General features: G+C 38.9%; 3 protein-coding genes and 1 long non-coding RNA gene across 6 annotated transcripts in view; 3 read left to right on the forward strand and 1 right to left on the reverse strand.

The window, feature by feature from the left end:
- Positions 1–36479: 36479 nt before the first annotated feature.
- On the forward strand, positions 36480–48097 carry LOC308696778 (nuclear GTPase SLIP-GC-like). Of its 2 annotated transcripts, XR_014030867.1 has the most exons (20): positions 36480–36583; positions 37446–37566; positions 37960–37992; positions 38088–38147; positions 38284–38594; positions 38710–38925; positions 39704–39898; positions 40273–40451; positions 41035–41065; positions 41383–41466; positions 41565–41661; positions 41775–41911; positions 42013–42186; positions 42266–42423; positions 43337–43460; positions 43649–43757; positions 45486–45619; positions 45711–45795; positions 45916–46848; positions 47654–48097. XR_014030867.1 is itself a non-coding variant. In XM_081375678.1 (19 exons), exons 3-19 carry the CDS (start codon positions 37980–37982, stop codon positions 46047–46049), a joined length of 2241 nt encoding a protein of 746 aa, XP_081231804.1. In that variant the 5' UTR covers positions 36480–36583; positions 37446–37566; positions 37960–37979; the 3' UTR covers positions 46050–47005. The 2 variants fall into 2 exon arrangements, 1 of the variants encoding a protein (XP_081231804.1); XM_081375678.1 differs by lacking the exon at positions 47654–48097 and having other exon boundaries at positions 45916–47005.
- Positions 48098–53009: 4912 nt separating this feature from the next.
- Positions 53010–99293, forward strand: LOC308697238 (uncharacterized protein). Of its 2 annotated transcripts, none has more exons than XM_081376399.1 (20): positions 53010–53092; positions 57065–58839; positions 59402–59514; positions 59649–59681; positions 59756–59818; positions 66211–66476; positions 68040–68258; positions 68362–68556; positions 68674–68852; positions 68952–68991; positions 69266–69349; positions 69438–69531; positions 69717–69853; positions 69954–70115; positions 70196–70353; positions 71378–71498; positions 78283–78391; positions 98060–98193; positions 98299–98383; positions 98488–99293. In XM_081376399.1, exons 2-20 carry the CDS (start codon positions 57113–57115, stop codon positions 98541–98543), a joined length of 3975 nt encoding a protein of 1324 aa, XP_081232525.1. In that variant the 5' UTR covers positions 53010–53092; positions 57065–57112; the 3' UTR covers positions 98544–99293. The 2 variants fall into 2 exon arrangements, with proteins under 2 accessions (XP_081232525.1, XP_081232526.1); XM_081376400.1 differs by having other exon boundaries at positions 78298–78391.
- A 12990-nt stretch (positions 99294–112283) lies between these two features.
- On the reverse strand, positions 112284–116470 carry LOC308696966. The gene is made up of 3 exons (XR_014030879.1): positions 113288–116470; positions 112959–113153; positions 112284–112535 (listed from the first exon to the last, which is right to left on the reverse strand). It is a non-coding gene; the product is annotated as an uncharacterized lncRNA (long non-coding RNA).
- Positions 116471–134105: 17635 nt separating this feature from the next.
- LOC308697240 (nuclear GTPase SLIP-GC-like) overlaps positions 134106–144179 on the forward strand; it is a 22368-nt gene continuing 12294 nt past the window's right edge. The window contains exon 1 of the mRNA XM_081376402.1: positions 134106–134207. The gene's annotated coding sequence lies outside the window, so the exon portion shown is untranslated. The remainder of the gene's footprint in view (positions 134208–144179) is intronic.

Genomic DNA, 144179 nt, shown 5'->3' on the forward strand with positions numbered 1-144179 from the left:
ACGAGCTTCAACAGGAAATCATCGGCAGCGCTGCATAGTGTCTCCAAAGTGTTTTTGGTGAGGGAAAGCTTACCAAAGAACCCAGCGTTAGGAACAGTGGATGCAGAAACGAGTTGTGTAGAATGTTTGTTCCCTGCATTTCGACGATGAATGTTTTATAAACAAAGCCCAGATCGACGGATTCTCTCTATGGCTCTGGCTTCGCCCACACGGCCCGCCTCCAGACGCTCGGTTTTTTCCGGAAAGACTCGGTACAGCCAATTTTCTCTTATAAATATAATAAAACTAAAGACTTTTTGGAGATATGAAGGATGCAATACTACTCTATAGGTACTCAAGATTAACAGGAGATTGAGTGAAAATGAGCATTTCACCCCCCCTTTAATGCATTTGTTTAAATGTAGCTAAAATCAATTATGTGGATCCAATTAACATAATTTCTTTTAGTAAATTCAACTAGTCAATGAATCATTTTTTTCAGTGCATTAAAAATGTCATAATTGAGCAAATGACACTTAATGATACGTAAACATGCATAAAACCTCCTTCATATTCATGACATGTGTCATGTCATGATTATGAAGGTGTCATGTCAGTCTTATGCACACCCCTTCAAGTAAAGTGTTGCCAACATTGGTACTTCCAAAAACAATTTGCCATGGGTCTTCTTTAAAATGAGACCAAACTTAAGTCTGTGCTCTCATGACAGTTTTTTGACACTGACATTTTTGTCCACTATGGATATGTGTAACTTTTTTTAATTGATGCACAAGGTTTAATTGTCAATTGTCCATTGTTAATAGTGTCATGATGTAATGTAGCCTATTAAACTCACACAAGTCACTATGAAGCAGCCTTCTGTTGGTCAAGCCAGCAAATTTGAAATTCCAGATTGTTTGGATTTCTATTGAAATGACTAGAGTTCAACTGTGAAAATCTACCAGACAACAGTAACAGACGCGTGGAGCACTTTAATCATGATCATGAATGGATACAATTTGATGGACTTCCAAATACATACAGCCATTCACTCCCATTATAAAGCTTGGAAGAGCCAGGATATTTTTTAATATAACTCTGATTGTATTCGTCTGAAAGAAGAATGTCATATACACCTAGGATGACTTCAGGGTGAGTAAATCATGAGTAAATCATTTTTGGGTGAACTCCTTTAAATCGTGATGTAAGGGATACTGTTTCTGGGTCCAAGCCTCTACTTGTTTCTAGTGAGAATACTCAACAGCCGTTTATGAGCACTGTTGATGCTTTCTGTTTAACACATTTGCATGCTATGAGTCAACAAAATGATTCTGTTCATATTGTTCCTCAAACAGAGATGAGAGGTTTGTTGAAGTAACCAAAAATCTGAACATATTTAACAAGCAATCAAGTTTTATTTAAACATTTATAAGCACACCAACATAAAAACAAAAAAACAAAAACTGGAGGTGCACATAGGCTACACAAAACAAAATGTAACATTCCTTTCTTGAATGATCACAGATCTGAAGCCTGTTGTTACATCGCAAGATGTATATTGTTGCTGATGTTTGTCTCTCTCACTCTTTCTCTCCCTCTGTCTGTCATTCTCGCAGGTTGCCCCGCCTATATGAACGGACCAGGGTGCACCGTGGTTGGCTGAGATTGAACTCTGCGTCTTTTAAAAGTGACAGAGATGCTAATTTCCGTGTGGGAAGCTGAAGAGAGTGTAGTTGACTGTGATTATTGTTGTTGCTAATGTAATAAATTCAGTGTACTTCTGTAAAAGTTTTCTTTTTTTGTTTGTTATTTTGGCCTTGATCCAACCCCAAAGCCAATTTGCTGCTTCTTTGATTTGTAGTGATGGTGGTTTTAAATATAAAAAAGAGAATACAAGCAGTTTTGATGTATAGAACACTTTAGGCTATTTTTGTTATTTTCCCTGACCCTAGACTGGGGACTTAACACTTTATCTATACAATAATGAAGATCTAATGAAGATATACTGATATCCAACTCTGTGTTTATAGCTTCTTCATGTGATTTCACTTAATTTTCTCTGTTACATTAAACTAATCAGTAACACTTTAGAATACTGTTCCATCATTAATAAACACAGTAACAAATGAGTAACACATTATTAACACTAGCAACTACTATTAACTAACAAGAAACTCTTGATAATGAATTAGTAAGTAATAGTGCTCAGTTGAATGTGGTAGTTCACTATTAGCTAATCAGTAACTACTAATTTTTTCAAACCTCCCAGAGGACTACTAAGAACGCCTCGGTTACGTCTGTAACCTCGGTTCCCTGAAGAGGGAACGAGCGTTGCGTCGAGATTGACGCTAGGGGAACGCTTCGCGTGATGATGTCTTGAAGCACATGTAAAATCAGCCCAATGGCGTGGCGGAACGTCAGATGCGGGTGACGTCACGTACCAGGAAACTATAAAGCCTGCTTGAAAACCAGAGAACAACAGCTTCGAAAAGTCTGAAGTAGCCGCTGACAGGCATGAAGGAGATATGGCAAGGTGACGCAACGCTCGTTCCCTCTTCAGGGAACCGAGGTTACAGACGTAACCGAGGCGTTCCCTTTCAAGGGAACTCGCGTTGCGTCGAGATTGACGCTAGGGGAACGTCTATACCAACGCCACCATAGCTACAAATGTCTGTCCTGTGTGAAATCATGAAGAGCAGCACTAGGAAGAAAGAACATGAGACCCTGGTGTAGAGTCCAAATCCAAAGAGTAGAACCTGACGAAGGTGTGCGGTGAGGACCAGCCTGCCGCAACACAAACGTCCTGAAAGGTAACTCCTGATATAAGGCCATACTCCTAGTAGAGAGGGACCGGATAGCCATAATTTGGAGAAGGCTGCCCGGCCGCCTCATAAGCAAGTGAGATGGCCTCAACCACCCACTTGCTTATCCTTTGCTTAGACACTGGAGATCCCGAGTTAGGGGACCCAAAGCACACAAATAATTTATCACTTTTACGCCACAGGTTGCAGCTCTGTGGACATAAGCGTCTAACGCCCGGACTGGGCAAAGCAAATTATAGTCTCCTGGTAGAAGGGAGGAGGACAGAAGGCCTGCAGTACAATAGGTCTGGCCACTCTAAAGAGAAGAAATGGCTAGAAGGAACATAGCTTTCAAAGTTAAGAACTTCTAGGAACCTCCCAAATAGGCTCAAAGGGGGCCAGGGAAAGGCCTTGCAGCGCAATGGACAAATCCCACGGTGGCACCCTAGAGCGAACTGCAGGCCTCAGCCTCCAGGTGCCATGAAGGAAACGAGATACCAGAGGGTCTTTCCCCACAGACCTTCCACCCAAAGGAATGTGGTAAGCACCTAGGCTGCCACATAAACCTTTAAAGTGGACGGGGTCAGACCTGCAGTGAACCGATACTGCAGGAACTCCAGCACTGTACCAAATGGGCAGTTAACCTGTTAAGCTGCAACGCCACTTTTGAAAAATCCCCAGAAATGACATACCCAAACTGATACAGTTCATGAACCCTTTGTACTAAAAGCACAAGTATGATCTCGTTTGAAAGCTGACACCTTGCAGTTTATTGTAAATGTAGAATTAATTATTGTCGTAATGACAAAAATTGTTATAAATAGCTTCAAAGTTTTGTAAAGTTATTAGAAATTATTTTTTATGAAACATCCTCATGAAAATAAAATTGAAGTTGGCACTGGAGCAATCTAGAAATGCACTACAGCTAAAGCCACATGTCTAAACATTTTATGTTTAAAATCTGAAGATAATAAGCCCAAAACTCTGTATTTAGTTAAATGTTTTTCAAGACCATGTCATGTGACTAACAGTTAGGGCTAGCTAGCATGTTAGCTTAGCACACCATCAATACACGACAATATATGAGATTAAAACCATGTTTATGCTCAAAACGTACTTTATAACTCAAGCCGAATGTTTTAAATAATCTTCTGTGATCTAATTTAGCTTCAGATAAAAAAATCAGACAGAAAATATATTATTTGATAGTATTATGCACAATGATGAAGTCTATATAGATTAGCATTACATTATAAATATAATCTTTTATTATGAAAATACCTGGCATGGCTTGAAGAACACAGGCAAATCAGATATCATTGCAATCATGTTTATTGTCTTCAAAACATCTGTATCTGCATTTTACAGCGCAAACTCTGTAGCTTTGTGTGTGTTCGAGGCTTCCTGGAATGTCACATGATCATGGCTCTTCTTCATGTTTCATATATGGACTATATTACTGTGCATATAGCGCCCTCAGGCTATTGGTATGAATTGAAAACACTGTGAATTAGAATACCAAACGCTCATAAAGATTACATTGACGCATTTGGGTATAAATTCAATAAATATTATTCCTGTCTATAGAAATATGATGTAAATCTAAAAGAATCTATCAATATTTCTCCAAATCTGCACATTTTTGAGCTAAAGCCCTGAGGGACGTTGTTTTGTGTATCGCTGTCATGACGACAGCACGGGAGTTTTTTATGAATGGGAGCGGCTGACGCGCATAATTCATATTAAAGGTATCGACTCATTTTTTCATTTCATAACTCCTGACACAAATTAAGACATAACTGTCACTATGAGTTTCTCAGAATACAATAGTGGTCAAATACTGAAACTTGAGTCTTATATCTTTTTAATGATGTATAGTTTGTCAAGGTATAACATTAAATCTGATAGTAATTTTGAATTAAATAAATAAAAAACGCTTCAGTGCGCCGACGCACTGGTGAAGCTTAACAGGTTAACTGGGTCCAACCGACGGTCACTACACCATGAAGTGAATACTCTCCACTTCAGGGCATAAAGTTTCCTCGTGGAGGGAGCTCTGGACTGTAGAATGGTCTCAACAACCTCGGTTGAGAGACCTGACTCTATGAGCTGGGCCCCCTCAGAGGCCAAGCCCACAGGTTCCACAGTTCTGGTCGAGGGTGAACTATCGAGCCCTCTGCTTGGGACAGAAGGTCCCTCCTGACAGGTAGCTCCAGAGGAGGCCCGTCGAGGAGAGACACAAGATCGGGAAACCATACTCTGCCCAGCCAGCGCGGGGCTAAAAGAAGCAGGCAAACCCGGTCCCTGCGAACTCTTTCCAGAACTCCCGGGAGCAGAGCAACTGGGGGAAAAACGTACAGACGTAGCCTCGGCCATGTCTGCACCAAGGCATCCAGTCCAGGAGGAGCTGGATGCGTGAGGGAGAACCAAAGTGGACAGTGAGTATCTCTCGAGACGCAAACAGATCCACTTGTGCTTGGCCAAACTCCCTCCATATCAGCTCCACCACCTCGGGGTGGAGCCTCCATTCCCCGGGCCTCAGCCCCTGTCTCGACAGAGTGTCTGCTCCTATATTCTGGACCCCGGGGATGTAGGCTGCCCTGAGTGACAGTGAACTTCCCCTGGGACCACAAGAGGATATGGCGTGCCAGATTGCATAATGGGCGCGAGCGCAAACCCCCTTGGTGATTGATATAGGCGACTACCGAAGTGTTGTCCGATTGTACTAGCACATGGTGTCCCCTGAGATCTGTGATAAAGCTCCTCAGAGCCCGGAAGACAGCTAACATCTCTAGGCAATTGATATGCCATGATCGATGATGGTCTTCCCACAGACCTTGAGATGAGCGACCCTCTAGAATCGCTCCCCAGCCCGTGAGGGAAGCATCCGTCGTTAGCAGTTTGCGACGACAAGGAGCTCCCAGCACTGGGCCTTGGGACAGGAACCAAGGTTTCTTCCACATAACCAGGGCACGTAAGCATCGCCGCGTGACCTTGATTGTGTGAAATGGGTTGCCCCTTGGGGAAAACCCCCTGGTCCTGAGCCACCACTGCAGGGGCCTCATGTGCAGCAGTCCAAAAGGTATCACATTGGAAGCTGCTGCCATGAGACCCACCAGTCTCTGGAACTGTTTGACAGTGAGTAGCTGGCCTAGCTTTACATTTTTCACAGCTGCAAGGATGGACTCTATACGTGGCGGTGACAGGCGCGCCTGCATCGACACTGAGTCCCAAACCACGCCTAAAAAAGTGGTCCTCTGAAATGGAGAAAGCACACTCTTCTTGGCGTTCAGCCATAACCCCAGCTCTTTCATATGGGCGAGGACGACATCTCGATGCCGAATCGCCAACTGATGCGACTGAGCTAAAATCAACCAATCGTCGATGTAGTTCATGATGCGAATACCCTGAAGGCGCAAGGGCGCCAGAGCTGCATCCACGCATTTGGTGAAAGTGCGGGGTGATAAAGCTAGACCGAATGGAAGAACTCGATTTGCTTTGCCCCCGAAAGCAAACCTCAGGAACTTCCAGTGACATGGACGGATGGAAATACGGAAATATGCATCCTTGAGATCTATCGTGACAAACCAGTCCTCGGACCTGATTTGTGGCACGATTTGTCTCAAAGTCAACATTTTGAACTTGAGCTGCATGACTGACTCATTCAGAACTCGAAGATCTAAAATGGGACGCAATCCCCCGTCCTTTTTTGGAACTATGAAATACCGACTGTAAAACCCGGTTTCCCTGTTGGAGGGAGGTACATATTCTATGGCCCCCTTCTCTAACAGAGTGTTCACTTCTTGTTCCATAACCAGAACCTGCTCGGGGTCCACCACGGTGGGTAGGACCCCCATAAACCGAGGTGGGCGAGAACCAAACTGTATTTGGAACCCTTTCCCTACAGTCTGCAGGACCCAACGAGAAACATTTGGCAGTAGCTTCCACGCTGCCAAAGATTCTACTAGAGGTATCAGTCTCTCGAGACTGACTTCTGGATTTTGTTGTTGTTGAGTAGTCAGTCCGTCGCCCTGTAACGGCGCACCGGCAGGGAACGACTGAACAGACTGCTCTAACACCCTCCTCAGAGGGGGCGGGCATCCCGAGGCCACTACGTTTCCGGGTGGTCCTTGAGATATGTGCTCGCCGGAGACCGCTGCGCCCTGAAGCACCGGAGGTGGCAGGGTTGGCAGAACGGTCCCCTGAGGGCACCGAAGAGAGACGGGCACCGTAAAAGGAGGTGTTAACCGCTCTACTTCGGGGGGGGTGGGGGACTACCCTCATGGTCCTGAGCCCTCGGGCGCCAGGATCTTTTTCCCACAGCCTTCTTGGCGGTAATAACGGTCCTCAGATCCGCTCTACCCTTCGAAGGCTGGGGTTGAGAACGTCCTCCCTGTTCCCGAGATCTTTGCGGGGGAGCACGGGAGGAAACGCTCTGCTTTTTAGATGCCCTATGGGAGCTCGAAGTCTGAGGCTGTTCCCGCACAGCAGCCTCAGGATGTGAGCGACGGGGGAGCAATTTTTGAAACGCTGCAGCGTGTTTAGAAGCCTCTTGGAATTTCTCAACTGCAGTATAAACAGCGTTGCCAAATAACCCAGACGTAGAAAGGAGAGAATCCATTAAAAAGATTTTTTTTTTTTTTCTGTGTTTAATGATGCTCAAATTGAGCTCACACACCCAGGGGCGATTCCAGGATTTTATAAATGGGGGGGCACAGGGGGGACCAAGAACCAGTGAGGGGGGGCCCATGGGAAATCAGAAAATTCAACTGGAAAAACTTCTAAAGTAGAACAGTCTTTTTTTTTTCCAATTAATGATTATGCAGTCTTTACTTACATACATCATTGTTTATTCTTTCAAGCAGATATATTTATTTGTATGAATTGAATATAATTAATCTTTATTAAAGCTATTATTAAAGAGCAGTGAATGCTTTTCTCTTTTTATTTTGTTGTTTGAACAATATTAAGTGTACAGAAGGCATTAGGTTTATTACGCACTGTCACTTTAAGACCGAGTGTGCAGATCCAATTGCACTGCTAATGCACATCCGATATTCTCACAACTGTACGTTCTGTAAAGACATAACCGACTGTGTTTACGTGAATACTCTCAAAAACGGACATGTTGTGTGTATTTGTCCATTCAGACGCGAAAGAGAGCTCAATTCAGTACTTTGCGCGCAGCGCGTCTATGTGCAGGGCTGCACTCTTCGGGTCGTGTGTGTGTGTGTGTGTGTGTTCGCACAGAAAAACATACCGAATAAAGCTCTCTTTCGCGTCGTCACTCTTATTCAGATCTGTCCATATGTCTGCCCTTCTCTTTCTCCCAGACGTTTACATTTTTTAACGATTTGTGAGACATGCAGCATCAAGCGCATTCCAACTCGTGTGCCGCTAGATCAGCACGTTACAATTCAAATGTACGCATCTACCACAAACGCAAATCAGTTCTGACTGGATCTCTTCCCCAATCGTCCCTCCCTAACATTTTCGTCTATTTTTTATTCGTTGACGAAAATGTCAATAAATTTTCGTCATAGTTGTCGTCATTTAAAACTGTTTTTGATATAGTTATCGTCTCGTGTTTGTCTGAAAAAATGTCGTTGACGAAAATAATGGCGAACATTTTTCGTCAACGAAATTAACAATATAATATACTGTAATTGAGTGTGCATACCATAAACAGTGACATGTCGAGGTGTCTCTCTCCTGACTCCTGTTTGAAAAACGCGGACCAGAGATTCTGCTTTGCGAATCGCAAATCAAGCAGTGATTGACAGCGCTCTGATCCAATGGCGTTGGGCATTGTCATGTTGACAGTAAATCTAGCCCAATGATGTTGGGGGGGCACCAGGGGGGGCCAATCATATTCCAGGGGGGGCCGGTGCCACCCCGTGCCCCCCCTCTAGACACGCCCCTGCACACACCACATCTGGGCCAATACCCCCGCCCTCATTGAGATCTCCCAATAATTCCACCTGATAAGCCTGCAGCAAAGACATCGAGTGTAAAAATGCTGCAGCCTGACCAGACGCGGAATAAGCCCTGCCCCCCAGAGAAGATGTAACTCTGAGGGGCTTATTAGGCAATACCGAAATTTTTAGGGAAGATGCCATCGCTGGAGAGATAGCTCGCAAGCGTCTCTTCCACCTTTGGCATCTCCCCATAACCATTTTCTTTATAACCAGAAATAGAAGAATAATTCGAAGTTTGTGAATTAAAAACTCTATATGAAACGATACTCGGTTACTCACGTAACCTCGGTTCTCTCTAGAGAGGGAACGAGTATTGCGTAAGCTTGCTTACGCTGCGGGAAAGTCTTCTTTTCTCGAGATACTGAAGCCAAAAATTATCCTTAATTTCATTTTTTGTCAACGCAGTGCAGCTGCGGGCAGCTGAGCTAGAGCGGCATACTGCGCGCTCATTGGCTGCCGCGCGGCAACTGCTTAAGCCTACCAGTGAGCCTGGCGTGACGTCACGCCCAATGAGGGCGCGCGCGCCCTAGCGCGTCACAGCCCGCCAGAATGGGCGGCGTCAGAGCATATATAAGGAAGGCTCGTAGGCTATATTCTCTGTTTTCTGTCGAATGAAGCGACACGAGCTACAGGCTTCAAGCACGGCAGGGAACGCAATACTCGTTCCCTCTCTAGAGAGAACCGAGGTTACGTGAGTAACCGAGTATCGTTCTCTTACGAGAGGTTCTCTCGTATTGCGTAAGCTTGCTTACGCTGCGGGAACCCCTTGTCCACGCCGTGCGAGCCTAACAATCACGTATGACTCTATGAAGAGCATAGAGGTGAAAAACAGGTGGCCAGCGGTGCGGGCCAACACATGTTCATAAGCACATCTAGGGAACGCAAGAACGGCAAGGCCGGTCTATGTATACTGACCCTGAGCGTGCAGCTCAACAGACAAGCTAGTCAATAGTACAACCTGCGCATATGGGCAGGACATGAACACGACTAGACTGACAGAAGTTTCGCCTGCAGAGCGGGAACTTCCAGGTTATAAAACCTAACAAAAGTGGAGGGGGACGCCCAGCCCGCCGCCATACAAATGTCATGAATGGAAATCCCGCTGGACCATGCCCACGATGAGGCCATGCCTCTGGTGGAATGAGCCCGTATGCCCAACGGACATTGCAGGTCTTTTGACGCATATGCTGCCGCAATAGCGTCCACTATCCATCTGGATAGCGTCTGTTTCGAGGCGGCGCGACCCTTAGCGCGCCCTCCAAACGAAACGAAAAGCTGCTCTGAGAGCCTGAAGGCTGCAGAGCGCGTGACATAACACCTTAACGCCCTGACCGGGCAAAGGCGGTTGACACCCTCCTCACTGCCGGATGACGGCAGGGCCGATAGGGTAATGACTTGAGCCCTAAAGGGAGTACCTAACACTTTGGGGACATAGCCGTGCTTCGGTTTGAGAATGGCTAACGAGTCGTTAGGTCCAAACTCGAGGCACGACGCGCTGACAGACAGCGCATGCAAATCGCCCACTCGTTTGACTGAAGCTAGAGCTAGCAGAAAAACGGTTTTAAGCGTCAAGTATTTCAACTCCACAGAGTCCAAAGGCTCGAACGGATGCACTTTCAGGGACTCTAGGACCAGGGACAGGTCCCAAATAGGGACTGACGGGGGCCGGGGAGGGTTCATCCTCCTGGCCCCTCGCAGAAAACGGGTGATGAGTTCATCCCTGCCCAGTGAGCGGCCGCGCGCCGAATCGGCGAACGCTGCTATGGCCGCGACGTAAACCTTGAGCGTGGAGGGGGACCTGCCCGCGTCCAACATCTCTTGGAGAAAGTTCAATACCTGTGGGACTCCACAGGACTGAGCATTAGAACCCATTTCCACACACCATTTGTTAAACACTGACCATTTAGACGCATAGAGCCGCCTCGTTGAGGGGGCTCTGGACTGCGTGATCGTGTTAATTACCCCTTCTGGCAGATCAACGAATATCCGTTGATTTCCCACGCATGCAGAGACCAGTGCTCTGGATGGGGATGCAGAATCGACCCTCGAGCTTGAGAGAGAAGATCTCTCCTCACCGGGATCGGCCATGGGGCTGTGTCTGTCAGCCTCATCAGCTCGGAAAACCATGGTTGGTTTTCCCAGCGCGGGGCTATGAGGAGCGCTGCGCAGTTCGTCTCCCTGATCCTCGCTAGCACTTGAGGCAGCATCGAGATCGGGGGGAACGCATACAGCGGAACGCTGGGCCATGTCTGGGCCAGCGCGTCCTCGTGTTTCGAGAAAAACCTCTGGCACTGAGCGTTCTCGCTCGCGGCGAAGAGGTCGATCTCCGCTTTGCCAAAGCGATGCCAAAGCGCTTGGACCGTCTGGCGGTGTAGAGACCATTCCCCTGGGGGAACGTTGTCCCTGGACAGTCTGTCCGGGCCGTCGTTGAAGCGACCGGGTACATGAGCTGCCCTTAGGGAGCGCAGCGGGCCCTGAGCCCAGGATAGGAGGCGCTCTGTGAGAGCGCGCAGGGCTCTGGATCTGATTCCGCCCTGGCGGTTCACGTAAGACACTACTGACATATTGTCCGAGCGGACTAGCACATGGTGTCCCCGTAGGAATGGTAGAAAGTGCTTCAGCGCTTTCTCGACCGCCAGCATCTCTAGACAGTTTATGTGAAGGCTTTTCTCCGTATTCGACCACCGGCCGCAAATCGGACTGCCCTCGTGAGTCGCTCCCCAACCCATGTTGGACGCATCTGTCGAGACCACTTTGCGGTGTGCGATGACCCCCATCGACACTCCCCGCTGAAACCATTCGGCCGCCAGCCAGGGCTGCAGGGCTGAGACGCAGCGCTGAGTCACTCTGACTGGTGCACGGCCCGAAATCCATGCTTTGCGGGACACTTCCGACTTTAGCCAGCACTGAAGCGGGCGCATTCGAAGTAAACCCAGCTGCAGGACCGCTGCGGCTGACGCCATATGGCCCAAAAGCCTCTGAAAGGTTTTTAGGGGAAAAACTTTTCCCACCTGAACGGAAGCGGCGAGGTGCCGAACACGGCGCGCGCGCTGTGTTGACAGTCTGGCCGTCATCGCCGCCGAATCCAGATCTATACCCAGGAAAGTGATAGACTGGCTGGGGGTTAGAGAGCTCTTGTCCCAGTTCACGGAAAGACCCAGGCTTTCCAAATGACCGAGAAGCGCTTTCTTGTGAGAAACTAGTTCCTCTGTTGACTGCGCTATAATGAGCCAATCGTCCAGATAGTTCAGAATTCGCATCCCTTTCGATCTCAGGGGTGCGAGGGCCGCGTCCATGCACTTCGTAAAAGTACGGGGTGCCAGGGACAAGCCGAACGGCAGGACGGTGTACTGATATGCCTGACCGTCGAAGGCGAATCTCAAGAATGGCCTGTGACGGGGAATAATCTGAATCTGAAAATACGCGTCTTTCAGATCGAGAGAGATGAACCAGTCCCCCGGGCGAATCTGCGCGAGGATTTGACCGGTCGTGAGCATTTTGAACGGTCGTTTCACGAGCGCTTTGTTCAAATATCTCAGATCTAGTATAGGTCTGAGCGCTCCGCCCTTCTTGGGTACGAGGAAATAGCGGCTGTATAAGCCTGCCTCGGCAGCCAGAGGGTGAACCCGTTCTATGGCACCTTTGTGCAGTAAATTCGCTATCTCTGTGTGAAGCAGATGGGCTGCATCTGCTTTCACTTGTGTCTCGACCCGGGCGCGAAAACGCGGGGGGCGGCGAGCGAATTGAAGCGAATATCCCTTTATCACTGTGTTTAATACCCATTCCGACATTCCCGGAATAGCTTTCCATGCATTCGCACTCATAGCTAGGGGTCGGATAGCCTCCGGGTCCCGCCCGCCGCACAGCGCGGGACGGGGAGCCTGTGGCGGTATGTGCGCGAGTCGCGCAGTGACAGTGAGGGGAGACGGGGGCTCGCTGATAGCGGCAGCCGGCTGAATGACGCTGTGAGAGAGCGTTTTGAGCAACGGCTCGCGGCGCGGAAGCGGGGCGGGCTCGTGAGTGTGTACATGAGAGCGTGCGTGCTGTATAGCGGGCACAGGACTCTTTATTAACGCACAGCCGGCGGTGGAGTGCTTTCGTCCCCGAATGTGTGAGGCAGAGCGGGCACTGTGTAGGTGTGAGCACTGGGTTGTGGGCACGTGACCTACAGCTAACACTCGAGCGGCCGTAGCGCGCTTTATGTGAGTGCACTCTGTGGGGTACACAGGGGGGATTGTGCTTGTGTGTAGTGATGAGCACTGGGGTGTGGGCATGTTTACTACACTCATAGCACTGACGGCGTGAGCCGGATGACCAGATTTTACACTCTTTATTCGATTTATCTGGGTCGCCGTAAAAACGGCGTTTGTGTGCAGGCGAGAGAGTTGAGAAACTGGCTCGTTGGCTGCGGTGGACACTACTGCAGTAGCCTTTATCAAGGGGACTGGCAGAGGGATACAGGTTAGCTTCGACGGCGGTCCGGCCGCGGCGGGACTCAACCGTCTTTTCCTCCTTGCGAGTGCTAGGAGGATTTCGCAGGCTCGGTTTTCAGCGAAACTCTAGGCCGGGGACCCCGCGGGGGTGGCGGCCTGTGTTGGCTGGTGGAGCGGGACCTGGGTCGGCCGCGCTGACGCTGCTGCGATGCTGGAGGTCGGGAGGGGCGCCGCGTGGGACTGCGTGCAGGAGGCTGAGTTTTAGAGCGGCCTGCAGCGGAGCTCGAGCGGCGGGGCAGGAAGAGGTTCATGGCCTGTGACGCCTTCTGAACTTCCGAGAAGCTGTCCACGAGGCCACTTACCGCGGGGCCGAAGAGGCCGGCGGGTGAGAGCGGGGCGTTGAGAAAAACGGACCGCTCTTGCTCTCCCATGTCGGCTAGCGTTAGCCAGAGGTGGCGCTCAATGACAGTCAGCGCAGCCATAGATCGTCCGATCGCTTGGGCTGCTGTTTTCGTCGTGCGAAGAGAGAGATCCGTCGCACTGCGCAGGTCGGTCAAAGCAGATTTATCAAGTTTTCCCTCGTCGAGCTGGCTGAGGAGGTCGGCTTGAAAAACTTGTAAAACCGCCATTGTGTGCAGGGCTGAGGCGGCTTGCCCAGCGGCGGAGAAAGCGCGGCTGGCAAACGCCGAAGTAGTCCTGCAGGCCTTGGACGGAAGGGCAGTCTTTGAGCGCCATCTCGCGGATGGGGGGCAAAGATGCGCTGCAACCGCTGGTTCGACCGGTGGGATCCGGTCATACCCTTTCTCCTTGGCTCCGTCTACGCGAGAGAGAGTAGATGAGGCCGGAGAACGGAGTCTGGCCGAAACTGGAGCGTCCCAGGATTTGGTAAGCTCCTCGTGAAGCTCCGGCAGAAAAGGCGCTGGCCTGGACACTGGAGCTCGTCGACTGGCGGGCAGGAAGCACCCGTCGAGTCTGTTGGGCGGAGTCACCGCTGGCGGGGACCATTCGAGGCCCAGGTGTTCGACTGCTGCCGTGAGGAGGCGGAGAAGCTCGGCGTCCACACTGGCGTGAGTCCTGCTGGACGCTCTGGTGGAGGAGGCGGAGCGGACAGAACCGGACCATTCCTCGCTGTCCGACGCCATTAGTGAGCACGTGTCCAGTAGCGCGTCATCATCCGCTTCATCCCCTGAGGCGACGGCATCGAGGGCGTGAGCCGTCGGCTGCGCGTCGGGAAGCGGGGGCGGAGAAGGAGAGAGCGAGGCTCGCGGGAGAGGCTCCGGCGAGGCCTTGGCTCGAGTCTCGGGCTCCGGTGGTCGCTGCGAGCGGCGTTTCTTCTTACGCGGCCCGAGGACAGTTGGAGCAGGTTCCGCGAAGAGGGCGAGTCGAGCCCGCAGGGTCGACATCGGCAGCTCTTCACAGAAAGCGCAGCCGCCCGTGGAAAGCGCGACGGCTGCGTGGTCCTGGCCCAGGCAGAGAGCGCAGAGAAGATGGCGGTCTCCGTCGCTGAGCGCGGAGCGGCATGAGCCGCACGTGGTGCGAGGCATTTGCAACAACGCCTCTGCTCTTTTAGAAAGTGCTGCGGAAGCAAGAACACACACAAAAAGAGCTTGCAAAGGATATTCGCCGGATAGCTGAGCTGGCACGGCAGGCTGAAGGCGGCGAAGATCGTCCGGCTTCCTCAGGCTGACCTAAGCTGGCTCGTTAGCTGGGCCTTGAAGGACAACGGCGACGGCTTCCTCTCCGAGATCAGCGATGCGAGTGCTTCGCTGAAAAGACAGAAATCAGAGAATATAGCCTACGAGCCTTCCTTATATATGCTCTGACGCCGCCCATTCTGGCGGGCTGTGACGCGCTAGGGCGCGCGCGCCCTCATTGGGCGTGACGTCACGCCAGGCTCACTGGTAGGCTTAAGCAGTTGCCGCGCGGCAGCCAATGAGCGCGCAGTATGCCGCTCTAGCTCAGCTGCCCGCAGCTGCACTGCGTTGACAAAAAATGAAATTAAGGATAATTTTTGGCTTCAGTATCTCGAGAAAAGAAGACTTTCCCGCAGCGTAAGCAAGCTTACGCAATACGAGAGAACCTCTCGTAAGAGAACTGGCTTATCCCACGATCTCGACACCTCAGTGTGGAGATCGGGGAAAAACGGCAGATTTCGGCGTTGTGATTGTGCACGTGAGGGCAGAAAGCGTTCGTCAAGTTTGCTTTTTGAACGAACGTCCTGTTTATCTCCCACGATCTCGACACCTCAGTGTGGAGATCGGGAAAACCGGCAGATTTCGGCGTTGTGGTTGTGCACGTGAGGGCAGAAAGCGTTCGTCAAATTATTTATTTATTTATTTTTTGAACGAACGTCCCGCCACTCAATACATAGTCTATCGACTGCTCTTGTCACTACTTCCAGCAATTCTTAAAATGCATGAGACTGAGGTGGGGCATCCTCAGACTCAGCCTCAACACTAACAACATCCAGATCCTCAGAACTGGATAATTGCAGTGTTTGTGCCATCATCAGGGCGGAAGAAACCGCCGCGCGTGCTTCTGAACCCTGATGAGTGACATCGGGTCTATCAGATAAGGGCTGAGATAGGGCAGAGCCCGTCTCAGACCCCGCTGATAGATCCATTTGCGAACCCCAGGGCTGAGATCTCCGCTGTGCCTCGGCAGCAGCGGGACTCGAGCCCTGGGGGACGCGAGCTTCCCGGAAGAAACTCAGCCGGGATCGGAGCGAGCGCATGGACAGCGCCTCGCAATGCACACAGTCAGCACCCTCGAGTGCAGACTGGGCATGCTCCTCTCCCAAACAAACAATGCACAGAGCGTGAGTGTCCCTACCCGAAATAAAACGCGGGCAGGGATGCACACACATTCTGAACTGTTCGCTGGACATAATTGCTTTCAGTGACAAGACAACAATAAATAGACAAAGACAGATTTCACATAGAGCGCTACTGAAGACACAGAAGCTGTTGTTCTCTGGTTTTCAAGCAGGCTTTATAGTTTCCTGGTACGTGACGTCACCCGCATCTGACGTTCCGCCACGCCATTGGGCTGATTTTACATGTGCTTCAAGACATCATCACGCGAAGCGTTCCCCTAGCGTCAATCTCGACGCAACGCGAGTTCCCTTGAAAGGGAACTACTGTATACAGTTTCATAATTAATGTGAATAATTCATAATGTATACTATAAGGTAATGGTAACCCACTAGTAATGACTCAAGTATTCCCAAATCCTTCAGAAGGAACTTATTTGGAACAGTAAAGTTAAAAGCATGATAACTCCCTAAAGTTTAACGGTTTTTAAGAATGTTGGGGTCCAAACAATGATGACAGAATGTAAACTATCCCTTTAAAACACAGAATGTTCAATTGGCACTGCGATTTTGTAACTACATTTCCCATACTCACTGCTCGGACTCATCTTCACTGATCACATTCACCTGTTTGTCATTACCTTGTTTAGCTCACCCCTTATAAGCCTGGTTTTCACATTTAATCATTATGTAGTTTTGTATGTGTTGCACTGCATCTCTGAGCATTTCTTTTGGTTCCCTGTATTTCGGTTTCTCTGCCTGCCTCTGGATTACCCATTTGCCTTGTCCCCAGCCTTGTGTGTTTGTTTGTTTGTTTGGACTGCCTACCTGGACTTTGACCTGTTGCCTGTTCATTTGTTTACGTGTCTGGATTGTCCCCTTCTGATTAAATCTGCATTTGGATCTAAACTTTCTGGTGTCCGAGCAGATCGTAACAGATTTAATAAATCCACACCCAAGAGTCTATTAAGCAAATCTAACGTCAGACGTCTTACTCTGTTCAGACAGCTGAACTGACGGCAGTGTTTTATCCTGAGAGAAACAAGGTAACTCTTCCCTCCAATTATTCTGGTGCTTAAAAGTTATCTGAATTCTTTCTTTCTTTCTTTCTTTCTTTCTTTCTTTCTTTCTTTCTTTCTTTCTTTCTTTCTTTCTTTCTTTCTTTCTTTCTTTCTTTCTTTCTTTCTTTCTTTCTTTCTTTCTTTCTTTCTTTCTTTCTTTCTTTCTTTCTTTCTTTCTTTCTTTCTTTCTTTCTTTCTTTCTTTCTTTCTTTCTTTCTTTCTTTCTTTCTTTCTTTCTTTCTTTCTTTCTTTCTTTCTTTCTTTCTTTCTTTCTTTCTTTCTTTCTTTCTTTCTTTCACAAACCACAAAAAGAAAATCTCTAATGTCTATTTTAGCTAAATAAATAAATAAATAAATAAAAATGGGCAAATTTAACCCTACCTTCATAATTAGAGTAAACATTTTTTATAAAGCAAGAAACTCAAGTAGGGTATGGTTGAGGTTTTTTTTTTTTTTTTTTTTTTTTTTGCTATAATGTGTTACTTTTGGTTATTAAAGTAAATGTTTATGTTTGTTATAAAAACTGTTTGATTCATGGAAGCAATTTTTGTTAAAATTAAGGCAAGTTTATACCAAAGATTTACGACGAGGCAAGCTGAAACTTGCAAAAGAATGTGGCCTGCAATATTCTAACACTGTCTCTACATTGGGTGCATCCGAGGACACATCAAAGGGAATATTTCAAATCCATTTGTCCTGTTGTCAGAGCTGGAGCAACCGCATGGAGTAATGAACAGGGCATTTGCATCAAGTGTAGACGGTATCTCTGATTATAATGGGCTGCTTTGCCTTTTTAATGAGAATGATGATAATAATGATTATATTTATTAATAATAAAAGGCCTTTTTTTTTTTTTTGGTGGGGGCCGGTAAGGGACCTGCACATGGGGGTGCTGGCCCAAAAAAGACTGAGAACCACTGATCTAGAGGAATCCAACACATGGTTTAGAAGCACACAGAAGTTGTAGGAGAAACAAATACATAACCTGTCGAACAAGTGTCAGACAACATTGGTGTCAAACACATACACTGAAATCTGAAAGACTGAAATATTTTTGGAGTTCTAAATTTTGTGATTTCCAGAAATATTGCTTTCCTTGAGCTCTGCACTTAATTTTGTATTCCTGGATGTGTCATGAAATAAAGTTCCTATACCTTCCATCACTCTTTGTTTTGACAGGAAACTAAGCTGAAGATTTCTCGCTGGTCTGTGAGAGCAGATCTGTCAATGGCTACTCAGTCCATAAGTTTCATCACATGGAATGTTAATGGACTTAAAGAAAAAAAAGATCACAAATTTCAAGAACTACAAAATGCTGCTGATGTTTTTTTTACAAGAGACGCACATCGGAGGAGGAGATGAACATAATATAGAAGACCTAAAAAATGAGTGGCAAGTTTTCTACACAAAGTTTACCTCCTCTAGTAAGGGAACAGCCATACTAGTCAGGAAAAGACTAGATTTCGAATGTATAAGTGATGAAAAAGATAACTGTGGAGCTTATGTTGTGTTGAAATGTAAACTGGAAGGTCAGCTGTACACTCTGGTTAGTGTTTATAACCATCACACTGATGTAAAAATCCTTGAAAAACGTTCACGTTACCTGCAGTCAATGACCACAGGGCTGCTGGTGATTGGTGGAGATTTCAACACGGTTTTCAATCCATTTATCGACAAAGACAATTCAAAAGGGGTGACAGACAGGCCAATCCACAGAAAGCTGCGCTGTTGTGTGAATAAGTTCATGAAATCTCTTCAGCTAGTTGATGTCTGGAGAAGAAAGAACCCTGTAAAGCAGGAGTATACATTCCACAGTCAAGTTGCGTCCAGGCTGGATTACTTTTTTGTTCCAGAAGAATGTGTGTGGCGAGTCAGAAGTTGTGAAATCAGTGACTCAGAGATTCGCGACCATCGTCCTGTGTACTTGGAGATCAACAATGTTTCCACAACCCTTTTTCAGAGAGATGCCCATGCAGTTACAATCCGTTTTCCAATGGCTGAATCTAAAAAAGGATCTTATGACAGATGAGACGGGTTTATCACTGGGTGAAGAAAGCTCACATGCATTCAGTGAGGTGGACATTGTGTCAGCTGTACAATCTCTTCAAGTGTCAGACACACCGAGACCAGACGGCATTCAGTTTCCTTCTATAAAGACAACATTCAGGATCTAATTCCATACATTAAGATGCTCTATGACAGAATCCACAGAGGTGCATTTAACTGCTCTGAGACACACTTTAATAAAACTGTGAAATGTCCACATGATGATAGTCAACACTTTTTTAATGTTGACTACCTCATCATTGCAAATATTCTAGCAAGACGTCTAGATGATTTCTTGGAGTCTCAGTAAAAGGGTCGAGTACCAAAAGTTTCAGCTTCTGTCTTGATCACTTCTAAAACACTCTGCACTCAGATACATTTGTCTTGTATTAAGGATGAGATAGAAGAGCAAAAACGGTCAAACCCAACTCTGTATCAAGATTTCCTCATTGTGAAAAACCTTCTCAGAGATGCACCAGAAACTGAATCTGTAGAAGCTTCAATTGAGAGAGACAAACTGCTGGATCAGGGCTGCCCTTTGACCCCAGTTCTCATTACACTGGCTCTGAAATGCTTTGCCTCCGCAATGTCCGCATTAACTGGATGTTTAAAACAGAATGATATTCTCGTTTTTAAACAAAGTGTGATACTTTGCATCCAACCTGAGGACCTTGAGAAAGTAATTACAGCTGTGAAGAGCAGAGATAAAGAAGTATATGACACTGTGGAATTATACAGAGGAAATGTTAATGATGAACAATTAAAGTGCTTGGAAAATGAGTCTGAGGAAGAAGCATCAGACAAATGCTTAAAAACGGGTGAAGGCTATTTTGATGAGTGTGATTTTTTGTCTATAATAAATGAGGAAGAAGACATTTCAATGGAGAGTGATGGAAGGTGAGGCTCATGAAGATGACCAAGATTTAATTAGCTGATTTTACTGCATTCAGTACAGAAATCTAGCTTGTGCCTAAATTTGTGCCAGTGTGGCAATTAACATAAATTATTAAATGTATATGTTTAGACATCTACTGATTTAATAACACAAGGCTAGACCAGTTAATGGGACAATCATTTCTGTGTATTTTTTCAAGAAAGAAATCCTTTCACAACTTTACAGTTTTTCTCGATTGCTTAAACACATTTCTTGAAACTATGCCTCGTATTCTCAAAACTATAAACACAAATCCATAACGTCTCACCCAATTCCCCAAACATCCTATTTTCAGGTCAAAATGAAGCTCTAGACTCAAAACCATTCACTCTTGCTGAAAAACCAAACTTTGCCCTCAGACAGGACACACAAGCCCTCAAAATCACACACACTACAACATAGTCTAACACACTGGTGCAATAAATTCAAAACAACATTTCCAAAACTGGTAAGTTATGTTGCTTGTGGTTCCCCCATCACAAACCTTTTTCACATGATGAACACAAAAGACACAACCAGTGGCACATTTTTATTCATACACAGAAAACACACACACACCAAAACATTTTTTTTTCCTGTTTTATTCTTTTTTTTTTTTTACTCCTTTTTTTTTACTCGCTCCTCTAAGTAAATAATAAAAAAAAAAATTACAGTAAGATGTGTGTGACCAACAAATGACAGTAAAAGAGCACACACAAACCTTATTCTAATATTCGAATTGTATTGGAATGGTAAAGAGTGTTGGGACGTAACAGGAGGGCCTCCACTCAAGGATACAATATGATGAACTCGTCTAAGAATGTTCCACATATGGTTGAAATACCATCATTGGCCTAGAAAGATAACATTCTGGGAGTCAAGACTACACTGTAAAAACTAAAGGAGCCTCAAGTATCCTGTTGGATACTCAAGGAACTTCAAAATGTAATTTTGGTGCCTCAAAGCTCTTTTTCCTATAGTAGGGTTACTGGAAGAGCATTGACAATCTTTGAGGTTCTTGCTGGAACTTATGGGATCCTTTAAGCACTTTGTATTTACTTCAGAGGTTCTGGAGTCACCTTTTCATTACTATGAGACCTCGAAGTGCTTTGGGGGAAAATAGAGGAACTTGAATGCGATAGAAGGGTTATTGGAAGATCTTTTAACATTTAAGTGGTTCCTGGAAGATCTCTTAAGTTAAAGCCAGCATCTGGAGGAACCCAATGGTTCAGTGAGGCCTGAATTAGATTATTATTCTATTATTAGGGCCCGAGCACCGATGGTGAGAGGACCCTATTGTTTTTGCTCCGTTTATTATTATTCTTCTTCTTCTTCTTCTCCAAAGTGAATCGCTTTTTAGAGGGCCTAAACATGCTCGAAAACTCATGAAACTTTGCACACGCTTCAGAAGTGGTGAAAATTTACGTGTGATATGGTTTTCAAAATCGGGGGGGGCAAATTCGGTAAATTATTGCCCCCACATTTTGCCCCGGCTCCTGGTTTCACGTACAGGTATGAAATTTGGTACATACATGTAATGACCCAATACCTACAGAAAAGTCTCTTGGAGCATAGCCCTAAACACAACAGGAAGTGAGCTATTTTGAACTTCCTCCTGGATTTTGGGCATTTTTCGTAATTTCCTGATGTTGTACTTTAACGAACTCCTCCTACAGATTTGATCTGATCCTCTTCAAATTTGGTGAGTGTAATCTTAAGGCCTTTGTGACGTTAAATTGCGAAGATCTAGAGTTTTCGTCGAAGGGTGTGCCCTCGGCGGCCTGACAAACATCTATCTATAAATTACAGGAACGTCTGTCTGTCTGTCTGTCTGTGTGTGTGTGTGTCTGTTCCTCGCATATCTCTCGAACCGTTAGTCCGATTAATTTCAAACTCGACAGGTGTCTTGCCACGGGCACGAGTAAGTGCAGTGCCAAGTTTGACATTGTTTGGATGAGAAATGCAAAAGATATCGTTAAATATATCATTTTTAGAAGGTTGTGGTTTAAAAATAAACATTCTGACATTAGAGAGTTGTATCGGTCAAAGAAGCCCCAAGAAGGTTGTGGTTTAAAAATAAACATTCTGACATAAACACTCAGTCAGCTACACTGTTTACTTCTGAATATTATAGTTTGGTTCCCGAACGTGATAAATCCATCTATCTATAAATTACAGAAACGTCCGTCTGTCTGTCTGTGTGTTATTCGCATATCTCTCAAATGTGAGATAACCACTAAATGTGTGAAAACCACTATTTTCTGTTTCAAACTTTCACATAGCATCTTTAGGTTATAACAACATTGAAAATCAAAATCTGGATTTGAATTTTTTTAAGATTTATTATAAAAACGGATTATTTTTTCCCAAAAATGCAATAAATTCATGACTTTTTTTTTTCAAAATGCTATTAATCCATTGAATCAATATAAAGTTATTTTTGATCATATTGCCATCGCAAGAAATATCTCCTGAACTTTTTTGACGGCGATCAGCTCACAAAAACTGATTTTGCACGGGCACTTTGCACTGCTCCCTGAATCGAGGTGCTTATTCATTTGTGGATGTAAACTGAATCTGTAAGTCAGCTATGCTGTTAGTGTTTACTTCTGAATATTATATTTCATTCTGGTGCGCTTAACGTTGTCGCTACTGTGTAATAGTAGCCTATGCTATTCACCAACTAAACATATCCTATTCAATGCGTTCACAGTCTCTTTCACGGGCATCATTTGTAGTTGCCTATTCACAAACTGTTTGCTCAAGCATAGCGTTTTCTCGGAGTTCACTGTGTGCTTTTTACCATGCACAAATAAAAATATCACTGAACTTTTGCTGTGTAATTGTAACAATGAGCACACACCAAACCAACAATTACTAAAAACACACACAAAAACTGATTTTGCACGGGCATTTTTTGCACTAGTTCACCCAATTTCGGCCTTTTGGTGATATATGCATGATCAGATAAGTTCAATATTAATGTTGCTTGCAGTTCTGATGTTGCTAGGCAACCACAGACAGCCTGCAGTAACTCAGGCATACAATTTTCAATCTGCCCCAAACTTCACATGTTTGATAAGAGTCCTGTCCTGAACACATGCCAATGCTCATTATGATTATAGCAATAGCGCCACCTGCTGGTAGCAGGAAGTGTGGCAAATACAAAACGTGCTCGAAAAATCATGAAACTTTGCACACGCTTCAGAAGTGGTGACAATTTACGTGTGATGTGGTTTTAAAAATTGGATGGGGCAAAATGGCTTACTTATTGCCCCTACATTTTACCCCGGCTCGACGTTTCACGTACAGGTATGAAATTTGGTACACACATGTAAGGACCCAATACCTACAAAAAAGTCTCTTGGAGCATAGCCCTAAACACAACAGGAAGTCAGTTATTTTGAACTTCCTGTCAGATTTTGGGCAGTTTTTGCCATTTCCTGATGTTGTACTTTAACAAACTCCTCCTACAGTTTTGATCTGATCCTCTTCAAATTTGGTGAGTGTAATCTTAAGGCCTTTCCTAAAGGTGCCGGGTGGCGGTGGCAGGGGTGCGAGGGCCCTTTTCATCGCTGCTTGCAGCTTTAATTATTATTGTTATCCTATTATTATAGGCTACTTAAGTTTGATTCAGTATACATACCCAGGTGAAAAAGACGTACTATTAAATGTATTAAAAATGTACTTGAGTGTGTTTTTAGTAGACCTACAATACAAATATACTTTAATGCATTTTTAATACATTTAACAGTAACCTAGTCTTTTTCACTTGGGTAGCTTACATATATTTAGTATAGGCCTATTTTATTAAGTCATTTAAACCTTAAACAACAACACTAAATGATAATAATATTATATAAAGAAGAAGAAGCAGGAGGAGAGAAGTTTTATTCAGTCACGAAACTGCTGCTATTCCTCTGCTGTCGTCGCTTCAGTGATCCTCGCGCTGCTCGCGCGCAACAAAGCTCAGCTGATCGACGTCATCGGTTTGAAAGTAACGGCTCCTCTCATCAAAGCTTCCGCCGTCTGCTCGGCTCTCCATTACAAGGTTTGTAAACTCGCCAAATAAATATAAATACAGAGTCTACTCACTATATATTTAAACACACATATATATAAACTAAATTTATTATACATTACTACGTTTTTACAGTGTTTACCACTCGTTTATTGCACAGTATCTGGTTTTAGCCGCGATGCTAACTACGTTGATCTAATGAACAAATGGAAATGATTGACTTATTGTCTTAGATTGATTTAGTCATTCAATTCAACATATTTTGTACAACTGTGTCTTCAAATTGCTGATATAGCCTAACTAATTTAGAAAATTCTCTGATTCTTGGCGTTTGTTATGAATAACAAAAACAGGTTATAGTTTGCTCTGTTTTTGTTTAGCCTAACGTTAACTTTACTTACTACAGGCAGGGTTCTAAATTAACACCCGCCAACCAGCCAAATGCGGGTTAAAATTCATTTTGGCGGGTGTTAATAAAAACTTACTAGCCAGTTTGGCCGGTGATGCATGAGGCGCTACATGCAGGGATGTAGTGGAGGCTAAACGCACGTAAACGCCGTTTACGCACCTCCCAAAATTCGGAAATAGCGTTAACCCACCTCCTAAGTGTGTTTATCCACCTCTAAATTTCACGCTTTTCAAGTGCGTGATCGCCGAGCGGTAGCCTACATGATTCGAGCATTTGGGCCGTTAACGACAGAGCAGAACATTGAGCAGAGAGCGCAGCGCGCCGACACACACACACACACACGGAAGAGAACGGCGCGGAAAAGACACGCTCGTGAAGTTACTAGCTGCGAGAGAATGAAACCTGATCGCCGAACACGGAGGCGAGACGGAACATTTTTGGTTTTATTTTTTTATTTTTTGCAAAATCGTCTGTTAATGTCGGCAGCCATAACACTTGTGGAAACTACAGTGCAACTTATATTGTCTTTCTTCTGTTAATTACAGAAACTTTTTTCTGAGTTTTCTTTAGCCTAAAGTTTGCGAGAAACCATGGAAACGAATGGACACAGAAAACACAAGAAATAAGACAAACGGAGTTGGCTAGTAAAGTATTAAACGAAATGCGGCAGTGGTACTTGGGACAGACTTCTGGGGGCGAGAAGAGGAACGAGGCAGGGGATGAGGAGGGTATCGACAGAGAAACTAAGAAAAGAAAATGCCAAATGGCTGACGGGTCGTGAATGGCTAGTGTTTGATCACAATAATGTCATCATGTATTGTCAGGATTGCCACATGTAGCCTATTTAAAAAAAAAAAAAAAAAAAAAAAATTTGGCTAGTGGATATTCTGATTGGCTGGTAACTTTAGAAAGTTACCAGCCACATTGGCTGGTGATCAAAAAAGTTAATTTAGAACCCTGACTACAGGTGCCCTCATTCTCTCAAATACCATTTTAAAGCCATTTACTGGTCAATAAATATTATGTTGTGAATAATGAGCTTTGTTCTTTTGTTTCCCCAGAAAAGCCATTACATTTCTAAAATAATCTGAACATTTCAGTGGCAACATTGAATTACAGTAAGTTACCTGCACCACATGCTGTACTTTATTACTATGAACTTTCTCTGTGTGCAATTGTATTGTTTGACTGTGTACTTGTGTTTTTTTAATCAGTTACTCTCTGAAAATATTTTCTCATGATCTCAAATCTCATTCATGTTACTCAGAAAAATAATATCACAGGTTTGATTCACAAAAAATGCTATAGACATTTTAACTCTGAATTATAACTTCAAGTTTAGTCTTTTTTGACAAAAAAAAAATAAAAAAAAGGAAAAAGCTATTAGGCTTCAGAAGACTTGCAACACAACCCATAACACATGAGTTGAACTCATTGATTATTTTTAGGATCTTTTCTGGGACATTTTTGGAGCTTAACCATTTTTACATAAATTGTTGCATTGAATTGAACTAGACAAGTGTACATAAGAATGGTTTCTGATTTACACATTTGTTTTCTTCTTGTGTTTCATGCAGTGAAACTGAATGGTGACTGGGGCTGCATTATGCCTGAGATCTGCTTTTGGGTTCCACAGACAGAAAGTCAAACAGGTTTGGAACGTCACAAGGCTGAGGAAATTGTTTAAATTTCACAACTATCACTTTAATAACATTACTAACAGTAAATTTTGTACTTTGCAGGGATCTCAGTAAGCTGAAATACAAGTTTGATCAAGAATAAAAATCCTCCTGTAGACCTGAAAATCATTGAAGTGTCTGGACCACCCACCAGAAAAGAGGAAAAACAAACGGAAAACGATGCTGTACCTTTTCACTTTTCTAACTCGTTAAGTACCTCACACCAACTTGGTCCCATAGTGACATTTTTGACCACAAACGAAATTGCTGATCGTGTGGATTCTTAGTGAAATGACTGGAATTCACCAGTGAACATTCACAGAACAACAGATAATTTTACTGCACCTTAACTCTGTTTCCGGGTCGAAGCCTCTACTTCCTCTATCATGTTTCATGAGAATACTCAACAACCATTTATGAACACTGTTGATTCAAGTCGCACATTTAAGCTTTTCAAAAGCCATAGTGTCCATTACAGTCTCCAGTCTAACGGCATCCCAGACTTCAACATTTTATGATTCAAAATAGCTGAATAACTAACAATCTGAGATTTCAGTATAGAGATAAAGGTTACAGCACAATGAGTGTATATTAGCACTGTTGTTTGTTTTTGGCATCTGATAGAGCTTTTGGACTTGGAAACAGTGATGTCAGACTTACCATCGGACTGAAACACAAATGTTTTAAAGTTAAGTATGATGGACATTTTTAATTAGTTCAAATGTAATTTTATTTACATTGATTTATTTCGTGGAACATATGTGTTTCCATGCATTTTGTTGAGATGTCTTTTCTTGTTTATCTATTGTATATACATGGTTGATTATTCATGTTGCTTATGTATTATACTATTTTTTTGTGTATTCATTGATATTAATCTGTAGTTAGCTTTTTTCCCCATGTGCATGGAAGTGTATGTATAAAAATGAATATCAAATATGTAATAAACAATTCTTATTTTGTATTTGGTTCAATTTGTTTATTATAATAGATGTCAAAGGTAACCATAGTAACAACATGAAATTAAATATTTAAAAAAAATGAAATTTGGTTCCTAGAGGCACCCAAAGTGGTTCCACACAGTGCCTAATATAAGAGTTCCTCAGGAAACCTGTGTGGTTCCTCAGAGAACCACCCCTTTTTAAAGGGTGCCTAGAGGATCTACAGACGGTTCCGCCGGTGTGGCGAAGTGAAGAACCCCAAAAGGTTCCTCCAGGCACCTTTTATTTTTACAGTGTATAAAGGAGAAAGGATGCCCTCCCTTCACTGTCACACTCTGCAGCCACTCTGTGTGACTGTACGACTGCTGGCCTTTTCTTGCAAGAAAATAAACCTCATCAAAGACTATTGGAAATGTTTGTCTCTTACTGTATTCAGTGATAGAATTTTGTTTGCCACCACACCTCCCTGAAGGTTCTCGAGGCGACGGTAAAGCGACTCAAATTTGGCCTTACTCGTATCCGAGCCTCCCTCATAGTCATACCATTGACAAAGACATGGGCAACTAGAGAAGCTTGAATTTCATTTGAGACTGCTTGTCTTCTTGTCCTTGCCCTTCCTCCTCCTCATTCTTATCCCTCTTCCTTCATGTCTTTCTGGATCCATTGTTCCAAAACTCAATAAACTGATTTGGGCCCTTTTATCTATCTATTGAAGGATCTGATTGATGTGTGTTAAATTTTGACTCTTAGTGTTTCCACCTGGGTAATTGTGTCTAACTGAGCTGAAGCTGTGCTGACTTGAGTGAACAATATTGAATGCTAGTGCTTTCTAAATGACAACATGGTCTAAGCAATGAGAAATGAAGGGATTTGTGTGTAGAGTTTTGCAGTGACAGTTCAACAAATCTGACTCATGTGTCAAAACAGGGAATAGTGTTTATAGTTTAGTGAAATGGGTGTGCTTTTAGATAAATGGCGTTATGGTTTTGAACTTTTAGTTCAAAAGCCTGCACTGTTAAAAATTGCTGTAGTTTTTACAGTAAATATTTACAATAGACTACTGTATTTTAAAATTTACAGTATTACTGTATTTTGCCATGTGGGAGCATGCATGTTCCTATGACTTGTGGAAACATGCTTACCGGTATGCAGTAAATGCTACTGGATATCACGCATATACCACTGTAATTTATTTTATTTATTTATGTTTTAAGAAAAAAAAAACGGTTGCAAAAGTTTTTGCTTCACAAGTCAATAACACTAAAGTAATAGTCAACTGTAATAAATACAGCCTTTTTTTAGCGAATTATTTACACCATTTAAACTCTGACATTTGATTATATAACGTACACCTCTAGTACTTTAAAACTGTTGGCTTTTAAAAAAACTCCCATGATTAAACAACGACATCGGCGTAGCGCAGTGCGTGTGATGTCATTTCGTCAATCGTCATCTTCAGTGGACATCTTGGGGGACCGTTGGGACTTTCCACGCGCTGCATCATCATCACCACTCAATTTTCGCGCTCACCTCATGCACGCTAAGTTTACCGAAGGAGGACGAGGACCTCGAATGAGAGTGAGACGACGAGGTGTGTAACGCTAGTAATTCATGCTTTAGTAGTGTAAACGTGAAATCCTGTTACATCCACAATATATTAACTATTATTTTTTTTATTTTTTTTTGTGACGTTTCAAAATTGATAATCTAGATTATTTGTCCAATTTTATGATACTGAATTTGCTTGATGAGTCCAGACACAGATGAACGATTAAGTTAGCTGGCTAACGTTAACTGTTATATTTTCTTCACCGTGAAAGTGTGGCCGTGCTGTCATTTTATATTAGTGCTACATTTTTGTTAACTGTTCGGTATAAAATGATTTTACATTGTTGTTGGTAGTAACGTTAGACATGTAAGCTTTTAAACATTGCAATTAAATTGTGTAGGTTTTATGCAACTAAATAGTGTTTAACTTGACTGCCAAGCCATTAGCTAATGTAATAGCACGTTTTTGTTCGATTTAAGATGGTGTAATTAAGTATTTTTTTGTTTTATTTTTATGTTAATATTATTTGTAAGGGTGCTTGGTATTCATATTTGTAATTTAGTTGTTAAATAGAAAGTAGTGTAAACGTGACATTGGTATTTGCTGTGCACATGCTTTATTGCTGTGCATTTATTAGCTTGTGAAGGGTTTTTTTTTTTTTTTTGGGCAGTTGAACATGTTCTGTCACTTTTGTAATAATGAGAGCAGTACAATCCTGAGTTTTGTGCAGCATGTGAAATTGCATAGAAATGTGCATAAATCAGGATTTAGATGTGGTGTACCTGATTGCCCACATATTTTGTCTCTCTCAGTAAATTTCTTCTGAAGGAATGTCTGGAGCCGATAGAGGAGAACTTCACAAGTTGATGGAGGTCACATATTACCGTCAGCGCCACCTCCACCACTGTCTGAACTAAAGAACTCATGGCCTTACCTGTTTTGTCTGAAGGGGATCTTTTTACATTTCCAATTGCTTACTGAAAATCATGGAGAGCATTGAAGGGAAAGGAAAGAGGATTCTAAGATTTTTTCAAGAAAAGCCAACAAACAATGTGGTGTGTGCTGTTCTGTCGAAGTATCAAGAGGGAAATTCTATGGTCCTGTGCATCTTGCAACTCTTAATGGCCCATTTTAAAGAGAGAACAGAATCCCTTATAATTGAAGCTGATGTAAGTATAACATTTAGATTTTTAATGTGTTAAAGATTTCATTGAAATGCTAAATTAATTTTTGTTTTTCTTAGGCAGCAGCAACTTCAGCCGACATGGAAAGAGAGGGATTACCGGATTCACCCGCACTGATCATCCAAGGTTTTTTGCTTTACTTTGTGTCTGTGTCTCCATCATATAAACTTTTCTTTGCTCTCTAGCTTTTAAATGGATAACTGTTTGTCCTGTACTGTTTTTTTTCTTCTCACTTTAATGGCCATTTTAAAAATACAATTTTGCCTCCTCTGTTCCTGTATTCTATTTCACAATTCTATTCTCATTCCTATATTCCTTCCATAGTTAGCTCTCTCTGTGCCCTGTTTTTTTTTTTTATCTCTGAACCATTCTCTCTCATTAGTAACAAAAATCCTTATTAGTAACATTAATCTTCATTGTAAATCCATAGTTTATAGTGTCTTTATCTAAAAATAAAAAATTACATCATGATTTACTCACCCACAAGCCATCCTAGGTGTATATGACTTTTCTCTTTCAGACAAATGCAATCAGTTATTTTAAAGAATGTCCTGGCTCTTCCAAGCTTTATAATGGCAGTGAATGGAGGATGAGATTTTAAAGCTCTAAAAAGTGCATCATCCATCATAAAAGTAATCCAGGAAAAAGTAACTCCAGGGGGTAAATAAAGGCCCTCTGAAGCGAAGCAATGTGTTTGTGTAAGTAAAATATACATTGTTAAACAAAAGTCGACTTATGCCAAAAGAAAGTAACTCCTGACATGATGTATAGTGTAAGCTTTAACGCCTCTCGTGGTTCAAACAAATAGGGCTGTGTAACAAACTTAAGGTCTTCTCTTATATCGATTCGAAATCCTCAGAAATTTGTCTTTAAAAATTATTGTTTTAGACTTCTAATTCGAGTCTTTTTTTTTTTGCTCTATCCTCTGCACTTACGTGTTCTTCGTTGCGTCAGGTCAGAGTTCACTCTTTCGCCATAAATATGCTGAAAGCTAGATATTTTAATTTAAATGGTTTTAAATATGGATATTTTTCTTAAACAAATGCATCGCTTCACTTCAGAAGGCCTGAGTCATGTGGAGTACTTTTATGATCGATGGATGCACTTTTTGGGCTTCAAAATCTTGGCCGTCATTCACTACCATTATAAAGCTTGGAAGAGCTAGGACATTTTTTTAATATAACTCCGATTGCAATTGTCTGAAAGAAGAAAGTAATTTACTCCTATGATAGCGTGAGTAAATCATGGTAATTTTCACTTCATTTCATTCTTTTCAGACTATCCCTTTATCATGAGCTACCCATGAACCATACTTTTACAACACTTATTAATCTATGCTCTGCCGTATTTTATTTTTATTTTTTATAGGTGAATCCATGACCCCAAGCAAGTGGATGTCAGTCGAAAGGGAAGTTGTCCTGGGCCCATTTTCAGAGTCATTTGTTGAGGGCCTGGCAGCGTTGTTTGCGACCTATTACAACTTAAATCTTGCTTATCAGGATGACGCTGCATGCACGCTGGAATTTATTCAGAGGTATTTCAGAGCATAAAATCTTACTCTATATTTATTGTGGACTTTCAAATTTTCTTGACTTTTTTTTTTTTTAGGTTTTCAATTTAGGATAGTTTATCAGGATTAGATATTTTATGGAAAAGTTTTCAAATGAACAAAAAAAAAATTTGCTAACCACACACTGAATAGAGAATTATTTTCATGAATAACTAAATCTAAAATTACTAAAATTAAATCTGTATAATAATGATATAATCTGTACATTTTGTTTATTGCAAACATGGAAGGCTAAATATTTTTATATTAAAATTTTGGATAAAATTAAATATGACCCTAACTCTTCATTAATTGAAATTAAATGTAATTTATGAGTTGTCTGACAAATTTTGTATTTTATTGTTTAAGTGTATACTGTTTTTTTGATAATTGGATGTTGTGTGTTTTTTTTTTCCACAGAGGACTTGTGGGCATTAACCTGGAAACTGGATCAAAAGTTGCTGCTGGAAACAAGAAAATGCATGAAATGAACCCATATGTATGCACACTGTTACGGAAACTATGGACTTTGAATGGCTTGCCATTTAAACAAAAGTATTCCAATGGAATTGATACAAGAGACTCTGACCTGATTTCCAAGTTCATGATTGATGTTCAATACATTCTTGCCTTTTTTTATGGATTTGGCAAATTAAAGGTAGGCACAGTTCAAACCATTTCTTTTGTTTATGACTGAAGTTCAGTCACACTTTAGGGATGTGTGCCTTGTATAGTTGATACTTAAAGGATTAGTTCACCTCAAAATGAAAATTTCCTGATAATTTACTCATCCCAATGCCATTCAAGATGTTCATGTCTTTCTTTCTTCAGTGGAAAATAAAGTTTTTTGAGGAAACCATTTCAGGATTTGTATCCACACAATGGATTTCAATCGCAACCAATATGTTGAAGTCCAAATCAATGCAGTTTCAAAGGGCTTTGAAGTGCTTCAAACGGCTCTGCACGATCCCAGCTGAGGAATGGGGTTTTATCTAGCGAAACGATCTGTAATTTTCTAAATAAAATAAAAATGTATATACTTTTTAACCACAATTGTTCGTCTTGTGCTGGTCTGCTACGCGCCATGCATTACGTCATCACGTTGGAAAGGTCACGGGTCACGTCATCGGTCTAAGTTATTTGTCTGTGTATTCCGGTTCAAAAAGGTAGGGAAGGGCGAAAAATGTATCTAATTTTCTCCTCCAACTTCAAAATCGTCCGACATTTTTGTTTTAGTTTTTTCGTGACCTTTCCAATGTGATGAAGTAATACGTAGCGCATCTCGGAGATGGTACAAGATGTGCATTTGTGGTTAAAAAGTATATATTATTTTTTTAATGACCAACAGTTTCGCTATACAAGACCCTATTCCTCAGCTGGGATCGTGCAGAGCCGTTTGAAGCACTTCAAAGCCCTTTGAAACTGCATTGATTTGGACTTCAACATGTTGGTTGCGATTGAAATCCATTGTGTGGATACAAATCCTGAAATGTTTTCCTCAAAAAACGTTATTTATTTTCCACTGAAGAAAGAAAGACATGAACATCTTGAATGGCATTGGGATGAGTAAATTATCAGGAAATTTTCATTTTGAGGTGAAATAATCCTTTAAGTGCCGCTGTTCTCAGTGGTTCTTTCCAAGGCTAAAGCCTTTCATTTAATCTCCATTTTTGTTTCTCCCAATATATTTTGGAATCTGGTGCTTATGTTAAATAGCCATTATTGCACAATAAATTTGTTATATTAATGAAAACCTGTTATTGTGAGTTTTATTTGACAAAGGCTGAAACTTACAGCAAACGTACACACAAAGCAGTGAAAAATCTCAAATGTAGTTAGTGAATTGAATTCCACAGCAAATGCTCTAATTTACTGTAAAATGTATAGCAGTACATGTAAGTTCATTGTTGCTCTTGTAATTTCACTTGCATTCACAAACATTATTTCGACTGTAATTTTAGTTACAGCTGTAAAAACAATTTTACAGCATATATAAGGCAGTGTGCTGTGTTTTTTACGGTACAATTGTAGTTAATGATTTACAGTGCTCTTGTAAATTTTACAGTCTTACTGGCAACCAAAGTTGCCAGTAAGTTACTGTAAATTTTACAGTACAATTGTAGTTAATGATTTACAGGACTCTTGTAAATTTTACAGTACAATTGTAGGTAATGATTTACAGGACTCTTGTAAATTTTACAGTACAATTGTAGTTAATGATTTACAGGACTCTTGTAAATTTTACAGTCTTACTGGCAACCAAAGTTGCCAGTAAGTTACTGTAAATTCTACAGTAAATTTTTTACAGTGTGGTTATAGTGTTTAAGCAATCGAGAAAAACTGTAACTTGAATAGCTCGAATGAGGACAAGTTATTTTTTACATCTATTGCTTGAACTGCTTACAAGGTAAATAGCCGGTGTAATGTTCCACTCATAACAGGACTGCCCTTTTGAGATTGGATAAGCTGAAGTATTATAACCTGTAACCTTTTGATATTTTGCTACAAATATTAATCATTGTGTAACCAGTATTTTTATGTTTTGTTCAAATAAATTTTTATTTTATAAAGACAAATACTGTTCAGTTTTACTTCAGCTTACAAAGACAGTTCTATTAGTAATAGAAAGAGCATTATAGTATATCTTGCAAGACCAAGGACAACGAAGGATCAAGGAAAGATTCTGCTGGAGGGTAAGCATGAATTTGATCAATAGGTCTAGTTGTCAATGATTATTATTGCTTCACGAAGGTGTAGGGACACACCTAGATTTACTGGTATAGGCTAAACAAGCTAGTGAGGATTTAATCCTATTCTGATCATCGGCCAGTCGTTGATTCTCAACAGTGTTGGGGGATGGTGTTTTGTAGCTGGTGATGGCTTTCAGGCCTTTCCACACTGATGCAGGGTCGTTAGCTGAAAACTGGCTTTTCAGCTTTTCAGAGAAGCTCCTCTTAGCTTCTCTGATCTCCTTTGTCAGTGTGTATTTGGCCTGTTTGTACAAGGCTCTGTCCCCACTCCTGTAGGCATCCTCTTTGGCCTGACGAAGATGTTTTAGTTTTGCAGTGAAACATGGCTTATCGTTGTTATATGTTAAAAAAGTCCTAGTGGGGACACACATGTCCTCACAGAAGCTGATGTAAGATGTCACAGTGTCAGTGAGCTCATCCAGATCAGTGGCTGCAGCCTCAAAAACACTCCAATCAGCGCAGTCAAAACAACCTTAATTTTCCAACACTAATTTTCAAAATACAATAATAAAAAAACACAATACACCATGTCTTCCAAAACATTAACAAATGTTCTTTTCCAACAGGAACATTTAGTCAATCATAGCACAATGTCATAAAAAACACTAACATCAGATGGAATTACAGAAACTGCATTATTTTATATGTGTCAGGTCAGCCCTTATAAAACAGACAGTATATTGTATTGATCATAGATTGTGTTTTGCACTGCATGTTTCTTTTGAAGCCTCTCTACATTTTGTTTTGTTTGTAATGTAAATGCATGCATGCATGCATTTATTTATTTTTTTTTTTTTTTTTTTTTTTTTGCAGCATCAGAAATTCAATACAATAAAATAAATTACCCTTCTTGGAGTAGCTTTATAGAATGTACGGTTTATGAAAAAAAGAAGACAGAGACAGAATTGCTGCAGTAACGGTTTTAGTTGCAACAGGACATTTCTGCAAGATAACAAAAATATGCAATATAGCTGCCATTTACAGTATTACTGTATGTGAAAATACAAAATATACAAACAGAAAAGGCCATCTTCTAATCTGCCCGGTCTTCTGCATTTGTCCACATGTTCTCATCCACATCACACCTGATATCTTCCCTGGCAAGGCATCTTGGGAAGAATCTTTTACAGTAACATGCCTTATCCACCCCTGGAAGTGTTCAGCTGTGATGTCTTGGTATGCAGCATCTTTTGCATACAGGAGGGACATTTGGTCCTGTGGATGATGGTCAAAAACCTTTCATCTCCAGGCTGAGAAAACTCCTCAATGGGGTTGAGGAAAGGGAAGGAAAATGGGGCAAGGAAAATGGACATCATCCTCTGATGGGCGTCAAACTAGGCTGTGACTAGACGGGAATGGTGGAATGCCACATTGTCCCATATTTGCATAACTTCAATGAGCTGTTTCTCACTAGCAATGGAATAATGTGAAACTACAAAATATACAGACAGAAAAAGCACCAGAAGAATAAAAAAGAGTCGTCTTCTAATGATCTATTTGCATAATTCAATCAGCTGTTTCTCAGTAAGAATAGAATAAAATACAGGGGATATATTTGTGTTTCAATTCACAATATAAACAGCGGTTTACCTTGACTTCAGCCTGTAAGGTTAGGTTTAGAACATGCTGTTATCTGTTCTGACATACAGTGTTAAAGCATTGGTAAATTTGGCAGTAAAAATCCATTGTTTTGGTCTTGTTTGAGCTTGTGTGTAAAAGAAGTTCAAGCATTTTAAATTTGTGTTAATTGTATGCATTTTGTGTTAAAGCAACAAGAAATGTGTTAATAGTATAGCTTACACAGACGGATGTAGTGCTAACTGTGTTAAGAGTTTTGGAAAATTGTTAAAAGTATTGAAAAATCTGTCATAGCAATCGTAAAAAACTGTAACACACATACATTTATGTCTCCAACAAGAGAAATTAAGTGTTCTCCTCTGAACAATTAAATAAAGGTTTAAATTATAAAAAAAAAAAAAGAAAAAAAAAAAAAAAGAAAAGAAAAGAATTGTCAGGAAACAATTTGGAGAAACTGGCGGTCAGATGCACACACTTACATCCTGTGTGAAAATATAACTTCAGGTTCAGGGTGAAAAAGACATTATTGTGTGTGTGAACTGCCAAATGAAATTATGTAGAGAGTTAGTAATGAGATGCATAGAAAGATAGTCAGAAATCTGATCAAATGTACAATTTAAAAAAAAAAAAAAAGGAAAAACGTAAGTATTACAAAGTATTACATTGCTACAGGAAACAGGAAATGCAGATATTTGCGTAAGATTAGGGCGAGTGCAAGCTGGCACCTCACTTACACTGACTGCATAAGAAGAAGCATTACTGTATGTAACTCTTTTAGGCACTTCCTGTAATCTGAGAGCAGAGCACACACATCTTAACAAGCAGGAAGAGGAAAGCTGTGCTTCAGAACCACAATACACTTTCCGTTTCCTAGACTCGTCTGCAAAGACGAAGGATAGGGTAAGCTTTACCTTTGATTGTACATTCTGATCAACAGAATTCCAAGATTATATTGTAGAGAGTAATGTATTTAGTGTTTTTTTTCTCTGCAAGAAATAGTAAAATTAGAAAACAGTCCCGTACTGTTCATTGCTGTCAAGTAAAAATAGGGGGTACCAGGATGCCAACCAGTCACCATAGAGTGGGCCGTGATGGAGCATAGCAAGCACGGATGCGGTGCACTGAATTTGAGAATAACTCACCCCACCCGGGTAGGCATGGTGATTATCTGCACCATAGGATTAGGGAAGTACGATAGTGACCAGAATAAGTTAGCCCTGAGATAATATATTCCCCTATTTGAGGGGAATCAAATCAGTTGAGTGACCTAGACAGAGTTACATGTTTGAGGTCGAAAACACCCAGAGGGGTGATGCAGCACACATGACTCTTGAAGTTTGATAAAGCAACTCAAAAAAATGTGAACATGTACAGAAAACATGCAATCAAGCTTAAATTAAATGTATTATTTCTACACATTTAAATAAACAGAGAATCTGGAGATGCACATAGACGAAACAAGAGGTCATATTGTGTCACAGTACATTCTCATTTACCTAGACATGTTCTGAATCCTTTACCTTTGTCTTTGAAGCCTAGTCTTTAGATTTTCATCTCCACAAATAGAACTTTGTGCCCATTTGCTTTCACTTCTTGTGCTTTTTACTTTCATTATTCCTGAAATCTGTATTTTGGTGGACTAAAGCTCAGTATAAATAAAAATATAATAATAATTATGATAAATTTAGTACAATATGAGGTCAAATAAAACTTCAGACTCAGATGATTATTTTTTTTTAAAAATCTTTTCCTTGCTAAACAGCAAGAAGTCCACAGCCAAAAGTCTGAACAGGCAGATCTAACGTTCAGAGTTCAGAGTTCAACTGTATATCTGAATCGACAGCAGTGTCTTGTTCCACAGACATTAACCTGAGAAATAAAAGGTAACATTTTTCTCAAATTATTTTATGGTTCTTAAATTTTGCTAAAATTTGAAAACCTTGCTGTTAGTTACTGCATTTTTTGGGGGTTAATTTAGGGTTGAGTTTCGTTAACTATGGTGCGTCTGTAATAAAATAAATAGATAAATAAATATAAGCTAAAAAAATGACATTGATAATGAAACAATGTTGAAGCAAAACGTTTTACAGTCATCAGGTCTCCCTTTTAGTTGTAAGTTGAATAAAGAATCCTTGTAGTATGATTGGATAAAATCTATAAATGTGGACTAAATAATGTTCCATTTCTGCTATAAAAAGAAGCATAACAATGGGGTACATAAAGTTGGTTAATACGTCTAGACCATGTGCTTGATCCCAGTGTTTTTTCCCCTCCAGGTCTTTCCATCGACCTCACAATGGCTAGCCAAGGTATAAAAGTTTCTCAAATAAATTAAAAAAATTGTGTATTTGCTTTACAGTCAGTGATTGAGGAAATATAATGATTGAAATTAATTATCTCGTAGGTACTAAAAGAAAGCGTGATCAAGAATCGTCTGACTCAAGCATAGAGTCACCGCTGACAGGCAAGTAAAATCTGAATCTGTTTACACTTAATCTGGAACTACCAGAGTAACAAATCACTTGGTTGCCTAAGGTCTGCACAATTTTTCTTTTTTGCTTTAAATAATCTGTATTGTGCTTCTCTTCTTCATTGTACAGATATGGAGATCATGTTGAAGGCAAAGCAAATCATGAAAACAGTCACTGATAACTTAGTCCACACAATCATAATGCACAGAGACATCATGTCAAAGATAAATGAAATGAATAATGTCAGCAGTAAAAAGGCAACCATTGGGATTTTTGGAAAATCAGGTGAAGGGAAGAGCTCCCTATTAAGTGCAGTCCTGGGGAAAAAGGATCTACTGCCATCTGGTTGTTTTGGTGCCTGTACAGCCGTTGTTACTCAGGTGGAAGCCAATGTGACTGACTCAAACTACATAGCAGAGATTGAACTCTACTCTAAAGAGGTTTCCTTATTTGTTTTCATTTTACTATGCTTTACGATGATAGTTCTTTATAAATATGTAAATAAATCAGACAGGAAGAAAAAAAAGCCTTATTTTCTATATTGTCCCTCTGCAGGAGTGGGAGAAAGAGCTCGGAGATCTTTTCAGAGTTTTGTCAGATGAAAGTGAGGACAGGAATGATGACGTGTTGGAAATTGCTGTAGAAAAGATCACTGCGCTGTATGGAGATGATGCAGAAAAGAAAACATTAGAAGAGCTCAAGAACGATGACAAATTTGCTGAGATTGAAACCTTTTTGTCTGTCAATAAGAAAACCATCTCAAACAATGATGTAAGTTAGTAAACTAAATATGTTAAAGGGTTAGGTCACCCAAAAATGAAAATTCTGTCAGTATTACTCACTCTCATGTTGTTCCAACCCGCAAGACTTTCGTTCATCTTCGGAACACAAATTAAGATATTTTTGATGAAATATGAGAGCAGGCTTATGTAATCGATATCTGCCATCCCAGAAAAGTAAAGACATCATTAAAATAGTCCAAGTGACTACAGTGGCTCAATCTTAAGTTTATCGATTGATTATTGAAATTATTGATTGATTTATCAAACGACAAGAATACTTTTTGTGCACAAAAAAACTTTATTCACTATTAATTTTCTTCTGTGTGAGCCTACGTTCTGACGTACAACCCAGAAGTGCTGCGCTGTTACACTAACTCATTCAGAGGCTCACACAGAAGAAAATTAATAGTTGAATAAAGTTTTTTTGCGCACAAAAAGTATTCTCGCCGCTTGATAAACTTAAGGTTGAGCCACTGTAGTCACTTGGACTACTTTAATAATGTCGTTCGAACTTGTCTGGGATGGCAGATAACGACTACATAGAAGCCTATGGAGGAGTGATCAGCTCTCAGATTTCATCAAAAATATCTTAATTTGTGTTCTGAAGATAAACAAAAGTCTTGTGGGATTGACAACATGAGGGTGAGTAATTACTGACAGAATTTTCATTTTTGGGTGAACTAACCCTTTAATGCCTGATGGTTCATAACACTGAAAGTATTATGAATGTGTAAATTAATATCCAACATTACTTATTTTCTCAACAGGTCTCCAAATTTGCCAATGATGTTGCATCTTACATTCTACACAGTGAGGCCAGTCCTGGTGGCTGGTACTGGCCACTTGTGAAGAGTGTGACCTTTAAGGTTCCAGATCATCATGGACTCCTGGAAAACATTGTGCTTGTTGATATTCCTGGAACTGGAGACTGCAACAAGTTAAGAGATGACAAGTGGAAATCTGTACGTATATTACTGCACTCTTTTCCAATGAATGTTTGGAATAATATACACACAGTATTGTGGAAAGTTATTTTTAAAGGGGTCACAAGTGTCTGAAAAAAGTGGATGGTTTATTTTAATGTTGTCCTGGAGCGAATTATATGGAGCATTTTGTTTCGTAAATGAGGCACAGAGTAATTAAGAGTTTGCAAAGAAACTTTTGTTAAAAGATGAAGCTGCCAACTGTAATTGGATCTCACAGCAGCTGCATCACAAACTGCAAGTAAATGATTTCATAATGCTTTGTCTGTACTGTAAAAAAGTTGTTGAATGGATAATGTTTCCAAAACACTACTAAAAGCATGTCATCTAACTCACTATTTCCTATCTTGTAGAAACTGACAGAGTGCTCTTTTGTGTGGATTGTGAGTGCTATAAATCGAGCAAGCACTGACAAAGACCCCTGGGGGATTTTAAAGCATTGCATTGAGGAACTGGGACCAGGAGGAGAATGCAAAAGCATCAACTTCATCTGTACAAAGACTGATGATATCAATCCACCAGCCTATATAAGGTTAGAATTAGTATCTCTTTGCCCTTAAGGTGCACTAATTTTTAATGGCAGATGTCACTGAAGTAGGTTTCAAAGATGAATCAACTTGTCTCTGTGTGTCAACAGCGTAGAGAGAACCATAGTGTGGGCCATTTTTGAGCCAGTCGGGAATTGTGTTAATCATTTAGCTTGTTCAGTTTTCTTGACATGTTTTGGAGCAGAGGTGTCGAATTCTGCCCCAGGAGGGCCACTGTCCTGAAGAGTTTAGCTCCAACCCCAATAAAACACACCTGAACCAGCTGATCAAGATGTTACTAGGCATACTAGAAACTTCCAGGCCAGTATGTTGAGACAAGTTGAAGCTAAACCCTGCAGGATAGTGGCCCACAGGACAGAGTTTGGACACTCCTGTTTTGGAGAATGGTTGAGTGGCTGGATGGTGGACTAATTCAGTATGTCAAGAGTTAGCAAAATGTTACAAACAGCACCCCTTATACAACTTCTTTTTGTCACAGCTATTTTATACAAAAAAAAAAAAAAAAAAAAAACAACTACCAGATTTTCAATAAAAACCACTTTGTGTCTTTTCAATTTTTCTTTTTAGATCTACACGGCTTCTTATCTCAGAAGACGAGGTTTGGAAAATCTTAAACTCTATAGCATATATTTCTTCTTTATAAAAGTTGAAATATATTATTTATATCAAGTAAAACAAATACCTTTAGAAAGTTCTGAAAATAAGCTAATTTTTTAAATTGCCATTTCATAGTCAACCTTGAGTGTAAGTACAGTGTTCCAGCTCAAGTTGATGTAAAAAGTTGTTTTTACATATACAGCTAGTTTGAGTACATTAAGTAATGATATACAGCTTGTATAATCAACCATTGTATTAAATTTCACACTGGTATTATACATTACATTAATATATTGTTGTTTTTATCATTCTCATAAGGATCAGAAAAAAGTGTGCATACTTCATAGAAATAAAAATGCCAAGACAAGAGTTAAAGAAAAGTTTGAAAATTCTGAAATCAAGGTAGTTTCTTAAATTTTACATTTTTTAATAAGTTCTGGTAATATGTGATATAATATTATTTATTTATTATTGTTATTTTTTGTATTTTTTTTTCATAGAAAAGATTCAGCACTGATGATAATTTTCTTAATGTCTTCACTGTAAGTTCCAATGCCTTCTTTGAGCATAATTTAAGTCTGGAACCTAGTGAAACAGGTAAACTATCCTGTTTACCAAACTACTACATTATTCATGTTAAAAAAAATCCATACATGAACTAAACGTCAAATTGTAGTTAAAGGACTGATCAAAGTCATACCCTTCTGTAGAAATCCCAAAGCTACAGGATGATCTGAGGATTCTTAACAAGAACATAAACAGAGATCTGACCAGTGATTATGTCAATAAAGCAAAGGGAGTTTTGTCCTTGATCCAAAGTGTCCAGCAGGATAGAGACAAGAAAACGGTACGAGTCTGAACTGCTGATATACTGTACATGTGTGTCTTCAGAATGCAGCCAATATACATTATCCTGTAATTCACTGCTGTTGTGTGAATGTGTTTCAGGATGATACAAAAGTCAAAGTCTACAACGAATTAGAGAAGAACCTAAAGAAGGCACTGAATGAAATGGACAGTCGTTTTGACACCATTTATAGAGATCTGGCGCAGTTTCTCTCAAAGGGAGTGGACGAATCAGTGCAATTATGCGTTGCTTCCACAAAAGCAATTATATCCCCTGTAAGTGTGATTGTAATGTGCAAAGTGAATCAGAATTTTCTTGCCCTTTTAACGGCTTTGTTATTTTTGTTTTTGTCAGAATATGGATAAAAGAGGATTCCATAAAATCCTTCAAGCTTTGTGCAAGAACGACGGATGCTACTGGTCAAAAAATTGGGATGTAATCATAGATCTGAACAGGCAATTGGCCAAACACTTGCAAGAATATATTAATGAATATTTCAATCTGATTTTCCCGTAAGTTCTATTTTTTTTTTTTTTTTTTCATTTAACCTGGTAACTGTCACCCCCCATTTTGAGCACAGATGTGAAAATTCTGAACTTAAATGGTTATAAGTCATGAATGCATTGGAATACAGATCTAGCTCACCTTTAAAGGTGCATTGTGTAATATTTAGGAGGATCTGTTGACAGAAATGCAATATCACATACATAATTATGTTTTCAGTGGTGTATAAAGACCTTACATAATGAACGTTATGTTTTTATTACCTTAGAATGAGCCATTTCTATCTACATACACCGCAGTCCCCTTACATTGAAACCATGTTTCTACAGTGGCCCTAAACGGAGAAACGCATTTCATTACTATGTTGTTCTTTGTGCATAGAAGCAAGCTAAAGTCAGCGAATAAAACACTGACACAATGATGAACAAGTAACAATAATATTTGCAATAATAGTTTTACTGAATAATTAAGTAAACCTAATTTCTTAATTTATCTTTGTAAAGAAACCTCATTGCTTAACTGGCTACTTTCTGCTGTCTCAGATGACAACATATTTTCCTGTCGCCCACTGTAACTTCTTTTGGTTGCAATTCACAACCTCACCGCTAAAAATTACACAGTGTACCTTTAAGAAGACACTCAGCAGATTATTGGGGAAGTGAAGAGCATTGAAGAGCATTGTTTTTTCCTGATTGCAAATGTGACACTGATTTATACAACAGTTGAATAAACAAGAAGTTAATATGGAGGTTTAAACACAAATTTATTTACAAATTTATTTACAAATTTACTTTTTGTTCCATTTTGCTAATGAGCCACGGCAGGGTTTATACTGGTTATCCTTGTATTAGATTATATCATTACAACAATATTCTGTAAACAGTTTTTAAATGAAACTATTTTGTTTTCTCTTGGCTTCAGTCTGACTGGAACAACAGGGAAGTCAGTGCAAGAACAGATTGACAAGTTCAGTATCATCCAGAGTGACTCTGCTTCTCCTGGATCTCCCATATTACATCACATTCAGAACTTCATCAAAACAGAGGTGAGTTCATTTGTCCTCCTGTGGTCACTCAAGGGTCTTAATGCGACCCTGGGTTAGTCTTTACTCCCTCTGAAGTCAATTTCCTCAATCCTCATTACTGAAGTAAGAAGGGACATAAAAAAAACCCTTTATAGTTTTATGGTGTTTTGACACTCTTCTGACTTTGTGTTTTCCCCCTATTTTAAAAGGAAACAAATCTGAAGGCATCGCTCAAAAGAGACATTGTTGATACAAAGAAGCACATCTACTCATCAATCCAAACAACCATTGAGAAGGAAATGTCTTCTTGCTATGAACGTAAGCGAGCTTTAAAAGTTACATTAAAGCACTGCAAAACAATTATTCTAATCACTAGGTCATTGTATATACAGTAAAAGGGAGCATTTGGAAACAATCACTACTAGAAACACAAAGCCATGATAAAAAAGAGAAACAAACGGTAACAAAAGATGTGACTAGTTGGAACACATCAACATTTCCACTTTCCCCATCACAAAAAAGATACATTTTATTATTATCACTTTATTTTAATGTTAAAGACATTTTTTTTAATTAAATAGTTTTTTTTTTACATTAAAACTTTCAGTACTGATCTGTTGAATAACTGACTGATCACCAGGCTACTTGCATATGAATGTAACCTGCAGAAATTGTCACTGAAAAAGTCTGTCTGGAACACGTAAATACAGACAAGTGGAGTGACAGTGCAGGTGCAGGGACCAACAACTGAACTGACAAAGAGGAAGAATCGCTGAAGAGCAAAGATAGGGTGGATAGCCCGCGGGATGCCTCTACCTCCCAAATCACCTGTGGTGGTGGGAAGACATTTTGGCAAGACAGATCTATTTATCCCTGCATTAGTGGCTGCAATGAGCCTGTTTTGCATTGCACAATTTATTTATTGCCCACACTAGCCTGCTACCCATCGGTGCGAAACATAGATACAGCTACACATATATCTATGGGCGCGAAAGTTTGTTCCGCTAATATTAATATGCCTTTATAGTCACACAAACACACACACATGCGCGCACAGTCACTCTCAAAATCTCATTTGCGGGCGTCAAGGAGCCGCTATCAATATGTGGGAGACTCTCGGAACTTCCGGGACAGTTGTGATGTCTGGATAAAGATATAAAAAGGCATAAAAAGGAAAATTTCCTCCCGTTTGGCGTGCCCCACCTGTCACGTCTCTATTCCCCACCAGTGGGGCGCGCCCCACACTTTGAGAACCACTGCTCTAGAGGGATCACTCACAGGGACCAGGGCAGAGTGGCGTCTGTGTTTATTTTTCTCTGCTGCCCTTGAGGCGATCACCTCTCTCAACTCTGATCTCCCCCTAGGCAGCCGTGATTAAGGGAACAATCCTTTTTTTAATGACGGGCTTGAGTGGCCACACTTACTTTTTGTTCCTCTCTCTAATACCTACCTGTCGGGCCTGGCTAATTTACGCCGTGGACACCTGGAAAAGGGATCAGCTCCTTGAACGCTGCTGACTGACGCACTGTACTTTAGTCCTGATTTGTTTTTTTCTAAATCATGACTAAAGACTTCAACACACAAACCGGAACAGAGACATGCTGAACAAACATGTGGCTTCTGAAGACAAAGAAGGTGACGATGCACATTTCTGATTAATGGTCTTGGTGTATCGCCATGTTCATATGTTCGGCCAATCAGATTGCCGTGTTTAGACACCGGCTCATGCAGGAGTGTTCCCATAATGTCAAGACATTACCCAGCGTCAAAGATCCACTTCTTGGGGAACCAAATATTTAAGTTTGCAAGGCATAAAAACGTGTACTTGATCAATAAATTCAAGAATGGAGACTATCCAGCACTGACCCAGTGTTGGCGGGCCATCCTCGATGTTGAGCTCTGATTTACTAAATCATTTAATAAACACATTCATAAGCCGCCAATGCAAAATGGTACAATATTAGCAGTGTTAACAGTTTTATTGTAAACACATTTTCTTGTTCTAATGTGTCTTCATAAGAAAGACAACCATGTTTCTTATTTTAGAAGCCGCAGCAGTGACTGGAATCGGATCCATGAAGAAAAGGCAAGAACTGCTAATAACCACAGTCGATAAGATAAAACATGACATGTTCAACAAGGCAAAAATTCAAATGCTTCAAAATTTCGACAATTTAAAGGTACTGATATCATATTTATTAAGAAAATCATATATCTATAGTTGTACAGTGACTAAAGTCAAGCATAATCTTCTCTTGTTTCTGTGTAAAGCTGCACATAAAGGATACTCTTGAATCAGGACTAAAGAGATCAATGAAACTCTCATTGTCAAAAACCAGCAATATCAAATTGATGGGTAAAAAAGAATGTCATCCTATTTTACCACATAAACAAGAGTTTAAAGTAAACAAATAATATTTTGCGATGTGAAGTGTTGACTAATTAATCTTGATCACTCTCTGATATGTGTCTTTAGATGTCTCAAGAGAGATCGAACAGCTGGAGAGACTTGCAGAGCAACTGTCAAACTTAGGTCATCAAGAAACAAGAGGCCCAAAAGGTCAAGAATTAACAGATGAACACATGAACACATGTAACACATTTCAGTAAATGTTTTCATTAGTTTTACATTATATAGATCTTATTGCTTTACTCACATTAATGTGTTGGTATTGGTAGTGGTTTTAAAATGGTTCACTTTCATCAAATTTCTCTGAACCTTGGGCTTTATTTTAGGTGAAAACTGCATGATACACAAACTGTGTATTGATTTATTGTCCTTGTTTATTACCACTTTTTTTTATTATTGTGGCAGCTTACAACAAGAAATGGAAATGCCATTTAAATGCTTAGTGCAGCTGTCCCATTTTCTAGAACCTTTATTGGTGATGCATTTAGATTGGAATGAAGCAAGGGTCTTGAAGGGGGTGGATTGGAATCAATCAATATGTTTCCTTCTAAATATCAAAATGACTTCTCTGGAGATTTTACTTTGCTATAGAATGAAATGTGAAATGTTCTTTTCATGTATTCTTTAATTTCATGTATTCAGATATGTATTTGATATCTGAATGCAGTATAAGTGCTTGCTTATTTAGCCTGGCTTCCAGAAATGAAATAGGGACTTGTTTTGTATTTGAGAAAGGTCTTCAACGTGTTAAAAACATATAGGGGTCATTGAAGCCAATAGTTTAAGGGACCATTTCTTTGTTAAAGCCTTACTTTCCAGTTAGACTAAAGTGTAGCTCTCCTTGAGAGAAAGAACGCATTATCTTGATGTTTTGAGAGGACTCTCCTGTTTATAGTTAGAGCCTGGCCAAATCCAACCTTGGAAAAGCTGTGTCGGTGTGTGTGTTAGTCCTTTTGCTTACAGGTCAAAGGACAATTCCGGCGCAAAATGAAGCAAGGGGTTAATAACACATGGGTAACGAGTCGACCGTTCTCTGGGATGTGTTTTCATGCTAATCGAATGTACCCAGTTTTATCTCGAACCACAGATTAGCTTATAACGCTAGTATATAAGGCATAGAGTATGTAAAAAATCGCTAGTTAATACCACTAACAAGGCTCAAAATAGCCCCACACTAACACGGTAGCATAATGAGGGTCCCTACATGCAAACCGAAGAATTGAGAACTTTGTAAGTGAACAGACAGTTTAATAAGAAGATACTTTATAAAGACAGCACTTCAGGTATAGAGGCAGGAGCCATCTTTGGAAAACAGTCTCGACCAGTCGAACCACGAACGCCGTGCTAAGTGAGCTGGTCAATAGGAATTACGTTTGTGAAATCTAATTACATGGAAATGCATGAATTATATCTGTTTATTAAAATATATGGGTGACTAACTAAGGGAAGAAGGGGCCCCATACTTTCAATATTTTTACCAAAAACATAGCTCAAGCATTTTCTTGGTTCGACTGGTTGAGACTGTTTTCCAAAGATGGCTCCTGCCTGTATAAGCGAAGTGTAACAGGCAAAGTATCTTCTTATTAAACTGTCTGTACACTTACAAAGTTCTCAATGCTTCGGTTTGCATGTAGGGACCCTCATTATGCTACCGTGTTAGTGTGGGGCTATTTTGAGCCTTGTTAGTAGTATTAACTAGTGATTTCTTTTTACTTACTCTATGCCCTATACACTAGCGTTATAAGCTAATCAGTGGTTCGAGATAAAACTGGGTACATTCGATAAGCATGAAAACACATCCCAGAGAACGGTCGACTCGGTACCCATGTGTTATTAACCCCTAGGTTCATTTTGCGCTGGAATTGTCCTTTAAGAAACCACTGGCATTATTGGAGATTGACTGAGTTGTTGTTCGGGACATGCTGGCGCCCAGCAACCCAAATCTGCGACCTGGAAGGTCACGACGTACGTAACTTCAGGGTCCGAGTGTCAGCTGCATAATCGATGGAGATATGCTTCAGTCTATCTGTATATGTGTGGATAATTACTATGTTTATCTATTTCTTAGCCAATCAGAAACTGCACCTCTAAGCAAGGACGTATCTTAGACCTTGGTGAAGGGTAAAATTGCTGTGATCTTTGTAACTGTAAGTGGGGCGGCCTACGAACTCCTGTGTGAGTTTTGAAGCTGACTTCTGCTGATGAAACTGCAAACTATCTTCAGTAAAATTTTTCTTCAGTTTATTATAATTCTGACTCTGGGTCTTCATTCATCATATCTGGTTCTGGGTCTTTGACTGTTACCCCCTAACAGTCTTCTTTCAAATTTGTTTTTTCAATTAAAATTTCTTTATCTTATTTAGCATAAAAGTAAATGCATTTCATCTACTGGTGCTTTTTAGGTTAGGAATGTTCATTTAAGTGCTTTGGAATACTCTTCTTGTATTAAATCATTAAAATCTTTTATTTAATTGAAATTTAGATTTTGATTTAATTCGTCAATAAATAATAAAAACAGATATCTACTTTGCAGATTATTTATTCATAATGACTGCTTACAAAAATAAATGTGAAATGTCTTTAATCATATTTTTTTTTGCTTCGAAAGCACACAAAATGTGTACATGAATATAATTTTGTACTTAAAGGTAGGGTAGGTAGGATTTTTGTAAAAAAAAAAATTTGTTTAAACTGTCTTTATATACCAATACATAATTAAAATGTAAGTGCTCTGAAAAAGAGAGTATACAAATCGAGTGACTGTAGACCTTTTAATCTGCAATAAACACAGCTCATTATTTCCATTCGGGACGAAACAATTGATTGGTTTGGCCGACTGTCACTCACTCTCGCAACCATGGCTACCACCACTGTTGCTACAAGATCTGCCCATATGCGCGCGCACCCGTTTGATTTGAGGAGTGCAAGAGGCGCGGAACCTACGAAGAGTACAATTATGGCAGAGAAAGAGCATTCAAAATTCAAAGCACCTGCATATGCAGTCAGCGAAGGCAAACAAGGCAAAAACTACTTCCTCGGACCCTGGTTGCCCGCACTCTTGAACGGCCTCCTCTGCTTCGTCCTCGACCCCGGACCTGTCCTCGAACCGACGATGCGGTACTTGTCTCCGGAGTGTAGTCCTCATTAGAGTCAACAATGTTTTCATCATGGAAACTCTTACATGCAAAACACCGTATATGTTATGAATCTTACACGAAGTTCACCTTCATCACAGTTTAACTGATGGTAATGGAAAAACGTGTATCAATGCAACCTGTTTTTAGCTTTGCCTTATAAATATAGCTCGTTACCTATAGCCTAAATATAGCTCGTTACCGAATCAAACAAAATATATTTTAAACTTTACCAGTATCGATATGCTAGCTTGATAGTGAGTACTAAAAGCCATCTTATTTGTTTATATTCATAGTGATAAAGTTAGGTATTTTATTACATGTGATTCTGACATGATGTCACTGCATGCACTGCGCTCCTTCCTCTCCACTCGTCTCAGGTAAATAATGCGTCTTCCAGCTGAGCCTGAGCGTTTGGCGTCGCGCGTTCATGTGTTTTGAGGGCGTGGCTTTGGAAGGAGCCAAGAAGGGAGGGGGTGGGGTGAATGGAAATAATGAGCTGTGTTTACAACAGTCGTGAGAGGTCTACAGACATTCGATTTTTATACTCTCTTTTTCAGAGTACTTACATTTTAATTATGTATTGGTATATAAAGACAGTTTAAACAAATTTGGAATGTTTTTTTTTTAGAAAAATCCTACCTACCCTGCCTTTAAATCATTGGGGCCCTATTTTAACGATCTGAAACGCAAGTATCAAAAGCGAAACGCAAGTAACTTTGTGGGCGGATCTCAGGCGCTGTTGCTATTATACCGGCGGGATAAATGACTCTTGTGCCCAACGCAAATCTAAAATGGGTTGGTCTGAAGCTACATTAGTCATAGGTGTGGTTTTGGCGTAACGTGAAATAAACCAATCAGAGCGACATCTCACATTCCCTTTAAGAGCAGGCGCGCTTGTTCCATGGCAGATTGCTATTATAACGGCAGATTTGCCAGGCGCACTCAAGGAGCGGTTCACAGCCGAGGAGACCGACATTCTCGTCAGGTCCGTAAAAGACAGAGAAGTGACATTGTATGGGTATGGGAGAAACCCACCCGAATTAGCTTCGGTTAAACAGGCGTTTAATAATTTGGGTAAATGTGTAAGCTAGATTTATGCATATTTTCTCACATCTTCGGACACCACAATGATTTCCCTTGTGTGGAATATTTTTCCTTGTAATTATGTATGTTTTGCAAAAATGGCAACTGCTGCGTCTGTGATAGATGAGATCTTTATATGAGAGAAGTGTATGCGCGTTGTGCACACGCTACATTATGGTCAAGCATGCACCCTTAAAACAGCATCTAAAAATCCACTGACTTTAGACTAGGTTTTTCCTGGTCTGTGGCGGAATTGTTTTCTGGAACTGCAAAATAGCACCAGGGAAAGTTTGCGCTGGAACACGCCTCCTCTTTTCGCCTAACCGCCCCTGGAGCACAAGTTCATTCCCTAATTTACCGACGTGCGTCTGTGGAGGGAAAAGTCCGCTGTGCGTCGGGTGCAAAATAGGAATGATAAATGCGTCGGTGTACAAAGTCAATTGCGCTGGGTGCAAAATAGGGCCCTTAGCGTTATTACAGCGATATTGGCTTCAATAGTTATATCATCCACCCATAACATTAAAGCACACCAGCTTTGCATTAATGATGTCGAAAATCATCTTGTCCTCACAGTCACAACTGTCATGATTGATCTCTTCAAGCATTCATTATTTGTTGAATGGTTAAACTATAGTGTTAAATTACATCCACAATGAGCAAATAAGGCTACATACTTCAATAAATAGGGTTCAGTGTAGAACTATCACGTTTTGAGTTCTGTGCATGTTTAAGTTTCTCAGTTAGTCTTCTAATCTGTTAATTACTTCAGTTCCCTTTTGAAAGGGAACTCGCACTGGGACTATATGGGGGAATGCCCTCCACGTGAACCCGTGTCTGAAAAGCTATCCAATCACGGCAATCGAATTTGACCGGTGACAGCCTATGACGTCACTCCTAGTGCGACTTGGAAGTATGAGTAGAACATGTCATCCTCTTTTCGTCTTCAGGGACTATTTTTTCTGATTTGCAATCACCTGAAAAAGGTAAGAACAATTATGGCAAGTGATAAGCGTTTCAAGAAGTGTGTGGATCCGTATCTCAGGTATCTGACACCAGATGACACACAACTTGTGCGTTTATTGTTTGGGCGAAGAGCACGCACGATCAGCTCTTCTTCTCAAGGGAAGAGGGACAGGAATATGGGCCCAGTGGTTCGGGTCCCGCTCATGCTGAGGCACTGCGGAGACTCGGATCATGGGGTTCCCAGATGGAGCTCGCTGATGAGTTTGAGAGAGGTGTTTCTCTTTCACGCCCATCAGAAGCTTGCAAGGGTGAGCTGCTGAACGAGGATGTGTTATGTCTTACATCCTCTGATCCAGCAGCAAGTGCTCTGCTGGCACCTAGCCCAAGAGAGCAGAAGATGGCTGATGAGGGTGAAGAAGAGGTACAACCTGAACCCTCACAGCCTCCCTGCCCCGCGTATGATGAGCTGTTGGGTGTTATGGAGTGCGGTTTAGCGAAGGAAGGAGCCGTTCGCGGCAGGCTGGATCAGCGTTTCCTTTCTGGCCATAACTCCCCAGTTCCCGTGAGCCTTCCATTCCTTCCTAATCTGCATACTGCGATCAAGAAGGCATGGAAGAACCCATATTCTGCACGCATCCATAGTCAGCAGCTAGCAAACTACGCTGATGTTGTGGGGATGCGTGAACATGGGTATGTGTTGATGCCCCCAATCGACAAGACGTTCGCGAACTATTTCGCTGCTGGAGAGGCATCACCACTAAAAGCTCCGGCCCTGCCTTCCAAGCCACTCAAGATGACATCTCGCTTGAATGGCAGGGCATACGCAGCAGCATGTTACACAATGTTTTACAGGCATACCAAGTTGACCTGCTGAAGGATTTGGATCGGGGCAGGGTCTCTCAGTGAAGGATCCCCTTCCTCATGTTCATGTACAGAGACTCATGTGAATGTTTAAGTCAGCAGGACTCATCAGTGGCATCTGGTCCCTGTAAAAAAACCAGAAACAACTGTGAACATGCTGATATCAAGAGAAACTATAGGGCATTTTGGGAATACATTTTAGATTTTTCTGGTTAAAATTGCGTTAAAAAAATCAAAAATCAAAATAAAAATTATATATATATATATATATATATATATATATATATATATATATATATATATATATATATATATATATATATATATATATATATACGTTTGAGCAGATATCCACAAACACAGTATTTAACAGTAAACACGGGTCTAAACATTATAATTCACACCATGTTAGAGTAAACACTCATACTATCTTATCTTAGCATATTATCGAACATAAAAACATCCTTTTGTATATAAATTTAGAATTGAAATGTTGCCTACCTGTCTATAGTTCACATTTCAACATGTTTCTTTTTGAATAATTTTTTTTCATATTGTTATTGTTGCATATATATATATATATATTATGCAACAACAATATGCAAGCTGTAGTGAGTCAACAACAAAACTACAGCTGATGATGCTCATTATGTTCCTCAAAGAGTGCTGAGAGGTTGTGAAGTAACCTCTTACAAAAAAAAAAAAAAAAAAAAAAGCACTTGATAAGGAATCAAGTTTAAAAAAAAAAACATATTACACATTAAAAACAAAAACCTAGAGGTTGCACACAACAAAATGGACTACTGCCAGTGACTCTTGTGCATAAAAACTTTACCCAAACGTCATAATGCTTACAATTCAGTAAATGCAAATATATTATTCACTGATAAATTGGCTTAAAGGTAAAAACTCTCAATCTTTAAGATATTAGTTTCAGTTAGAGGTCACAATCTTTCACAGTACATTTAGCAATCAAAACAAGTAAATATATTCCACTGATTTTACAAGTATTCAGTGCAATATAAAGTGAAATAAAAGGAGAAAGGTGTCCCTCTCTCATTATCTTTCTCTTTTCCTTTATCACAACAAGACACACCCACAGTTGAATCAGATCTCACGTCAGAATTCTTACTCAGACATTCGACAGCTGAATCGACTGCAGTGTTCTGCCCCACAGACATTATCCCGAGAGATAAAAGGTACATTTTCCTTCAAAATATTATGGTGCATTAGTTTAGCTATAATTCTAAAACTTAGTTTATGTCAGACCGTATTTGATCTTATTCAGGTAAGTTTTTTTTAAAAACAATCCACAGAAATACATATTACTATTCCTGTCTCATTTATCAAATAAGCATTTGACATCATCTATAATGTTTCTCAACCAGTGGGTCGCGACATCATAGGGGGTCGCGAGACTTTCTTTGTTTTCTCGTTGTTACAACGGCACACCCAATAAGTGCGCATCACAAAAGGCTCATAATTGCAACAGGATACCTTTACATGCAACCAGATAATTCGTTAGTAAACGCATTGACGGCTCAATCGGACTGAAAAGCCTTCATATTTACACCTTAATCGATCCTAATGAGCTCGATCTGAATGAAATTTTGATCAGATTGAAAGGGGTGGTTTATTCCTTTTCTAATCCAACCGAGAGGACACACTTGATCGGATTGAAAACCGAAACTGAAAGGACTGCGCATAGTATAAAGATGTATGTCGCGCTGAACGAGCATTTCTTCCTGTTGAATAAAGTGTCATATAAATGAGTGTCCGGTCATTCTATAATTCCCCTTTCACTGGATCTGTTTGGAGCAGGACAACGTCCCACCAGTCCTTGTTTCAGACTCTCATCCACAGACGACTGGTTTTGGGCATTTTTACAGCGTAGCCTAATAAATATAAGCAGCACGGCACAAAGGTTCATATGCTCATTGTCTCCAAATTATGACCAGAAATGGATAAATATTAAGTCTGCTGTATAAAACAAATAAAGAACCAATGTAAGAGAATAGTTAGTATGCGCAAAAACAGCGGGAAACTGTAGCCTATATTCGTGCAGTGTGCGCATGTCAAAAAGTATAGGGGAGAGCGGGGCACAACGCTTTTTGACTTTCTCAGTTTGAGTAAATTACTTATGGTTCAGAGTATTATTATTTTTTTCCCCACATTAATTTCCCACATGTCTAGTACAATTATGTGGTTTTGTTTTATTAATACAGTGTATACTTTTTTTCTGGATATACCCCGAAAAAATGGAAGTGAAATGTGACAACATGCCCCATAGGTGGGGTACATTGTAACATGTGAGGGGCACATTGTAACATGACATATGCCAGCTTAAAATGTTATCTGATCTAATAAAAAAAATATATACAAGACTAACTAAAATATTTTCTAAATAAAATACAATTAAAAAACTTTTTCATATAAAATAATGGCAATTTTTAATAATTAAATATGAACTCATTTTTGAGTTTTGACTAAGAACACAGGAAAACTATACAACATAGTTCAAAACAAATAAATAATTAGTAATTTCTGAACATTGACTCTCAGTCTTTATTCACCTTTTTCTCACGTTTTCTCAATAAAATTAATAAAACTATAGAATATAATAGCATATTTCTAATAGGGGCACATTGTAACGCGGTGTTACAACATGCCCCCGCCTGCACAACTGGGATTTAAACCCTGCTAGTGTCTTCTGCTAGTTAGCGAAGCATTAAAGAACTATCTCAACTGTTAAATAACATATTGGAGATTAAAATAATATCAGATTTGTCTAATTTTAAATAAACACAAAAAATAGAGATGAAAAATTAACTTAAGTAAGAAATTTACTTTTGCTATGGTTTAATAAATGTCTATGGATATCTTCCAAAAAAAAGAATAATTTTGGCACAATTTTTTCTCTATATAGTGTTGATATGGCAACTAGTAAATACACCAAGTTTTGTCATCCTAGCAGGTGTGGAAGTATTTAAAACAAGTGTGTTACAACTAGCCCCGTGTTACGTTGTGCCCCGCGCTCCCCTATACCCATTTGAAGCTTGTGACATATAAAAACTCAAATCATTACTGCCGTAACTTTCTAACGCTGTTTTTTAACTGTCCTATTACAATACTTTATTATTGCCGCGAACGGCTCTTATTGGGCAAGGTCCTAGCCTACTCTCTTTACATAATGTTACACTAGCCCCATTGCTATGCCAGACCTTATTATACTGTAAGCAGCCACGAAAACCAAAAACAATTATAGGCTGACAACAGCTAGTTTGTGTGCGACACTATGAGTCTTGATATGATCATTTCAGAGTGGCAGTCTCAAGTGTCACATTAATTTGAGTAAAAAAAAAATCAGTTTGCCTCATAGTCTGCCTAATTATTTAAAATATTTGTGTTTTTTTGTGAAATGAATTATAGCCTAATAAGCATATAGGCTATAGGCCTAAGGTGTAGCCTAGGTCTAAAGAGGCATTTCGGTTAGGCTATCGATTTATTTCCCGCCTTAGTGGGTCGTATGACTGGCATACAAAAAAAGTGGGTCGCAATAGGCAAAAGGTTGAGAAACCCTGATCTATAATTTGATGTTTGTATGAAGATTGGATGTATTTGTACGAAGCAAGAAATTCAAGGAACTCATGTGGGTGTTGTTAAAATCTCCTATTCCTTAGTTGTTTTAGATCGGTTTAGGCTTTTAAATCATGACAAGAGACAGAGAAAGCTTGACCAGTTTTAAACAAACTTTTGTTTTCTTGATGTTTTAGGAAGACACTTGATTTTCAACAAGTAACACTGGTTTCCCTGCCTGTTACCTGATTCTTGAGTGTTTGTCTGCTATTAAAGTGTTGTTTGGATTTCATCTTCTGAGTCTTCAGCCTGTTCCTGAGTACACCACAGCGTTACAGGTTTATTGATATTATGTAGTGATGGTGAAATGAAGCTTTGTGAAGCACCGGGGCTTTTCCCCTCGACTGTATTGTAAAATCAATGGTATTACTCGAAGCTTTTCAACACGACGTTGCAAACGGTTGCAAACTACAACATCTTGTGGTCAAAAGGTGGAAAAGCTGTCTTTCTGTCCCAGAAGACCCATCCATTTTTTTATTGTTTCATGTAATAAAACACTTTGTGCTGTGTAAACCGCAAAGCAATAAAATAATCCTCATAATTCATGTGTTAGTGTTGATGTAGTTCATACACAATGTATGAACAAACATAAAAAAATAATAATAATAAATGGGACAAATTAACGTGTACAGAAACAATTCTTATGAATCTGCTTCGATTAACAAAAACTTATTCACATAAACTTTAGCCTCAGTCCTATATATATATATTTATATATATATATATATATATATATATATATATATATATATATATATATATATATATATATATATATATATATAAATCAAAATAAAATAAAATTATTGTGGAATGGTGAAGTGCTTGTGAACTGGGGAGCTGACATTTTATTTTGTGGGTAATTTAAGAAATTTAAGATTTTTATTAAGGAACAGGACTTGTTCAACAGTGTGAGGGTTAAGTCTATTTCTTTTTTTATTTACTACTTCCGAAGGGCATGACACTCGAAACCTGCTAAAAGGGTTTGCACTATTTTCTAATCTGATTCTGAATATTAAGCAGTCACATGACTGTGTGTACAAACGAAGCTTCGGACATCACAGATCACGTGGTTATGGAAAAACGAATCAAGCTCCGATACACTGCTTCAATGTGAGATGTTTCGTTTTTTTTTGATACAAGCTTCGAAGCCTCGGTGCCGAACGTCACATCACTACTATACTCTGCTCTGTAAGAATCTAAACTTGTTAAGCAGGAAGTGGCATTTGGGGGAGATGCAGATATATGATATCATGTCTAACACAACACTGCTGCCAAACCAAGTAATGAAATTAAGAATGCAACAAGAAAGTAATATTTGTTGACACCACAATGTTTAGAACCGAAAGGAGAGGAAAATAAAACTGGGCATGATACTTGCAGCCAAGGTCATGAGTTCCCAGGCCTGATAAAATGTAAACTTTGAATGCAAAGCATTGAAATCAATTTGGATAAAATGTCTACCATGAAAGTCGCAGAAATTCAATCAGAATACAAAACAAAATGTTCCAACCCTCCACTTTTTGTTTTGACAGGGAACTTACTGAGCTGAGGACCTTTGGTCTGTGAGAGCAGATCAGTAAATGGCTTCAAATACCATAAACTTCATCACTTGGAATGTTAATGGACTTAAGCGACACAGAGATCAGAAATTTCAAGAACTACAAAATGTGGATGTTATTTTATTTCAAGAGACGCACATTGGAGAAGGAGATGAAAATACTGTAGAAGACTTTAAAGATGAGTGGCATATTTTCTACACAAAGTTTACCTCTTCCAGCAAGGGATCAGCCATACTAGTGAGGAAAACACTAGATTTCAAATACATAAGTGATGAAAAAGATAACAGTGGAGCTTATGTTGTGTTGAAATGTAAACTGGAAGGTCAGTCGTACACTCTTGTTAGTGTTTATAATCATCACACAGACAAAAAAACCCTTGATAAACTTTCAAGGTACCTGCAGTCAATGACCACAGGGCTGCTGGTGATTGGTGGAGATTTCAACACAGTTCTCAATAGATTTATCGACAAAAAATGGAACAATTTGACAATCAATAGTTCTCGTAGTAAACTGCTGTTATTTGTAGAGAAGTTCATGAAATCTCTTCAGCTGGTTGATGTCTGGAGAAGAAAGAACCCCATAAAGCAAGATTATACGTTCTACATTAAAGACTCTCCTGTGTCCAGGCTGGATTACTTCTTTGTTCCAGAAGAATGTATGTGGCGTGTTGGAGTTTGTGAAATAAGAGACTCAGAGAAAAGTGAAAACAAAGACCACCGGCCTGTGTTTTTAGAGATCAACATCCCTGAGATGCCTATTCAGAAAGATCCACAGATACAAACAATCTTCCAATGGCTGAATCTAAAAAAGGATCTTTTGACAGATGAGACTGGTTCATCACTGGGTGAAGAAAGCTCACATGCAGTCAGTGAGGTGGACATTGTGTCAGCTGTACAATCTCTTCAAGTGTCAGACACACCGAGACCAGACGGCACCCCAGCATCCTCCTATAAAGACAAAATTCAGGATCTAATTTTATACATAAAGATGCTCTATGACAGAATCCATAGCGGTGCGTTTAACTGCTCTGAGAAACACTTTAATGAAACTGTAAAAAGTCCACATGATGATAGTCAATACTTTTTTAATGTTGACTACCTCACCATTGCAACTATTCTGGCAAGACGCCTAGATGACGTCATTGAGTCCCTTCCAAAGGGGCGGGTACAAAGAGAGTCAGCTGCTGTCATGATCACTCCCAAAACACATCATGCTTTGATAAGTTGGAGTCATATTAAGGATGCGCTAGAACAACAAAAACGGTCAAACCCGACTCTGAACCAGGATCTTCTCATGATAGAAAATCTCCTCAGTGATGCAAAAGAAGATTTTTCTGTTGAGAAATACAAACTGCTACATCAGGGCTGCCCTTTGACCCCAGGACTCATAATGTTGGCTCTAAAAAGCTATGCCTTACAGTTATTTGGACATTTAGAAAAGTCTTGCGTTTTTATTTTCAAACAAAGTGTGATAGTTTGCTTTCAACCTGAGGAACTAGAAATGGTCAAAGCTACTGTGGAGAACAATGCTACTGAAGTATATGAAATAGAGATATTATCCAAAGGAAATGGTGAACTGCTACAATTAAACTGCCTAGGAATTGATGCTAAGGATGAGGACTGGGACAAAGAATCAGAAGAAAACTGCTCTCAAGCAGATGGAAGGGATGATGGGAGTAAGGTGTATGAAGAGAGTGAATATGAGTCTAAAATCTCTGAGGAAGACGAATCAATGGAAGTCGATGTAAGGTGAGGATAATGAATAAAAGGGCATGGGCATTTGGACAAAGAAACCTGAAGTACTCTGAGCACATGGTTTAAAATCCTTCCTAAATTCTGACTTTACCCAATATAAACAATATGCTTTAAACATACTTTAATAAAGATTAGGAGATACTGTCATTCCAAAGTGACTCACAGTTGTTGGGTTTTGCTCAGGAGCAAAAGTGGTGAGCTGGAGCAGAGAAATGTTCCCAACTCAATTATTAAAGTGGCTCATTCATTGTACCATGAGCCATTTAGGCTATAACTACTATCAACCAGTTAGCAAAAAAAAAAAAAAGTTCACATAATTTGGTCTACTATTTTCCTGTTGATCTCTGTGAAGCCGCTTTGACAATCTGTATTGTATAAAAGCACTATCGAAAAAAGGTGACTTAATTGAATTAACTGGAAATACAATATGCAGTATCTGTTGATTTGGGACAGTAGTTCTGTACATATTTTGAGGACATCATAATTAGTAAAGTTGTACATTTTATAATTAGCAAAGCTGTACTTTTTTTTTCTTTTTTTTTTTTACTATAATTAGTAGATCAGCCATTTCTGGACCACTGAAAGAAGAGATGGAAACATTTCGTGGGATGAAGAAGAATATACCTCCACTTCTTCCTGTACCATCACAATATTCATCTTCCTCTGATGGTGAGCAAATAAATTAATTATAATAACAAATATAATTATTAGTTGTAATTAGAACTAAATAGTTGGGAAAAAAATTTGGTTGGTAAGAAAAAAAAAATGGATCTTTAATAAGAATGTATGTTCTTCCCCTCCAGGACTTTCCATCCATCCCACAATGACTAGACAAGGTATACAAATTAAAGATCATTGTACATTCTTTGATTGAGGCAAAATAATGAGTTAAATGAATTCTCTGATATAGGTACTAAAAGAAAGCGTGATCATAAATCATCCGACTTGAGTATGGATTCACCGCTGACAATAGGCAAGTAAAAACTGAATCTGTCCACCTCTTACCTGCCACTTGTAACTAATCACTTGGTTGCCTAATAGTCATACAGGTATCACATTCATCCATCATTCATCCAAACTGTTTGTCCTATATAGCGTCACAGGGATGCTGGAGCCTATCCCAGCATCTCAGGCCGTAGTCAAAGAAACACCCTGGACAGATGGCCTGTCCATCACAGGGATAATTCACACAGACATACAATTTAGAGTCTCCAGTTCACCTGTCCTGCAATTATTATGATTGTGGGGGAAACCGGAGTGCCCGGAGGAAACCCACAGCAACACAGAACAGGGAAATGGCTATGACTAAGGCTATGACTGTAACCTTGATTCCCTGAAGAGGGTATGAGATGCTGTGTCGATTAAAGCTGTGAGAACGCTCTGCATGATTACGTCTTGAAGCACATGTGAAATCAGTCCAATGGTGTGGCAGAACGTCAGAGGCGGTTGACGACATGAACCAGGAAACTATAGGAGGATCTTTGTTGACATCTTTGTACGCATGCGCGAGTGGTTGTGTGGCAACAAATCAAACAGTATTGCGGGCTGTAAAGACGCGACGAGCACTTTCAAGAGAGTTAGCGGGCAAAATCCACAATATATAAGCACTTTAACATCTGAAGACCGGAGGAGGTTTGGAGAGAAGCTCAAAATTTGTATTGGTGACAAAATCGAAGTTATTCAAAGCCCATATGAGATCTCCGCTGACTGTGCGTGCAGCTCCCCAAACAGACGAGGCATTTATACTTGACGCAACTGTTTTGTTTTAGACTGAACACCAGACCATACAACTGATTTAGACGCGCAAACTGGGTGATGATGAGATGTACTAATATCCGTCTGCTCGGGCAGATTCGGCTCAAAGTCGTGCATCTGCGGATGCGCGCTCGCGCTGTTAAGCCGAATCTGCCCGAGCAGACGGATATTAGTTTTTTTTATTACCTTCGCGCTCATGCGGACGCGTCGAGTATAAACAAGGTTTTACAGCTCAGCCACTTGTTTTTTTCATATTTTTTTGCAAGTGGAAGATCTTGGTTTACATTTGGACTTGGATGTGATCTTATAGGCTTGAAAAGGTTGGTGACCACTGCATAACGCAAACCCAGTCAAACGTTTGACTGCAGTATCTTCTATTCTATGCGCATTATAATCCGGTGCGCCCTATATATGAAAACAGTTATAAAATAGGCCATTTATTGAAGGTGCGCCTCTGCTTATAGTGCGGAAAATACGGTAGTCTGGATGCTGTGGATCGCGGTTTGGGACACCTGAATCAGAACGCGAAAACATGACTCGGTTGATTTGACTCAGTTTTATTATTTTTTATTTTATTCAATCTTCTATAAATACATAGTCACTAAGACTTAGGCCTACCATGAACAAAATGAGCCTCACAAACTCGATCAGTAACGTTAGGAATCCAGGCTTCGGAGCGTCCAGGTTCAATCGCCTAATTGCACGCAACCATTTCTTTCGTTTTTCGCGATCCTTTTCGGAGGGAATTCGAAAAAACTTTTTATCAGGCCCCCAACGAGCCGTACAATCGACCACACAGCAAGAGTGAACCATCCTCTTCTCTAAATCCTCCTCCAAACGTGCAAAACAGTCAAATTACAGGTATCTAGCGGTGTTTCCTGCCACACAATTCCCGTGATGCAACGCGGCAAACATAAACAATGACGTCACAAAAGATCCGCCTATAAAGCCTGCGCTAACAAAGCAGCGCTAGCTTCTGATAGGCTGAAGTAAGTAGTTGACAGGCATGTAGGAGGCATGTAACCGAGGTTATAGTTGATTGACGCTGTGGAAACGTCTATACTAACGTCACCATAGCAAGAAGTGTCTGTCCTGTGTGAAATTGTGAAGAGCAGCACTAGGATGAGAGCACCTGGGAACCTGGTGTGGAGTCCAGGTTCAGAGAGTAGAACCTCCCGGATGTATGTGGCCTGCCACATCACAAACGTTGTGAAGAGAAACTACTGACACAAGTGATTTACGGACAGCCATACTCCAAGTAGAGTGGGAACGGACTGACATAGCCAATGTCTGGCCTACTCAAGCGAGTTGAAACTGCATGTTATAAAGTAATAATTTGATTATTCAATAATTAAAGAAAATTTGGTTATTGTTGTTTAAACAAACGCTACATAAATATCTCTGCTTGTAGGCTATCTGTTTATTTAAAAAAAAACACAGCACAAGGTCTTGTAAAAAAAACTTTTTTGGAAAGTTTGAGACTGATTACATGTAATCATTACATGTAAGAAAAGAAACAAACAAAACAGAATAGAACAAACTTTTAGAACAAAAAAATACATAAAAAAGCCTATTAGGCTACAAGAGAATTGGTTAAATTTAACGAAAGCAAAATTAAATATGTAAAAGTACATTTTAAAAAGAATAGATCAAACTTTTAGAACAGAAAAATAGAATCAAAAGTTAAAAATAGAGACGACAATAATATAGCCTATATTTCATATTGTAGATGTCGGTGGGCAACAGAAGCCCATTCTTATGGGGCAGAGCAATAACAGACAAACAAACAAACAAAAAAAAAATACACCAAAAGATCATTATAGGCATATCTCGCAGTCAGTGAAAATAAATTAGGTGCAATTATGTGAATTATTTTTACTATTCTATTGAAGAATGAGACGAATGAAGAGCGCTTCTCTCTTGTGTGAGTGAACACTTGAACTGCTTATTAACCGAACTCGAGTGGTGTAAATTAGGGTTCAATAATTGAGATGACACAGGTTCAAATCCCGAACAAACATGGGCTACTGTAATTTTTTTTATTATTATTAATGGAGAACTCTATTCTTATTCTTATTCTTATTCACCAATAGACCATATAAAATATCTAAAATAAAGATATGCAACACGCACGTTTAAACAACAAACAATAAAATCAGAACCAGCGTTTCTGCTCCTGTATTGAGAGATAGCACGCAGCCCGTTTCAGTTACGATCCTTGCATGCACGGCTTTTCAAAATGTCACAAGTCGTATTGGGATTGTTTTGAATGAAATATTGACGTTTATAATTAAGTATTTTGGCACACCAGGCCAAGTGGCGCTACGCATTGTTCTAAAATCTGGTTTTATTCTGACATGTTGAATTAGTGTTCGACAGACATGGTGGCTCAACTAAAACAACTTAATACTCTGCCATTTTTTGGTCTTACAGATAAGAGTACATCATTCAAAACTGTAAACTGCAATGAGGAAAGGACAACGCAAGAGTGAAAATCTCTCTCTAATTAAATGTAAATCGCCCTGAATTAAAATGTAAAAACAGATCAAATCATTTCTTTTTCGAAATTTTGCGATCTTGTTTCGTTTAAGTTCATAATTATTCTATAAATGTTATTTAGTTTAACAGCAGCACGAAATACACACTGTGGTTTGAGATTTATTTGAATAAGTAAAAAATAACCGCCCTCTAATTAATTCACAAATCGCACCCTGGTTTTAAGGATCCAAAGATCCAACCCGACTGAAAGATGAACATGAGTTTGAAGTTTGTATTTCGTTTTGCTTGGAAAAAGCTGGCCTAAACCGAAGTAGCATTCTAATTCTTCAATTAGCCTATTGAAATAATGAAATCTTTAGTTAATAAACTTTTTTATGACAGAAATATTACTACATAGCCTAAATGATTTAATTCCTTCATTATCAACACTTTAATAATGCTAATGTCTAGAATAACGAGTTAAGTCTGAATTGTCTTAATGTCTGAAAAGCTCCTCTCAGAGCCTGTGGGGGGTTTGGAAAGGCAGTTCAGTGACTTTATCGTAGGGGTGCAGGACAATAGCCTATAGGTGTTAATGTCCCGTCTTTCAAATGGAGAGTGTTGGATAGCCAGCCTGATGATACAAAACAAGCAAAATTCCTTTCAGGATAAATCTCTCGATGTTTCCAAATAGGCACCATCTTAATTAAATTATAAATATTGTAGCTAATAATGTATTTAAAGGTTTTTCATAAAAAATAAAAATAAAAAAATAAATCAATTGAAGTGTTCAATTCAGTTGTTTCAACTGGTTTTGTAGTTTTAGAATGTTTGAGCACACTGTATGATTGTCAACAACCTGGCCTTAGCTAAACATGAACTGTTGACGAAACGTGTTCATGCCAACTAGATACGAATGTGAGTGAGCAGCAGATGCTGAGCGCTTTAATTCGCGATCAAGCTCGTTTTATTGTAGTCCTAAGGTGAATTCAAAAAGGCATTCTTTTTCCTTGAAGCAACAATGGCTAAATTATGTGTTACAGTTGTTTTTTTGTAATTGGTGTTTGGATGACAGTGTGATGATTAGTTGTAATTTCATAGTGTAACAGAGGGGGTCAGTAGTGGTGATTGTTAACCTACCAGCAGGAGAGAATAAAAGCAGAGAAATGTTCATGAAAAGATGCAGTTTATTTCATGCACAACAATAAACTAAACAACACGCAGCGAAATAAACAGTAGGCCTATTATCAGCTGTATGATGTGAAAAATTTAATTTCAATCGAGACCCAGTGCGTGCATTGAGGGAGACAAAAGAAACGTCTTATTCTCAGTGAGGGAGGATAAGAAAGCTGTGTTTACAACTGTGACAATGAGCGCTTACCAGGATCAACTAAATGCTGTTTTTTCAAAAGTATGTTAAGTTTGTGACTCTGTTCTTGCAGTAAACTTGCACAATGTTCTTGAATGAATAATTGATTAGATGCACGCCCCTCTGTTATTGTAGGGACATCAACATTATATTGTCACACCCCTAAACATGATGTGGAACAAAACGAACTATGATTGGTTGCGTTACATGTCAGTCAAACGTCCTCTTGGGCGGTCCTTGGCCAAGAAAAGCTGCGATAGAGTCTGAAGGGCTGGCTACGCAAGACTTCAGGTGTGCTTTATAGTTTCCTGGTCGATGACGTCACATGACGTTCCGTCACACCATTGGACTTATTTCATACGTGCTTCATGACGCAATCAAGCAGAGGTGTTCCCACAGCGTTTTGACACAGCTCGAGTTCCCTTGAAAGGAAAAACAGATTGTGTGGGACTCCACCCGTGATGTAACGTGATCAATATTATATTTTCACACCCCTTAAAGGAGAACTTGGTAACTTTTTTAACTTAATAAAACTGTCTAGAAATCATCTGGATGGTTAAACAACCTGTTCTAGTGATATTGGTGACTTTCCCCGCTCCCCCCAGCGTTCCCAGGCGGAAAACCAACCTTGCAACTTGGGGACTACCGTCCCGGCAAGATAGAAATTGGAAGTCTCGTGAGAAGCAAGAACGAGAATGAGAACGAGAATGAGCGCAAAACACGAATTGCTTTACGGCAATAACACACACGCATGTATGATATATTACCAGATTACCCACCTCGGTAGACATAGCTCCACATGATACAGTTGGCTTGCTCCGATCATAACAAACGCACATGAGCAGCGGTAGAGAGGGGGAGGAGGCCGCCGCAAGTGAGTTTTTTACGACCGTGTCGTGAAATATACGCCCCACAGTTGTAGGGGGAGCTCGTGGGGAAAACATGCGACAAGAAAAGGGAAAATCAGCGAAGAAGTGACTAGAGTTCGATAGAGTTACCGAGTTCTCCTTTAACATGACGTGGAACAAAACGAACTGTGATTGGTTGTGTTACGTCAGTCTGAAGGGCTGGCTACGCGAGACTAGGTTTAGGTGTGCTTTATAGTTTCCTGGTCGATGACGTCACATGACGTTCCGTCACGCCATTGGACTTATTTCATATGTGCTTCATGGCGCAATCATGCAGAGGCGTTCCCACAGCGTTTTGACGCCGCTCAAGTTCCCTTGAAAGGGAAAAAAGATTGTGTGCAACCCCACCCGTGATGTAACGTGGGCAAGGATGAACACACAGTCTGAACTTCTGCTTGCTCGCCATTCTTATAATATATTGAAGGTAGACAGATAAAATCAAATATGACAACGTCACAGAGGCCGCTTACTGAAGAGACACACTAACGCTGCTTTATTTGGGCAGGCTTTATAGTTTCCTGGTTTGTGATGTCACCCGCCTCTTGACGTTTGCCACACCATTGGATTGATTTCACGTGTGCTTCAATACATTATCATGCAGAGCGTTCACACTGCGTCACTCGACACAGCACGAGTTTCCTTGAAAGGGAACTACATATTTAACATTTTGAGTCAAGCACTTGTGCCGTAAATGCCACTTGACTGAACAATATGTATTAGAATTACACACTATGCACTAGTAAAACATGTAAACAATATAAAACAATATAATTAAGCATCTATCACTAATGTTGAGTATAAAAATATTATTAAAGCAGAAACACGGCTGCTCTTTGTCTTCTTTGTTTCACACAGATGAGATCATGGAGAAGGCGAGGCAAATTATGAAAAAATTTCCCAAAACCTCAGATCAAATAGATAAAGGCAGAAGGAAGAAAGCAACCATTGGGATTTTTGGAACATCAGGAGAAGGGAAGAGCTCCCTATTAAGTGCAATATTGGGGATAAAGTATCTACTGCCATCTGGTTGTTTTGGTGCCTGTACAGCCGTTGTTACTCAGGTGGAAGCCAATGTGACTGACTCAAACTACACAGCAGAGTTTGAACTCTTCTCTAAAGAGGTTTCTTCATTTGTATTCATCTGACTATGCTTTTAATCAGAGTTCTTTATACATATGTAAACAGATCCGACTGTAGGGAATGGAACAATGCCATATCTTTCACTCAGTGGTGGACAGTAACGAAGTAAATGTAATTCGTTACTGTACTTAAGTAGTTTTTTTACGTATCTGTACTTTACTTGAGTATTTAAATTTTGGAAGACTTTTACTTTAACTCCACTACATTTCAAAGTCAAATATCTTACTTTTTACTCTACTACATTTTCAAAATCAGTCGTTCCTTTTTATTTATGAGTGGATAAAAACTTAACTGGTCAAACGAGCCACCAATCACTAGCCTACAATGTGCGTGCTTTGTTTTGAACTTGCCTTGGCGCTATCTGCGTGAACCAGAGCTGTTAAATATGAGAGTTGCGACCATAGACAGTATAAGGTTGCGACACACTAGGCTTGTTCGACTTGAACCGGAGCTGCACAGACCGATCAGTTTATGACATCGCGAGAGTGATTGAAAAAAGCATACTGAGCCGTCTACACTAGTACACTCTAATCGATCTCGCAGTATTTTAATATCATTCGAATGGTCTGTGCAGTGTGCAGCCGCTGTGATCTCGCCGCCGCGCGGTCACGTGATTCGTGTAGCTCTCAATAGTTCCAAACAAATCGCGTTGCCAATGATTTTAAGCGGGGCAGAGCAATTATTTTAATTATTTTATTATAATTACTATTATTGCAGCAATTATCGGTAAATATTGACGCATAATGAGCATTGCTTATTACGTTGACACTAAAATTACTTGCATATAATAGCATTTTTTTTTTCTGGGGAGTAGCAGAAACACTGCATTAATACGTTTTGGTGTTTAATTTTGGAAGGAAATAGGCTGCTCCCATAACGTAGAAAAAAATAAAATAAAAAAATTATATATATATATATATATATATATATATATATATATATATATATGTGTGTGTATAAATGTGTGTGTGTGTGTGTGTGTGTGTGTGTGTGTTTGTGTCACAGTGTATTTAATGGCATTGTGCAGGTTTATGTGAATGTATCATAACATTAGGATGTTTATAATAGGCCTATTATAACCATAGATGCTCATGAAAAATATGTACAGTAAATACTGTAAATGTATTATACCTTATGGGAACAGTCCCCTTCCGTCCAAAATTAAACACACAAAAAATGTATTCAATTCAAAAATATATATAATATAAATGTATATAGAGACTAATTAATGTCATTTTATTAATAGATTGATGTGCCAAGAGTGACATTGGAGTCTTCACGTAGACTGAGTTAAGCAAGAGTCTTGTGACAAAAATTATAATAGGACATTATAGCCATAAAAAAAATCATAGTACTTGGATACTTAAGTACATTTGAAGGCAAATACTTTTGTACTTTTACTCAAGTGAATGTTTAAAGGCAGCACTTCTACTTTTACTTCAGTAATATTTTACCTTGAGTATCTTTACTTTTACTCAAGTACATGGTATGTGTACTTCGTCCACCACTGCTTTCACTATATTGTGTTTTGTGTGCCTCTGCAGGAGTGGGAGAAAGAGCTGGAAGATCTTTTCAGAGTTTTGTCAGATGGAAGTGAGGACAGGAATGATGACTTGTTGGAAATTGCTGTAGAAAAGATCACTGCGCTGTATGGAGCTGATGCAGACAAGAAAACATTAGAAGAGCTCAAGAACGATGACAAATTTGCTGAGATTGAAAATTTCACTAATAAGGAAAGATCAAACAGTTTCTCAAAAAGTGATGTAAGTTTTAGGAGACTGTTTAATATTTATCATATTAAATGTATAATGCATTCTTAATTTGCTTTACAGCACGGTTAAACAAACCAATTTGTTATCTCAACAGGTCTCTGAATTTATCAATGATGTTGCAAGTTACATACAACATAGCGAGTCAAGTTTCGGTGACTGGTACTGGCCGCTTGTGAAGAGTATGACGATCAAGATTCCAAATTGTTGTGAACTTCTGGAGCATATTGTGCTTGTTGATATTCCAGGATCTGGAGACTGCAACAAGATTAGAGATGATCTGTGGAAATCTGTAAATATATTACTATGCTTCTTTAAAAGAACAGTTTGCCAGATTAACCACACAATTAATATATTATAATACCAAGAACAAGTCCCCTAACTCGCTGTTATATTTGAAATCCTGTAGAAACTGACAGAATGCTCTTCTGTGTGGATTGTAAGTGCTATTAATCGAGCAAGCACTGACAGTGGCCCTTGGGGGATGGTAAAGCACTGCACTGAAGAACTGGGACCAGGAGGAGAATGCAAAAGCATCAACTTCATCTGTACAAAGACTGATGAGATCGATCCAGTAGCCTATATGAGGTATTTTGTGAATATTACATATAGGTATTAAATGGCTGGGAAGTGGTATAATTCTATGTCTAATAATCATGTATCTTTTGTTTAAATATTTCTTTTTAGATGTACACGGCTTCATGGAGACCAAATCCCAGAAGACAAGGTGTGCAAAATGCACAGAAATGTAGCCTACTAGCTGTATTTGTGTAGTATTGCTCCTTTGTTTTCATAGACTAGTTGTAAGCTTGTACTGCTGGTTGTGAGTAAATTTGCTGTTTTTACTTGTGTCGGTGAGAGCTAATATCATCGTGACTGCAATTTCATGAATGTAATAATTTACTGAGAGGAAAAAGAGATTGTGTACTATCAACCACTGAATCAGATTTGACTATAAACCTGTTTACAGCTTATGTGTGTGTGTTCTGTTAATCATTTAGGATAAGAAAAAAGTATGCATACTTCATAGAAATGAACATGCCAAGATGAAGGTCAAAGAAAAGTTTGAAAAATCTAAAGTTCAGGTAACTAATTTTTATTGTTACATTACTTATACAATATATATGGTTTTCTTGTAATTTTATTCATATTGCTTTTCTTTTTTCTTTTTAGAAAATTTTCAGCACTGACAATCAGTTTAAAGTTTTAACTGTAAGTTCCAATGCATTCTTTGACCACAATTTAAATCTGGAATCTAGTGAAACAGGTAAACTATCTTCTGTCTATTGCTTTCATTTTACCACATTATCCATGACAAAAAATAATAATGTCAAACTGTTGCTTGTTTTTTTATATATATATTTTTTATTAATTTGAAGTTAAAATATTTTATTAATTGATATAAAGCACTGACCAAATGAGTCTAAATCACATCATTGTCTTTATTTCTAGAAATCCCTAAGCTGCAGGATGAACTGAGGAGTCTTAACAAGAGCATTCATAAAGAACGGGTCAGAGATTATGTCAATAAAGCAAAGGGGACTTTGCTCTTAATCCAAAGGGACCAGCTAGAAACAGACAAGAAAATGGTACGAGTCAGAATTAGAATGACAAGAATTAGAGTGTATTTATAATCCTGCCAATATGTTTTATTCTGTAATTTACTCCTTTTGTATGGATGTGTTTTAGATGGAAATGAAAGTCATGGAATTTGAGAAGAACCTAATGACGTCACTAAATGAACTGGGCAAATATTTTGACGGCATTTATAGTGATTTTGACCTGTGTCTCTCAAAGGGAGTGGAAGAATCAGTGAAATCATGTGTTGCTTCCACAAACAAAATGATAGCAGTGAGTTTGATTCACATGTTTTGCATAATCACTATTTTCTTGTCCTTTTAACATTTTTTTTTTTTTTTAAAAAACCTCAGAATAAAGATGGAAGTGGGTTCCATAGAATCCTTGGAGCTTTGTGCAAGAACTATGGATACTATTGGTCGAAAAATTGGGCTAAAGTTTTTGACCTGAACAAGACATTGGCCGGACATTTGCATGAATGGATTCTTAAAGATTTCAATAAGATATTTCCGTAAGTTTGGTTTCATCATTCCATTTCCAGTCTTAGAATAAAATGTAATGAAAGCTTTTTACAATGCTTGTTGTTGATTTTTAGGGCATTAGCATGATCAAGTTAATTTTTATTTTACTTTTAATTAGCATTGCTGTTATTTATATTGTTGGCATTTTTGTTTACAAATTATTAACATTATATTGGAGTATAAATTGGAGCAAAGCTTGTTAACGTGGACCAACTGTAGATTACATGTAGAGCAGTAAACCAGCAAATGAGACTGATGCCCTGGAAGATACAGATTGGATTTACTTTTTGTTTGTGATGATTCATTTGAGGCCAAATGTTTTGTTAAGGGTCCTTATGTTTGTTTCACACTACATCTGTGCAGGACCCAAAATATGAGTGGATTTGTATTGATACTCCTTCTAGTTATGGGTCATTTAGACCAGCCACATACACTCTGTACAGGAAAAAAGAAATTATTTACTTACCTCCCAAGTCCCCTCTGAATTATAAAGCAAACATTGCATGCTTTGGGGATTTGGCCATTCCCTTCACTATTTCCTTCCAGTAAAGGCAGGCGTACACGGTTGCAGATGATTTTTTTTTCACTCAGGAGAAATCACGTGGAAATAGTTGATGCTTGCATGGTCACGGCTCGCAGCGTGTGAGAGGAATTACGAGTCGAGCTGAGCACGTTACGAGCACCTACCGACCTCCCGATTAGTTATTTATGATGAAAGAAATGGCTACTGTTTTCTGCTTTTCAACAAATCATTTGCACACACATTTTGGTAATTTTTCCATCTGAAGCTATAGCTGCCTGCAACATTGAAAGCTCCGTTCTCTGCAAGCGCAAAAGCTCATGTGATTGCTGCCGGCTCGGGATAAAATTTGTGCAGGACAGTTGTGCCGTGTATCAGCTGCTTTGACGAGATTATCAAGTTAACTGACTTGTAACTTCCTGAGTGTATACGAACTCGCAACGTGTACGCCTGCCTTAATTCTTTTATATATATATTTTTTTTTTTGGCTTTAGTGTGACTGGAAAAACAGGGATGTCAGCGCAGGAACAGATTGAGAAGTTCAGTATCATCCAAAATGACTCCGCTAACCCCACACCTCAAATAATTAACATTCAGAACTTCATTCAAATTGAGGTGAGTTCAGTTGTTTTCTTATTCCTTTTCAGTCGGTCTCTTGACGTAACATTGGGGCGACGAATAGGAATCTCGCTTAGAGAGCCAATCTACTTTGAGCGTAACTAAAAGAGCCAATGGACATTGGCATGCAATTATTTGTAGCAGCTGCTCTTCCACTCAGTGTCGGTATATAATGAGTAGAAGGTGCAGAGTATAGCGTTTGTTGTTCTTGCTTCTGAAGAGTTTATTTGTGAAAGAACATCCACAGGAAGAATCCTGATTGCGGTGTTGTCGATACGGTGCTAGCAGCGGTTGTCACACTTAGTGCAAATTACAACAGCTGTTTTTACAGCTATTCTGTTGAGCTCTGTGCTCTGCAGTGACAGTGTGTGCACACAACAGACTGTAACAGGCTCTGTTTGTGTTGCCGCATCTCTGTTACCCCTTTTCCACCAAGGAAAGCCGGTGCCTACTCGTGAACCAGTTTTTTGTGTTTCGACAGCCAAAGAACCAGTTCTCGGCCAGGAAAATTGGTTCCAAAGCGGCACCAACTCTTTGCTGGACTAGAACCGTTCTTTTACCACGTCATGCTTACGTTGGGGGCTGGGGGCGGGGTTATTGTCGAACTTCTTCTCGAACGTAACCTCCGTCTATAGTAATCCAGACGAGCAGCACAAATGTGTTCTAAACGTCTTTTTCTGACCCCAATATAGGATCGCAAAGCCAGGAGAAACATTTGCAGAAAGACGATGTAGTCCGCCATTGTAATTGTTATGCTTGAATTTGGCGCAAGCGTTTCTAGGAAAGCTAAGACGTAGCCTATGGCAACGTACACAGTGATGTAATGACGTCATTCGCTGGGCTCTCTAGTCAGTGGAAAAACAAACAGGTTCTGAGAAGGTTCGCAAGTTGAACCAACTTTGAACCAGCACCAGTTCCGAACCAGTTCTACCAGAAAGACTCAGGAGATAAATTGATATAACAAGCGTATATTTATTAACAGCCCAGCAAGCATAAATTTATAAAGTTCTTTGGCGTAGGCCCTGTCCTTAGTGCGCAATGCGAGAGTAGCGGAAGCTGCATATCCTGCTTGAAGATAAAGGCAGGGGCGCAGCCGACCCCCTGGAGGTAAAGGAAGGGACCATACTGGTGGTGGTGGGGAGGATGAAGGGGAAGGTACCATCTTGGTGGTGGTTGGGGAGGATGGAGGTAATTGGCAGCATCAGCATCTGCGAACTCAGACAAATGTAAGTACCGAGTGTTAACACATGATTGGTTAGAAGTGAGGTAATACATGACGCGCTGATTGAGTAATTGGCAGCGTCAGCATCTGCGAACTCAAACAAATGTAAGTACCGAGTGTTAACACATGATTGATTAGAAGTGAGGTAATACATGACGCGCTGATTGAGTTTTCCTAGCAGAACTTACGCTAAAGCTTTCATTTCTTTTTTGGTGGAAAAGGGGTATGTGAACTGCAAGAATCAGGGCTGCACTAAATCCCTGTCTGTTCTGACAGGGGCGGTTCTAAAGTCAGTGGATATTCAGATTTTTATTTAAAGGAATTAATTCATTATAAAAGTGATTTAAGGGAATAAAGAACCCATACACAAAAGAAATATATTTTCAGGATATATTTTGGAATATATGCAAATATTTGAAATTGGCCCAATAAATATATTTCATACTTATATTTCATATATTTTTGTTATATTTCAGAATATATTTCAATGTATTTTTTTCTGTATGGGTCCCCAAAAGTGTCAAAAATATATGTGGCATATATTCCAAATACATTGAAATATATTCTGAAATATAACAAAAATATATGAAATATAAGTATGAAATATATTTATTGGGCCAATTTCAAATATTTGCATATATTCCAAAATATATCCTGAAAATATATTTCCAATATATTTCTTTTGTGTATGGGAAAGAAAGGCTTATTGTATTAGTGAAATAATTTTAACTATTTGCAAATAATTTTTTATTTTTAATTATGCATGCATTCTCTCTAAATGAATCAAGGAAACTATAGCATATTTTCAATTCAAAAAGGCATAATTTAATAAATAAATAAAAAAAGTAATTTGCATCACTGGATACTGTCGGTAGTTGAACATTTCTATTGTAAAACAGTCAATATTAAATGTTTATCTACTTACATTTTGACATTGATGAGCTAGACCACTGACCTTTTAGTCATCCTAACAACAAACAGAGCGGTGCGTAATGGAGTGCATCAGAGCAGCATCAAGAATATCAAATATATTGCAGTGAATCTCTTATTTGCATCTTAAGTTTATTGCCAGTAATAATGACAGGTTTGCGAAAGTGTAGAACTCGGTGAACTCGCGACATAACACATTTTCATCACAACGTCTCTGATTGGCCGATGCGTTCAACAGACATGTCTGTGGTTGGCTACAATGCTCAACGCTGCAAAAGCACGTCGTAAGTACCTTTAATGCAAAGGGAAAAATATAAATAAAACTGTAATATGCACTTTTCATGATTAGGTAATCGCGGCTGCTGTAATCTTATTCACATTTGTTTTTTTCTGATTGTTTTGCTCCATGAGAAAGACAAGGTAACAAAATTATTAAAAATATTCGGGGCTTAAGCCCCCTTAGCCCAGCCCTAGCACCACCCCTGCGTTCTGAGGTGGCCACTCCCCTCTGTGCTTCAGCACCAAAGGGCGTTTTTCCTAAAAGAGCTTGCACGGCTGAGATCTCGTCTTTTTCAAGATGTCAGATTTCAAGATGTGTGTTTCTGGATGTGGTTGGCTGAGGCTGCGTTTGTGGATGTGACATGTACTCACAGTAGGAACATGTCCATCACGGTGTTGAGATCTAGACTCCAATACCTCAAGAGAGTTATACCTTAATTCTTGTAGTGGCGCCCTCCTTGATCACAGGTGCCAGGAGAGGTCCACTGCACCGGGTAGCTGGGGTAACTCAGGATAACGGTGAAGGGATCTTCGGGAAACCCCTTAAAGGTGGTATCAGTGATTTCAGGCCCAAAAATATTTGTATTTTTTTTCCTAACGATCCACTAGCTGCCCGCCCCATAAGCATGCCGTCAAAAAAACGCGTCTCTGTAGGCAGCTTAGGCTCTGATATCTGCACACAAAAACAAATGGTTTAGCCAAACAATCAAAACCAAAACAAATAGTGTTCCAACCAATCACCGACAGGGGGAGGGTGTTGTGAGGTTTTGTGCTCGTGCACGGCTGCACGCGAAGTCAGAGCTGAAGAAAAAGCTGGCTCAAAACCTCACAACACCCTCCCCCTGTTGGTGATTGGTTGGAACACTATTTGTTTTGGTTTTGATTGTTTGGCTAAACCATTTGTATTTGTGTGCAGATCTCAGAGCCTAGGCTGCCTACAGAGACGCGTTTTTTTGACGGCATGCTTATGGGGCGGGCAGCTAGCGGATCATTAGGAAAGATTAGATGAATGTGATAAAAATATTTTTGGGCCTGAAATCACTGATACCACCTTTAACATAACGTAACATAACGTAACGAAGGTTATGGTGCAGTCTCTATGTCGTGCAATGTCCACGCTGGTGGTCCAGGAACACCTCCTGTGGCTGTGCCTGGCTGAAATGCGGGATGCCGACAAGATGTGGTTTCTAAATTCCCATCTCCCAGGCAGGCCCCTTCAGCGACGTGGTCGAGAGCTAGGCCCAGCAGTTGTATGAGACAGTTGTGCGCCTTGAAGTGGAACCTTTTCACAGAATGGTGTTCTTCTCAACAAGAAGACCCCCAAACTTGCTTAATCAGAGCAGTGCTTTCCTTCTTTCTCCACCCTGAAAGTCTATGCTGCCACCATCTCAGCCCACCAAGACTTGTTGGAGGGTAAATCATTTGAGAAGCATGACCTTGTCATCAGGTTCCTTAAGGGGGCGATGAGATTAAATCCACCCAGCCCTCCTTCTTTATCCTCTTGGGATTTGTCTCTGTTGCTCAGAGCACTCCGGAATGCACCATTTGAGCCCTTGCAATCAGTAGACTTGAAAATCTTGTCTCTAAAGACGTTGCCACTGGTTGCACTGGCCTCCATTAAGAGTGTAGGGGACCTGCAGGCTTTTTTGGTTGACGAACCATGCCTAGAGTTCGGGCCATTCTCAACCCAATCCGGTATTGTGCACAAGCTTTAGGACCTCAGACCAGCTCTACTTCTGTTACAGAGGCCAGCAAAAGGGAAAGGCTTTCTCCAATCAGAGGATGGCCCACTGGTTGGTGGATGCCAACGCCTTGGCTTATCAAGCATAAGGCTCGCCTTGCCTGCTCAGGTTGCAAGCTCACTCTACTAGGAGTATTGCATCCTCCTGGGCGTTGGTGCGTGGCACCTCTCTGACAGATATATCTGTTATCTGTGAGCTGAGGGCTGGGCGACACCCAACATATTCGCTAGATTCTATAGCCTACAAATAGAGTTGGTATCCTCTTGAGTTCTCACCTAAAACGGGTAGAAGACACAGAGTGGACCGGGCTTGTGTTGACTTGCTGTGCCAAGGTACATGCTATTGCTCCAGAGAGTTCCTACGGGTAAACCCTGCGAGTCCTCCATCACCCTCGGCTGCCGGACGTGGCAGATCGGCCGGCACCAGGCCTATATTTCCGCTGAATCCTTGAGAACCGGGTTTTGGCTAGGTGCCATATGTGTGATCCTATGGGGATCCCATATGTGTAATATTCCATGGCTACTCATAAACAGAAGCTTGTGTCTATCCCTTGGGGGTACACATCTTTAGGGCCCTATAAAATCCGTTTTATTTTTTCCCAAATTCCGTTTTATTTTTTCCCAAATTCCGTTTTTTCCGTTTTAATTTTTGCAAATTCCGTTTTAATTTTTGGGAATTCAGTTTTTTTTTACCCTTTACTGTTATTTTAGTTGTAAAAAGAGTGTTTTTAATGTTAATGATTAAAAATGTACACAAATAAAATAGGAATGACCCTAAATGTATTGAGGTAACAAACAAAATTCTCATTAAAGAGATGTTAAATGTGGTTTGGTTTGTTTACATTAGTGCATATTAGGCTAACTAACATGAACCACGAGCAATACATTTGTTACTGTGTATTTATTAATCTTTGTTAATCTTAGTTAACCCTAACCCTGTATTTTTATTATGTTACTTCACACAGTACATTAAGCTAACTAATGTTAACAAATACAACTTTTCATTTAAATAATGTAGGCTACTAAATGGTGAAATTAACATTAATAAAGATTAATAAATGCTGTAGAAGTGCAGTTTATTAATAGTTAATGTTAACTGATCTAGTTAACTAGAGTTTAATAAATGGAACCTTATTGTAAAGTGTTACCGATTACACCGAACCGATTCAGTGTTGGACAGATCAGTTGTTTTAACCATTCATTAAAGTGAATCGGTTCAAAGGAGTCATTAGTTCGCGAATCGGACGTATCATTAGTAGACTTGTACGCGTTGTGTGATTAACCCGGCAGTTAGGACATCGCACAAGATTTGTCAACACAGAAAACATTTCATCATTGGATAGGTTTTGTTTAGTTTATTGAAAGTGTTTTTTATGTCAGCTGAATGGGCGGAACGCTTTTCAGAGAAGGCGGCAAGGTAAAACGTTTTTTTTTTTGCACAATTCACACCCAGCGGTAGCCTAATTCAGGAAAAAAAATGTCAGAATGCTCCACGTGAAACTTCGTTCTTCTGATCTTTTACCATTGTGTCAATTCTCAATTGATTTAGATTAATAAGCGCGAGGGAGTGAGAGAGAGCAAGACAGTTTGAAGACGCGCGCGCGACCGGGCCTCTCTCTCTACTCGTTCTTTCAGTAATATGCGATTTTCCTCAGACATACGTTTTTCTCCCACACAAAAACAGAATTTTATTCCAAATATGTAAAATTCCGCGAAATTCCGCGTTGACACTAGATTCCGCGTTAATTTGCCAATTCCGCGATTCCGTCCGCGATTCCGTGATCGCGGAAATTATAGGGCCCTACATCTTGGGGGATGAAGTCAACCCTATGGGGCTGGTCCATATGTCATCTCTACATAACTCCTTCAGGGTAGAATTTGGTTCCGCAGCATTCCTTTCCCAGTGGGAAGGGCACATTTTCCCAGTGTTATCCAATAGTCACTGAGCGGGTAATGCGGAACAGCAGTGATTGGCTTTTCTGCGTAAGCCCGATCCTGTCTTATAATGGTCGTAGGCTCTTGCTGGACGCTGGAAGGGACAACAACAGTGGCACTTTGGTATGGAGTCCTATTCGTCGCTCCGACACAATGTAGAGACCTACTGAAAGGGAATGTCTCTGTTTCATATGTAACCCTCGTTACATCCCGTCACCATGGTTGCTGTACCACCGCTGGGCAGCTGGGTTACGGCTCTGCTCCTCAGCGAAAACCTAAAGATGCAATTGCAACTTCTGCTCATTATATACCCACACTGAGTGGCAGAGAAGCTGCTGCAAATCATTGCATGCCAATGTCCATTGCCTCATATAGTCACACTCGAAGTAGATTGGCTCTCTAAGCGAGATTCCTATTCGTCGGTCCGACGTAATGTCTCTGTTCCCTCCTTCAAGGAATGAGGGTTACATACGTAACCGATATGTTCTCTTCTGACACTAATGTGTAATACTCACACATGGTCCTCTATGCCTTTCTTTACTTCTGTTGAAGTGTGTGTGAATCCTCATCTTTACAATTAAGCAGGATTTTTTTTATAATTCAGCAAATACAAAAAAAAAAAAAAAAAAAAAAAGCCCTTTCTGACTTTTCTTGTGTTTTTCCTCATGTGGAAGGAAACCCAACTGAAGAAATTGCTCATTGGAGACATTGTTACCATGAAGAAGCTGATCTACTCATCAATACAAAAAACCATTGAGAGTGAAATGGCCTCTTGCTATGAAGGTAATCAAGCATTAAGAGTTAAAATTCATCACAAAATATTTTGATATAAAGTGTACTTTTTATTTAGTGCATAACAAAAACATATTTCCTTTACAAAAAGAAGTTTATTCAAGTGTGCTATTGGTATAGTTATTTTAAACAAAAAAATAAAAATAAGAAACCATATTTTCAGTCTACTTATTACTTCTCAGAAATATAATTAGAAATTTACTTAAAGCTGCAGTCCGTAGCTTTTTTGGGTTAAAAATTATCCAAAATAAATTTGAGCAAGTACATAACCAGCCAGTGTTCAAAACTATCTGCTTGCCTTAGCTCAATTCAAAATGGTAAGCTTGTAATAATGTATTTAATTCCAGTGGTACTGGTGGATTTCTGCAGGAAAGTCTTTGCGTCATTACGTCACATCTGTACCCATAAAGAAGGAGTCTCGGCTAGTAGGCTATATTGCTGTGATGATGTTGGAGGTGGAGATTTATAGCCTTTTCTCGCAGCACTTGATATAATTAAACTTATCAATTTGATGGTGGATCAGAAAGGTTCAAGCGACAATCACCAATGACAACTGGAGATTCACCCGTTGTAAAACGCGAAAGACTTCGGAGAAAAAAAGAGACTACAACCGGCCCATGCGAAAACAAGGATAAATATATAAATAGGATAAGGATAAATAGCCGGATCTAAATGCAGCAGATTTTTTTCTTAGGCCACGTACACACTGTAAAGTTTCATGGGCAACAACTACATTTAAATGTGTGAGTGTGTCCCCTAAAGTATCATTCTATGCGTGTGCGGGACGCGACTCACTCTCGAAACATAGCAATGTTGGTGTCTTGTATGTTTGGTATCTACTATTCTGACAAAAGAAATATTACAGCGAAAAGGACTTGTTGTGTTCAATTTTAACTAAAGCACAGTGGACGGAGGCATCATGTTGTCGTATGAAATGTCGACCGAGGATGAGGTATAGGACTGTCGAGCTTTGTGGAATTTGATGGGAGGCGATTTACTCCATCTATGTTTTGATCACTGTTCTGAATCCCACCTGGACGTCTTTGATAATAATAAAAAATATAAATAATAAATATCTTTTTAATTTTACATTAAATTTAACCACATTCAAGTGTTGATTCAAAACTGAATGAAGCTAGACTAAAAAAAAAATTCTTTGCAGCAGTAGCGTAGCCAGGAATCACAATGTGGGTGGGCCCAGAGAAAATCAGGTGGGCACAGCCTAAAATGCATCTGTTATCAAAATAGGCCAACACAACTACACCTGCTTGAATACACCACAGTTTAATCAGAGCACAAGCATGTAAGTCATCATAAGCAGTGTTAATAAAGAACAGAACGATAAGAACAGCATTTCCACTGCGCGCGGCCAGGCCACACCACACACACACGCGCATCTGACAGATGCGAAACAACATCATCAAATCAGCAGCAGGACAGTAGTGGACAGTGTGTAAAAACCAAAAACAATGCTTGGTCATAGTCTGGCTCAGCGGCCACATAAACCACGTTATATAAACAACATTGACTAGGCAACTACATAAACGTAGATTGGCTTACTTTTGATGACTAGCTTATAACAGGAGACGACGGGGCTGGGGGTCGCACACAGTTTTAAATTCGAACACATTATTCTCTGAGTGTACACACACCGGCGGCGTCTGTCCGCTGCGCCCAGCAACGGCTCAGGACCTTGTTCAAAATCTTGCCGCGTCACAGAGCGCTATTTACATAGTTTTATATTAAATTTTCATTTATTTGTCTCAAATCGTAGTTAATGAATCTGACTTCACCCTGGGCTGCAATATACGTTTAGTTTTATATTCATGTACAGAAATCAGCTGCTTGAATTAAATTTGCTGACATTATCGGATTTTCAGGTGAGAGTTGTCCTAGACGCGGCGCTGCGCGTCCAGTGTGCGACCCCCTTAAGAGTTGAACACTGCAATGATTTCGTTATAGTCCAACGATTCAGTCAATTCTCCTGAACATCTGCATTACCTTCCTCCTGTGGTGGCTGGTGGCCGTGGTCTTTTTGACACAAACTTGTTGCTCTGTTTCATTTTAGTTTAACATAACGTTCCTTAGCTAAACTTCAGTGTCCCTCTGTGAAATGTGCTCGTCGTTGTGAAGGGGGGATGGGCTGTTCGCAATCATCCGAGTCTGCGCGCTACGCGGGCATTTCGTCATCACCATGACAACCAAACAAGAATCAAGAAACATTAAGATTTATTTTTATAGGTCAAAATTGTTATAATCGCAACATAATTTCCTAGGCTACCTTGTGAGGCCACTGAGTGACTAGATGGGCCTGACTGACAGGTGGGTGGGCCCAGGCCCACCCAGGCCCACCCGTAGCTACGCGAGTGCTTTGCAGATGCTTTTTTTTTTGCAAATGTAGAAGTAAAACAAATTAAAGTGTGTGTGTGCATGCGTGTTTGAATGAAAGATTCGCATTATGAAATAATGTTTTTCTCTAAAACCCATTGGCCACATTTATTGGTACCCCTACGAAATATTTATGAGTACAATCTCTGAAGATTCCCATCCATATTTACAATTTTTAGCACACCAGGGTGAAATTGTTGGCTTACTGTTTCACAGGACTATTAATATGAGGGAACAAAAAGGTCAAATTGCCTTAATCATCCATCACAATGAGTAAAACCAAAGAATATATTTCTGATGTGCAGCAAAAGATTGTTGAGCTTGACAAATTAGAAAGTTAAGAAAATAGCACAAAATAGAAAGTAAAATAAGTACAAAAATAGCGTGTAATGTTATGAATCTGCCTGGAAGAGGATATGCGTCTATATTGTCTAAAATTAATGAACGGCAAAATAATATAGAGACAACATAACGACAGTATATTTTAAATACTTGTTTAATGGCATCTTTTTATGAATAAAGGCCAGTATCATTGATACTAATACAGCAACTGATGTCTGAAAAAAAAAAAATCCCCCAGTTTTGAACATTAATTATAGCCATTCAACATTACAGTATAATTTTTTTTTCTTTTTTTTTTTTTTTACATTTATTAGGCTTCAAAAAATATAACAACTTTTAATTTAAGTGAACTTCAAATAAGCCTCACTTATAATAAATGTCATATTTACCTATGCCCTTCCTGTCTAACAGAAGCAAAAGCCTCGGATCCGTCTAACGTTTTTCTTTAATATTTACATTTTTATCAGGATCCTATGTACAGGTTCCTACCTAAGTACCGACATTTCTGAATGGGCTGAGGCTGAGATTTAGTGAGTTTGAAGTGAAAGTATTTGATGAACGTATACTATGTGCGGCGGTCTTAATATACAGAAATTGAATAAAGTTAACAAACAGTCTGCACTGCATAAATTATAGATTAAATACAGACTAATCCTCATTAAAGCTACAAAAGTTCTTTAGTCAAGAGCAGTGAGTACTTTTCTCTGTTCCCTTTGTTCCCTGTTCCCTGACATTTTGGCATAATTGTGTTTTATGGTTCAAGAGAACTGTATTCTGGCGCGCTGTCTGTGCGCACGATACTGTCGGGCGTCTTTCTGTGCGTTCTGTGTGCGCTGGTACATTCACAGACAGCGCCGTCTCTTTTGTCTTGTACTCTAATGGTTTAAAAGCATTTGCATGAATAAGAGCGGGATCATATAATGCAACGCTAGCCAAATGATGACAAAAATAAATGGATGCTGTGTTAATTGCGTTAACCAGCCCTATGTTGCATCTATGTATGTAGCACCTACATCACCACAATTTGTTTGGGATTGTTTGTTTGGGAAGAGAAAAATCCTCGGCTCTTATCCAAAAACAAACTCCAGCATTTTCAGTTACCAGACACTACATATTAGGTTCAATCCAAAGTCATAATATACATTTTTTAAATTCAATTTTACCCAGCAAACACTCAAGATTGGTTTGGTGCACACAGGGATAAACAATATCCCTATGTCTACAATAAAATATACTCCTGATCTTTATTGTTGTGGGCCTATTTTTTTCTGCAGGAGGTCGTGGACATTTTGTTCTGATAAATTGCATCATGGAATCAAATAGCAACAGATAAAAAAAAAATAAAAAAAAATTAAACTTGTCAGCATCTGCAATAAATCGTATAATTTGGATCTTCCATCAGGACAATGATCCATAACAAACATAAAAAAAAGGGTTACTCATAAAATTATGGTTCTGGTTCTGCCATGACCATCCAATTCCCCTGACCTGAATCCTATAGAAAACTGAAGAGGAAAGTGTATCAACATGGACCTGGGAATATGAAGGATCTGGAGAGATTCTGTATGGAGGAATGATCTCTGATCTCTTGCCAAGTGTTCTCCAAACTCATCAGGCATTATAGGCAGGGGTGCACATAACTGGTGCGTGCGTATGCGTGGTAAAAAATAAACTATACACACTAGAAAACGTGGAAAGTGATTTTGAGTACCGAAATTTTTGGGACAGGGACACGTTTACTTACCAGAGTAGGAGCAATCATGATGATAAGTTTAATCATTAATTATTAGGGGTGCAACGGATCGCAGTTGATCCGTACGAACCAGGCTGCACGGTTCGGCATGCATGTGATTCGCGGATTAACTGTCAAGTTTTACCAGGAAAAGAGGATAGTGAGGAGAGCAGTCAGGAGGAAAGCGATGTTGACAGCATGTATAAGTGTGCCGCGTAAAGTGTGAGTACCAAGCAGCAACTCCAGGTGCTCCCTTGAGAACCAGATCAATAAAGTTATGTTACCCCTGATTATAGGAGAAGACCAAGCGTGCCGCACAAGTCCTAAAAGGTGAAGCCAAAACGTTTCGATCGCCCCTATGTTGGTCCAGAGACACATTGGGATAAGTTAAAGGAATCAACTAAATAAAAAAAAAATCTTTGGTCATGGGTTTACCAGGGCTGCGTTCAGCCCCGACAAAACGTTGCACAACGTTTTTTAAACAGAAACGGTGATGCGTTGAACACACTGTTCTGATGACGCAAGAGTTGCAACTATGGCAGCTGAGAAGGCCATTCTTTGTGTTATTTGTGAAGAATTTTCGGAGCCTGATGAAGTCGGTATAAATATGTTTAATACTACAAAATATGCCCGATGTTACAGTTACTGCACTTGCCACCCAGAACAAAAGAGAACATCCCAATCGAGTGAAGGGATTTGTGGAAACTGAAATGGAAGCACACATCTTACCTAATTCAGACTAAAACACATCTATTTAGCCTCACATACTGACTTTATTTGTAGTTCATACTGTTTTAATACTCTGTATTTTCTTTCTCATTTTTAGGAAAAGCACTTAATTACCATTGTTTATTTCTATACCAAATGTCATACACTTGCAGTGAAGCTAAAAATATAAACAACTACATTATTATGTTGATATCCTTTATTTTTACAATAAAACTTACGACAAACATGTCTTCTAATATCCTCAGTTGTTGCGTATACGAGCTGCATCGAACACATTTGTAAATTACTTTCCTTGAACCCACTGTGCGGGTTCACTTTAATACAGCGTGCTTTATATACATGTTGCTGCTGATTGGACTGCAGTTCTGACACACCCACCAAACAAGAGAAAACATATCTCAAACCCCGTTGCACACCGGTGCACGCCGTTTCCAGGAAACATGACGTTCAACCCGGAAACCGTAGCAAAACGTTGCCCACCGTTTTGAACTTGAACGTGCCCCAGGACTACTGAAGGATGAACAAGGGTGGCTGGCCGGCCGCACACTGATCCACTCAAGACTGAAAGTCTACAAATACATTTTTTATTTTAAAAGTTGCATCGTGCACAAAAGTGCATGTGAATTTAAAAACAGAATAGACACCAGCAAGCAACAGCACATTGCTATCTTCCGTGCTCACTTAGCAAACAACATTCACCCTTTTTAAGCAGGTCAGCAATTAAGGACAATCAGCTGAATACAATTATCTCAAAGAGACCTCAATTATCCAAGCAAATTCCATCTTACACACATATAGCAGAATGTTTCAGATATACAACTTCAAAGGATGATACAGCATTACAGACACATTTAAAAAAAAAAAAAAAAATTTTTTTTACAAAAAACAAGAAAATTCAAGTTCTTCGTTCATAACCTCAGGAAATATTTAAGTTCAAAGATCCAAAAAGCCTTCCTTTGCAATAATTTTCTATCTCTATCTCCACCTCTCCTATGAGGTAGAATCCTCTCGATGCCCAGGAACTTGTCAGACAGAGAGTGGTTGGCAGACTTAAAATGACGAGAAATTGAAGATGTATCATCCCAGCTAGAAATTTTTTGTTCTAAAAATGTTCTAAGAACATTAGCATGTATTGTTCTATAAATGTTTTCAGCGGCTAGTTTTAGTTTTGTTCTCAGAATGTTCTTTTAAAAGTTTGGAGAACATTCTTTAAAAACATTATTAAAATGTTTAGTAGTAACATTCTTTTAACATTATTCTCTAACGTTCTTAGAAAGTTTTCAGCGGCTAGTTTTAGTTTTGTTCCCAGAATGTTCTTTTAAAAGTTTGGAGAACATTCTTTAAAAACATTATTAAAATGTTTAGTAGTAACATTCTTTTAACATTATTCTCTAATTTTCTCAGAACGTTTTCAGCGGGTAGTTTTATTTGTGTTCCCAGAATGTTTTTTTAAATGTTTAGAGAACATTTTCTAAAAACATTATTAAAATGTTTAGTAGTAACATTTTTATAACATTATTCTCTGACGTTCTTATAATGTTTTTAGCGTGTAGTTTTATTTTTGTTCCCAGAATGTTCTTATAAATGTTCGGATAACATTTTTTTAAAAACATTATTAAAATGTTTAGTAATAACGTTCTTATAACATTATTCTCTAATGTTCATAGAACGTTTTCAGCGGGTAGTTTTATTTTTGTTCCCAGAATGTTTTTTTAAATGTTTAGAGAACATTTTCTAAAAACATTATTAAAATGTTTAGTAATAACATTCTTATAACATTATTCTCTAACGCTCTTATAATGTTGTAAGCGGATAGTTTTATTTTTGTTCCCAGAATGTTCTTTTAAATGTTCGGATAACATTATTTAAAAACATTATTAAAATGTTTAGGTGTACCATTCTTACAACATTATTCTCTAACGTTCTTAGAAAGTTTTCAGGGGGTGTTTTTATTTTTGTTCCCAGAATGTTCTTTTAAAAGTTCAGATAACATTTTTTTTTACAACATTATAAAAATGTTTAATAATAATATTGTTAGAACATCATTTCTCCTAAAAGGTAGGATAACATTCTCTAAGAACACTCTAAAAATGTTTCGTGATGATGACCTTCTATAAATGTTTAATCATAACATTTTTAGAACATTATCCCTTTATTCTTATAAAGTTTTTAGCAGGAAGTTTTATTTTTATTCTTAGAACGTTCTTCTAAAAGTTAGGATAACATTCTCTAAAAATACTCTTAAAAATACTAGGCTACTTAACATTCTTATAAATTTTTTAGTGGGAAGTTTTATTTTTGTTCCCAAAATGTTCTCTTAAACATAAAAAATGCTTAGCTATAACATTGTTAAAACATACAATTTTATTAATCTCTAAAATAAAACAAAAATCTAACAGGTTTATGAATGGCATTCACATAAATTATTAGAAGTTCTGCGTACAGTAGATGCCCAACATTAAATGAAGAACTCAGTAAAGTCCAATGTGCAATCACACGTCTTGACTGCTGTTTGCTCAGAGCGCTCATCATCAGTCTTTGGTTGTCTTGGTTCTTGCAGAAAAAGAATAAAGTCATCTGCATTAATAGGTGTTCTACTGTTCTTCTCTTCTTCTTTTTCAGCTGCTATCCCAGTTAGCAGAATTGAGCTTCATTCTCTGTGTGCATGGTAGAGTTTTTCCTCATAGCCTATAAAAGAAGATCATGCAACAGTGTAAACAAAAATAATACAAATACATATTACATATTAAGATCACAAGCAATATTGACTTTGAAAACTTTCAAAATTAGCCAGCCTAATTATTAATCAGAAATTAATTAGATTAGTTTATTTAAATTATAAATATGATACCTTATGAGTATCTATTTTGTTTCTGTAATTTAAAACATATACTTAATCCATTATATACATGTTAAAGGGATACTCCACTTTTTTTGGAAATAGGCTCATTTTATAACTCCCCCAGAGTTAAACAGTTGAGTTTTACCGTTTTCTAATCCATTCAGCCGAGTTTCTGATATTTAGAAGAATGTCAGTAACCAGACAGTTTCTGGTCTCATTGACTTCCATAGTATATTTTTTTTCCTACTATGGAAGTCAATGAGACCAGAAACTGTCTGGTTACTGATATTCTTCCAAATATCAGAAACTCGGCTGAATGGATTCGAAAACGGTAAAACTCAACTGTTTAACTCTGGGGGAGTTGTAAAATGAGCCTATTTCCAAAAAAAGTGGAGTATCCCTTTAATAACACAACTAGAGGCTAAATTATTTTAACAAACTACAAACTTGGCTTGAGAAGTGTGAACCTCGAACTCAGGTAGCCTTGAGCACAGCTGCAGCATGTCACAGCACTGCCCACGATGCTTTTGCTCTGATGTAACAGCTCATTTTCATCAGTTATATTGTCTATGGATTGTTACATTTCTTACAGATTTCTGCTTGTTTTAAATCAGATACAGATAATGTGAGCTACTGTCTGTGCATATGAAAGCTTGTTTCCGCCATGGAATACAATTTTTTAAAAAGGTAATTGCGAATCACAATTCAAACTTTTTTTTCTCAGAAGTGCGAGATATAAACTCGCAATTGGCCGTTTGAAAGTCAGAATCACAGGATAAATTAGTAAAACCTGAGAAAAAAAAGCAATTCTGGCTTATTTTTTTTGCTGTCGTTTCTATATGAGAACATTAATGCACTTCATCAATACAGCTGCTCTGAGAGTCACTTCAGCAGCATTTTAGCTTCATTTGAGAAAAACTATCATCATATCATAAAACACAGAGAAACTCAAAGGTCTACACGGCAATCCGTCAAATAAAAGTTTGGTTTAACCTTTGAAGAACGTTTTGCTTAAATCATTACATTTTAAATAATTGGTTATACAGTAGCAATTTAATTAAACCATTCAAATGGAATCAAGAAAACAAAAAAAAAATTTACTTTTGGGAGATGCGAGAGCGAAGTAGTCCAGTGATAATTAACAGGCAGCCATGGTTAATGCAATTTGCAAAGACCCGCCCCCTTTAGTTACTGTTGCTATGTCCAACAAGCCATGGCGCTCTCACGCCACACATCATGTTGTCACGCAATGAAAAATACATTGCGGATCACAGAAAAAACGCTGAAACGTTTAAACGCAGAGACAAGACAGAGCAGGTTACTTTTGATATGAAAGTTGAAACAAAGTCTCAACGTTTAATTTGTGTAATTTTTTTAGAAAAAAATATTTTTGGTAAAATAAAAATGTAAAAAATACCTGTCAATCAAACTCCCTCGAAGGGTGAATTCTGAGGGGAGTAAAAAAGACAGCTCACAATTCTGATATTTTCTTGCAATTGTGTGTTCCTGCCTCACAATTCTGAGAGAAAAAAAAATACTGTAATTTTACTGATGGAAACAGACAGTAAAAAAGTGGACTTCAAGGATTTCTTATTCTGTAGCTCCCTGTGGGATTTTTTTGACAAGTCCATAAAAATGCATCCATCCATGATAAAAGTACTCCACACGGCTCTGGCAGGTTAATAAAGGCGAAAGGTGAAGCGAAGTGATGCGTTTGTGTAAGAAACATATCCATATTTTATATTTTAGGGCTGGGAATCGATTAAAAAAAGTAACTGATTATTTACACAATTTGCTGTAATTAAATGCAATTAATTGCATTTCCCCCAAGCTTGTAATCATCAATATTTAAACTTAGAATAACCTAATTAAACAACAAAAAGGAAAAAAAGGAACAGAAAATAGCCCTGTATTAAAATAATATTAAACATCAATATATCAATATATTATTATTTTCAATAATCAATCAACATAATAAATTTAACAATTTATTATTATAATTTTTTTTTCTAATTATCAAAATAAAACATAGTCCTACAAAGCTATTATTACAAGAGCATGTGATCAGACTCAGAGCAGGTAATTCTACCATTGTTGTCAGCATGACTATACCAGCTCAGTAGGGCTATTTCACAGAAGTCTACTAGTGAGAAATTTCACGTTATTTGACTTTGCTTTTCCAGTGCATGATCGGTACATGATTGGAGCGTTTGGGCCGTTAACGACAGAGCAGAACGCGCAGCGCAAACACGGAGCAGAACATTGAGCAAAGAGCTCAATGTTTGCTCAGTGTTGTGTGTGTGTGTGTCAGTGCGCCGACACACACACACGGAATGGAGAGCGCGGAGCGGAAAAGACCCGCTCATGAAAGCTGCGCGAGAATAAAACCTGATCGCCAAACACGGAGGGGCGGGACGGCATATTTTGCAGCCTTTTCCGCAACAGGAAGTCATTAAAATGAGGCAAAAAAAGTGCTGCGTTAATTGCATTTTTTTTATAAACTCGTTAAGCATCTCAAATTAATCGCGAAGATTAACGTGTTAATTCCCCCAGCCCTACCATAATATTTTATCGACTTAAATAACTAGCTTCCAGCAGACAGCCATATGCAAGTCAAATTACGCCCAAAGAGTTAGTCAACGCATCGATACGCATATGCGCCTGCAAGGCTACGCATCACTACACTTCGGCCACCATATGCGTCTATGAGTAGAAAAATGTGTCGTCCCAGTTTTTGATACGCGACGCACCGTTGTATGCAATACTATGCGTTGTTGGTGGGGGCAAAACTGCAAGTTGCTTGCGTCCGACGTGTTGACTATAAAAGGCTCTTGTCGGTGCATGACATAGGAGTAGCATAAGCTTTGACGGCTCTCGCTGTTCAAACAAACAGGGCTAGGCAATAAATTCAAGCTCCTCCCACATTTCTCTTTATATGATTCTCTTTAATGATAATTTTTCTAAAAATCTCTGTGGAAAGAAAGTCAGATATAAATCTGGGACAGATATAAATCTGGCACGAGGGAGAAAAAAATAGATCATTTTTATTTTGGAGTGCATTGTGTGTTTAAAATTGACTACGGTTTTATAAAATGCAGTGGATACTTACTAGTGATGGACTTGTTTCTCTGTTGGTGCCTGTTCTGCTCCGTAAACATTGGTCCAATGCTTGATCTTAAGAAAATGTAAAAAGTGTGTTAATGTGTGTTAACATACTATTGATCTGGGTGACATAGGACCATTTTTTATGTTTTCCTTAAGTGTTAGGCTATATAAATCTGGAGAACCCTTACTAACATTAACCATGGTTTTGCTACACTAACTAAATGGTAATAAATTATTGTAATCAATCCACCATAAAAATATTGTTTCTACACTTTACTATAATAAAAACCATGGTTAATTTAGCAAAGGACCCTGGGAACATGTCCTAAAAAGAACAGCTCATCCAAAAAATAGACTCTCTATCGTTATTTACCGGTACTCCATGTTGTTCCAAAACTGTATGAATTTATTTTGTATAACCTTAATTAAGATATCTTGAGAAATGACTTCACTGTTTTTTTTGTTTTTTTTTTTTTTATAAAATGGGTTCCAATGTTGTTTAATTCCCAACATTCTTGTGTTTCAGAGAAGTAAGTCATACAGGTTTGAAAATAATTTCATTTTGAAAGGACATTTATGTTATGTATAAAGACACAATGTTCTCAGTTCCCTCATTGTAAAGCTCCTATGCTGAGGTTTATTTAATTTTATTTTTTCAAAATGTTGCAAGTAAAATGTTCTAATTGTGTTAACTTGTCACATTAGAAGAACGTTTTATGAAGAACATTCAACATCTCATCTCTCAATGATATCCTCAAAACATTTCCCTAACGTGACAGAGAGAATGTTCTTCTTTTGTTATCATGAAACATTGGGACAATGTTATATTGAGATCATTGTACAACTTTAACTTTAGCAACATTCCCAAAATATGCTCAAAATGTTGCAAGTAGAATGTTCTTCTTTTGTTATCATGAAACATTGGGAACATTTGTTTCCATAAAATGGGTTCCAATGTTGTTTTATTCCCAACATTCTTGTGTTTCACAGAAGTCATACAGGTTTGAAAATATTTTCATTTTGAAAGGACATGTTTGGGTCAGCTAGGCCCATAAAAGCTCATATCAAGAAGACAGGTACAATTTTGACTGGCGGGTTTGGACCAGTGTGCCTTTGAGCAGAGTTTACATGTTCTGCCTCTATTTCACGTGTATTTTACTATGACAATACTCACCACAGCTGAAGATCATGTGGCTGGATAATTTATTCCCAAAATTCCTGGATAATGGGAAACACACACATACAGCAATATTATTAGCTATTTGTATTTACTTACTAAAAGAGACATAAAAAGCTTGCAAATTTTTACTCACCAGCTCAAAAACATATTATGATGATGACTCATCATTTTGACGGTAACGTTAGGCCGATATCCCGCGATCATTCAAAAGCCTAGTTTTCATAACTTAGTGGTTCGAGTTCCTCTCTGTATAAAGACACAATGTTCTCAGTTCACTCATTGTAAAGCTCAGACTATGCTGAGGTTTATTTTTATTTATTTTTATCAAAAACTAACTTAGCTGACAATATTTAGCCTAACGTTACACATGCAGCCTGAAACATTGACATAATATCGATATTGCTCTAGTCGCATTTAAAATTAGCTTCTCAATTTAACACACTATATTTTGATGTAGCAGAATGGATTTTTATATAAAATAAAGTTATTTACCTTCCGCAGATTGCAATATGTCCGTTACACGTAGGCTACGTTGTTAAAATTCGTTGTCCATTTACATCCCGCAACTCGCTCAAAATAAAAATGTAACTGTACGATGCAAAATAATCCATGTTTTAAACAATGTAAAAGCCTCAGAACCGAAGGAGGCTAGTACTGAAGATCCTCCCGAGCAGCAGCAGCGCACGCACACATACACTCTCACTCTAACGGACGAATATTCAAACTTCAAACTTGACCAGTAAAAGGCGCGCATAGCTGCCATTGGCCAGATTCCTGGATGACAGTCTGAATAGCCAATCATGCTCAAAACAACTCGAAGAGACAGCCAATAATGTGGTAACATTGCAATTACAGGAAAAGATTACATGTTTTAAAAGAAAGAATATGAAAAAAATGTGCACGGCTATTTATTTAGTTGTATTTGTAAGCTGGCTGTTATATTTAATCAATTGGTTAAATGGTGTCTTCATTGCAGTGCATGATAAAAAAATAAATAAACTTACAATAACAAATAAATAATAATAATAAATTACACAAATAATATATACCATGTATAACAACACATATTTACCACTGCTCTGCCAAACAGCAGTTTAAAAGAGCAAACATATTATATATTAAACAGAGCAAACATTGCATATGTAGGCTATTCATATACAATTCTGTATACCTACCTACATGAAAAACTAATGGATTGGTATCATGGTAACATTAGAGTTACATTCATGTGACCCATAATGATCCTTTTGCACTTTAACAAAATATTGACCTTTCCTTTAGAAACACTCTTATGCCTAATAATGTCAACTTGCTTTTCACCCTGTGTGGCACAGTTACACAACCTGTTGGTTTAGGGTTAATCCTCTGTCCAACACAACACTTTGGTAACATTGGCATAATTCTATACAAGTTGCAACATATACCCCGGGTTTCACAGGCAAGGTTTAAGCCTGTAGTCCCAGACTAAAATGCACGTTTGAGCTGTTTTACCTGAAAGCAACTTGCACTGACATATCTTAAAATATGTCAGTGCCATTGTTTTGTCTCAAGATGCACACCAGTAATGTTTCTTTTTCTTTTTTCTATAAGGCACATTTTTAAAAGCTAATTAAATGCACTAAGGCCTAATCCTGGCTTAATCTAAACTCTGAAACCGGGTCTGGGTTAGAAATTAAGGGTTAAGGTTAACCCTAACCCTAACCCTTGTCTACAGACTTTTATTTAACAGCATGGATACTCCAAGGTGTTGACTGCAGTGGTTAGGCCTTTAGCGTTGATACAGGACGAATAACTTCTCACTGTGACAGTCTGTAATGTATTTTAGCAAAGAGTGTTTGTATGGATTGTCCCTAATTAAGCTAGAGCTATTGGTGCATTCAAGCCATGTCATAAAGATCGTATTTACAAGTTGAACGCCACCACAATGATGAGAATATGAGTAGGAAGCTCAGGATTTTCTTTAACCCCGATCTTGAAGAGTTAGGGGTGTGTCAGTGGGAAACATTGTGGGATACCACTATACTTAGGTATTTAGCAGTGACAATGAAGTAAGCTAATGCCTGCACAAAATATGATAGCATTAATATGTAACAGTATAATATGTGATGATAAAGTTTACAGTGGCTTCATTAATTTAAAACATTAAACAAAATTGTAAAACCTCATGAATACAGACTTCCCAGGAGGACTTAAATGCACCATATGTTCCATCGTGAACCCTGTTGGCCTGCTGTCTGACCAGCAAGCTCAATTTAACAATAATTGTGTAGTTTGATTGCTAAATGTTACATTTAAAATGTTCTAGTTTTGTTAACACGTCACATTACAAGAATTTTTTTTAAAAACACTCATCATCTCAGGTCTCAGTGATATCCTCAAAACATTTTACGAACGTTGATTTGATAATGTTCCTCCTCTGTTATTATGGAACATTGTGCCAATGTTTTACTGAGAACATTATATAATCTGTTATCTCAACAACATCCTCAAAACATCCTTAAAATGTTGCAATTAAAATGTTCTAATTGTGTTAACACATAACATTACAAGAACGTTTTATAAAGAACATTCAACATCTCATCTCTCAATGATATCCTCAAAACATTTTCCTAATGTGACAGAGAGAATGTTCTTCTTTTGTTATGACAAAACATTGGGACAATGTTATATTGAGATCATTGTACAAACTTTAACTTTAACAACATTCCCAAAATATGCTCAAAATGTTGCAAGTAGAATGTTCTTCTTTTGTTATCATGAAACATTGGGACAATGTTATATTGAGATCATTGTACAAACTTTAACTTTAATAACATTCCCAAAATATCCTCAAAATGTTGCAAGTAGAATGCTCTTCTTTTGTTATCATGAAACATTGGGACAATGTTATTTAAAGATCATTGTCCAAACTTTAACTTTAACAACATTCCCAAAATATGCTCAAAATGTTGCAAGTAAAATGTTCTAATTGTGTTAACTTGTCACATTAGAAGAACGTTTTATGAAGAACATTCAACATCTCATCTCTCAATGATATCCTCAAAACATTTTCCTAATGTGACAGAGAGAATGTTCCTCTTTTGTTTTTATGAAACATTGGGACAATGTTATATTGAGATCATTGTACAAACTTTAACTTTAACAACATTCCCAAAATATGCTCAAAATGTTGCAAGTAGAATGCTCTTCTTTTGTTATCATGAAACATTGGGACAATGTTATATTGAGATCATTGTACAAACTTTAACTTTAACAACATTCCCAAAATATGCTCAAAATGTTGCAAGTAGAATGCTCTTCTTTTGTTATCATGAAACATTGGGACAATGTTATATTGAGATCATTGTACAAACTTTAACTTTAACAACATTCCCAAAATATGCTCAAAATGTTGCAGGTAAAATGTTCTACTAGTGTTAACTCGTCACATTAAAATAACGTTTTATAAAGAACATTCAACCTCTCATCTCTCAATGATATCCTCAAAACATTTTCCTAATGTGACAGAGAGAATGTTCTTCTTTTGTTATGACAAAACATTGGGACAATGTTATATTGAGATCATTGTCCAAACTTTAACTTAAACAACATTCCCAAAATATGCTCAAAATGTTGCAAGTAAAATGTTCTAATTGTGTTAACTCGTCACATTAGAAGAACGTTTTATGAAGAACATTCAACATCTCATCTCTCAATGATATCCTCAAAACATTTCCCTAATGTGACAGAGAGAATGTTCCTCTTTTGTTTTTATGAAACATTGGGACAATGTTATATTGAGATCATTGTACAAACTTTAACTTTAGCAACATTCCCAAAATATGCTCAAAATGTTGCAAGTAAAATGTTCTAATTGTGTTAACTCGTCACATTAGAAGAACGTTTTATGAAGAACATTCAACATCTCATCTCTCAATGATATCCTCAAAACATTTCCCTAATGTGACAGAGAGAATGTTCCTCTTTTGTTTTTATGAAACATTGGGACAATGTTATATTGAGATCATTGTACAAACTTTAACTTTAACAACATTCCCAAAATATGCTCAAAATGTTGCAAGTAAAATGTTCTAATTGTGTTAACTCGTCACATTAGAAGAACATTTTATAAAGAACAATAAACATCTCATCTCTCAACGGTATCCTCAAAACATTTTCCTAATGTGACAGAGAGAATGTTCTTCTTTTGGTTTTATGAAACATTGGGACAATGTTATATTGAGATCATTGTACAAACTTTAACTTTAATAACATTCCCAAAATATCCTCAAAATGTTGCAAGTAGAATGCTCTTCTTTTGTTATCATGAAACATTGGGACAATGTTATTTAAAGATCATTGTCCAAACTTTAACTTTAACAACATTCCCAAAATATGCTCAAAATGTTGCAAGTAAAATGTTCTAATTGTGTTAACTCGTCACATTAGAAGAACGTTTTATGAAGAACATTCAACATCTCATCTCTCAATGATATCCTCAAAACATTTCCCTAATGTGACAGAGAGAATGTTCCTCTTTTGTTTTTATGAAACATTGGGACAATGTTATATTGAGATCATTGTACAAACTTTAACTTTAACAACATTCCCAAAATATGCTCAAAATGTTGCAAGTAGAATGCTCTTCTTTTGTTATCATGAAACATTGGGACAATGTAATATTGAGATCATTGTACAAACTTTAACTTTAGCAACATTCCCAAAATATGCTCAAAATGTTGCAAGTAGAATGCTCTTCTTTTGTTATCATGAAACATTGGGACAATGTAATATTGAGATCATTGTACAAACTTTAACTTTAGCAACATTCCCAAAATATGCTCAAAATGTTGCAAGTAGAATGTTCTAATTGTGTTAACTCGTCACATTAGAAGAACATTTTATAAAGAACAATAAACATCTCATCTCTCAATGATATCCTCAAAACATTCTACAAATGTGACAGAGAGAACGTTCTTCTTTTGTTATGACAAAACATTAAGACAACGTTATTTTGAGATCATTGTACAAACTTTAACTTAAACAACATTCCCCAAATATGCTCACAATGTTGCAAATAAAATGTTCTAATTCTGTTAACTCGTCACATTAAAAGAACGTTTAATAAAGAACAATAAACATCTCATCTCTCAATGATATCCTCAAAATATTTTCCTAATGTGACAGAGAGAATGTTCCTCTTTTGTTTTTATGAAACATTGGGACAATGTTATTTTGAGATCATTGTACAAACTTTAACTTTAATAACATTCCCAAAATATGCTCAAAATGTTGCAAATAAAATGTTATAATTTTGTTAACTCGTCACATTAAAATAACGTTTTATAAAGAACATTCAACATCTCATCTCTCAATGATATCCTCAAAACGTTTTCCTAACGTGACAGAGAGAACGTTCTTCTTTCGTTATAATGAAACATAGGGACAATGATATTTTGAGATCATAGTACAACTTGTTATTTCAGAAACATTCCCAAAACATCTTTTGAATGTTGCAGTTAAAATGTTATATCTTAGTTTTCATATAACGTTATAGGAACATTTTTTAAAATGAGAAAACATCCTTAAAATGTTCGGTAAACATTACATTCAAATGTTTTCTTTAGAACATTAACCAAACTTGTAGGGAATGTTAGCGAAAGTTCTGAGAACGTTCCCTGCTAGCTGGGATCCTGTCTCCTAATGGCACTTGTGTGTTCAATCATTCTTGTGCGTAATGCACGTGTAGTTTTGCCAACATATAGTTGTGAACATGGACAAATGATAACGTAAATAACATATGTACTCTTAGGCCGTGTGTCCACCAAAGCGTTTTTACTCGCGAGTGGCGTGTTTTTTCAATTGTTTTCAATGGGAGCGCCGCGTTTTTAAAATGCCATGAGCGTAACGAGGCGCTGAGCGTCTTTTTCACGCTGAAGCGCTGAGCGTTCGGCGTTTTTTACTGGTCGCCGAGAGTTGAAGAATGTTCAACTTTTGGTAAAACGCAGCGCTCATCACTGTCACTTTTTACCCAACCATCCAATCACAGTGGAGGAGGGGTGGGACTAATACCACACCGACCAACCGCGTCCGCCACATTATTCTGCTTGTACAACGTCAACAGATGACAACAACAAGCATAATAACGGAACAAAATCAAGAGCCAGAGAAAATACATTACATTGTATTGACATTTTAATATAGAATCAACACAGAAACAAAATATGTGTGAAATGAGATACTAGTAAGACTTTCGCGGATATTACGTATCATAACAAGCAAGTGTCTCGGTCTCAACCGTCTCAACTGAAAAAACGCTGCGCTGCCAAAACGCTCTCAAGCGCCCACAGCTGAGCGTTTTTAGCAGAGCGCCTAGCGTTTTCAGCTGGCTAAAAACGCTTTGGTGGACACACGGCCTAACACATAATCAGTTGTCTAATCTTATACGTTTTTAGTGTACGAGGATGTGTTAATGATTTACTTTTAACATACATGGAAAATTACCCTGGGCATCGACAAGAGTAGTTGGAGAAGAGATGTAGGTGTCAGCATGAACAAGCTTGTCCGTCAAATTAGAGCTCCTGGAAGAGACAAAAAGTGGTTGATCACTAAATATATTCAATAGCTGGGGATCACTTTGAATAATGTGCCAATGATTCTTGATAATGGTTTTAATATCATTACTTAGTGGACTATATGTGGATTTAAAAATGCATGAAAAATTCTTGTTTCTTTTTTTCATAGTCAAATTTCTCTCCTCCTGTTTTTGTAAGATAGAAACCTTCTCAAGTGCAGGCTTAGCAACGGAAGGCGATCATAGATCAACTGTGAGTCATCCAAATGATTTATAAAACATAAAAGTAAAACAAACAATAGACAGACAGACATCCTTAAATCCTGGACATGGGAGCAACGGCAAGCCAACACACAACCTGGCGCCATCTTGTACATTCTTGTTCAACAAAGATGGACCAATTTATTCCCAAGCATTATTGAAATACTACACTCAAAAGTATACTATTAGTTCACTAATATTAGTATTCTTACATAAAGTAGGCCTATACTTAAAATTGTACCCCCGGTTTCAAGGCTGAAGCCTATTCCCAGATTTGAGCTGTTTTACCTGAAAGCGACTTGCACTGGCATATCTTAATATGTGTCAGTGCAAGTCTCAAAGTTTTTAAAACTTTTTATTTTTATTTTTTTTCAAAGGCATGTTTAAAGCCACTTAAAAATCCTAATTGAACTAATAATTGAAACTTATAATAATAAAAATACTAAAAAAATTGAACATACATTTAATTTATGAAACACAGACAATAATTGATTTATTTTCATTGTTCTAATGTGTTCTTATTTTAGAAGCTGCAGCAATGACTGGAATCGGATCCATGAAGAGAAGGCAAGAACTATTAAGAAACAGGGTTGATGAGATAAAACAAGAAATGTTCAACAAATCCAAAATGGAAGTGCTTAAAAATTGTAATAACTTAAAGGTATTGATCTCATATTCATAAAAGACAATCATGTATGTAGTTGTACAATATAATACTTTATTTGTACAATCAAATATAATCTTCTCTTGTTTTTTTTTTATAAAGCTGTACATAATGGATGCTCTTGAAAAAAAAATAAAGCAAGCAATTGAACGCTCACAATCACAAACCGGCAAAATCCCCAGAGAGGGTAAGAGAGAACGTCATCCTATTAAACCACAGAAGCAAGAGTTTGAAAAAACAATCTTTTGCAATGTCAAGTGACTGATTATTATTAATCGTTGTCATTTCTAGATGTCTCCGGGGATATTGAACAGCTGGACAGACTGTTGGATCAACTGGCTGACTGATGGGGATCAAGCAGTAAGAAGCCAAGAGAAACAGCACAAATCAGAAAAAAAAAACCCATAAAAATAAAGTGTAATATTTTTAGAAAGTGTTTTCTTTAGTTTTATAACAAATATTTAATTTCTTTACTCAAAATAATTTGTCCATGTAGTTTTATTATTTTCTATATGTTTGTTTGGTGGAAGATGTATTTTATCTCAAGTTGTTAACTTAACACATTTCTTGGAACTCTGTGATTTATTTTAGGACCGCATGAAACATATACATTGTATATTGATTTGTTGCACTGTTTTCATTGTAACTGTTTTACAACAAAACTTGGAAATGACATTTAAAAAACTAACTGTAAGAATAAATAAATCAGCTTGCAGGAATTTTAAGGTTACATGATGTAGACTCCCTCTCACTTCTCTATTCTATTTTACTGTGTTATCTTAAGATTAGGACAGGACGAGGAGCATAAAAAAGTGTCCTTATTATTTCCCATTCAGGAAAAATCTGTTGTTTTTAGAAAAGTGTGGAACAAAAGTCATTCACTTTGCCTTATCTGGTATATTAAGAACCTATGGCCTTGAAACTGGTAAAAAACATTTACATTTATGGTAAAAGCATATAGGAGGGCTTGATGATAATCTGTCCATTTGTTTATCCAATCACCTTTGTAAGTCTTTGTTCCATGATGCATGGATATGCATTAAACGAACAGTATAAAACGGAATATGACAATAAACTTTGAAAAAGTTTGACCATAGAACTTTGTGTCTGCGATCATTTCTTCCAGTAGCTGTGCATTCCTAACTGAAAGGATTAAAGGCACCAAGATACAGAAAATAATACAGAAAATGAAGCTGTCCTATTTTCAAGAAACTTTAATGTCCGTATAGACTGGATTATTCATTTCAAGCGTCTGTTTTTTGTTTTGTTTCTGAAAAATATAGTGCCAAAGCAAAATATCTGTTAATAAATAAAAACAGCTATCTGCTACTATAGTTTATTTACAATGATTGCTCACAAATATAAATGTTAAATCTCTTTAATAACCAATTTTATTCTCATAAAGCACAAAAAATGTATACTGTGCATGAGTCATTGTATCAATTATATTGGTTTTGATACTTAATATTAGATGAAAAGAAAATAAGTAATATCACACATCCCTAATATTCAAGCACAAGGGCACCATAGTTCCAATGAATATTCGCAAGCTGCATCGCACAGTTGCGTGGTTTGAACGACAGCTCTCCCCCTGTGGTTAGATGCAGTTTCTTGTTTGCATGTCATGTGGACTCAATAAATCCTCATCTTGAGCAAAATAAGCAAGCTGACATTCAGTACTATCTGTATCTTTTATTTAGAATACATACAAATGTCATTTAAGTCTTTAGTTTGCCAAAAGATTTAAAGCGTAGTTTTTTTTTAGTGCATAAGAACAAGCTTAGATTGATTCTGGAAATAAAGCAAAATAAAAATTAGAAAAAGTCCTCAGATGCCATGTCCGTAATTTATAGCAAAACATCTAGCATTAAGTCAATCTCAAACTGATTCATTAAAAGTAGCTATTACTCCACCATGTTTGTGACATCATTAACCAATGTGGTTGAGCGACCAATTTGCGACAATATGGTTTCAGGAAACAGTCGTGACTAGCTAGTTGTTTTCTTCAATGATGCATCGTACTATGGTAGTTAAGTAACGAGTTACGCCTCTGTAAAGGAAACACACCCCAGCTCTTTCAAAGACAACAGTCAAAAGACAGACTGAATGGACAAAAAATGTTGGAATTATAATAAAAGTAAGAATTACCATAAAATTGCCAGAATGACTTTACCGGTAAATACACAAATATGCTGTTCACACAAGCAACAGCGTTCTGGCTTTTTATCGGTAAGAGACCATTCACACATCAGCTCCAAAATTCCAGTAAATTATGTGATGTCAGTCATTTTAAATGCTACACTGTTGTCTTCATCCGCCCGCACGAGGAAACGCACTTTAGTTTCACTATCTGTTCAATTTGACAACATTTTTTGACATCTGAGTGAAAGGCATAAGGGGATGATTAAACAGAATGCGTTTTTGCTCTTAAAAACACAAGACACACATTATAGTGTCCAACTGCAGAGCCGCAACTCTGATGAATAGAAAATGCAAAACTTGTGGCAACGGTCAGAGATGATCATCTAGCACATATTTAAATAGAAAAAAAAAAATATATATATATATATAAAAAAGCTTCCTGTTAACAGTTCGGAGTAATCATGTCATCTCCATAAGACCTTTATGATTGGCCCAAAGTAGACTTCTTGTGTCAGCATGTTTTGATGTTGAATGTGATCATACCGGTAATCTTCATTCCATGTTCACACAGAGCACATTACCGGTAATTTACTAGTATTGTTACAACTTCCCTTATTCCCGGTATTTTTGAAAAGGTCTTGTTCACACAGGATCTCCTACCGGTAATTTACTGGTAATTTAACTGTATTGGTGCATGGTCTAAAAGGGTTGTCCCTATTCTCTTAATTAGTAATGGGTGTGTTTTGGGTGTAACGGTGCAATAAACCAATCAGAGTCTTATCTCCCATTCCCTTTAAAAGCCAGTTGTGCTCGCTGCATGGTGGATTTGCTATTTACATGGCGGAATTTGCAAGCGGAAAAAGTGAACGCTTCTCCAGAGAGGAAACGGGTCTGCTCGTGTGTGAGGTTAAATCGCTTAAGCAGACCATCTATGGGACAAGCCAGATTCCACCATATCTTTATGTACACAATAATAATCTTTAACATTGTAATCCTTTTATTTGTAATATTTGGCATGTTTGTGTGCTGCTGTGCGTCCCTGTGTGTGTAATAAGCAGAGTGTACACGCATTGTGCACCCGCCTACAGGTGCATATTACTAATGCGCCCTTTAAATAATAAAAAAAACTATACGCCATTGACTTTAGATCAGGTTTTTGTTGGTCAATGGTCTTTAGTCTATTTCAGTTGCCTCAAAATAGCAACGCACCAACAATGCGCCTGAACACACCTCATTTCAGACCAGCATATGGGCGCAAATGCATTTTCTATTTAAACAACGTGGCGCAGGAAGTGAAAATGATAACTGCGTCAGGCTGAAACTGGCAAAACACACTTGTGTCGCGCTTGGTGTGCCAGGTGTATGTCACTACCACTTTTTGACAAGCTTAATATTGTCCCCACTACTTTTTGAAGCATCACACGGTACAGCTGTAGCTAAAACAAATCAAACATCTCTAGGTGACTATCAGTGTATTAATCTCGATTTGTGTTAAGTAAGGGGCTATTTACACAACACTATTTGCAACTAAAAACGTAAAACATTTTATGCGTTTTGGCCGTTCATTTACATGACAGCATTGTTTGGTAACACTTTACAATAATAGTACATGAATAATCATGTACTAATACCTGAATTAATAATTACTTTACTATGAACTAATGATGAGTTAAGACATGTATTAATGAGGTACTAACCTTAATTACAACATGAGTATCATGAATTCCTACATGAATATACCATCTTAACTACGCGTTAGTACATGCTTGTTAATTAATGTATTAATTAACATTTCGAGGTAAAGTAAATCAAACATGCTCTAGATCAGAAGAAAGATGTACTAAAAGGGCACAATGTTAAATTGTTCATAAATTTGACACCATCAATTGTCACATACATCAGTGAATGACACAAGATGTCTTGAAATATTTAAATTAAACCTACTCATTGAACACACAATGATGCATTCTTAATTAAAACTATCTCATTCCGTTTTAAGTGATTCCACTGCTGCCTTCAAGTGTAAAATACCTACTACACTAGCATATTCAAGATGCAATTTTCAAAATTAAAATCAGTGATAGCACAGATGATGGTTATTTTCTGGATTTGTTTACTGTCTTTATATCATAATGCAGTCGGATGTTAGTCTTGTTTGCTGGCTCTTCTTTGGGGCCACTATTGCCCCTTCAAAATTTGTCCACTTTTTTCCTACCGTTCAGTTCCTTCTCCATCTAAATTCAGGCACAGCACCTCTGCTCTTCCACTTCTTTACAAACCACCAACAAGCACCAAATGATATCTGATTTAGAAGAGCTGAATATGTATAAAACATGTGTAATTGATACATTTTTGAAGATTTACTCTTGGAGGGCCAAGACAAGAAATTACATGATACATTAACAAATCATGAATTCATGTTACTTTCCAAGTAATTAATGATGAGTTAGTAATGATGTGCCCCTCCAAGTAAAGTCATGACATTATGATACATTAACAAGTCATGAATTCATGTTAGGGTTAGGGTTTAACATTGTGCCCTTTTAGTACATCTTTCTTTTGATCTAGAGCATGTTTGATTTACTTTACCTCGAAATGTTAATTAATACATTAATTAACAAGCATGTACTAACGCGTAGTTAAGATGGTATATTCATGTAGGAATTCATGATACTCATGTCGTAATTAAGGTTAGTACCTCATTAATACATGTCTTAACTCATCATTAGTTCATAGTAAAGTAATTATTAATTCAGGTATTAGTACATGATTATTCATGTACTATTATTGTAAAGTGTTACCCATTGTTTTGGCGGCCTGATTGGTTTTTGAAAACGATACCTTTATTGTCTTAATGTAAACTACATAAACTGTGATGTCATGCACATAATTATGTGTCAATCTATAGGCGCACAGTGTTTCTAGTGATATCGGCAACTACTGGCCTGGCATGCATAATACAATAGTTGTTTTTGTGGATCCTTGTGAGCGGGGATCATTTTGACAAAGTTGTTGTCTGTACACGAAAAAAGGAAAAACTTTTCCATAATTAATACACTGCTGTCGTATAAACACCCTAAGAGGGGATCTTGCGCTGGAATGTGTTGTTATTGAAATCATGCTGAGTGCTTGTTGTCGCAGTTATCAGTGGCAGTGGCTCATTCACAATGCTCATTCGCAGACTCCCTATTTGTTCTGTTGAAATCACAATTGATATACAAATCACTCTTGATATACAATCGCTGATAAACATCTTTGGCTTTAATGAGAAAAAATAAACAAACTATTCGAGGGTGGATTAGAACCCACTACCTCTGGCACGCTTAACAAAAGTTTTACTGCCAGACCATTAGAACTCACTCTAACAGCGGCGTGAAGAATCTCGGGACTGACAACATATTGCATTATAGTAGATGTGAGGATGAAACTATAACATTAAACATTAAGTGTTCTACTGATATTGATTTCTGGACATCGTAATGTTATTTTTTTACCCCCCCCCCCTCCACCCTCCCCCCCCCCCTCCCCTCCCCTCCCAACACACTCCTGTCCCACCCACTTTATGCCAATGCTTACATTTATATGATTACATGATTTAGTTTTTATCCAAGTGATACATGTGTGCTGAGTGACATCCTTCTCTGATATTCATTCTGCTCTCTGTTTGCTCTGTTGTCGGTGTTTCTTTGTCATAAGCAGCACTGTACTGTACACGCTGCAAGGTATCGGTTTTTGGTATTGGAGCATTTTAATGACTACAAGTACACTGTAAAAAAATTCTAACCTCTCCAAGTCAAAATTTTCTAGTGACTGGTAACATCTAAATTTTTAAATTGGCCCAAGTGCAATTCTTGTTGCAATAGTCTGTTAACATTGGCTCAATGAGAAATAATACGTCAGACTAATTAAAAAATTTAGATGTGACCAGTCACTACTTTTTTACAGTGTATGAGTACACGAGCGCAGTATTAGGGCCTATACCGATATCGGTTTGCTATTTTGGATGCAGCCTCTGACAATTTTTTTAACATCAGTAACATCACTATTAAGGGGACAGTGCATCCCCAAATTTATATTTTTGTAATCATTAACTCACCTTCATGGTTTTGCCTGGATGACTTTCTTTTGTGGAACACAAAAGAAGATATTTTGAAAAATGTTTTTGTCAATAAAGGTCAATTAAGTTCAGCTACTAAAATATAGGCTACATCTCTGTAAAGCTGTTTTGAAACTAAAAGTACTGTGAAAAGTTCTTTTTAAACAAACAAACATGACTTAACTTGACAATCATTTTAATTACTACATCCTTTGTAGAACCGTTTGCCCCGTAGGCCAAATGGAGATGATCCAAACTGAACTGGGATGAGTTTCCCAAAAGCATCTTTAGCCAATTATGGTCACAAGTTCCGTCATTATCTGCTCAGTTCAACGAGTTTGTTTTTCCCAAAACCATAGTTCCACGAACATTCACAAGCAGCATCACAAATTTGTGTGGTTGGAACGACAGCTCTCGACCTGTGGTTAGAAGCTTAGTTTCTTGTTTGCACGCCATTTGGACTCAATAAATCCCTGAGCAAAATAAGCAAACTGTTATTTTTATTTGGAATACATTCAAATGTAATTTCCGTATTTTAGTTTGTCAAGACATTTAAAGATGCTCTAAGTGATGTTGGGTGACGTCACTTCTTGTTGACGTACAAAGTATTGTCAAACAAAACGGAGGCTAGCTCGACATGTTAATACTTGCTGTATCCAACTCAGCCAAGGGTGCGTGCTCATGATCATTTTGGCACACTGAACTATCAATGTGATATGTGATGTGATATTTTGCAATACAGGCATGTATGAACCAGCACAAAATACCAAAGTGAACAACTCAGACACTGTATGAAAAACATCTATTAGGCTATAGCTGTCGGGGTCCCACCACTGTTTAATGTCACTGTTAACTGTTTTTGTCACTGTTTAATGTTTCCTTGTTTGTCTTGTGCCTGCCCTGAGTACATGGCTCTGTATTTGTTTGTTTTGGCCATGTGCTCCTCTTGTCCCGATTCCTGCATTGCTATTTTGAGCGGATCAGGGAAGAAGGATGCTCAGTGCTACTCGTAGCCCTGTTCTGGAAAAACCAACCTTGGTTCCCAGTTGTGATGCAGCTAGCAAGCACTGCCCCATGGCCAGTGAATGAATGAATGAATGAATGAATGAGGCATTTATATAGCGCTTTCATATGTACTACTGTACACCCAAAGCGCTTAACAAACATATCAGGGGTCTCTCCTCAACCACCACCAGTGTGCAGCATCCACTTGGATGATGCGACGGCAGCCACAGAACAACGGCGCCAGTGCGCTCACCACACACCAGCTATAGGTGGAGAGAGGAGAGAGAGTGATAGAGCCAATTCAATGTAAGGGGATTATTAGGAGGCCATGATTGGTAAGGGCCAATGTGTGGAATGTGGCCAGGACACCGGGGTTACACCCCTACTCTTTTACGAGAAATGCCATGGGATTTTTAATGACCACAGAGAGTCAGGACCTCGGTTTTACGTCTCATCCGAAGGACGGTGCTCATTTGACAGTATAGTGTCCCCGTCACTACACTGGGGCGTTAGGACCCACACAGACCACAGGGTGAGCACCCCCTGCTGGCCTCACTAACAACTCTTCCAGCAGCAACCTGTTTTTTCTCAGGAGGTCTCCCATCCAGGTACTAACCAGGCTCAGCCCTGCTTAGCTTCAGTGGGCAACCAGTCTTGGGCTACAGGGTGATATGGCTGCTGGCAGTGCCAGTGAGGAGAGACCTCCTCTCAAGTGGGATTGCCTCTGGGCCTCCCCGTCTACATTTATAAGGTTTTACAACCTAGAGGTTCCCGCCCTGCAGGCCAGGCTGCTGTCGGTCTAAATGACCAGTGTTGTCTGTACTGATGCTATCGGTCCAGAATACTGTGTCTGCTGAGCATAGCTCACTAATCGACAGAAGAAGAAAAAAAATAAAAATGCTTGGGCAAATTGTATAAGTCCCGCATTTTACCATCAGTTCAGGCCGTAACCCGCCCTGTCTGTATGTTGTACTCTGCGTCCATGTGGCGCTGTTATATGTGGAAGAGCGTTTTCCTATGGGTGTATTGATGAATGATTTGAGGTCAACAGGTATTGTCCGTGTATTTTTACTCCTGCAGATATTTCCAGTAAAGAACATCAGCAGAAAAGGGCTCATCTGTAATCTTATCCAGGATCTGAGCAGCTTTGACACTAAATGATGAATATACATCACCATCTGAGACCTTTAATATGGACACGAAAACCAACTGTGCTAAATTTAAATGAAAGCATGTGTATACTTTACACAGTTTTATTATCAGACTGGAAGGCTGTTTAACAGTAATCTAGCTGCCATCTTTACCATGAAGCTCTTTAGAGATCAGATGGTGGACTAAAGTATTACTGCTTCATGTCCAGAAACATAGTGGTTTCATGATACATAACCTCGTTATGGAATGTATTTCTTTCAAAGAAGATTTTCTAGTGAACTGTTGTTATCCAAAGGAAGAGTTTTGTTTTTATAGAAAAAACAAAAACAAAAAAAACAACAACTATAGAATAAGATAAATGACAAAATGTCAAAAAAAGGAACAAGTTTGTGTTATTTAAAGGAGACATATAATGCTTTTAAATCGTTCCTTTTTACATATAAATCATACATTTGTAGTCTATATAAAGCGGAACTGCAATGTTTGGGTCTGAATTCCTCATTATTTTAGCTCCACAGGCCCCTTTTCTACCCCTTTTCTGATGTGCGTCTGAGAGCAACTCGTTTTGGTGCGGTCTCTTTAAATACAATTGAGACACTTCATACCCCGCCCCCTCTCCAGGTTGTAGCGGTGACACTCGGTTCAACTCCACCCCGTTCGGCCATTTTTGTAGTTTGATAGCAGATATTATCTAGCGGTTTATCTAGCGGCACAGAAACTTTTTATTCACACGTTATTAACAAAATGTCAACAATGGAAGACTTGTCCAGCCAGCCTTACATGTTCGAGCCAGAGTCGGAGCCGGAGCAAGATGAAAATGAAGACGACGAACCTGCAGAACAACGTCTTCATATGGATGTATCGCAATGGTGTGTTACTGTATTTACACATGAAACTTTGGTCTTCCGACCTTTTACCACCGTGTCGATTTATTTTGATTAATATGTGCGAGGGAGAGAGAGCAAGACAGTGCCTAGTTTGGAGACGGTGAAGTCTTGTTTACACTTTCGCCTGGCTCCGAAGAGAGAGAGTGCGCTCGTTCTTTCAGTTAAACATGCGCCCTGTCACAAGCGCGGCAGTTCATCTACATTAGACGGTGTAATGAAGCGTGTGAGTTACTACATCCAACTAGTGTTGTCACGATACTAGAATTTCTAACTTCGATACGATACCTTGAAAAATATCGATATTCGATACCATTTTCGATACCACAGAGAAAAAAACTGCCACAATATTAAGGGGGTATTTTTTTTATTTAAAGCTAAATATAACAAGTCTAGAACCTGACAATGAGGTGTATTTTACATGAACAAAAATGTCCTGAGGTAGTGCACTTGTTCAAAAGCAAAACCTTTAGTTATATAGTGCCTTTAACAATACAGATTGTGTCAAATCACTTAAAGGGGTGGTTGATTGCTATTTCACTTTTTTCATTTTAAATACTGTGTAATGTTGCTGTTGGTGCATGAACAGTATCTGCAAAGTTGCTGCGCTTAAAGTTCAACGTAAGCGGAGATATTGTCTTTTAAAAATCAGGAAGTTTAATGCCTACAAAAACGTCTCGAATGGGACTACAACGAGATACTTCCCGGGTTTTATACGTAACTAACCCATACATTTACATCCACCCTCCCTCCGGAACATGTTCTGCTGTCGAAGAGGAGGAGTTATAGTGGAGAGCTGTAGCTGTCAGGTCTTCTGTGTTCAGGCTTCCTACAGACGCTGTAGTTCGTCAACAATGGTTAAAATTTAAGTTTGATTATGTTCCTGACAATTACAATCGTAGTTTAGCTCTCTGTGCTGCACATTTTACGGAAGACAGCTTCCAGAATCTACACGAGTTCAATGTCGGATTCAACAAGAAACTATTACTCCAACATGAAGCAGTTACAGCTTTAAAACCAGAGGCCACAACCTGCAAGTAAGGTTTAATCATTTTAAATGTATTTGCCTGTATAATTTAAGACGTAATGTTTTAGTTTTATCAAGGATGTAAAAAAATGCCAGCGCTGGCTTTAGTATATGACAAACGCGTACAAACATTTTGGACCCGAATTTGTAATATGTACAAATTTTGTAAACGTATTTTCCATGTATACTTTATGACGTAATTTTTTGATTTGATCAAGAACACAAACCAATGCCAAAGCTGTTTATAGTAGCTAGTTAGTTCGATGCTATTTTGTGTGTATAAGACAAACGTGTACAAACTTCAAAAAATTATCGCAACAGCAAACTTCAGCTGCTGTTATCACATGTACACCTAAAGAAAACGACAAACTGAGTAAACTAAGCTTTGTGAATAGTTAAACGGTTGTTCATTCTATCAATAAAACAATATCTTTAAAAAACGGTATTACTCAGTCATGTATTCAGTTATATTAAATGTTTAATCAGGGGGAAAGCGTATCTCAAAAGCTAACAAACAGCAGTAGCATTTTCAAGTAACAGCGTATGGAAATTCTTTGAGAGAATAATAATAAAATAAAATAAATTACCATTCAGAAACGTTTAGTAAGAGCCGTGTTTGCGGAGGTTCTGCTTGACTCTCTTCATCACCGCTCTCTGGGTCTGATTCTGGCTCAAACTGATGAGGCAATATTGACACCATTACATTTGACCGGAGCACATGCAACTGTCGCCCGTAAAGGTAATGGGCGTGAAGATTCCGGACGCAGTTTAGCCAATTACAACACACCGGCCGAACTAACCAATCTGAGCTCATTGCCTCTTTCTGAGGGAGTGGTTTCATAGAATCAGGAAGTCAACCGGTCGTTCAAATGACAGAGGAGGAAGCGGCTTACAATAAAGGTGAAATTTATGAAAAATAAGGCGTTTTTTAACAAACGAAACACGAAGACATGTTATATTGCAGCCCATAAACACAATCAAGCAAAGAAAAAAGGCAGTAAACCACCCCTTTAACAGTATCACATTGGAGGATAGAGTGTCAGTAATGTATAATAATAAGATTAAACATTCAATTTTCAGTTAAAGGCATTTCATTATTGAATTCAGAGATGTCATTGTCTAGCTCAGTTTAGTTTAATTAGTATCTGTGTAATCAAATTGATGAAAATCGCTAATGAAGGCAAACTGCAGAATTAAATTATATTTTGAATAAAGTTAAATAAGCATAAGTTCATTTACATTTGACCACAATTAAAAATATTTACTTGTCTAAGATTCCTCAGTCAGATTATATTAACTTTAAGAATTACGGTGAAAAAACGAGACGACACACACTCATATCAACAACAAAGACCATCTTGGGTAGGCTAATGCTTCAGAAATGTTAAAATGAGAAGAATTATCATTACCAACCTCTCGAAATGAATTAGATCCGGGTGTCGGTCTTTCAGGTGCTTTGCTATACATACAACCGGCGTAGCGTCATAGAACGTCTCTGAAAAGGTTCACGCCCACTTTTAGGGGAAAACAAACCGCCGACCGCCATACACAGTATCGGATTCAGGATGTGTACTAGCCCTTACAAACATGCCAAAGAGTTGTTGTGTGGTTGGATGCACCAATAATATCGGTAAAAACCCCAAATTGAAATTTATTTCTTTACCATGTAAAACTAAATATCCGGAAAGAAGGCAATTATGGCTGCAGGCGATACGCCGAGAAGACAGCAACAGGAGGCTGTGGGATCCTGTATCTCCACACACTTATGTTTGCGGACAACATTTCATATCAGGTAAGTTAGGCCTAAGCTATCTAAAATACCTTATTATGTCTTTTTAATAATTATGCTGTTATGCGTTAACTGAAATATCAGTGTATTTGAATTTGCCTACTGAAAACTCATCGTTACTTTATGTTAGCCTAGCTAGCCTACTGTTACGGTCTCGTTTGATTCATCACTGTTACGGGGGAGGTGGTGAAGTGTAAGTCAAATGTGAACTAAGTTTGATCCTCTTGAGATCCCTACTTCACTCCAATCATTGCATTTGTTCATATCGGTGAACTAGCATTCTACAGAAAATGTTGGGGAGAAAACTCAACGAACTAACATTAACAAAACGTTCGTAAATTCTTGTGCTCCATTCAGTTTTGTACACGCATCGGCCGTCCTTGTTAGTAGCCTACAGAAATTAATATTCAGTGACATGTAATTGGGCGATAACAGGGGATGGAAATAGGTAAGTCTTATACTTTTATTGGCATAATCATAACTAACGTCAGCTTCTTGTGATTACAGGCAGCCAAATAAACGACAGACTTCATCCGGATTTTGTTCCGTCAATTTTCCCCCACCGAAGACAGGCCGTGTCTGTTACAACACAATCGAGTCGTTTTCATAGCGCAATAAAACGAGCATCACATTCGACAAAGGGCGATACAAAAAGCAAGAAAACCAAGAAGACGTCGGTGAGTGATGGTCCTCCTGCTGCTCTGTGTGATGTGCCTACGGCAGTATGTGAACAGTCTAGCGGTGAAGGTGGAGAGACCTCTGCAGGTCAGCCTGATGCCTTGGCGGTTGGATTTGAAAGACCCTTGGGAGAGAGTGAAAGGGCTCAGATGATGGCAGAGATTGATATGTTAAGGAGAGAGAGAGACGAGGCTAGACAGCAGAGAGACACTGCTCAGGAAAACTTGTCAAGACAATGCCTTAGTGTCAAATCAGTAGAAGGAGATGACTCAAAGTGCAAAAACATGACAGGGCTTAGTTGGGCAGTGTTTTCATGCTTCCATGAATACTTAGTCCAGTTCTGTCCAGGGAGGCTGTTTAAATTGCCCACGCAGGACCAGCTCTTTCTGACCCTTCTGAAACTGAGGTTGAATCCATCTGTTGCCCTCCTTAGCCAAATTCTGCACATAGGACACTCTACTCTCCAGGACATGTTTGTGAGATGGATAAACATCATGTATGCCAAAATTACATTCCTTATCCATTGGCCGGACAGAGAATGTCTCTTCACTACAACCCCACCACACATGAGTGCAAAATTTAACCATCTAACCTCAATAGTTGACTGTTTCGAAATTCGCATCGAATACTCCAGAAAACTAAAGGCAAGGTAAGTAGGGCCTACAAAGAAAAACAGAACAGTGAAAAATGCATTATATTTATTATTATTATTATTTATGAAACAATTCATACTTTTTTTAACACAGGCCCTAAGACCATGTCAGACAAGATGGCAACTTATACAGTCCATCATTTAACTGATTGATTTATATTAAAACAATGTAACACTTTTTTGCTTAACACGGGGCAAAGACTTACTCGCACTACAAGAAGTGGACAACTGTGAAGTACTTCATTGCCTGCAGCCCAGCTGGAAGTATCACATTCCTATCAAAGGGTTGGGGTGGCAGAGCATCTGATGTAAAGATTGTCAGACAATCAGGATTTATATCCCCACTGTACCACCAACCTGGAGATCAGGTAATGTAGACTATTTGATTTAAACCTTTCATAAATGTTGGGAAATGAGGCTAGGTAGTGGTGCTCTGGAATGTATAACAAATAGTTTGGATTTTTCTATACATGTGTTACAGATCTTGGCTGATCGGGGATTTACCCTCCAAGAGGACTTTGCACTGTTAGGTGCCAGCCTAATTACACCAGCGTTCACAAAAGGGAGGAAACAGCTGTCAGGGAGAGAAGTTGAGGAATCCAGAGTGAAGTCCAATGTTCGAATACATATTGGTAAGTTTATCAGAAGAAGGAATCATGTATGATTTCGTTAAATGTTTATTAACTATACTGTATATAAGGAACAACATTTTAGTAAACAGTGCAATATTATATGGCAACCAAAAAAATATATAACAAGTATAAAGATTTTCTTCCCAGCCCTGGTTCTGTTAATTTCACAAACAAGCAGATGGTGTTATCTCTGTGCTTTTGCTTGTAGAGCGTGTGATCGGCGTCTTGAAGAACAGGTATCACATCCTCAATGGCCCACTTCCGGTGCAGTTCGTCAAGTCCCTGAAGGATGAAATTGAAGACAAAGAGGTGGCAACAATGGACAAAATTGTGCATATCTGTGCTGCTTTAGTTAATATGTCATCAAGTGTTGTATTTAACCATGACAGAGTGGGGGATGAGAAATAATCAATATAAAGGCTATAACATCTTAATGATGTAGTTTCTTGGTTTATACACTGTATCCCTTATCTACCTGCATCCACCTCAACATAAAGCTGTCCCTGCACTGTCTGTAGCTTCTGCCTCCATCATCTGAAAACATGCATTTAGCATTTGAACACTTAAAATACATTATTGTTCTTTGGTAATATTATTATAATATGTAATTTGTAATGTATTATTTATTATATTAAATATATGTATGCACAATATCCACTGTCTCTCTGATTAGTGTTTAACAGTGATTTAAATCAGTTGGTTTACCTCCTGGTCCATCCTGGTGAATCAGGCTCCTGTCAGACGCGGGTATATCTGCCTTGCCCAGAACCTGCTAATTGTATCTAGACTTTTAAAAATAAAATCCTCATCTCTTGAAACGCGGAAGATGGTGCTTTGCTGTGGGGTCCAAGTTATGAAGTCAGCATAGCTGGCATGACAGGTAAACATCTGCATCTGCACCTATAAAACATGTTTATTTTAGTTATAGTGTCTTCTCAGATTGACGTGTATACCAAGGTTATATATATATATATATATATATATATATATATATATATATATATATATATATATATATAGTAATCATAATGTACCTGTGTGTAGTATGAGTGGTTCTTCTTCAAGGAGAACAAAGTGTCCAGATGTCCTGTACCATCTTCTGTCCAGTTGATGGTGGGATCGTTTGCCCATTTAAAGGGACACTTGGCTTCAAGTACTCCTTTACCACAGCATGTGCATGAAACATACCCATCACAAGACACTCCAATGTATGGCCTCTCTTTAGAAATTCTAAAGCCTGCTATAGCCACCTTTAGGTTGATGTGGGTCTTGAAAATGTCCTCGGTCACCATTACGGAAGCTGAGGTGTTGGATGTAGCGCTTGTTGTGGAAATTCTTTTCTCAACTTTAAATAATAATTGGAAGACAGCTGGAGATTTCAAAAGTTATAAAGATCTTTATTTCTTGCAAGAAATTGGCTGTTCACACATCAGTCAGAGTCTGATATGAGAAGGCGCTGACTTCTCCTTTTTGCCAAGCTTATATACCCTTAACACATCCTGGTCTGTCTCAAAAGATCGCCTTGGTTTACCTTAAAAGGCAACACGTCTTGTTCGAGATCTCTTCTAACATAAATTCTATCTAGACAGAACAATATCAAGTCTGCAAAAGTTTCCTGGAAATTAGCTGCTGCTCGATTTCACACATTTTGCCTATCTCTATTTTCATCAAAGCTGCGCACATACTTTTCACACTTGAAGTACACAATAGGTCACTTTGAGTACTCATAGTCTCTTTGCTACCCAGAACATTTTGCCCCTGCAAGCCTATATGATTATATTTCTTTAAATGCTTATAAGTACAAACAAATGTTCAACATTAACACAAGTTGCACACACCTAAATGTAAAAGAACACATCTAAATGTAAAATTTCCATTACAATCCACCCCATGTTCATTCAAAGAACATACACACAAATTTTGACATTTACTTCTCCTATAATCATAGTAATTTACAACAGGTAAATTTTTCCCATGGTCATTTAATTTCTTAGTCAAACTCATGTTCGCTCTCGTTCTCATATACCTCATCTTCAGGCACTGTAACCTCAACTTCATCTTCTTCCCAACATTCTAATTCTAGCAATCTAATTCTATTTTCAAAAAAAAAACTAATCATACCATAGTACATTGCCTTTTAACTTTGAATCAAGTTAAATTTTGAATCACATTGATCTATTAGGCCTTTAACAGGCTGATACTGCTGATTAACCATTTTTCTTAACCTTATTTTGCTAGCTTTTATTTCAAGTAGGCGATTGTTTTACTTAGTCAGATCTATTTAAGGATTTGTGTAATAAAATCTAACCAAAAAAATAATATAATCTTTTCATTTTTATCTTTAACACAAATATCAATAATTGTATTATTTTGTTTCAAACAATGTCATTACTTTAAAATTAACCCAAGCTCTTGCCATGATAATAGCTTTAGCTGCTGATGTGCCATTTAATCTTTAATTACCTATCTTCCTACCATCCTATTTTTCCCAGAATTAACTGATGGACATAACATGTCCTGCCTCTATTTGTTTGCAATGCGGAATAGCTCATAATGGATCCATTGATCCAGATCATTAAATCTGTAACTTCATTCTGAATTAAGAAAGCTTTTTAGAATTTTGCTTTATGAGCAAATATTCTATTTCACTGAAATGTCTTTTAAAATTAACTGTTTAGATTCATTTTAGTTTAAATTTAACATGTTTGAGTTACATTGTTCTTGGTCTAGGTTTTAACTTTGTGCTCATATTTTTTCTAATACGTTGAAGACCTTTCTCAACAAAGCAAATCCATATTTCATTTCTGGAAGCCGGGCTAAATAAGCAAGCACTGTTACTGTATTCCTAGATAGACTAGACCCGCAGTCACCTCTCAGATATCAGATACAGACATTAGACAATACATGAAAGGAACATTTCAATAATCACACTGGTAACTTCTTTAACTAATAATAATCCAGAAATTAAATATGTTTCCCAAAATCAATCTCCTTTTGAAAGTTTTTCTTTTGCTATTTTAACAAATGGAAACACCTAAAAAATATTTAATGTAGTCATTAATTAATCGCTATAGAAGTTTACCCAATTATCTATTCGGACCTAGTCCAGCAAAGTAACTTCTCTTATTAGAGAACAACTATTACAACTATTCATTTTTTAGCATCTATGATATCTGAATTAGGGTTCTAACCCCTTAAGTTTTCCTCAAAAAATAGTCCCTAGATTATTTTTTTCTTTACAGTAATGTACCTATTTAGAGTCCTTATACTCTACAGAATTAAGACATTTTCCTCTTCTTAATTTACGAGTACCTGAATGTACCTATTAATTAAGTAATTGTTCAAATCATGAGATCTATATCAATTCTCAGTCGCACAGTTTGATTGAACTGAATAAAAACATCAATTAACATAACACACAATTAATTATTATGCTAAGCTTGAACCATTAGTTGGTCCACATCTTCCTCCAGATGTGTTGATCATCTCGTTGCCCCATGGACGTTCCATCTTCACCAGGGTGATTCTTTGCGAAACGTTGCAATGGGCTTATCCCACGTTGGCAAGGGAGGAAAAGTTACTAGCACTTCCTTTGTCCCTCACTTTACGCTTTGCGTTGTCGTTGGTGTCGGCGTTTGGGGTTGCTGAGGCTGGTTGGTGTAGTTTAAGTCGAGATGCTTGGACGGAGGTGTCACTGCACCCCAGATGGGAACCTTGTTTGTGGAGTGAACCATTTCCTGGCTGCTTTCACCTGTGAATGGAGACCTTAAGTATTTTTGTTAATTACAACATCATGTATCATGTCGCCGGACTCATCTGCTTATCCGACCTGTCATCCTTTTTGATGAGACCTGTAAAATTTCATGTCAAACAGTGACAAGACAATACTTTATACATTTGGAACAGAATCAGTTCTGTTCGATGAGATCCATCATGACATCCTGTAAAAAGTTAAATATGGGGTAGACAGGACAAGCTTGCTTGCTCTCTGCCTTCCCAAAGTTATACGCTGCGCGTGTGGCATTGTTTATTTCTGCCACAACAATAACCCAGCTCAGGATAGTTAGCCAAAATCATCCATGGTTGTTATTTTGTTGGGTATATTTTCTTCCCTGTTGGGTCATATTTTAACCTGTTTAGATACAGCTGTTTTGATTGACATCATTTATGTCTCTGAACACCATAATTCACACACTCACTTTCACACACTCCACACACCCTTCTCTGGCCAGAGATTCATTCGTTCATTCATTCATTCATTCTTGTCTGCCTTAGCAGTTTATGAACTGAATGGGGAACATATATTAGGAGTGGAATACCACCAAATATGAACGGTAACAAAGTTCGACGACGACAGAAACTACTGAACGTAGACACACTGTGGCATTCCCCTTGCGACAGTGTCTGAACGTTACGATATCAATTCTCAGTTGTCCGATGCAGTAGTCATGTGTTCAAGTTTAACACAGTGAACGTAAACCTAACTTTTCAAAATCAAATAGATTAAACACTTTAAATAGAAATCGTATAGACCTACAATTGCAGTTGAGAGAATCCGTTTTAATTTCTCAAATGCAATTTGTCGTTCTTTGCACAATTTCAATTTTCCAACCTTTTTTTGTTGCTCATAAGCTATTTAAAAGAAGATTTGGAAATCTTCACACAATCTTTGATCCATGGACAAAAATAAAAAACATTTCTATCTCGCTGATGATGACAGCATGTGATTTCAAATGTTTATAATTAGAAAACATTGTTTCTATTGAATCTAGAAAATTACCTTTTAAATGAAATGGAGTGACCAATATTTTTGTCAACCCACAATTTATATTTAAAGTTGGTCACCCAATCTCATTCTCATATGCACAATGCACAGAAATTTATCTTAGTTAAACATACAGTAAACCATTGACTCTTAGAATCTCATAGATCAAAACCGTTTTTCCACACTGTCTCCCAGGGATAACGGGATACAAATTCTAGACGCCTTCATATAAAAAGTATAATATTTAAACACGTGCAATTCATATAGTACTATTTATTCATCACTTTAACAGTTCTGATTCCCTTAATATTTTCTCTTATAGTGACTGTTTGTAAAACCCTGTGCTCTCAGATGGCCACACATTTTGTCAGCCACCAATCTTTTAGTCACACTGTTTCACAAAAAGCCCCATTCTCTCCACTCTGCAGTCTGTGGTTTAGCTAAAAAGATGTGAGGGACGGCCCCCTCCACATCATACAGTGATGCTTGGCTATCAGTCAATTCAACCTTCACAGCACACCATTTATCTGACCAAATTAACTCTGAGGTTTTTAGTTCCTCAATCTCTAGTTCAGACCATTTTTCAGCAAAAATTTCATCTGGCTCATTGCTAACATGACATGTGCAATGCAAATCACTTTCTTCCATGAAATCATGGTCAGGAGGCATCCTATTTGTGTCTTTGTTTTGCAGACCACACTGAGGAGTGCTCCATTCAAAAACATTTAATGTTTCAGTTGGCATTCGCACCATGCTCATATCAGCAGTGAGGCCACTGTCATCACAATACAAATTCAGCTTTAGTTTACACATCAAATCTCTTCCCCGAAGATTACAAGGACAGGTAGTAGTTACAAGAAAAGCATGAGAAAATGAGCGATCACCAATCTGACAAGACAAATCTGCTGTATATGGTTCCTTTACCAGATGCCCTGTGGCACTTCTGGAGGTTGTCCATTTTCCAGATAATACAGTTAAATCAGGCAATTGTTCATTTTTAATTACTGAGTTCTTCACTCCACTGTTAATTTAGAAACTTAACTTTCTTTCCCTCGACACTAATGTCAATCATTGGTAATTTTGCAAATGCTTTATACCAAAAGTTCAGTGTCAGCAAGCATATTTTATCATTGCAAGAAACAGCAAGCACATTTTCTTCATTGCAAGGAGCAGAAAAAGAGATAAGATTAGACATATTTACCACCTGGGAGTCAGACCCTTCACCGTCGCTCCCCTCCCCCTCCTTCTTTCAATCTCCTTGTGGCTCTGGTGGCTGTTGGAATCCTCTGTTCTTTGGAGGATCCGGACAGTCATTTCTCCAGTGTCCTTTTCGCCCACAATTATAACAAGCTTCAGGGTCCCTTGCGGGTTGGTCACCCATTCCACGTCCTCTTCCACCCCATCTTCAGCAGAGCCAGTTGAGTGTCTTTGTCAGTCTTTTTCTGTTTGTTCTTGGCTTGGTCTCTCAGCAGCTGTTGTTGATGCGCTGCGTGTCGTCGGATTTCTTCCAGCCGCGCTTGGTGGTACCCCACACAAGACGTTTTGACCTTTTTCCCTATTTCAGGGTCCAGACCGTCCAGAAAAACAGTTTTCAGATACTTATCTTTGATTGTCTGGCCTGTGCTTCTCTTTGGGTTGGTGAACATTTACGAATTTTGGAGATGGAGGAGTGTAGTCTGGAGGAGCAGAGGGCAGGGTGATCGAACCTAGCAGGCTTTGATATGGGTGGTCTTGATTTTGGTGGTCTTGCTTGCAGACTCGTTCCCTCTTCTTCTTTGCCTTCCTCAGGATCTTGACCTCCCATTGCTCCTGGTTGTCTTTGTGGTTCGTGGAGGGCCACTGCTGGTGGTGGTTGGTAGGGGGAGTAGGGAGCCGGACAGCGGTCGTCCTCAGCCAGGCGGGTTTTCATGCATCTCATTCCCTCGGAAGAATTAGAAACAGAGTTTAGTAAAGTTTTCCTGGCTTCCTCTGCCTTTGTCTCTCTACTATCTGTACTCTCTAATGGTACTAATGCTGCGTTTATCTGTCTTCTTTGTCTGGTAATTGCCTCATTTAACCATACATCTATAATTCGACCATCAAAGTCATAATTATCTTCTTCCTTTCTTTTTGGACTTATTTTTTGTCCAATTTTCCTTTGTCTTTTGCATATGGCTTACACTCAGACATTAAACACTTATGCTTACATTAAACACACATTTATTAACTGTGGTATCCTATGATGCCACCCCGTTCCATTTTTCTTGGTCATGGAACAATAATTCCCTTTTGAGAAATCCACTGTCTCCAATTCTTTCCAATCATTAACATTACCCATTTTGCACTATTTTTACTCAACAGTATTTATATTTGCGTATTTAAATCTTTCTCCTCGCGTGGTCACCACGGCACGCACTATATTTACTGTGTTAATTCTTTCCCCCAGCGTGGCCACCACGCCTGCCTAAATCCGTCAATCTAGGACTTTCAAAAATGCCCACATCCGTCGATGCTAGGTCTTTTTCCCAGACAAGTGCCTTGTTAAATATTTGGAAGTTACTTTCAGGCTTATTCCAAACCGCAAACTTGTCTAGACTTTTGAGAAGATTACTTTCAGGCTTATTCTCAAAATTCTGGCCCTTCTGGGAAAACAATTAACACTGGCATTTTAAGAAGTTACTTTCAGGCTTATTCTCAAAATCCTTTTGGAAATTACTTTCAGGCTTATTCCAAAAATCCTGACCCTTTTAGGAAAAAAATATTCAATACGCAAATAATTTTCTTATTTACCACGTAAATAATTTTCTCTCACCGTGCTTTTTGCAGCTTGGTTCTTTATTCGGGATCGCGTCCACCTAGGCCTGCCGTGGTGTCTACAATTCTCCCGTCCCTTGCAGTTTTAGCGTTGGGGTATCGGAGCCAGAGACTTTCTTGTCTTTGGGATGTTCAATCAATTGCTTCGTCCACGGAGGTCATCAGCTTTGCGAATCCCAATCCTCGTCGCCATTTGTTGTGGAAATTCTTTTCTCAACTTTAAATAATAATTGGAAGACAGCTGGAGATTTCAAAAGTTATAAAGATCTTTATTTCTTGCAAGAAATTGGCTGTTCACACATCAGTCAGAGTCTGATATGAGAAGGCGCTGACTTCTCCTTTTTGCCAAGCTTATATACCCTTAACACATCCTGGTCTGTCTCAAAAGATCGCCTTGGTTTACCTTAAAAGGCAACACGTCTTGTTCGAGATCTCTTCTAACATAAATTCTATCTAGACAGAACAATATCAAGTCTGCAAAAGTTTCCTGGAAATTAGCTGCTGCTCGATTTCACACATTTTGCCTATCTCTATTTTCATCAAAGCTGCGCACATACTTTTCACACTTGAAGTACACAATAGGTCACTTTGAGTACTCATAGTCTCTTTGCTACCCAGAACATTTTGCCCCTGCAAGCCTATATGATTATATTTCTTTAAATGCTTATAAGTACAAACAAATGTTCAACATTAACACAAGTTGCACACACCTAAATGTAAAAGAACACATCTAAATGTAAAATTTCCATTACACGCTGCACAGGCAGAGAGCATATTTATAGGTGTCTATGGCATCCACCTCGTGGTCCTTGCCCCACTGCAAAGACGGCACTCTCAGTGTGACCGATGAGTGACTACAGATTGCGTTAATTAAAGTTTGTGATGGTGTTTCCAGAGATGTGTGCAGGACTCTGTGTGCAGTAGAGCCTGTGATCCGCCCCACCCGATGTTGATGCCAAGCCTTGCAGGCAGCTTGGCCTTTAGTTTCCTCTTCCACTTGGAAGCACTGCTCTTCTGTAAAGCCTTCTAAGTTCTTGTACCAGGGTTTGGGGGTGAAAACATTAGCATGGCTCTTAAAAGTGCTTAGCCCAATGGGAAGCTCCTTAGTGTTAGAGAGCATTTGCAGTAGCTGATTTTGTTGTGAGACCGAAGCTTTTGGAATGGGTCTCTGGTTCCTGACACTTCTTTTTTTGGCATGCTTACTATAGAACTCAATGTCTTTAATCATTGCTGGCTCAATGGTTTTGGTTGAAACACCATTCCAGGCACAGGCGACGCTGGTGCATGCAACTTTGTTGTAACCCAGGCGGACACAGGCTTCCAGCTTAAACAGTACTGCCCCAACATGTGAACAGCTTTCACCAAGTCTGAAAAAAAAATAAAAAAATAATCGCAGTTTACTGGCCAAGTACATGATTCACACATATTTAGTTTGGTGCTTATTCACACAAATGAGACAGAGCAGAAGAACGACAGTGTTACAAGGAGCATACATTTGTTTTGTTTCTATAAGTTCAGTCTTACCCTGCCATGCAGTCACAATGGGCTGCCAGGATATTTCCATCACTTTTGACAGCAACCCAAGTGTTGTGAGGCTTCTCTGTGACCCTATAGGATGGCTTAACTTGGGTCTTAAAAATGGTATTGTCAGATTCTTCAGGTTTAAAATGATGGATTGTCTGCACCCATCCATCTATATAAAATTTGTGCGCTTCTAATGATTTGAAGTTTTTCATTTTGCTTACCGTGTAAATTCCTATAAAAGAAACAACACCATCATTTAAAAAATGTTTGATACTCTTCACTGTACAAACAGGCTAAACATTATTGAACAATATTATCTCAATAAAAATGTATTGACATAAGCTTGATTAGAAAGAAAGCAAGACAATAGCTGCCTGAAGCATACAGTTTAAGTTATGTAAGCTTCCCACAATTCCAATATTCTACACTATATCATGATCATCGTGTTATATTAGATAACTGCTGGGCTGTCTTTAGTGTATGTCTGTTATCATCTACCCCAGGCTACCTGTCAAGGATGGGCAGTATTTCAGAAACATGTATGTAAAATATGTATTTAAATACAAAATACTATTTTGTATTTTAAACCCTTTGGAAAAAAACAAATGTAATTTGTATTTAAACATTTTTCACACAGTAGGCTACCCCTATTATGTATTTGTATTTAAATACATTTTCCCACACAGTATTTTGTATTTTTATTTTAAATACATTTCCATGTATTTATGCCCATCTCTGCCTAACATCATCATCCATATCTTCAGTAGCAGTTTTAACATTATGTCACTGGCCACACTGTTTTAATGGATCCAGTTATCCAGCCGCTAAACACTTCCACAATAAACTCCACGAAGGTGCAATTTATGAAGTTTAATCATGAAAAGTGTGAAACTACAAAGAGAAAAATACACAAACATGAATTTCACAAAATAGATAGATCATTAAATAAATGAGCATTCTCAAGCACACAAGGCAAAGAACCAACAACAATACAGTTGAATCAACAGCATAGATTAATACTTTGCAAACTTGAGTAGAAAAAAAATGTAACAAACATGCTGAATTAAGTGCTACATTACATAACACAACAATAAAGAACTAAATGCTCACTTAACAAAATCAAACAGTCACTTACAGATATTGCATTTCAAAGGGCTTTGATAAGCAAGATGAAGATGGATGTCTGCAACCACATGGAGTACCTTGCACAACTAAACCACTGAAGGAATATGGCCTACTTCCTCTTTAAAACAGGAAACCATTGGAAAACTAAGGAAAACCCCAAAATAAGTATCAAAATAAAAGTCCTTGTTGAAACCGAAGTTTAAAGTCCAGCACACTCCCCGCCTGGGGTATGTAAAGACCTCACTTTGGGTTTTTTTTGTACTCCAATATCTTAGGGGGAGTAAAGCAGAACCACTTCTGATATAGGGCGAATAAAGTTTTTCTGCATGCCTTCTCTGATAAATTTCAGCTCCACTTTCCTCACAAGACTATCTTTACTAGGTAGTGTTTTTGCAATGATAGCCATAGGCCACTGATTTCTCTCTGCTTGGCCATCTTTCATCAACACAATGTCTCCTTCCTTGAGACAAGACTTCTTGTCTTGCCACTTCTGCCTACTCTGTCGAGTGGTAAGATACTCACGGCGCCATCTTGTCCAAAATGTTTCTGCAAGATTTTGAACTTTTTTCCACTCAGCTTTGAAAAGATCTTTATCTGTAAACTCACCAAGAGGCGGAGGGATCGAACAGGTTTTCTGGGTCAACAGAATAGCAGGGGTGAGTATTAAAGGAACTTCAGAATCTGAAGATACTGGCACAAGAGGGTGTGCATTAATGATAGCAGAAACTTCAGCCATGAGGGTTACAAGAACGTCGTGTGTGAGATGCAGGGACTTTCTTTCAAGCAACATACAGTCAAGAATACGTCGGGCTATACCCACCATCCTTTCCCAAGCACCTCCCATATGTGACGCATGGGGAGGGTTGAATATCCATGTACAAGCATGTTGTTGTAGATACCTCTGAAGATCAGAGCCTGAAGTTTCCTTATTCATCTTGAGCTCCTGCACTGCTCCAATAAAGTTTGTGCCACAATCAGAGCGTATCTGCTTAGCAGGTCCCCTTATTGCAAAAAAACGTCTCAGAGCATTAATGAATCCGCTTGAGCTCAATGTCTCTACAACTTCAATGTGCACTGCTCTTGTGCACATACAAGAGAAAATGACTGCCCATCTTTTGGAATTGGAGCAGCCTCCTCTGGTGCGGCGAGAAACAACCTGCCATGGTCCAAAAACAGACTCCTACATATGTGAAAGGTGGAGCCACTTGAAGTCTTTCTGCGGGCAAATCTGCCATCTGTTGGAGCTCTGTAGGACGACGAAGCTTTCTACATGTCACACACTTGTTAAGTAGACTTCCAATGCATCTTTTGGCACTCATCAGCCAATACCCTGCTGCTCGTATTGCTCCCTCAGTAAAATGCCTTCCTTGATGCTTGACTGCTTGATGGTAGTGTCGAACAAGCAAAGTTGCTACGTGATGTTTCCCAGGAATGATCACAGGATTGCACTCTTCCTTCTCAAGACCTGCCTGAGCAATACGGCCTCCAACACGCAGAATACCTTTGTCATCCAGAATAGGATGAAGTTTCCGTATACTACTTTTAGGTGAGAGATTGCATCCTGCTTTTATATCACTTAGCTCTTCTGGATAGGCTACATTTTGAACGCTCTTTAGGATAACAATCCTGGCTTTTTCCAACTCTTCATTTGTAGGCCTGTTACTACAGAGATGCCATCCACTACATCTTGGCTCCTTTGTTGAATGGGAGAATGACTTGGAGATGTGGCTTAAACGAGCGATCGTTCTGATTAGCTTACTCAAGCTGGAGAAGCGTTCAAAACGCTCAGGAGTCAGGAACTGATTAGACACTGCAGTTAGACATGAAATCACTTGTGGTCGGATTTCTGGATCTACTTCAAGATCAACAAGGTCATAATCCTCTTGAAGCAAGAGGGAGATTTAAGATTGGATTGGCGTTTAAGATTGGAGATTTCAAAAGGAAATCTGGCCCTGTAAGCCAAGTTGTACTACTGAGACAATCAGCTGATACAGATCTAGACCCATGGTCTGCAGGATTGACATCTGATGGAACATAGTTCCATTGGCTAGGAGTAGATGACTGAAGAATTCGTTGGATTCTGTTGTTCACATACACATAAAAGCGTTTTGTTCGATTATGAATATACCCAAGAACAACCTTACTATCTGTGTAGAACTGGATACTATTGAACTGCAAGTCTATTTCTTCTACAACCATGTCTGCGATCTCAACTGCTAGAACTGCTGCCCAGAGTTCTAATCTCGGAACAGTCAGATCTGGCTGTGGTGCCAGCTTTGTCTTTCCAAACTCAAAGCCAGTATCTGCTTGGCCATTTCGAGATGTGGATCGCAGATAAGCTACAGCTGCAACAGCTTTCACGGATGCATCTGCAAATATACACAATTCCCTTGTCTGAACCTCAGAAGTAGGAAAAGATGAGTAAGTTCGTGGTATCTTTAGATCTTGCAAACTTTGTAAGGAGTTCCTCCATCTGATCCATTCTGGCTTTATGTCATCTGGTAATGGAGAATCCCAGTCTTCAGCCTGAATTGAGAGTTCCCGAAGCAACAGCCTGCCTTTGATGGTAACAGGAGCAATGAAACCACATGGATCATATAAGCTGTTTACGGTTGACAGTACACCTCGCCTTGTGAATGGCTTCTTATCGTCAATAGCTTGGAAAGTAAATGTATCTGATGCTAAGTTCCATGACACTCCTAGGCTACGCTGGACTGGAGTATCTTCAAAGAAGAGGTCAACATCTTTGATATCCACAGCCCGATCTTCAGGGTGAAATGCCTCAATCACCGCAGGTCGATTAGAGATTATTTTATGTAGCCTAAGGTTTGCTACTGCAAGCATGTCTTGAGTTTGCTTCAGAGCACTAATTGCTGTGGTTTCATTGGGGAAGGATTTCAGAGCATCATCAACATAGAAATTATGTTCAACGAACTCTTTAACTTCACTGTCAAAGTTCTTTTCTTCCTCTTTGGCCGCTCTATGCAAACCATATATGGCAACAGCAGGAGAGGGACGATTGCCGAACACATGTACACACATTCTGTATTCCACTATTTCTTTACCAAGGTCATTGTCTTGATACCAGAGAAAGCGCAGGAAATCTCTGTGATCCTTTCTGACTAAAAAACAGTGGAACATATGCTGAATGTCAGCGGTAATTGCCACCGGCTCCTTATGAAATCTTAGCAACACTCCCAGGAGGGTATTGTTGAGATCTGGCCCCTTAAGTAGGATATCATTCAATGAGACTCCATTATAAGGTGCACTGGAGTCGAAGACCACACGGATCTTGTTTGTCTTCTTCGGATGATAAACACCAAACAAAGGCAGATACCAGCACTCTTGGTCTTTCCTGAGTGGGGGAGCAATTTCTGCATGTCCGTTAGAGAACATGTTGTCCATAAACTCAAGAAAGTGAGCTTTCATCTGAGGACGTTTGTCCAAAGTATGACGAAGTGAGGATAGACGGTTGTAAGCATACTCTCTGTTATTTGGAAGCCTTCTTCTGGGAACTTGAAATGGCAAAGGAGCCACCCAGCCATTGGATTCATCCTGATAGAACTCTGTCCATTAAGCGTAGAAACCTGTCATCGTCCGCTGACAGTGCAAGCTTGTGATCTCTGGATGTACAAACAAAGATTGTTTGACCTAGCTTCTCGCTTGCACATGTTGCTAAAGCACTGACACCTTTTGATGCAAGATGATCTTGAAACTGAAGCTTGGTGCCATACTGCTCTTTTATATGGAACTGACTTTCACAGGGCCAGAAGAAGCTGGGGCGGCCACTTTCAAGTATGGAGGTCTTAAAAACATCAACATGAGCAGGTCGATGAGCACCTCCAAGACACACGTCTCCAATAACTACCCATCCAAGATCTAACTTTTGAGCAAATGGAGCGTTGTGTGGACCATTAATCTGTTGACGGACTTTGTGGCCCCTAATAAGGTCCCTACCAAAGAGGAGGAGGATGTTAGCATCTGGATCTAGGGCTGGTATTTCATCAGCAATATCCCTGAGGTGACTGAAATGACGTGCTGCATCTGGGGTAGGAATTTCAGAACGAATGTTAGGAATCTGATTGCACTCTAGCAGTGTAGGAAGATGAAGGCTTACACTCTTATCCAATGATTCCACAATGTAGCCACTTGCTCTCCTTCCTGTTGTCTCTTTTAATCCAGCACATGTCTTGAGTGAATATGGAAAAGAAGATCCTTCGATTTGAAACTCTTCAAAGAATTCTGTTCTTGCCAATGAGCGGTTGCTCTGTTCATCCAGAATTGCATACATTCTTCTGGATTCTGATTTGTTACCCACAGGATAGATATTAACCAAACAAATCTTGGAACATGCTCTAGCACTCATTCCAGCTCCACACACTTCAGTACACTTTGATGTTACCTCTTGATTGATTAATTCACTTTCCTCCCCGCCATCTTCTAAGACAGGAGAGACGGTTTTCCTCCAGGGTGCTGGACCAGGATGTAAAGCGGACACATGACGATCACTATCACACTCAGTGCAGTGGATTTCAGCTTTGCAGTTTTTTGCCATATGTTCTATAGAAGAGCAGCACCTGAAGCATACTGAATGTTCTTTAAGAAACTGTTTGCGATCTTCAAGACTTTTCGCTCTAAAGCCTCTGCATCTTTTTAATGGATGTGGCTTGTCATGGATGAGACAATATCGTTGAGGATCAACAGTCCATATCCTGTCCGTAGCATTTCTTGTTTCAGACATGTTGACTTGGGTTTTATGAACAGCTATAGAAGCTTGCCTGAATTTATCTGATCTTTCTCGATTTTCTGGCGCCGAAGGAAAAATGGCAAAGCTGGGATCCGTTCTTGTTTTAGCTTCTGAACGAATAAAGTCAGCAAACACAGAAAATGGTGGGAAGGCCACAGAATGTTCTCTCTTGTACTTCGATCCATACGATATCCATTTTTCTTGGATATTATAAGGGAGTTTTCCTGCAATCGGGCTCACTCCATGAGCGGTGTCAAGGTAAGACAAACCAGGAAGATAGCCATCCAGCTTGGCTGCCTCCAGCTCTGCAAGCAGGTCTCCAAGATCACGCAGCCTGTACAGATATTTACCTGATATCTTAGGGAAGCTTTCCAATTTAGAAAAGAGAGCTCTTTCAATAGCCTCTGATGAACCATACATTTCCTCTAGCCTCTCCCAAGCCATTTGTAGACCTTCAAAAGGGTGCCTAATATTAACTGATTTTAGTCTTCGTACCTGTTCAGATGATTCTCTTCCGAGATATTTGATGAGCAAATCCATCTCTTCCTCTGGCTTAAGGTCAAGGTCTGCAATAGTACTTTTGAAAGATGATCGCCAAGCCCAATAATTTACAGGTTTATCATCAAAAGAATTCAGTCCAGAAGTTACCAACTGACTGCGTGCAATGAATTTGGCCAGGCTGTAAGTGTCTGACATATGCTCAGGACTACGTTGTAAGTTACGGCTAGAAGCTTGGTCTCTTGCATATTCTGCAGTGCGTTGGAGGCTGATCTCTTTGGAAAACTCTGATGCTGATACGTGGTCTACTTCCGTGAAGGCTGCTGCTAAAATTTCTGCTTCTGCTATGGCCGCATCTCATTCTTTCTCTTCCTGCAGTGCCTCTAGTGTTGCTTGAAGTCGGGCTTGTTCCACTTTAATCTCAATTTCTTTCTTTGCATGAGCCGCTCTTGCCTTGGCTGCCTCTGCCCTCGCACGAGCTTTCGTGACGGCTAAACTGGCCGTTGAACTTCTTGATGAGGTGGAAGCTTGAGAATTTGAGCAAGCATCATCACTTTCTTTGTGCATGCGATGGCGCAGTGATGATTTAGATTTACTTGAAGACATGATCTTTGTGCAGGCTAACAAACAGAGATATTCCTTTATCTCTCTGATAGATGCAGTTGTTAGACAGGCATCCCCTCCATCTTTCCAATTTGCTGCTTATCTTTTCACTGTCACTGGCCTCACTGTTTTAATGGATCCAGTTATCCAGCCGCTAAACACTTCCACAATAAACTCCACGAAGGTGCAATTTATGAAGTTTAATCATGAAAAGTGTGAAACTACAAAGAGAAAAATACACAAACATGAATTTCACAAAATAGATAGATCATTAAATAAATGAGCATTCTCAAGCACACAAGGCAAAGAACCAACAACAATACAGTTGAATCAACAGCATAGATTAATACTTTGCAAACTTGAGTAGAAAAAAATGTAACAAACATGCTGAATTAAGTGCTACATTACATAACACAACAATAAAGAACTAAATGCTCACTTAACAAAATCAAACAGTCACTTACAGATATTGCATTTCAAAGGGCTTTGATAAGCAAGATGAAGATGGATGTCTGCAACCACATGGAGTACCTTGCACAACTAAACCACTGAAGGAATATGGCCTACTTCCTCTTTAAAACAGGAAACCATTGGAAAACTAAGGAAAACCCCAAAATAAGTATCAAAATAAAAGTCCTTGTTGAAACCGAAGTTTAAAGTCCAGCACACATTAAGTGACATGGCATCTGACGCACAGAAGCCAATGGCACATGTCACTATGCGTATTGGCACATCCGGTGGCACATCCGGTTTTCATTGGCATGTGCCAGTGGATAGTGGCATGTGTCACTGACATTATTGGCATGTGCCAGTGGTGGATAGTGGCATGTGTCACTGCACTGACATCGCAACACACTGACACTGACATGACACCTGACTGACACGAGTCGCGGAACATGTCACCGTGTTGCGACACCTCCAGTAGTGACTAAAAGATTAATCAAACACCTATAGCCTACTGACGTAATTGTGGCACAAAATCCTAAATAAATAGTCTAATTTTGTGATTTTTAAAATATCAATTAAATGAATTAAAGTGCATTAATATTTTTTCAAACGTGTTATTTGTGTCACGTCTTTATTTGATTGGTATGTGCCACTGAATGTTTTGTAATACCAGAGCTACTTTATGATGTTTATCTCGCAAAGTCACAAACTGCCCATTCTAGGAAAGACACGAAAAAAATCTATCATGGGTCACTACGAATAACGCATTAACAGTCGCGTCCGTTACTGTAAACCTTTATTTTTGCGTGATGCTGCACAGACGCACGCCAGTAGGTGTCAGTACAAGTGAGTGTAACATTGGCCAGCGCATCTGTGGCTTTAGGCTAATATTTCAAAAATAATTGTATCGAATTATGTATGTAGGCTACACTTTAACTTAGCGATGTTATAAATCATATTTTTTGACAGCATAAAGCAAATTGTTATGCAAGTGGCATATGACGCAATCCATTGGCACATATCACGTTTTAGTGACACATGCCAATATCCACTGGTGGTACATGCCAGTTGGCCTGTGTCACTAAAACTGACATGTCTCTTTATCTTGTGGCACCTCCAGTAGTGACACCTGCAGCTGTCTGCCAGAGTATAATGTAGATTATGTAACAAATGCACATAGTTAATTTGTACAACAAAAAAAATATTTTATTTATTGAATAATTCCATAAAATTAAGGTAGGTCCTGTTTGTTGAATTTTTAAAATGCACTGAGCACTTTTTTGCACTTGTATAAAAATAAAGGTTTACAGTAACGGACGCGACTGTATTCGTAGTGACCCATGATAGATTTATTTCGTGTCTTTCCTAGAATGGGCAGTTTGTGACTTTGCGAGATAAACATCATAAAGTAGCTCTGGTATTACAAAACATTCAGTGGCACATACCAATCAAATAAAGACGTGACACAAATAACACGTTTGAAAAAATATTAATGCACTTTAATTTGTGTAATTGATATTTTAAAAATCACAAAATTAGACTATTTATTTAGGATTTTGTGCCACAATTACGTCAGTAGGCTATAGGTGTTTGATTAATCTTTTAGTCACTACTGGAGGTGTCACAACACGGTGACATGTTCCGCGACTCGGTGTCAGTCAGGTGTCATGTCAGTGTCAGTGTGTTGTGATGTCAGTGCAGTGACACATGCCACTATCCACCACTGGCACATGCCAATAATGTCAGTGACACATGCCACTATCCACTGACACATGCCAATGAAGACCGGATGTGCCAATACGCATAGTGACATGTGCCATTGGCTTCTGTGCGTCAGATGCCATGTCACTTAATGTTAATACCGCCTCTCCATATCTTGCTGTTATGGAAATATCATGAATTACGGATGATGCTATCGAAAGCTAAATCAGGCTAGTTGTATGGCTGGACAGAAAAGTGCACTCAGTTCTAAATATAAAGACATAATATATACATTTTAAGATGTTTACTTCTTAAAACCTAAGTAAAATCATTCACTCGCTACCTGGTGACTCGATTAGGTACGAGTAAATGTCCGGGTAAGACACTTCTGGCCACTGGGTGGGGTTGTTAGACCAATTTGACGCGGGTAGAATGAAGGGACATGTTTTTAAGTTGCTCAAATTAAGCTTATAAATGTAGCGTTCACGCTCTATGGAAGGCAGGGTGGACATATAATTACTCGACATATTTTATCTAAGTGATTTCTAAAGTTATACACGTCTGCCGGCTGTGTGCGAACGTTGTTTTGTGCCGCTATTTTGTATTTAAGTCTATGGAAAATCTTGTTTGTTTTCCCCTAAAAAGGGGCGGTAACGAAATTGACAGTTAAGTTCCCGGATGTGCCGGTTGTATGTATATTAGGCAGCGATCACACGCGACACGCGAGGCACACAGCATTACATTAACACAGAACGAGCAGTGCGCTGCGTTTGTTACTGTATGTTGCTAGGCAACCACTGAAACCGCTGTCCTATCAGTCAAGTAACCGTCAAATCAGCCTTTTATTAACTTTATTTACTTTCTGTTAACATTGTGGTAGTTACGGTTCGTGAAGTCGTTAAGCTCCTGGTAACCCGCGAGAGCACCACAAGTTTATTATCTTCCATCATCGCACTCTCCGGGCCGGGCGTTCAAGCAACTGTAGCTTTTCATCACTAAAAAGGAAGGCTCGCGAGGCGCATAATTAGCTAACTTAGCGCGCAGAGCGCTCGCTGGAAACCAATTGAAAATGGATGCCTCTCACTGCAAAAAACACGTCAGGTGTGATCGGACCCATTCACTTCACTTTTGCTATTTAACCAGAGCGAATCATGAGACAAGTGTGCGTGTGGTGTTTGTTTGGAGAGAAGTGAAAGTGACAGTTCGGCTAATATCGATACTTCGGGAAATTAGTATTGGTACCGTTCAGAAATTTCAGTATTGATATTTATCGAAATATCGATATTTTTGACAACACTACATCCAACAACCGAACATTTTAACTTACCCTCTCGTAACTTCTGCATCCTTTAGCTTGGACTACAAAATTGCAGCGAGAAATAAAAATGGCGGATTGCTCGAAGTGTTGGGCCGGAAGTCAATGTCCTTTGGCAGTTCCACTGCAAATACTGTGACGTATAATGGTGCCTTCACGTGCTATGGTAATTATGGTAAATACCAAAATCCGACATGGAAAATGCACATGAACACCCCCTCATGTGGTATTTTCCACTGGGCAACTCGTAGAATATTTTGATGCACGAGTTGCCGAGATGAGATAACCTTTGACCTTTTCAAAATGGCGGATAGCAACGCAAGAGTCGTGAATACTGTTAGCGGATAGTTTTTGTAGCCTATACAATGTTGTGTCATTAACGATTGTAATATAATGCGTTAACACTCAATTTTCAACTTCGCCGCAATTTCCTTGGTTCATATGTAATCATTTTATGTCATGTTTTATTTTTTTAAATTATTAATTATGTTTTAATCATCAGAAAGCACCACATTTACGTTTTTTTTTTTTTGTAAAGATAAAAAAGATACTCTACTGACACAGACCTTGCGGGTACTACATTACGACAACAAAAGCACTTGAACACAACACACTGGTAAATACCAGTTCACAAGTGGAAAATATCATCTTTTCCATAGCACGTGAAGGCAGCATTAGTTCAAAAAACGTCATAGATAACAGAAAAATCTGAACCGGTTGAAAAATATGACCAAAACAGAATATAAAGATATCAACGAAGCACCTGAAGAGAATAATTTCAACTTTTCTGTACTTCTAAACACTCCAAATATACAACAAAATGCATTTAAGGGCTAAAAAAGTGGATTTAGCATGATATGTCCCCTTTAATGTGACCTTTTAATGGTTATATGTGTGTTTACCGATGTAATGTCAGGGTGTTTGCAGGCAGACAGACGAAGACAGATAAATAAACTTCAATGAAATTTAATAGCAAGAATATTCAAAAACAGGCAGTGTTAGCAAACAACTAAACATGATCATGACAAAGAGTAAAGACAGGGTAACAACTATATAGCGAGCTAAACAAGTTAATAAATAGAACAAAGCTGGAACAAATGAACAAATAATGACGTGACCATGGTAACTAAAGAGTGGCGGGAAATCAAACTAAGGAAGGCATGAACTGAAGAAATACAAACTAAAAGTCCTTGAACTGAATAAAACTGAACATAGTGGTGACAAATGTGTCGGACAAGTGCTATTAATGTTTTTCTTTTTTCAGTGTGTTCCTGACTGTGTATATAACAGGTACTTTTGATAAACAAAACAATGGGTTCCACTTTATTTCGATAGTCCACTTTAGACATTCTACTAACTATAAGCAACTTCGCAATTACTTGTCAACTAACTCTTATTAGAGTATAGGTAAAGGTAGACGTTGGTTAGTGTTATGTATTAGGGTTAGTAGAATAAGTTGACTTGTAGTTGCCAAGTTACTTATAGTCAGTAGAATACCTTTTGGGGGATCATCACAAAATAGTGCAAGCATATATTAAGCAGACAGTCTACTAATACTCTAATGGCAGTTAGTTGACATGTAGTTGCAAATTTACTTATAGTTAGTATAATGTCTAAAGTGGACTATCGAAATAAAGTGTTACCAAACAACGTATAATCAGTGTTGGGAAGAACTTTGGAAATAGGTTACAGATTACAAGTTACCTTAAAATGTAATAAGTAATGTAACTACGAATTCTGATGATCCCCTTAGATCAGATAACAATTTAAGCTGTCAAGATGTTACAACATGCCCCTCATATGTTAAATGGGGCATGTTGTCACATTTCACTTCCATTCTTTCAGGGTAAATACAGAAAAATTAAACACTGTAATAATGAAACAAAATTACATTAATGTTCTTGTGAAATTAATGTGGAACAAAATTAATACTTTAAACCCCATGTGGATTTACACAAACTGAGAAAGTCAAAAAGTGGTATGTTGTGCGTGGCTGTTCCCTACATCATTTAATATTTTATTTTTTTTGCACTGGGACACTGACCATAAAATACACTTAAAAACACAGTATTCGATGATCATAAATATTGATCAATTTATTTGTGCGCTGCAATCCAAATCATCAGAATTCATGCTCAAATGTTAATTGCTTCATCACCAATTGCAGAATATCACGAGGAGCTCTAGAAACATGTAGACAATGTAAATTGACAACAATGGGACAACAAATTTCCTTCCTGCCGGTATTTTTTTTTTCCAGAAATAGAATTTTTCTCCTCAGCACACTTACTTAGAAATGAAAGTAAAAGTGTGTCATGTGCAGGAAATGTCGATATAACGAAACAATTATCAAACATTAGTGAATCAAATCTGCTCAACTTAACAGCTGAATCGACAACAGTCTCCTGTCCCACAGACTCTATCTGGAGATATATGGTAAGTTTTCCTTCAAATTATGATGCTTAAATTGGATTAAAATTAATATATATATACTGACTATATAATGTTAAACAAAAATAGGGGTGAGTGGGGCACTACCTAACGCTGGGCTAGTTGTAACACGCGGTTCGAAACTTTCCACACATGCCAGCATGGCAAAACTTAGTGCATTTACTAGTTGCCCATATAAACACTATATAGAGGAAAAAAATTGCGCCAACATTAAAATCTTTGGAAGATATTACTGAACATTTAACCATAGCAAAAGTACATTTCTTAATCTTAATTTTTCATCTCTGTTTTTTGTGTTTATTTAAAATATACAAATATGATATTATTTTAAACGTATATCTGTTATTTAAAGGTTGAGATAGTTCTTTACTGCTGATTTAACCAGCAGAAGACACTATCCGGGTTTAAATCCTATTTGCGCAGATGGGGCACGTTGTAACACTGAACTACAATATGACCCTATTAGAAGAACTATGCTATTCTATTCTATACTTGTATAAATAATATTGAGAAACCATGAGAAAAGGGTGAATAAAGACAGAATCAATGTTCAGAAATTATTAATCATTATTATTATTATTATTATTATTATTATTATTATTATGTTTTGAACTATGCTGCCTAGCTGTGTTTTGTGGTGTGTTTGTTAAACTCAAATTACATTATTTTTAATTATTAAAAAATGCCATTATTTTAAACAAAAAATGTAATTCTATTTTGACAAAATATTTTATTTTGTCTTGTATATTTTTTTTTGATTAGATCAGATCACATGTAAGCAGTCATATGGACATGTTACAATGTGCCTCTCACGTGTTACAACATGCCAACGCTATCTCACGACCAATTCGTACGAATTCGTACGAATGATAAAAAGTTGGCTAATTCGTACTAATTCGTACGACCTAGCTCGTACGAATTTGTACGATTTGTCTAAACCCACGTGATGGGTAGGTTTAGGGGCGGGGTCAGGGGTAGGTCATTCGTATGAATTCACACGAATTGGACAATTCGTAAAATATGTACGATTTTGCAAAAATCGTACTAATTCGTACGAGTCAGGTCGTATGAATTCGTACGAATAAGCCACCTCGTAGAATTTGTACGTTTTCCCGTGAGATCGGGCTCAACATGCCCCACCTATGGGGCATGTTGTCACATTTCACTTCCATTCTTTCAGGGTAAAATCAAGAAAAAAAAAAAAAAAAAAAAAAAACATACACTGTATGTTTATAAGCAACTGAAAAAAGCACAAATGTCAGAGCATGTCAGAACACCCCCAGGGCCCAGAAAACCGCTCAGACTCCAGAGGGTTAATGAAACAAAACCACAGTTGTATACATGTGTGAAATCAATGTGGGAAAAAATAAATACTCTGAACCCCAAGTGAATTTATACATGCTGAGAAAGTCAAAAAGTGTTTTTGGCTGTGCCCCGCTCTCCCCATCACTTTAATGTCTAAAATAACATTTCTTTAATTGTTTAACAATTACATCATGTAATATTTATTTTGGATTGCTGTGGGACAATGACCAGAAAATACACCAAAAACACAACATAAAATGATCATAAATATTTATGTTATTTGTGAGCTGTAATCTGAGGATGTGGTCTTGTAGCTGGCTTCCGCTTGCTTATGCTCTCTCTCCCCAAAAGATCTTCCACCCATGAAAGCTCTAAAGGCCCCCTTTTATAATCACTATTGAAACACATTATCTCTACATTTATGCACGTGTTGCTTCTACTTGCGTTAACAGTTAAATTATTTGCCGTATTTACTTGCGTCAATACATTTCTTTGCATTTGCATTTCAATATCCATCATGGCACCATTTCAATGTACTTTATATGAATATCAACAGATTCTATATGTTTCTGAGCTTGTATTAATAAGACAAGCTGTTTTATTAATATTTCAAAGCCTGCTTGGATGGTATAAATCACGTTTTACAGAGCAGCAAAAATGTTTGAATTTTCTAACATTAGAAAGAAATACTATTACATAAAAACACTGAGACTGGATCAGTTTTGAAAACAGTGTTTGGCAACTGTTACTAACAGAGGTGGGAATGTCTGTGTGTGGTTACCCAAAACAACTATATACCACATACTCTAGCAACAGCCCATCAACTGCATAGCAAGAGCCTAGCAACCAGCCCAAATAACCTTGAAACCATCTAAAATCTTGCGAACATCTATATATTCTGGTCTAACGGACCACACTATTTACGTCTTTGAAACAAGACTATAAGTTTGTTTTAAGACAAGCTCGTATAAATTTGTCTTTCAAACTTTTCAGTCTAGTTATTACAGTTTTTCTTGATTGCTATTAAACACACAATTCATGAAACAATTCACTGTTTTCTCACAACTATAAGCACAATCTCAAAACGATACACCAACTTGCACAAACCTCAAACTTCCAGGTCAAAATAAAATATTCTAGTCAAAAACATTCTCTTCTGTCAAAATCAAATTTTGGCCTCAAATGACACAGAAAATTTAAATACACAGACTACTCCACTGTGAACACTGAACACTGGTGAGGTCAATTCATAATAGAGTAACAAAAACATCTTATTGAGATTCAGGAATTATTTTGCAGGTACAGTAAAAATACACCAATGAACTTTTGGAGAAAAAAAAAAGAATTACACTACTGTAAAGAGATCTTGCAGTAGGCCTAGATGAAAAGCACTAGAAAAGAAAAGTTCAAATACCAAATAATTTTCATATGAACTTATGCACCACAATACAGTACAGTAAAACAAAAAGAAAATTCAGCATCCTCTAAACATTTGGCCATTTTTTGTTTGGTATTCTGACACAAGACTATATCCCTAGGCACTAGGCAGTCATTTCTCAGTTCTGCAAAAATACAGTAGGCTACACATACAAATGGCTGCAAATAAAGTAGACAAATACAAGTTTGAGGGTGAACAACATGTGCTATAGTTTACTGTACATAGAATAGTGAAATTTCCCTCATCTAAAGTACTGGTGTGATTATACTGTAGGCTGTGCAAGTATAAAAAAACCCTTGAGATGATTCTTTCAGCTCTCTCTCTCTCTCCAGTGTTAGAATGCAGAGATTCTGAGAATTCCAAAGAAATGTGTCTTTGTTTTGAGAACAACTGAATGAATGGTTTGGGAAATTGGGCCAACTGAATCAGTTATAATGTGTTAGCAATCGAGAAAAACTGCAATACGATTAGATCCTTACATAACTCTGCCTTAGTTTCTTTGATCGGATTGGTCGGATGGAAAAAAGGCCTAAGTCCATGATGAAAAAACAGAATAAGACTTTTTTTTTTAATTTATAAAAGTTCAGTTCATGACATTTTTTGATTTCCTCAAAGAGAAAGACTTAAAAGGTTAGTTCATCCAAAAATAAAATTTCTGTCATGACTCAACCTCATGTTGATCCTAAACCCGTAAGACCTTCATTCATCTTCCTAACACAAATATGATATAATTAAATATAAAAAGATATTTTTGATGAAATCCAAGAGCTTTCTGACCTCGACAGCAACATCATAACCACTTTCAAAGCCCAGAAAGGTAGTAAAGACATCGTTAAAATAGTCCATGTGTCTACAGTAGTTCAACCTTAATGTTATGAAGCGACAACAAATTTCTGCGCAAAAAAAATAAATAAAAAATAAATAAATAAATAAATAAATAAATAAATAAACTCTATTCAACAATTTCTTCTCTGTCTGTCTCTGACGCGGTTCACGTTGTAAACACAGCGCAGCACTTCTGGGTTATATGTCAGAACACCGGCTCAGAAATTGGCAGGATCCTGCATTAACATAACACGCATGTGTTCTGGTGCTCATTTGAACAGTGTGGAGACTGACAGGGAAGAGAAGAAAATGTTAAAGTAAAGTTATTATTTGGGTTTTTTTGCACACAAAAAGTATTCATATCTCTTCATAACAAGGTTGAAGCACTGTAGTCACATGGACTATTTTAATTTCTATACTACCTTTCTGGGCCTTGAAAGTAAGGCTGAAACGATTAGTCGACATTATCAGCAACATCAATGATAAATATTTGTTGACAGATATTTTTGTTGTTGAATAGTCGTTTGATCTCATATGACCTAATGTAAGGGCCTGCATTAACACAGTTTGACCAGTGTGGCGCTGTAGCACAAGACTGTAATTCAGCCCTCTAGATGCAATTAAAGATCGGTCAGAAAGCTCATCATTTCATGTTTTGTCTGTAAAGCCGGCTTAATTTCTTTAATTTCATTTCTGTGATTTGACATGACACTCCACCTCCTTAGCCAAACCCAACAACACTGTTCCAAATTATTATACTGAGTAACTTTATAACCATTTAAATAGGTGTTACAAGTGTTAAGTCAATGAGAAGTAGAGGATGAGTATTAATTGCGACCTATATACAGGCTGTCAGCTGACTCATTTTTTTTAAATCGCTGGGAGCCTGGTGACACCAATAAATAAATGACAGAAAAGAAACATCTGGAGTTATTATACTTGACTAAATAACTGACGATAAATTTGATGGATTGATTGGATTGAAGTGTCTGTAATTGTTGTTAATAAATTATTAAAAATGGGCATCTACTACACAGTTTATTTAAAAGTAATAAATTGTGGCTTAAAAATATAAATGTTAATAAATGCTATAATTACCAGTTTGAAAATTTGCGCACCTACACGCAAACTCTGACCCATGCGTACGAACATTTTGGAGACGGAGCAGTTTGGCGACACTGTGTATTATACAGTATCTATCTATGCAATAGTCTATTCAGCATTTTATTTTAACAGTTTTAAATTTCAGTTACTGTGCGCGTGAAGAACAAATAGTGCTCTGACTTTACTCCAGTGTTGTGATCTAACAGACACCCGGTAGAAAGTAACATGATTAAGGTGTAGCCTACTGACTAAGTCCTAAACGAAGTCTAGTACTGGTTGCTAATACAGCGAATTAAGTTTAGACATGTGCCCGTGCGTCCTCACACAAAACAAACGGAGAGTTCAGTAATGTTACTATTATCTAGCAAATTTATTCTCCTCCATATATCAAAAAGCGGCAATATAACTCATACATGTAACCAAAACAACAAACCGAATTGCTCACCACAAAGGCACAGTCGAAAACTGTTTGCTTCCCAAATCAGCAACACCCGTGTCTGGGTTTCCCATAGACAGTATAAGAAGGGTTTCCTCTAAGTTAAATGACCTACCCGGGCTGATCCAAGATCAGCTGAGCCACAAAGCACATACAGCCCCCCAGTGGCACAGGACAAAATTACATAAAACAATACAAACTGAATATGGCTCATACATAAGGTGTAACCCTTCTCGGTTCGTGTGTTCTTTCATTTCAATAATGACCACGCGAAAACAAATTTGCTGAGCATATTTACTTTAGTGTTTACTGCAATTGAGGAAATCTGGAAAAGACACGAAGAACATCAAACAGACAATAAGTACTGCTGGTCCGGTCATAAAACATCCTTCTCAACAGCTCGCGTGAACTGAGAAGATAAACATTTTTTTTTCCTTGTTACATACAAATATGACTCAGTCTCTTTTTCTTTTATAAATATAGAACAAAAATTGCACAGAAGAAAAGTAATACATCATACCTGGAAAAGACACGAAGAACATCAAACAGACAATAAGTACTGCTGGTCCGGTCATAAAACTGTCAGAAAATAATAAACAAAATAATCAATCAAATATACCAAATGAAATAAAAAGCGGACGCCATTAGCACATGGCGTGCTGCGTGCACAACCACCTATAAGGCATGTAAAACCCTGCTACACTCTAATTTACCATTCTGAACAGGAAATACAGAATAAAGTTCTCTCAAACACATTTCTAGACAAATGCAATTGACTATTTTTTCACTATTGACTATTTACTTCCAACATTTTCTTAACCGATCGACCAGAGACTTTTTCACCTACCATCCTTCTCAACAGCTCGCGTGAACTGAGAAGATGGCTGATTCAACCCATTGTACACCCTTCTTGCCTGTAGATGTCTCCCTCTTTCCAAGATGCATTATTTAAATAACCAATGAACAGGATTAATTGAACAAGAACAAATATTTTATAACTAAAATAAGCATTTTGACACTATTCACACTTAGTTTCTGTTTTTACTTTCTTTACTCTGTTACATTCACCCCCACTGAATGTGGCAAAATGCGATAATCTTAGAAAATAGACGAATAGAGCTTCTCAAAGACAAACAAACCTGGAATTGCCATTATTAGCAGAAAGCTTTTGATCAGTAGAGACTGTTCAATTAAAGAACTGATAAGAAAAAGTGCTGCGCATATCACTCATCCTTAATCATGACCCAAATAACGTGCCGTTAACACATCATACTTGCAATTCTCTTGTTCTTTTTCACGAAAACTGATAGAACACAAAATTCAACATCAATATTTCAAACTAAGAACTGAAATAGACCATTTTCCAAGAGTTTGCTTTCTTGAATGGAACAAAGTCTGTTGATTCATGGAAGAAATAAGACGATTTACTGGTTTCAGTAATCTGCCAAACTTTGATCTACGGCCTGGTAACTCTGTACCATTCACAACACTATCAACAGCGAGATCAGAGTTAGAAACATTTGTCATTTCAGGACTTTCCTGAAGGACCAAAGGGTCCAAAAGAGCATCTTCAGAGACCACACCTTGTGGTGGGAAACTAACAACCTCGGCTGAATCATGAACCTCACATAACCCGTCCATTTGTAGACTATTGTCAGCCACAGAGTCAGCTATGACGGGACATTCACAATTAGTTGTTGATTCATCAGAAGTTACAGAACATTCATCAAAAACACCATCATCAACTAAAAACGCACTCTCATCATCATTAGTCCCTACAGTGTCACACACAGGGAAGAAATTGACACACAGAAGTAGATTCCTGTGTACCACTTTGAGTTGACCAGATACGGGGTGTTTAATCTTGTAAATGTGGGTCTCAGGATCACGATCAACCACGGTATACACCACACTTTCCCACTTGTCTGAAAGTTTGCGTTTGCCGCGCTCACTTTTGTTGGCTAAAAGAACTCTATCACCAACTTCAATATTCACACCCTTATTTCTACGATCGTACACGCGGGCTTGGTGAGACTGTTCTTTAGAAGCATTAGCCTTTGCAACAGCGAGAGCATCCTTCAAGTCCCTGTTCAGAGACTCTATGTACTTGTGGAGAGAGACGTTCAGATCATCCTTCAACACGCTCTTAAAAATGACATCAATCGGCAATCTTGGCGTACGACCAAACATTAGATAGAAGGGAGGAAACCCCGTAGTTTCGTGTGCAGTACAATTGTACAAAAACGTCAGCGTATGAAGCATCTGAGGCCAGTCATGCTTTGGTCGTGGCTCCAGGGCTCTGATCATATTTCCCAGTGTCCGATTAAATCTCTCTGCAGTACCATTCCCCATGGGATGATATGGGGTCGTTTGCGACTTCTTAACCCCAGAGAACTCGAGCAAGTGTCTGATCAGCTCGCTACAGAAATTGGCACCTTGATCAGAATGAATGCGCTCTGGGAAACCATAGTAACAGAAATAGTTATCCCAGAGCTTCTTTGCCACTGACCTAGCAGTCTGGTCTGGACAACGGAAAGCATGGGCAAGCTTGGTAAAATGGTCAGTGACCACTAACACATCAACTGACTTATTTCGTGAATCCTCCGCTGTCCAGAAATCAACGCAGACTAACTCAAGTGGAGCAGAAGTTTTAACACTCTCTAATAGAGCTCGTCCCTCCGGCTCTGGCGTCTTCGCAAGCACACAACGGCTACATATTTTCACATACTCACGAACATCTTGTTCGAGGCCTGTCCAGTAAAAACGCTGGCGGGAAATGTGAAGAGTACGATACTGGCCTTGGTGTCCAGCCTCATCATGACAACCTCTCAATACTTCAGTTTTGAGGGCTGAAGGCACTACATATTGAAACCGCTTGTGACGTGTCAAAGGATCTTTAGAAACACGAAACAGTACACCGTCAACCAAAGATAGCTTGTCCCACTGCTTTAAAAACGCCCGCACAGCACCGGGCTCCCCCATGCGCTCACGTCTCGAGGGCCTGCGTTTACGGTCAACGTAGAACATCACCCTCTGCAAGTGTTCATCCTCAAGTTGTCGGTCTCTTAGGTCTTGGCGAGAATATGAAAGAAGAGCATCAAATCCCACATCTGTTACCTGCTGGACAAATCCAGCCAGAGGAATAGTTCGCACTCTCATTCCTTCTTCCCACGAAAGGTGATTAGAAAAAACAGCAGCCACACCATCACTTGAAAAACTTCCTGGCTCATCTGCATTGAAGTTAATCCCCATCCACTCACAAGCACCCGCTTCCGCACTGCCGACCACTCGCTGACTGGCATTGGACAATCTGAAAACATCCTGGACAGCTGCACAGGTATTGCCCCTTGACTCCGCTATCAGCTTTTCATAGGGCTCCCTGACTATGCGATGACTAACTCGACTGCCAGCAAAAGGTTGCCTGCTCAAAGTGTCAGCTATTGTATTTTTTGACCCAGGAACATATTTGATGTCGAACTCAAAGGCAGCGAGTTTAGCCACCCACCTTTGCTCACAAGCGTCAAGCCTAGGTTTAGTCAAAATATGCGTCAAGGGATTATTATCCGTCCAAGCCGTGAACCGATGCCCTTTTAGCCAGTGACTAAATTTATCACATACGGCCCACTTAAGTGCGAGGAATTCAAGACGATGCGCTGGATATCTGGCTTGTGCTCTGGACAATGACTTACTTGCGAACGCAATGGGTCGAGCCCTGTTTTCACCAGGACTCAGTTGCGAAAGCACAGCGCCCAACCCTTCGGATGAAGCATCGGTAGCAAGAATAAAGGGCCTGGAAAAGTCAGGGTGTGCAAGGACTACATTAGAGAGAAGGGCTTCCTTCAGTGCAGACAAAGCCGCCTCGCAAGCTGGAGACCAATCATCAGAAGTTGGCTTTCTGGACGTAGGAGCCCCTCTGCGCCCCACTCCTCTGGCTTTCTTAACTCCACTAGTCAAAGCAAAAAGTGGACGTGCAAGAGACGAACAATTCTCGATGAAACGTTGGTACCACATAATGAGACCAAGAAAAGACTGAATCTTCTTAACCGATGGGGTGACACCATCAGGACACATTAAATTGGCAGAAGTAATTTCAGCAATTGCTTCGACTTTTCCGGGGTCTGTAGACACGCCTTCCTCTGAAATCAAATGACCAAGAAATTTGACAGAGCGTCTTAGGAAGTGACATTTTTTCGGCGACAATTTCAAATTGTGTTTTTTTAACATTCCGAAAACCATTTCAAGCCTGTGCAGTGCAACCTCTTCACTAGGTGCGAAGACCATTAAATCGTCCAGGTAACACAACAGAGACAAGAAATTTTGGTCACCAAAGATCTTAGTCATCATTCTCATGAAACTTGCAGGCGAGTTACAAAGGCCTTGAGGTAGCCTGTTATATTCGTGCAACCCTAGCGGCGTAGTGAATGCAGTGTACTTTTTATCATCTTCATGTAGTGGGATATTATAAAACCCTGAAGTCAAATCCATTGTACTGAACAATGAATTGCCACCGAGCGCCGCAAGACAATCCTCTTGGTGAGGCAGGGGGTGCGCATCTTTCACGGTACGCGCGTTTAGCCAGCGGAAGTCCGTGCAAATCCGCAAATCACCATTCTTTTTCCAACACAAAACCAAGGGCGATGCGAATTCACTAACAGACTTGCGTATTATACCCCTCTCCTCCATATCATTCAGAGCGACACGCAACTTCTGGTACTGTGAAGGGGGAACTCGCCTAAAAGGTAAGCGAAACGGTCTCTCATCAAACAAATGAATTCTGTGCACAAAGTCCTTGACTTCGCCACAGTCAAGAGAATGTCTGGAAAAAATGGACTCGTATTCAAGCACTAAA

This window comes from Scardinius erythrophthalmus (assembly GCF_964197995.2).
Source record: "Scardinius erythrophthalmus genome assembly, chromosome: 10".
In the NCBI taxonomy this organism is placed as follows: domain Eukaryota; kingdom Metazoa; phylum Chordata; class Actinopteri; order Cypriniformes; family Leuciscidae; genus Scardinius; species Scardinius erythrophthalmus.

Coding starts and splice junctions, on each gene's coding strand:
- LOC308696778 (XM_081375678.1), top strand. Junction 38,595..38,709: donor TTGAACTCTACTCTAAAGAG/GTTTCCTTATTT, acceptor GTCCCTCTGCAG/GAGTGGGAGAAAGAGCTCGG. Junction 41,912..42,012: donor AGGATAGAGACAAGAAAACG/GTACGAGTCTGA, acceptor AATGTGTTTCAG/GATGATACAAAAGTCAAAGT.
- LOC308697238 (XM_081376399.1), top strand. CDS start 57,113: ATGGCTTCAAATACCATAAACTTCATCACTTGGAATGTTAATGGACTT. Junction 59,515..59,648: donor ATATTCATCTTCCTCTGATG/GTGAGCAAATAA, acceptor CTTCCCCTCCAG/GACTTTCCATCCATCCCACA. Junction 98,384..98,487: donor CGGCAAAATCCCCAGAGAGG/GTAAGAGAGAAC, acceptor TGTCATTTCTAG/ATGTCTCCGGGGATATTGAA.